The sequence below is a fragment of the Struthio camelus genome, chromosome 24, assembly GCF_040807025.1.
Source record: "Struthio camelus isolate bStrCam1 chromosome 24, bStrCam1.hap1, whole genome shotgun sequence".
Classification (NCBI taxonomy): domain Eukaryota; kingdom Metazoa; phylum Chordata; class Aves; order Struthioniformes; family Struthionidae; genus Struthio; species Struthio camelus.
Genome location: NC_090965.1, coordinates 5,629,859 through 5,763,837, shown reverse-complemented (window position 1 = coordinate 5,763,837; position 133,979 = coordinate 5,629,859). Strand labels below are relative to the sequence as shown.

Sequence of the window (133,979 nt, the reverse complement as noted above, 5' to 3'; positions counted from 1 at the left end):
CGATCGACAAGTGAAGACTTCCTGCAGCCTCCGTTGCTGAGCCGGCATTTCGGGCTTTAATAACTTGCAGCGGTAAACCGTGCGATGAGAGCAAGCGGGCGCGGGACGCGGCTAGCCCGGGCGCCACGGGCAATGGCTCTGCCGACAGCCCCGCTCGCCGCCATGGTGCTGAGCAAGGTGCAGAATTAGAGCCGACCTCGGAAGCCGGACTCGGCTGGTGCTGAAACACCGAACCTGCCCCGGCATCACCTGCAGCCAGAGCCTTTGCCACGGCCGCAGCCGCCCGCGGGCGAAGGGAGCGTCGCCGACGCGGGCATCGCTGCCCTCGGGCTGCTGCCGGAGCGGGGCGCCGCTGAGCTCGGACGCTCTCACAGCACAGATGATACCCCCTCGCCGCCAACCGCCAGCACGCGTCCTTGCCAGAGCCCAGCTCGGGGACACCCTGCGCGGGCCACGCTGCTCCAGCGTCGGTGAGCGGATTTAGCACCTCCCCGCCTGCGAGATAGTCACCAGCCTCCACCAGCCCCTTCTCGGGGGCGAGGGGACGCTGGCTGCTGCGATGACCCCCCCCGGCCCGAGCAGCCGGCTCAGCCCAGCTGCGGCCGATCCACCCTCCCGCTTCACGGTGCCCCCGCTGCGGGGGGCGAGCGGGGCGTCCTGCCTCTGCAGCCGCTGCCGGCCTCGTCTCTCCTCGCCCGGTCGGGTGTCCCGCCGGCTCCTCCGGCCGGCCGCGCTGCAATTCCCACCTCTGCTGCACTCCTCCCCGCCGGCCTGCCCGCGCGCGCCCTTTCTTTCCCCGCCGGGTGACTTCAAGCTGACGTCCGCGCTCGCTTGAACGCCCTGCGTTTGGGCGGCACCTCCGAAGCGCGCGATTTCCATTACGCGATGTCCAAGTTTAGCTCCAGCCCTGGCGATGTCAACCCTAATTATTTTGGAGAAGCCTTGATGGTTGCAGGGATAAATCAATATAAATAATGTGTGCATAAACTCTGAATCATGCTCCTAACCGCGTCATGACTTTAATTTCAACCAGGGGGCTGCCGGGGAGGGGGGGGACAGCCGTCCTCCTCCCCTTTACCAGCCGTCATTGGTGGTTGGGTGGCCTCGATCCCCCGCGTCCCAGGAAGGACGCCGCCGCCGCCGCCGCTGCTGCGGAGAGAAAGGCTGTCTGGGGCACCGGGGAGCGGATTTAACCCAGGCGGGCGCCGCGGGGTTTTGGATACGCTCCTACCTGGGAGCCGCTGACCGGCAAACCCGGCTGCAGAGGCTTGGAGAGGAAGGGCAGTGGGAGAGGGCGATGAGGAGGAGCGGGAAGGAGAGATGAAGGCAGGGAGGGAGGAAGAAGGAAAGGAGGGAGAGCAATGGGGAGAGGAAGAGGAATGGGAAGAGGGAGGAAGGCAGCACCAGGGAGGGAGAGGGAGGATGAGGAGAAGCAGGACAAGGAGGAGAAGGAGGAGGACAAGGAGGAGGAGAAGGAGGACGAGGAGGAGAAGAAGGAGAACGAGGAGAAGGAGCAGAAGGAGGAGAAGGAGGACAAGGAGGAGAAGGAGGAGGACAAGGAGGAGGAGGAGAAGGAGAACGAGGAGAAGGAGCAGAAGGAGGAGGAGAAGGAGGACAAGGAGGAGGAGGAGGAGGAGAAGAACGAGGAGAAGGAGGACAAGGAGGAGGAGGAGGAGGAGGAGGAGGAGGAGGAGGGGGAGGGATGCCCTGCGCCATGAGCGGCTCTGCAGGCGATGCTCTGAGCCGCAGCAGCGGTCGGAAGGCCGAAGGACATGGTCAGAGTGAAAACCAAGGAGCAAAGCAACGTGCACACCAGCGGTGGGAGCAGTGAGAACCAGCCTGGCCAGCAGACCGCGATTGTCTCCCGCGTCCCTAGTGCAACGGGGGCCTTTTTCTCGCTTTTAACCGCAATCTGCCGCCAAGAGTGGCACCAGCACCGGAGAGCAAACCTGGCCGGAGCAGAGGAGCCCCTCTCCTCCGGCCAGCGCCCGCTTCCCTCGTCCCTCTCCGCTCGATGTCCCGCACCGGCGCGGCCGTCCCGGAGGCTGGATTCGACCGAGCCGCCGCCGCCGCCGATCGCAGAGCGCAGCCCCGCTCCTCCTGCCCCTCTTTCATCCGGCTCCGCCGCGGCATCTTCGCCGGGAGAAGGCGGGCGGCCGCCGGCGCCGCGGCGTTTCGGCGGCGGGCGCCGGTGGCCGGCCGCCCCCGTTTCCGGCGTGCCGCAGATGGCCCGCCATATGGGCGGCCGCCCCTCGCGCTGCCGCCTCCTCGGCGCATCCTGGCAGGTTGCAAGAGGAAAAGCTTAATTAAGCGGCTGTGTGTGTACAATTACGTACTTAATTACCACGGGGCTCCACGTCTTTGTTGTTTCTCGCTTTCAGAAAGTTTCCTAACAAGTGGAGGCAACCGCTCCCTCAAGCGGGAGCTCTTCTTGTGCTTTTTCCCCCCCCCTCCTTTCTTTCCTTTGCTGCCTCCCTCCTCGTTTTGGGGTTTTTTGTTTTTTCTTTTTTGCCTCTAAGTTGAACCGAGCTGCAGAAAGAGCCCCCAGGCCGAGCAGAGCCACTGAGCCGCAGTGGCACGTGCCGAGCTCCTCGGAGGACGTGCCCTCCGAAGGGCACCTTCAGCCAGTTTTGGTTATTGCACAAATTTATATTACGTTACAGTTCTGACCTGGACCTGGCACAGGGCTGGTTGGCACGAGCTGGTCCTTGCTCCAAACGCCTGAAAGCGTAAATAGTCCCCAAAAAGAGAGGGAGAAGGGATGCCCCGCTGCAGCCCGGCTAGCTCGCTCCCTCCTCCTTCCTTCCTCCCTCCCAGGAGGTAATTTGTGGCGGTTTAATTTGTGGCGGTGCTTTTATTTAATGAGCAGCGCTAACTGGTCGTAAACATGCGGGGTTAGATATTGAAGCTCGGGCTGTTTTTATTGGTTATCAGTCCTTGAAATTTGCTGTGGTTATGAAACTTTTATTAAAAAAACCCTCAAACTTCTCTAATTGAGTGTATTTCAAAGACGTACACCCGCTTTTAATCTGCAGGTATATTTATATCGCCATCAGTTACTTTTTATTTACCTTGTAGTGAAACTCATCTTCATCCTTAATTCCCCAGGCCGTGTTTGCTTTGAAACCCGAATCAGACCTAACAATCGGCCGTATATTTAATGTTGCCATTAAATTCTCAGTTCTGCTTTCACCGCTTTCAGACTAGTCGGTTTGAAGTGCAGCAGCGGTAGCCCTTTTCCAGGAGGACTTCGAGGCCAGGCAGCGAACACGACTCTCCGTGCGGCTGAAGGACGTCGCGCGCTGGGGAAGAGGCCAACAAGAGCAACGGGAGGGACCGGGGGGCCGGAGAGCGAGACCCCCACGCGGAGATGGAGAGCCCTGAGGTTGAGCAGGTCAGAGAAGAAGAAGTGGAGACACCATCACCATTTTCAAAGGTGCAAGAGAGGAAAGGTGCCCTCTGTCCTCTGTGCGTACAGGACGGGTTAGAAAATGAAAAAATGGGCTTCAGAGCCAGGAAAACTTAGGTTAGGTAGGAGGAAAAGCTCTGCGCTAGCCCCCAGCAGCGCTCCTCCAACAAGTCTGCGTTGGGCATCTCCTGAAGGCCGCCGGGCTAAACCCCAAGGTGTAACTCACCTCCACCACGTCCTTGTCTGAGGAAAGGTCTCCCTCGTGCTTCATCACGTGCTGAAACCAGCCACCACTCTCCAGCACCAGCCTCGCGATGCAGCATGAAATCATGGGAAAATAACCAACCAGGACGAGGACGGCTCTGTGCAACGCAGCCCCAGGCCAGGCGTTCGCAGCCCCTCGTCCGCCGGCAGCCGAGGGACGCAAAGAGCAGGTACATCAGAGCTTCGCACCTCGAATCTCCGCGCCCCGCGGCGGTTCCCAGCGTGCACTGAACTGCTTGCCCCAGCAAGGCTGCAGCAAGGCCCCCAGCTCTGTGCTGAGCCAGGAGAAGAGCTCAGCATCTCCAGCAGGGGCTCCGGCCAGCTCTGCTGCTCTCTAGCCCACTCCACCTCCTTCCTCCTTATGCCACTGCAGAGAAGAAATAAAATGCCTTGATGGAGGCTCAGCTTTTGGCGAGCGATGATGAGCCGGGCCGGAGGGACTGGCGTTAGCAGGGCCTGGATGTTAGCAAGGAGAAGATGAGGAGGCAACTGGATGGCAGCCTGTATGACATACGCCCGGGGAGGAGGGCTGCGATGCCAGAGCACTCTGTAATCTCGCAGTCGGACGCGTAGCGGGGACGGCCCCGTCGCTTGGAGGCAGATGCTGCGCGGCTGAGGGACGCGCAGAGGAGCGCCGCCGAGCATCTGCTCCCCGAAACGATAGCAGGGAGCCGAAATCAAGGAAACCAGAGCTTGCGCGGCCCTGCAACCGCATCTTCGCGCCGACGTTCGCTGCGGACTTGCCCAGGCATCATTGCGCTGTTTGGCCGAGCAGGCTGCAGAAGCTAATCTCGGCAGCGAAAAGCAAACGCTGTATTTTAAAGCCCTTCCCAGTGTAAACGTCTCAGGTACCATTAATAACACTCGTAAGGAGTTTTCCTTGAATAGATATGATTTTGCCATCTCGACAGCGTCTTTTTAAATCATTTTTACCCCCGTGAAGTTCCCAAGAAGCGTGTTTTCTGTGGGTCATTTATCTTGCCAGGCATCCACCACCCCTGCGTGCTACTCGCTCCCTCTTTAGCCGGTACGGCAGGCCTGGAGCTTCGCGCTCGGGGCGATCCCCTTCCCTCCCTCCACCCACCATTTCCCTTCCACGCGGCTCTGGTCGATGGCAGAGAAATGAAATCAGTTGATCAAGCCTCCACAGCTAAGCAGCCATCAGGAGGCAGGAAGGGCCGTGCGCTCCGCTGCCAAAAACCCTTCCCTGGTGCCAAACCGCGAGCGAAGCCCACCCCGAGCTCGCCCCCGCCTCCGACCCCGCATCGCTACCACGCCAAGGTGCAGCCTCCTGCCCAAAGGAGCCGGCGCGTCGTCCTCGCCCCGCTGCCCTCCCCGCGCTCCGGCTGGATTTCGGGGGCTCTCTGCAGCGCGTCGGCCGGGCGAGGGGACCGAGAGTTATGACGAGCGTGTCGTCCTCGGCTCGCGGGAGACGAATAGGCTCGAGCAACCTCCGAATAACCTCTACGCACGTGCTCTTAAATCAGCGCCCCCCCCGTCCCGGGCTTGTGTGCCAAGGGGAAGGATGGCGAGCCGGGGCGAGCAGGATGCGGCTCGCCGGGGGAGGCAAGCGGAGGGCGATCCCCGGCGCGGCGGCACCCATGGGCGCCCCCGGCCTCGCTGGGTGGGCAGCGCCACGGGGCCGCTGTCCCACGCACCAGTCGCTTGGGAGCCCCGACCCTGCTTGTGCACGGCCCGCGATCCCCCCGCCGCGCCAGCGGCACCCGCCGGGGCAGAGCGTGGAGCAGAAGGCTCACCGGCCACGGGCTGGAGCGATGGATTTTAACACAAAATTTAATTGGAGCGAGAAGGGAGGCGGAGAGGAGAAAGCAGACGAGAGCCGGGAGTAATAAAATATTCCAAATTCGATTAAGAAATTATATGGGGGGGGGGGAAGGCAGCATGCCGGCTGGGCACGAGGGCCCGCCGCAGCCGGGAGCCGCGCGCTCACCTCCCCGAGGTACCGGGTAAGGCAGCCCGCCGTCCCACCGCGAGAATGAAACTGCTTTCGGTGCACGATGAAGGCCGAGCGCGCCGGCTCCCCCCGTTTCCGAAGGCTTCAGGGCCCTGTTTCAAAGAGTACCTGGTAGCAGGCCCTGGTTAATGACTCATTTGGGGAATACTCGAGGCTTGTCTGCGCTTGGTGACTTTTGGGTGAGCAGAGCAGGGGGCTCAGGAGGCACCAGGGTGCCTGGGAGCAGCTCTTGTCGTCGGTTCCCGAGCAAATTTGCTGCTCAAAGCAATTCCCTGGACTCTCAGCCCCTGGCTGAGCCGCAGGGACAGGGACGGGGACGGCATCAGGTCTGCAGCCGTGCACGGAGGAGAGCCAAGGAGCGCCAGGGACGTCGTCACGGCCCGGCAGAAGCGGAGGAGCTGGCTGCATCGCCACTGGCAACGGTGGAAATTTCCAGGTGTCGACAGAGCCCAGCATCGCGGCAAGTCCGAGCAGGCACGTCCCGGCGGCGCAGATCGGCCGGCTGCCATCCGACAGCCCGCGACCTTTGCAGCGCTCAGCTGGAGTGCCATAAATGAGCTCTCATTAGCTCCTGCCCAAATATGAATTTTTGGTGAGAGGTGGGGGTCCCTTGAGTCCTCACACAGCGTTTCCATTTCCAGGTGCCAACAGCTTGCCGTTCCCTGTGCTGGAACAGCAAATTTGGGATGATGCAGCCCCAGGGCAGCAGGCTCCGTCTCACCTCGCTCGTCCTGCCGAAAACCCATCCGTGGGGACAGTGTCCTGCAAGCCAGACATCTCTCCTCGTGCAAGCATTGCTGCAAGGCAGGCGGACATGTGCAACGCTGCGGCAGCATGCTGGAGCTCCATCGCTCTGTGTTGAGGACACCAGTCCTGATTCAGCACCTTGTAACTGCACCACAAATAGCTGCCGGCCAGCCTGCGAGCCCGTCCCAGCAGGCAATAACTCACCCAAGCAGCAGTGTTTCAGCTGCACCCCCTAGGAATGACAAGGAGGAGCGTGCAAGAGGTGGAAGAGAAACAGCCACAGGAAAACACCTCCCTGGATTATAAACCCCGGAGGCGAGGCGGGCCGGGAAGGGGTTCGGGGTTCAGGTGTGAAAGCAGCATCCGGAGCAGTGGATGCTGCTGCACATGGCTCTTTTTGTAGGAAGTTTTTCCATCCCGAGGTGTGGGCAGAAGGTGTCTTCCCACCGTCAGCAGCTCCCAGTGCCTGGCAGTGGGTAATTAAACCTTTTATTCAGTGCCTGGAGGCATCAAGGGCCCTCACCAAAGCGGAAACCCAGCGGCCGGCTTTGTGCAGAGGGGAGGGAAGCGATGCCAAGGCTGCCTGCACCGGTTTAAAGAAAGTTTTGGCTTCATTCTCCTTTCCTAACTCTATAATCCACCTTGCGAACAACTAATCCACCTTTACACGTTGCTCTGCAGCATTTGGCTGCAGCCTTGGAGCACATACATATAAGGGGTTGTATTTCCAAGGCAATTAGGGGAACCCAGTTTTGGTACCTTAGGAGACACTCGGCTTCTCAGGTCTCGGCACTAGCTAAAAGACCCTTTTGGAAAGTCCATGCTCTGCTAAGGGGTTCCTAGACTTGAGCAATGCTGAGGCTGCCCAGACTCATTTCTTCGTGGGCTGTCCCAACCAGGGCCAGGGCCCCGAGAGCGGCGTCCCCAGCCCCGCTCTGCGGGTCCCAGGCCCTTCCTGCCCAGTGACCACTGCAGGCTGGGGTTTAGCAGCCTGGGTCGTCTGGGGAGCAGGAGGGGATGTGGACAGAGCTCTGAGCCGGGGTGGATTTTCCAGCTCTCACAGATAGAAAGAAGAGTTATAATGCCATTTATCATCTTTAAAGATACGCGGAGTCAACAGGAGAATGAATTCTTCTTCGTAACCCAGGTTCCCGGGATACTTTTACTGTATATCATAAATTATAATACTTTTTTATTTTTGTTTTACGGCTTGTCCCCGGCCAATTCTGATGATCTACATCCCCATCCTGCCCCAGTGCTTTAGGAACAAGCTCAGCTTGTCTCCGTCCTCCTCCCGCCAGCTCCCCCATCTCTCCCCTTACGCCACCTCTTTCCCTCCCGACCGCTAGCGCGCTGCCCTGGCATGGGGCTGGAGAGCTGCAGGCATCCGACAGCCCGGCTAGGAGCAAACGGTCGGCGTCTCGGGGCTTAGAGCCTGCTTTGACCTAGCCTCGCCTCCCATCTAAACCTCGCATAGGTTTATAGTCCAGCTTGCTTTTCTGCATCAATAACAGCTCGAGGAGAGGTGGTGGTCTGGGCCAAGGTTTGCATGCAGATTTCTGCTCCGTTTGCAGCTGAAATTCAAAAGGGTGCACCAAGAAAACGCAGGTAAATTGATGTAAAACGGGGCCAGCGTCTCGCTTGCAGCTTCAGCCCTATCCGTTAGGGAGCCCGGCCAGTCCGGAGTGGGACCCCGTGGTCCCCTGCGGCACTTCCCCCCAAACGGGGACAAGCCCTGCAGGCCCCGGCTGGCCACCGTCCTCCCAGCCACGACAGCCTGACGCCGCACCGATGCTGGAGAAGTGGTAATAAAGTGAGAGCCGGAGGGAGGAGAGGTGGATGTTTATCCCTTAGAAATATGGAGATTTGCCGAGATGAGGCTGGCTAAGAACATTACATTTGGCATGCTAAGCCGCAGAGTTTGCGCAGGTTTATTCAGAGCTCAGGCGCTAGGCTCCCTATCAGGGGAGAGGCTTTAAGCGTGTCGGGGATTTACAGGCAACAAGAGAAGAAAACAGCCGGCTCCTTGGGAATAGCCCAGCAAGGCTGGCATCTCCGACAAGCCCGTGTTTTCCTCAGACTATAAGATGTTTAGGGGCACAGACTGCATTTCCAAGACTGACATAGGATTTCCAGGACTAAAGCAAAAGCTCCCAATTATAGCCATTCACATTTTCCATCCTTTTTCACATAAATCTGTAGGCTCCTCGCTCTCTGTCCAAGGCAGCCGCCGGGAGCCCAGGCGGCGCCCCCGAGCCCAGCGCAGCCCGCGCTGCTGCAGGCTCGCGTGGCTGCAGTCCCATCGCAGCCACATGCCCCTGGCCAGGGTTGCACAGCGCCTTGCGCATGGGCATTCGACCCCCAGCTAGCTTTTCATGGAGATCCAGCCAGGCATGAACTATCGACAGCGCAAATACTGGCTGCGTTTCCTATTGCCGCATGTGAAACGCAAGGATTGAGGCGATGCCTTCCAGCTAATAATACCCTGGCCCGCAGCAAAGCAGCTGATAATAAAAACTCTCTCTTGCATACGACTGCCGGTGCAAGAGGCTCTGCGGAAGGACAGACCCATGCTAGCACGCCCTCCGCGCCCTGCAAAGCCAGCACAGAGATCAGGCGGACAGGGCAAACTTTAGAGGCAGGAATAAGATGATGGCTTTACCTTTAAAGCAGTTCAGCCTCGAACCACCTCTAAAAGCACGGCTAGGGGTGGCTAGCAGCAAGACAGCAGCAGGCCCGGTGCTGTGCTTGGCTCCCATCCTTCCCCATAGCCTCTGGGGCTGTATAGTGAAAAATTAGAGCAGAGGAGCAGGTTAACAGCCAGGAAAATTATTGCTAACAACATGACGGGGGGCTTGTTCCTTCTTTTTTTTTTTTTTTTTTTTTTTAATTGGAGGCTGAGTGATTGCTTGTAGGTAGTTAAAAGGCAGGAGCTGTGCGTTATTGCAGGGGATGCTCTGGAATAACGGGAGGCTAATTAATGAGCAGCTCTTGTTTGCTACCGGGGGAGCGTTCCCATGGGCTGTGCTGCAAGCTGGAGCACAGCGCCGCCAGAGCGGGTTTTAGCGAGCGTGTCGAGGTTGCGTAGCACCGGGGGACGGAGGAGGGTGGAATTAAACCTGTTGCTCTGTGAGTGACAGTCCTGACTGAGGTTTCGCCTGCAGTGCAGGGTGCTGAGCAGCTTGGGGCAGGGGAGGACACTTCAATCCCGGCTGCTGTGGGCAGGCAGGACACATGATGCTCGTTAACATCTCCTGGTGGCTTCGGTGGAGCAAAGGGGTTGGCTCAGCCTCGCAGCTAGCAGGGAATTTCCCGCTATGCCTTGGCACTGGTTAGCCCCGGTTTCAGGGGTGGGCGCTGAGCACGGAAATGGCTCAGCCTTGCCCTGGGATTGCTGGGTGAAGGGCACCCGAGGAGGTCGGGGGGGCACAGGGCGTCCCGTGAGACGAGCGCGCTGGGAGAAGGGCAGGTGGGAACAGGGCAACAGTGACAAATGAGTTTAATTCCTCCGCAGACACCGGTCGGAGGGGGTGATTAATGGCAGGAGCAGCTTGTCGTGGCCTCAGGAGCTCAGGGAGCCGTTTCGGCGGAGGATGGAGCAGCGGGAACAACGCTAGGCTGGGTAAAGGGACCTGCCTTGCACCCTGGGGGACATGCGATGATGGCCGCGCACCGGGGCAGAGACGCCTCATCCTGCACTCCCAAAAGCTCCCCCAGCAGCTCTGAGCCCCTCAGCATCATCCTCGTACAGATCTCCTTCGGGAAGCCCTGAGCCCTGCATTTTGCCTCCAAAGCGATCGCGCCGTTTACCCTGGGCCCTCACTCCCTCGGGAGGCTGCCGCCTCGCCACCAGCTCTTGGCCTTGCAGCTGGAAGAGCAGCAGAAAATACGGGAGGCAAAATATTTCATTTGGGTAGCTTCACAGAGGGCCATAAAGAGCCTGATTAACACCGCAATCATCAGCCACTGTTTCCACAATAACAATAAAGCCATCCCAGCTGCTGCTGGCTTTGGGCGGCGTCAGTGTGAGACAAAAGCCAGGTTTACACAAGAGGGTCCAATTGCACAACAGGTGTACCTCTGCCCAAGCACCTTCCCAGTGCCAAGGGGTACTTTGGGGAAGTCCCGTCCCGAAATCCCATGGCCCAGGACTGAGCACTCGGCCCTTGGACGTCCTTTCTGCACAGGAGTGAAACATCCTCTAGCCACCTCTGCCCAGAGATCTGCGGTGCATCCCGTCCCGTTGACACCTGCAAAGTGGGAGTCAAAGCGCTGCCCTGCAGGGAAGGAGAAGGGCAGCAGGACACACTGCAATAGGGCACCATGTCGCTCTTCCCTCCCTCCAGCATGCAGCTCCTGGCAGGTTTGGGCCTCTGGCATCTGCCTGCCCCATCCGGCTCCATCCTTGCCTGCAGGTGAGGTGCAGGACCAGCTACACGGGGGAGCTGAACAGCCTCTCCCGGCCTGTGTGCGCTGCGGGATTCACGCTTCCCAGAGACACAGCGATCCCATTAGCTCTGGCCTCGTCAGCTTGGTTGGAGGGACACAAGCAGCCCAGTTGGGCACCAGTGAGCCTGGCCCTCGCTCCTGGCCCATCTGGTGCTACGGGATGACCCACGCTGCCCATGGCTCACTTCCCACCTTGGTCCATCTCCAGCTGGCTCCTCCGTCAGAGCGGGGAGACGGGCTCGGGCTTGATGGCTTGCTGTCACTGCCAGGGGCGGCCCCTCGTGGACTGGGCACAGCAGCTGGTAGCACTGATTAAAAAAAGGAAAAACCCAACAATTATCATCCTGTGACAGCCGGATCTGCTGCCCACAGCCAGGGCAGCAAAGTCAGGGTGAATGGCTGAAGCCCGCGCTGGGACCAGGACGCTCGCTTGCTCCTGGGGACCCGGTGGCAACAGGCAGCACGCGTGTGCATCTGATGCGACTCCTGCACCCAGCAGTGACTGCTCTGGGGAGATGGTTGGGCACACGTGTTGCTGCCACACGCACCGTGACGGTCCTGGGAAGCACGCGGATGGGTCTCCGTCCGCGGCCGCTCCTCCGGCTCTTGTTTCCTGGCAGCGCGGTGGCTCAGCGGAGTTTCTGCACAGCCATCTTTCCCACCACGCCTGGCCTCCTCGTTAATATCTACCAGCTGAATTATTTATTACAAACAGATGCTAGAGTTTAAAGAGTGTTAAGAGGATATCCTTGGCTAATCAATTTAGTTTTAACTAGTTTATGTATTTATTACAGATGGAATTTGGACTTCCGCTGCTGTTTTGAATTATCCCCTGCTCATCACGGCACAGCGCGCGCTGCTTGGATGCTCGTGCTGTGTCCCCGGGGACCACAAGCAATCCGTAAGTCCCTTGTTGCTGGCCCAGGAGTGCGCTTGCTTATTCCTTCTCGTTTCCAGAGGCTACCTCAAATTCAGACACTGATCTGAAGTGAACTGCAAACCCCCCAACAGGGAGCTCCAGCAGCACCGGGGGCTGGCAGGGAGAGCGCAAGAACATATAGGTAACAGGTAGGAGGACTCCATGCCACAGAGGAAGGACAGGGAGATGTCCACGCAGATGTCCACTTGCTCTGAATGTCCTTCTCCACGCAACGTGCCCTAGTGCCACCTTCATGTACCCCGTGTCCTCTTTGGGAACACAGCGGGATGCGCCTGACTCACACCACTGAGAGTCGGACCCAGAAAACACACACTGAAGCTAATTCTGGGATGAGACCAACCAAAAACCAACACAAATCACATGGATATAGTTTTTTCACTGCTGCCACTATCACAAATCCCCGGGGTGAATCCAGCACATCTCAGTGCTGGTTCATTGCCCCCTGGGAAGCGCCAAAGTCCTGGAGAACCTGTGAGCCGTGACTGGGTGAAGACCCACAACGGCACTTCAGCTTTTAGCTTGTCACCATTTCTGAGAGATATTGGGAAAAAACATCAAGAAGGGGAGATGCTGTGGGAGGAGGAAGATAAATGGTGCTGGGAAGGAAGAGGAGAAGGAGGGGGAAGGAGAGAGAGATCAGAGAGAAAAAACAGAAGAGGGGGTGAAGTTGCACACTGAAAACAGCCATTAAAGCCACCCTGAGCTCACCCAATTAAGTTGCTTGGAGAGAGGAGGAATCCCAAAGGATAATTTCCCAGCAAATTGCTCATTTGTCTCTTTCAGTCTCTGAAGCTGGAAAGCTTTCGTGTCAGTCAAGTCATGGGTCTGAGCCCTGGGGAGAGAAAGAGCGAGAGATGTTGATAATTTAGCGGGCAAAAGGCATCTCTTCCTAGAAACCTCCTCAAAAGCACCATAAATCTCAGTAAACCTTATCCTTAAATACAGCAAAGCAACAAGCTGAGAAACAGCCGAGCGGAGGGGAGCGGATGGGGCGCCCAACGCCACTGCGCTGGCAGGGAGCTACTTGCCAAGGGCTCTGTGGGGCCAGGATGCTTCCGACGGCGTTTCCCAGGGTTTGGGCAGGTCTCCCCCGAGCACCAAGCCCCTTCTGCTCCCCTTTTCCAGCTTGTGCAGCAAAGCAGGGGGCACAACCCCAAAACGGGTGATTTCTTCCCCTTGCTGGCTCAGGTCTGTCTTTGCCTGTGCCTCGTTAAGAGCCAAGCTTGCTCCCTCCCCTCATGCCAAAGCCAAGCTTGCTGCAGCCTGTACAGCGACTCCATTTTCATCTAAAGAGCATATATGCATTTATGTATACGGGCAAAATAGTGGGGCATTGGGGGAATACTGCAGAAGGAAAAACGCCAAGAGAGGCAACAAGATAGGAACCTATCTGGGCATGATTAATGCTGGGCCCGTCTTCCTCCTCTCCTTGGCTTATCCATAATTCATAGCAACCTGAAGACGGCAATGCGGACAAGTGGAGCACGCTTGCATGCTTCAGGCCTTCCAGCTGCAGGGACTCGGCCCCACAACTCCGCAGTCCCCAGAGCTCGGCTGCTCCAGCCCCGGAAACACTAGGACCATGCTGGAGACCGGGAAGCGAGGACAGCAACAGGCTGGGAAGTGCCACGAGGTTTCAGGGCACATAGTTTCTGCCAAACTGCAGCAAAAGCTAAGGGTCTAATTCCCTTGGGCCTCCTCTGCAATGTGGCGGGATTTGCAGGGAAGATGCCAGAGCGTTCAGCCTCATCCCTGCAGTAGCCCTGCCCCTGCTCCTTCTTGCATCTGGTGGTGTTCAGCAGGAAGAGCTGAAAACACTACCCTGATGCCTGGAGCAATAGCTGGGGACAACCTGCTGCATCCGCCTTTTGCAAGGACCAGGCACTAGACAGCAGAAAAACCCATACGGTGAGCAAAGTTGGACGAGCCCCCAACGTCACATTTGAAGTTTAAAAGCAGATGCCAGTTCCTTCCAGGGAACAGCAGAAAGGTGCCCCAAGGACCATGCACACACTACGTGCTGATGGTCATCCTTCTGCACAGGGTTTCTCGGACATCTTCATTCTTTGCACGTGGCCTTGCTGCTCCTCTGTGCTGTCAATAAAGCCAGCAGTATACAAGGACCTGGAGATTTACGACTGTTCAGTGCTAAGGGCTATGCTGGGTGCTTAAATCCTTGAGTTACAGGAATCAGTGGAGCGCTGTAATACCTGGCTAGACACGGATGAGCAGCTGCCGTGGCAAATGGTTCTGGATCAGAAAGTGTCCAGGGAGTCTAAGGAGACGCAGAACCGCAGAGCGTCCAGAGACACATCCCAGGCCATGAACAAAACAGAGGAGACCAAGCTCGGAGACGTGACTTCAGCTCCACATGCAGAGAAAACTGCTACCACGCACAAACCAGACAGGAGCTGCAAGGGACAAGGCTTAGAGGTGGCATTTCACTGCCAGCAAAACGATGGCATCTCGCAGCAGTGAGCCCCAACGGGTGTGAGGAGCTGTATGCAGCAGCACGCTCCTAATGAGCACGTGCTTCCCAAAAATATAACTTAACTGGACCACCATATAACTGAATCCCAGATGTTTCCAGGTAAAGCACTGGATGAAATCTGAGCACCTGTGTCCTGAATTTGCCCCTGTACCTGGCACAGGGCATCCAGCTCCCTTCCACAGCTCACCCAGCCAGGCAGCCAGCAGCAGCAGGGAGCCCAGCGCAGACCACGGACCCTCCCTGGCCCTCCTTCCCTGCTCCCAGGATCAGACAGGCACCAGCAATCAGCGGGCTCCAGCCGTTTTGCCAACTCCGAGTCTCAGAGTCAATCAAAGCATCGGCTTGAAAGTGTTAAAGGCCCATGTCTGTCTTTATTATAATCACAGCACTACACCTTGTCGCCGCGTGTACCCTAATGCTGCAATATTTTGCGCATGATTTCACCAGCTGCTGCTGGAGGCATCAGGGAGCTGATGCTCCTTTGCTGCTCTGGACATTTTCTTGCTTGTTTGCCGTTAAGCCTCTTTTTATACTGCCTTCTCTTTATTTATTCTCCCTTTGCTATGCAGAGCAGTTGAGCTCTCCCTCGCCCCCACCGCGGCTGGTAGCATCTTTACCAACATCCAGCCGACAAGTGCACAGAGCATCCAAAAAGCAAGACTTGCACCCAGGAAGGCAGGAAGACCTACAGACGTGATGCGGGGGCCTTGAGTTGTTGCATACGGGCTTAACTTGAGAGTTCAGCCCTGTTACCAGCACTCGCCCACATCCCCAGCCCAGCCTCGGAGGGTAGGGGCCGTTCCTGTCCCTGCACCGCTCTCACGCTAGCCCAGCGAGGGGAAGGAGGCGGCCCATAGGCTCCCTCGTGTCGTCTTCAATGCACCACCAACGCGGGCAGTCCGATGCCAACAGCTGCAATAGGAGGATTACTCAATGCACAGCCCAGCCTGGGTGGCTCCAGAGAGTCTAGGGACAATAATAAACGAGGGAGTTAACCATAAACCTTAGCTAAACCAGGGGTAGGGTTGGCACCGGTGGCCTGGGGGCAATTCTGAAAACCCAGAGCAGTGGCAATGATTTGCATTTCTATAGCACTCAGTAACCACGGGTCTGGGAGGCTTTGCAAGGGGGTAAGCATTTTTCTGCCCATGTAGCAGTGAAGGAAACTAGCTGCAAGGAGGTGACCCCACTTTGCTGTCGCAGCAAACCTGGCACCCGAGTTGCGCCCCAGTCCTCCTGGTGCAGCGCCCGTCCTCACCACCACCTGCTCCGGGCTGATCTGCGGGAGCCGATCTCCAAAATTGCTCACTCCTTCCAGAGGCGAAATCACTGCAGTGATATTGAGAAGCTTTTAACACTTCAGTTGCGTATGCCAACAACAAACAAGCCATGAGACCAGATCCCTACCCTTGAGGTTAGGGGTGCTGCCTACATACACGTGAACCTGCAGCAACAGCCTCACCTAACAGCTCCACAAACACGGGGCTTTTCTACCTAACCTCAATGTGGAAAGAGCTCCTTTTGCCAGCAATCAGCGCTCGCAGGGTCGCTGCGCAGCAGGGCCTGGCTGCGTAGCGGAGGACCCACTGGCCACAGATGTGATGGTCCGACGGACTCTCCGAGACATGCACGTGCAGGCTGACGGCACCATGAAAATTATTACATCTCTTTTATCTTCCCTAAATATTGCCACCGTCCCTCTGATGGGCTGTCCCTCAAAGCTGCCCCTCACTCCGGCCACTGGGCGCAAAACTTTACGTTGCAGAAGATTAATGACCTCAGAAAAATGTAATTACACAACAGGGCTCTGCTCTTAATAACTGCGTATTTTACTTGTCAATGTGCTTTAATTGAAAATGAGTAGGCGATACAAGTTGCAGTGGAGTTGGCTGGCAAGCCTTTAACGCTATATTAATTGTAGTAATTAGCAGTCACTTTATGTTGGAGTCATCTATAAATAGGGGGTCCATTAGTTTAGCAGAAGAGCGTGATTTAAAATGCAAATAAAATCCCAGCTATACAGATAAATCACTCCTTTTCCCCCTCTCCCCTAAACTTACAGTCATATAAGGGCTGCAGTGCTGCTCCGGATGCGCCTGGGCGAGTTCGTCCTGTGCAAGGGAAGCGGTTTCGTTGTTTCCTACCCTGGGAGCAGCTGAGATAACCTCAGAGATGGGATGGAGAAGGGGGAGAAGGAGGTTTGGCCCCGGCGTGGGAACGGCAGGGCTGGCACAGCCCGGCGGCGCTCAGGACCGTGGTGCCCATCCTGCCCACCCCGAGGGCTCCGGCATTAACAGCTTGCTGATGACATGCTCCACTTCTCTGATGTTACCCAAAGAAGAACAAGAACGAGAGGAAGACGGAGCGTCGCTTTATTAGCACAGAATCGCATTGAATTACAGACTGTACTACCAGGGGCAAAGTAGCCCCCTAAAATAAAATACTGGCTCTGAAACCCAACAAACAGTGAGCGCTACTAAAAATTTAAAAACAAACAAAAAAGCCCCGTTTCACTGCTGACCCGTTCTTGTTTAAAAGAGCTCATCCGCTCCCCCCCGCTGGCACGACTGCTGCCAGCTGCTAGGGCACATATCTGTTGCTGCACAGCCGTTCCTGAGCAGTGAAGAAACAACGATCTTGAGAGGGAAAAAAAAAAAGAAAAGAAAGAGAAAGAAGAGAAGAGCTGAGAGCTCTCTATCTGCCGCAGCCGCAGCCGCAGCTCCCATTCAGGTGCTTAAAAAAAACCCCAGCACGTCCTAATTGAAGATACTTCTTTTATTACTCCTCACAGATTTCACCCATTCAATAACGTATCTCTCTCAGAAGTGATTATATCCCAAAGATGAGAGCGGGGAAGGGGGCAGCCTCTTCATCCCTCCCTCCAGCTCCTTCCCAACGCTGCCCGCGGCCCCCTCCTCCCCTTGCCGCAAGCGGCTCCAGCTACATTTTCCCGGAGAGGCGGACGAGAGCTGACACCAGGGAACCCCTCGACCCCTTTGCACGTCACATCTCCAAACATCCAGCCTGTCCGGGAGGGGAAACCCCTCGGTGCGCAAGGAGGGAGAGAAATAAAGCTTTTCCATCTGTATAATGAAAAGCTTCTCAAGCCGTAACAGATGGGAAAGGCCCCTCAGTTCCAGCCTTTGCAAAAAGCTCCTGCTAATTGTGGCTTTATGTCCAAGTGTGTTCACTGCTGCCTGCACTGGGGAAGGAGCTGCAAGAGACAGGGCCAAGGGTTTAATCAACGGAGGGACTCTAGCTGCTGCAACGACTCACCAGCGATCCTGGTCCCCCGTCGCTGGCTGGCAGGAAGGCAGCTCTGGGACATGCACGGAGCAGGAGCGCCGAGACGCGACGGCTGAGTTTGGTGGGGCAGGAGAAGAAAGCATCCTTCTCCACATGTCCAAACTGCAGAGATCCTGCAGACCCCATGCTGCACAGTCGGGGAGGAGATGACAAAGATGGGAGTGATGGGAAGGTGGAAAAACTCACAGGGGTGTTTTTGAGTCCATATCAGTCCAGTGTTGCAGACTGGGAATCCTTCATCACAAGGAATTCCCATTCTGTGCCTCGAAAGAGACACGGGCATTTCAGCCACTGCTTAATGAATAGAGACCAGATCAGGGGCTTTGGCCCCAGTTCTGTCATTGCCTGTCCAGGAGCAAATTCAAGGTCCCCAGTGTCACCGCTGTGAAGTCATGCTGGCCTCCAGGGGCCCGTTCTGCTCTCCTGCGTCTGGTGTCGCCTCCCAAGATCGCTCAGTCATTGCCCCTAGAGATACCACCTAAAAGCCTCGTTCAAGGGAGATTGGGAGCAAAGCCCTTGAACCAGCAGAGCTCGGCTGGGCTGGTGGCCTTCTGAGACCACAATTTCATACAGGGGTTCTTACCGAGTCTGAAGAAAATCCCAGAGTATTTTTTGCATTTTGCCCACAAACCTGAGGCAACCACAGAGTAATGTTTTGCCTCCAGATAGTTTCCTCTGGCCCATGCTTCAGCCGTGCTTCCAGGCTCTCTTTGGAGCAAGCTTATCCAGAGGAAAGGCCAGAGTGAAGCTGGGTATCTGTAGCTCCATCACCGGTTTTTGCCCCGGCAGCCACCTGGAATTGTCGTATGATGGAAAGGCAGGAAACAATCCATAAAGAGCATGATTTTTATTTTCTCGCAAATCTTCCCCGGACTTGGAAGAGCAACTGAATGTTCATCAGACAGATGAACACTCAAAGCAGGCAACAGGTCTTCTGCTGATGCATTCAGCGCTCTCTGTAGAAGTTTAATGGAGAGACTGGGATTTAATCGCTGAAAATGCACCCTGAGACGATATGTCTTTCCTTGTCTCTTCTGCAAACCTATCCTCTCCAGGGCCCGAAGGAAGGGGATGATGGCTCCTTGAGTGGAGTGAGTTGTGCTTTGAGTGCTGCCTTTCATCAACATGCTTATCATAAGAGGAACAAAAAAATAGGATGCAGTAAAACAAAAGTAAATACACAATCAACTTTGGCATGGAAGGGCAAAACAGGATTGATCTTTTGCTTGACTTACTCTGAAAATTGCTTCTCCACTGCCCGTTTATGCACATTAATTGAACGTCTGGCCCGGCTGCGCGTCTGTTTAAGTCCTCAATCAATCCCCTTTCGGATGACTGTTAGATCAATAGGGTGGTAATTTAATAAAGGACATTTTCAGTTGACTTTTAAAAGCCACTGATGGGATTTAATTCTTTCTTATTTTTCACACAGAAAGGGGCAGTGAGGGAGGAGAACCGGGGTCAAAACAAGATCCAATGCTTTCCTCTTCCAGTAGCATCCTCTTCAGATGAGGCCTGGGGTGAAGTTCTCTACTGTCCTGGCTGTTCTTTGTCCTTCTTGAGACATGGTGCAGCAGCCTTGGATCAACGCAACAGTGCTGGGTGTGAAACTGACTTTATCAAAGCTCCCACAAGTTGGTCACCGGTTGTAGGAAGCCGGTGCTAGGGACATACCCTGGTGCACCTCCCAGGAATGGAGAGCAGTGAGCTGAAGAGCACCCAGGATCTCTTTTCACCTCCCTCATCATGGCAACAGAAGTGCACTTGGTAGTATCACTGGGATGTGCACGAGCACTCACATCTGCCCCCAAACTCGAATTTCGCCTTCAGTATCACTTACACTACAAAAATCAGTTCTTGTGATGCAGCAACTTCAGAGACTCTAGAGCAAGGCAAGCTTCAAGCGAGCGCATCAAAACACTGGGGACAACACATCCATCTCCCATGGTATTTCCCAGCTTAAGAAGCTGCAAAAGTGACTAATGAAGCCTCTGGCTGTCTGTCCCCTTGCAAAAGGCTTGTCTGAGGGAAGAGGCACATTCTGCCGCACTGGACACTTAATTGCTAGACGGGGAAAAAAAGAGGCAGAAGAGCTCTATCAAAAGCTCATTTCGGTTCTTTGTCAATGGGACCGGCAGAGGTGATGCACTTACCAATGGGCACCCCATGAACTATATGCATTAGGGTCTAATTAGGCAGGAATTAACATTTTTCTCCCGCCTCCTGCAAACCTATTGGTTTTGTACTGCTCGGTTTCAGCCCAGAATCGGTCCCAGTGCCAGAACTGCCTGGCTGTCCTTCAACTGCACATTAGCCTCTCGCGCTATTTAATGCTGTTTTTTCTTCCCTGTCTGTTCACTGTTCAGCCATGAGAGCAATTCCCCTGCTTTGCAATGAGCTTCTGCGCCAGTGTGGCCAGAATCAGCCTCCCCTCCCCAGCCTCCACCTCCAGCCTGTCCATGTTTAATTTCCTCTAATCGCTTTCTTCACAGCCATCTTCTCTAAATCCTTTATCTTCCTCCAAGCTGCAATCCTCTCTCTTTGCTGCTTCTCCATTTCCTTTCTGTGATGCTTTGCCCAAAGCTATCTGCATTACAGTGCTTTAACTAGCGCTGTGCTGGGAGAAAGGATTACTTCCCTGCCCTTCTGCTCAAGTGCCCCTGGTTACACATCCCAGAATTGCATTTACCTGTTAACAAACATTCATCTTGGAGGCCACACGGGAGCCAGCTCTGCCTGTGTTGTTTCCATCCAGCACTACTCATCGTTTCTGTCCTCAATACGTGGCTTTTAGATCATGTCCTTGTTAATCTAGTTAGCGGCCTCCAAGCTTCACTCACCTCTGCGCTGCACCTTCCGTGTCTTCTCTGGGTCATGCTCGTGGAGGTAGTGCTTTCTCCCAGGCTGGTTTGTTCCCACCCGTAGGCTCCGATGCCTGCTTCAGCCCGGCTCCCTGAGGTTGTTGGGGCCAAGGGACAGCAGGGAGATGCGATTCTTCTCCCTCCCTGTGTCCTGCCAGGAAGCTGCCTGGGGCAAAGGGAGGTATGGAGAGGATGGTCTCTTGGAGGGACATGCTTGACACCAATACCACTGGAAAAACCCTTGATTTCAAAGGAGTGACTCTGATTCCCACCTCAATAGCAGTGAGAGGAGAATCGAGCCCTTGGGTAGCCCAGCCACGTCGGGGACTGCTCCCACTCAGCACAACTCTGACTAGAGTGCACGCAGGCCAGCGAGCTCCCGTCCAAAGTCTCCCCCACCCTGAATGGTGGAGAGAGACTCCTGTCACCTGCTGCTAGTCCCAGAAGGTTTGGCAGAGGACTTTGGGGATGCTGTGGCTCAGCTGCTGCTGGTCCCCCTCTTCTAGATAGCAGGTTGAGTTGGTGGGAGGCTGGTTCAGAGCAGGCTGCAAGCTGCAGTCGTTCCACCGAAAACACCCATGCGGCTTGACTGCAAAGCTTGCCATGCTCTTTCTCTTATAAGCCCTCATCAGTCTGAAGGGAGCTGACAGTGCCCGATCATATTACTTACTGCCTTTGCGCGGTCTTGAAGGCTGTTCCTAGAGAGAAGCACGGCCAAACACCCTCCCTCTGCTCCGGAGCATCAGCCATGCATCTCAGGACAGAAACCAGAGGAGCCCAGATCTATAAATAAAAGACATGAATTAAACATGACTCTTGTATTTTCAAGGGTCAAATCAGTCACTTAGCAGTATCATCTACTCCCACAGAGGAAAGAAAGGGAGAATAACAGTAAGTGTTTATCATTACTTGTTATTTATGAAGCGATATGTTGAAGGACCGAATCTCACCCCTACTGAAACCGTGGGAGCCAAAAAACAGACCCACTCAGCATTCCTCCAAAAAACCACGAGCCTCCTTTAAAAAGCAGCAGGTGATGACAGTCCCCGTTTTAAAGCTGGGCAAAAGTTTTAGCAAGAGAAGCAGCTAAATAAATAGACTAATTTGACACACTTTGGCAGAGACAGGAACACAACTCGAGCTGCCCGGTTTTCCCTCCTCTCTTCCATGCAATTAGATGAAGCAATCTCCTTCCTCTTCCCACAGGTCTCCATGAGCAGGATGGGACTCTCAGTGTGCTGGTGTCCCCAAGGGGAGCTGGCTCAGCTGGAGGGACCATCCTTCTAAGGAAGGAACTAAGGTGGAAACGTGCCGTTACTTGGTAGCAAATGGGCTGTGTGACCACAGTTCAGAAGTGCAACTTTCTGAATTTCAGCTGCTCCTCTAAAGCAGGAGCTCCACTGGAATCTCTACAAATCACAGCCCAGTCTTTCATTTTGGCACTGGGAATAGATAAGAATGAACCCAGGCCAAGTTCCTGAGACACTTCCCATCCTGCTGGAACAAAATAACTCCCTGGAACCAGATCCAAGCTCGCATATAGATAATAAAAGCCATAAAAGTCTGAGTTGCAGACACAGCACTTCGTTCTCTGCATTTGTATTTCAGGACTCTTTCAAGCACTAGAAATTCCTTCTCTCACGGCGTCTCAAGCTGAGACTTTGCACGATGAAATCAGCCTGGAGTGAAGTGGTGCAGTCGATTTAGAAACTCCAGAAAACTGACGACGTTTCCGACCCCGAAGCCCATCCGCATTAGCTACGACTGCAGGAACGTTGTGCTCTAGTCGGTTTTAACACACCGGCAAGGTTGGATAATGAAGGGAACCACATATTTCTCTGCTCACAGGGATGTTTTATCCATATGCCACTCCCCACATAGCAGAATTTTCACGTAACAATGTATTTCCTTTGGGTTAATTTACTTACAGGTGTCAGATTTCCTTAATTCCTGGTTTCTTTAATTGGCCCCACTGTTAATATCAGCTCGTGTGCCTCTGTGTCTCTGGGCCTCTGCTGCTCTTGCTGTAGCAGCCACCACCTCGCTCTCCTTTGCTTGCCAAAATTTTCCCACTGCCTGAGATTTCCAGTGGAGAGCAGGAACCCCTCGTGCACGTTGATGCGGCCCGCTCCGGAGGGTGGCAGGGACCTGATACTAGAGCTGCAATTAAGCCCAGCCAAGGCACTACAAGATATTCATCCTCAAATGCAACCTAGCATTGAAGGAGTCTCGCGCTTGGGCTCTGCTGCAGGTGGCAGCTACCTAGGAGGGACGGCACAGGCAGTGCAGAGGGTCGGTGCTCCGGCCAGCTGGGGTGTGCATGGGTTTTTAAAAGAATAAATGCCTCCTTAAAGTGGATATTACCAAGAACAAGGCACACATCAAACTTCAAACAGGAATTAAGCCCTGGGAACGTTGTCGCCCAGGCACCACAAACGCCACTTCCCATCTGAGCCTGCCCAGGCGAGAGCCCCTAGATGTGAAATCCCCCGCAGGGATTTCATGATTCATGCAGCTACACCAGGAGTCCAGCACCATCTGCACAGCGCAGCCTGTCATCCCCTTCCTGGGGGGCAACCCAGCCTCCTCCATGGCCTCACAGACACTACAAATGCAAACCTGCAGGCACACAGAGCATTTTCAATTTCAAGCTCCCCAAAAGACCTTTAGAGTGAACAGCACTGTCAAGAAACATATTTAAATTACAAAAAAACATATATATATACCTGATGCGCTTTTAAATTGGAAAATAAATGAATTGCACAGAAGACAGAACAAAAAATTATTAAAATCTATGTAATCTTCCATATTTTCCTCCCAAAATTAGCAGACTGGATTCTCAGCTGGTGTAAATCTCCACTAAATGGTATTCAAGTTAATAGACCTATGCTGATTTACACCGCTGGAGAAATTAGCTTCCTCTGCGTGTGGGCCGCTGTGCACATCTGTCCTTTGAGAACCAATAAATAAAACTTGAAAATAATATTCATCCACCATTTATTCTGCTTAATTATTTAAGCTTCAGATTCTGGAAATAATAAAGGAGTAATAAAGAAGAGATTTACCATCTACTACAATTGCTAGAAGCATCACATGTTATTTCCTCCTTTACTTTTTAATCTCTCTCCCTCTCTGTCTCTTTTTTGTTCACAAAATTGAATCAATTTATTAAAGTTGTTGCAAAACTGATTTGCTCTGATCTATTGGTGGTGATGAAGAGAGATGGGCTGCTCTGTTCTCCTGTGTCCCCCAAGTCCTGCTCATTAAGGAGGATAATGCTTTGCCATCTAGGGAGCTGTTTGCAGCATGCCTGAAAGGTAAGAACTGATTAAAAGTAAGACGTGACTTTGGAGGGTAAAAGATACTTGTGATGATGAATGGCAAGAAGGATCAAGCCAAGAGATCCCAGCTCCTAAAAAGGAGACTGCAGAAGACACATCTCTGCAGAAGATTGGCTGAGCTTCTGCAGAAGCACTGAAAGCTGAGTTGGGCGAAGACAAGTTGCTTTGAGAGAGACTTTTTTCTTGATCTCTCTGCTGGACATAGGTAAGATCTCTAACCTCCTTAGAGCAGCAGGCCTCGTGACAGGCAGAGAATCACCTTCTGCATGCCCTGCAGAAGGACAGACCGAGGACATCTCCAAATTTCTGGAGCTTTAAGTATTGACGGGTCTCAAACAGATCTCTCCCTTCACGCTCCATCTAGACGTTATGACCCAGACCAAACTCCGCCTGGAGAATCATGCTACTTGAGGATTAATGGACCTGCCAGCAGCGGTAGATGAAAGGGAAAAATTGCTCAGTGAGACAGGAGCTGATAAAACTCAGTTTGCAATAAGCCCGAGGATTTGGATCTTGCAGCTCACTGCAATCCCACCTGATGGCTTTCCTGGGCTCGGAGCTTTTGTTTGATCCCCTCCAGGGTTGTTGGTATCTCACGTAAGCTCTTCTGGGGTCTCTCCTTCAGAGCAAGGCACTGTCAAGGCTTCCTACCTCTGCCATCAAAGGAGGGTCCCAAGGGTCTCCAGCCGCTCACGTGCAATTGCCCTGCATGATCATGGGCTGCAGGGAAGGGCTCCCCAGGGAGCCAGACCGCAAGGTGGGGAGAGCTGGGAGCAGTCCCGCAGCTCGCGCCAGCCGTCGCCCCCAGGCGCACAGTCTCACCAGCTCACCGGGGACACAAGGAGGAGCTGTCTGAAATAAAAATGTCAAGATCCCAGGTGCGACAGGCTCTAATCCCGAGTGCTTTGACAGGCCTGTCGCCTGCCATGTTCTCCCTGTGCTCTGCCGAGACGAGACGGGCATCCCTGTCATGCTGCAGCACGGTAATTTGACACGGGTGCCCTGAAGTGCCGCGTCTTCGGCTCTGCAGTGACACCCAGACGGGAGCAGGGGACCAGGCACCGCAGAGGGAGTCGAAATGAACAGGCTGCCACTTCACATCCTGATCCTCCCCTGTTCTGCTTTCCATGACAGCAAGCGGAGATATTATTGCACGACGTGAGCAGCTCTAAAGAGCAGAATCTGCCCCTTTCCTGCATTTCTCAAGAGCTTCATCTATACTGCAAAGCACTTGCCAAGAGAGCTGCTCCTGCTCACCTGGAAACCTCTATAGCAAGAGATTTCTTTCGCCATCCTTTATCCGAGGTCCCCCAACAGGACACACATAACTGGCAGCTAAGTTGTGTCTACACCAGGAATTTGGAAACATGAGGATGTGCCATTTTTTTCCATGCCAGCACAGTAACAGCAGTAAAACGTTTTAGCCCAGTTCAGGTCTATTTTACCAGGACTGTGCTCATGCACACAAATTGGATTAAGCAAGCTTTTAATAACCCCCTAGCATAGGCCAACTTCTCCGCAACCCCCCAGTGCTGTGAGCATGGTTTTGCTCCCAGGTCCCAGCCATATGCTCTTTAAGGCTCTTTCTGGTCCCACCATCACCCTGATGGAGGGTGGTCTCCCTCCCTTGCTGTAACGGGATCCTAAGAGAGACCAGGGAGTCAACATAAGCCGCTACACTATGATCTTAAACGCTCAGGAACCCCAAGGGGTTTTGCCATCACTTTTCCCTGGAGTGGCCCTTCCTCTGGCAGAGAGGTCACAAACCTCTGCTCACCCCCACGGTCATCAGCTTGGCCAGAGCATCGTCGGTGCCAGAGCAGCAGAACACAAGTCAGGACGCAGGACACGCACCTCCCTCCAGCGCCTACGCTTCCTCCCGTTCCCCAGCCTGCCGCACACTGACGGGTGGCTCCCCTTTCCGCGGGTTTCTATTTCCATCCCTCTGCCTGCATGAGATGCACCAGCCTGCAGCCGCCTTGCCAGATGGGCCAGCAGCTGAGCCCCCCGCCGCCTCCCACCACACACAGCTCCATAGGGGCAGCATGCCTTGCTGCACAGACACCGCCATCCACGCTGCCATCCAGACTGCCCCGCTGTGCTCCCTCACCCGAGCAGGCACAGATCCTCCATGCTGGGAGAGCTCCGGCTCCTGCAGAGGGAGAGGGTTGCTACAGAGACCTTTGGCTTTCGTGACGTAGAGGATACGGTGCATGGGGCCGCAAGCACCTCCACCAGCTTTTCCAGACCACTGCTGTCATGCACGCAACCTGCTAAGGAGAGGAAGGTCCAACACATTGCTCCAAGTCTACATTTCAACAGTGAGAGGAAATAAATTTACACCTGGATCCAACTTCCTGATTTGGGTTTCAGGTGTGCATCCATCCCTCCTCTGCTCCCAAAAGCCAGGTCCACCAGCAAGCTCCTGCCCATGTCACTCTACCCATGGGGTGGTGTGGCGTGCCACTAGAGGGGCATCAGAGATTCTTTCAGATTCCGGGGTTAGTTGCGCTGAACTCAAGAGAGCATCATTTATCAAGTGTGAGGATTTATCAGAGATAAGAAGTTATAACAAAGCTAAAAGTATGGCAAAGCAAGAAATACAACAGAACTGAAAATATACCTACTTATCAGAGCTCTACAGTTCAATCATGGGTGCATGGAATGATGACCACTCTCACCATTTCCTTGAGGGCCACCCCTCCAGCATAGTTTTCCCCAGATTCTCTAACAGTGGTGCATGGTACAACAACTGCTCTTGCCCCTCATGGGCCGCCCTTCCACTCTAATTTTCCCGTTTCTCCTCACCATGCCATTAACATCAGGGGCCTCCCTGGTGACAAGTGGGTCCTCGGGTCTGCAGGCCAGCTGAACATGAGTCCAGGTCCACAACACACGCATGCGGCTTACTCCCTTTTATAGCCAGTCAGAACCACTCCAGCCCCCAGCTATACCAAAGCCGTAGGGCTCTAGGCGATAGCCCTGCGCCCGTCCCCACTTGACCTCGTGCTCAGCCCGCAGCACTGCTCCCTTGGTACCAGCGCGCCCATTAACGGGGTCGTTCTGCGGGGAATGGCTCCACAGCGCCGAGATGTTTGTGGCGTGGGTCTGCGATGTCACTTCCGCTTTGTCTGGACTTGCCAGTCATGGGGTTGTTGGAGGGCGCACCTCCAGGCTGCAGCAACCCCACAGGGTGCTGGCTCCGGCCGTGGTGCACCTGGGGTTCGTTAGCTCCTGGGGAGCCCCCCAGAGCAGACGCCTCTCCTACGGGCACACCATCCGGAGTCCCATGCTTGCCTATGTGATGCCTGACAGGCAGGTCCTTCCCTGCAAGTCCCATCCTCGCAGGCATGAGGACACGCAGTGTCCAGAGGCCCCAGCACCTGCTAGCATTGATCTTAGATCAGGTCAGCAACCACAGCCAGCATCACAAGTGCCTTTTTGTTCCCAGATCTCGCCTGGTGCTCCTGGAGAAACCTGCAACACAAAGAAACGTGTAAAAACCCAGCCGACCGCACAGCCAAACCAGTTCATCCTGCTGGACAGCCCCAGCCACTGATAAATCCACAAAGCTGCTCTCTTCGATATCCTCATTGAGCTGAGTTACCGCATTCCTTCCTGTAAGCCCACTGCTGGCGGGACATCTCCCGAAGCAACTTTTGCAAAGCTGCCTTCCTCCTACGTTCCCTGACCCATTTCCCTGCTATCGCTTCCACTGGGTGAATTCAGAGTGACTTGCATCATATGCCGCAAATCTGAGCGCCCACCAGCTCCTGCAGGGTTTTGAGGAGCAGGCAGCAAAGTGTCGGGACTTGCCTATTATATAAAGCACTTGAACATCACGGAGAGCACAAACCTGCCACGTGGCTCCCCATTGCCTGCCTCAGGGGGCTGCTCAACACGAGGCGCAAGTGGTGTCCCTGAAGCCCCTTTCCCTCCACGCTGGGGGCTTCTTATGCGTCTTGCTGGTATATGTCGCACAGCAGTCCTTCCTCCTCTCTCCTCTTCCTCAGCACCCAAAAGCAGCGCTCTTTGGCAGCCGTCGTACAGCCCTTCCATGCACTCAGAGCTGGGCAGGGCCAGGTGTTTGACAGGCAGTAAAAAGATTCATGAACATTTTTGCAAACAGAAGCACCAAATTCAATTTGCCGTAACTCACTGCCTACCTCACCCTGGGGAAGGATGGCAGAGGATAACTTCATTTCAGGTGCTCAGCACTGCAGCAATGAGGCCAGGGAAGTATCTCAATATCAAATTCGACCAAGGGATGGGATATGAGGGGGAAGAAAAGAAAAAACGTTTCCTTCAGCTAACGAATGGATGTCAAGAAACTTCAACAGGACCTTGTGCAAAGGGGAAAGGCGCCAGAGCCTGCTGCTCTGGACCGTGTTACAGTCCATCGTGGTGCTCAGCACCCTTTCAGCCTCCACAAAAAGAATCTGTTAAGCCCCTCAGAGCAGCAAAAGCGGGTGTAGGATGCCTGGCTGACCAGAATCAAACTGGGTTGCATTTCCCCAACCAGAAAGGCAGGAGTTGGAGGGCTGCGCACAGGCATCTCGGAGCAGCGCTTGCTGCAAGGCAGACGCCGGGATTTTTGAAGGCAGAAAATCTCACTGAGAGTTTATTGCTACTGTGTTGAAGGAATTAGTGGAAGCACTGTCCTCATGTTTTGGAAACGCAGTTTCACCAAATGAACAGTTCAAAAGGGTAGCAAGACATTCCTGAACGACCAATAAAAGCTAAAAAAAATGACAAAAACTGGTAATAAAATCATAAAACCCATTCACCAAGGGGACCAGTATCCAGCAATGAAGGTCAAACAAGCAAGCTACAGCTCAGCCAGAGGTGTCACCAGAGACTGGGAGTCCCAGGCCACCACCTTCACTACAGGGTCATTACAAGGTTGCCTTCCCTCTCCCAAGAGCCACAGGAATAAATTAAAAAGGGAAAAGATGGGAAATTATTCACCAGGGAGATTTTGAGAGCCAGCAATTAATAAATAAGAATAAATATTGCTAATACTGGGCTTTTATACAGCACTTTAAATTGCAAATTACTCTTGAAGCGTGTATTATTAATTATATCATTTGCATCCACTATTGCAATAATATATAATTATTTATGCTGATAAATAATTTGTGGAGAAACATAAGGCTGCATTAGATTAGCCACAAAATCTTTTCAGCAACTGGACTACATCTGCTTGCTGCAAGTCATTAGTCGTCTGTAAGACGAGGATGGCTGTCTGCTTTTCCCAGGTACACAGGCGTCTCCATGCTGTTAGCGCAGCCCCGATGCAAAGCAGCAGCAGCCTTGCAGGAGGCTTGGCTTGTTTGTGCATTCTGGTTTCGGTGATCTGCTGGCAGCGCCAGGACTGACTGCGCGGTGGGACGGAGCAAAGACGCCGCAGGAGCGGCAAAGGCAATGAGAAGGAAGGATTGCCGTATCAAGCAAGCCACCAAAGAGCCCCCGGCAGCAACTGCTCCAGCAGGGAAGCTCCCCAAGTCCTTTTAGGGGATGCTTTTCACAACCCCTCGTCCCACTGCCAGCAATGCCCCGAGCGGCGAGAGGCTGCTCTGGGGCTCGGAGCATCCGACCCCCAGCTCCTGCAAACACAAACAATTTTCCCTCCCACGTCCCCTTTCACAAAACACCCCGTTTCTGGAGGTGCCAAGGCCCACAAGCATTTTGAGGGCCAGGCAGCAGTGGTGAGCTCACGGCCAGATAGACGTTTGGACTCAGATGCCCCACATCCCTCCAGAGCCCCAGATTCAAGCCTCGGGGCTGCCACCGGGGCCTGGAGCAGCCTGGGGACCCCTATGCGGAGCTGTCACTACCCCCCAGCTGCAAAATCACAGCTCAGCAGTCGCTAAGCGAGGCAGGAATAGTCCTCTCATCCCAGGCAGCAGATCAAGGAGACATCCAAAACCAAGGGCAGGAGGTAAAATGAAGCAGGAGACTCCCTAAAGGAATAATTGCAAAGGCAGATCAGGAGACAGGCTGCTATCCCAGCGTCCCGGCGGTGGGGGGGACTCGAGCCTGGATCCAAGCTTTCCCCGGAGCCCGTACGCTAGCTCCAAAGGGGAGCACCACGAGGTCCTTTCAGGGAGAGCTCTGGCTCTCAGACAGCTGCAGGCTCACGTCTCGTTCCTGCAAATGAATCCGTTCAGCAGCTCCGTCCCCTCCGCAGAGGTTAATTTGTTAGCAGGGGAGGGAGGAGTCCCGTTGTTTTAATGAAACGTTTTGGCTGGGTGCACAGCAAATGTATTCACCTAATAGACCTATTATTCTCCTGCATAGCAGGCCGGCTTCCCCATTGTGTTTTATCCTTTACTGCATCAGAAATTCAGTCTTTTATTCCTCCTTCAAGGCCAAGGCTGCCAGGCAAAGGAACATGCAGGAAGGCTTCAAAGGCTATAAAGTGCAAGGCATCCCCGTGAGCAGCCAGCAGCTCGGCGAGGCACGAGACACACGTTCACCGGGAACCTCTGCTCATTTCCCCCCGATCTGTCTCCCCAGCCGCCCCTCTAACACACCAGTCCGCAGAGCGGCTCCGGACGATCGTTACACCTAATACTGCCCTGCCACAAGATGTACCAGAGTATCTGGCCCTTTGGTGTATAAGGTACAATTATTTTAGGTACAAGGGGAAGGGAGATGAAGTTAGCTCTGTTGTCAGGCTTGGAGGGCCTGCCTGAAAAATTGCATCCCTAGACTGGGGGTTCACAGCTGGTTCTTGTCCATTAGACTATTATCTACGCTGAAGGGGTCCTTACCGTAAGGGAGAGCTCGCACGAGGCTTTCCACCACCTCCTGCCCCAGCTTGCAGAACGGGGAATCAGGATTTTAGTGCTGGATGCTGATTTACGGGACAGCCACGAGCACGTCGCCTTGCCTCGGTTTCCCCATCCGAAATACGGGGCTACCAACCCAAATCCCAGAGCTGGTCGTGGGGAAAGGCAGCACGGAGCGAAGGCGGGCCAGGCCGGGGAGCTGAACTCTGCAACAAACAGCAGTTTGCAGAGCAGTAGAGAGCTGCCAAATAAAGACAGACGGAAAAAGAAGAGAGCATTCAGCACCTTCTTGTGCTTTCATAACAGTGCTACACCCACCTCCCAGGCACGACACTGGCCTTAAATCAATGCATGTTTGCAGAAAGTCTCTGACAGCATCGGTACGCTGCCAGCATCAAGCATCAACCGAATATTTGTCCTGGACATTAAAAATCCAGCTCCGATTGGAGATTGTTTTTCCTCAGCTCCTAAACCATAAGAAACCTCCACTACAAATCAATAGAGGTTTTTAACTCCCTCCGCCTGGGAAAATAAATAAATAAATAAATAAAAACAACCCAACAACTAACAGATTAATCCTGTCAAAAGAAGGGGAAAAAGCCACCTAACAGAATCACAGACCGAAAAGTTACAAACTAGCAATAGGTGACAAGTAATTATAGAACAGGAAAATGTATCGCAAACTCATTTGGGTGAGCAGCGGCTGATTAACAGTCGCAACATTTATTTTCTTTATTTATGGCCTGGCATTGCAGAAAATTGATACGAAACACCCCATATACTACACGGCTGGTGACATGTTCAGCAAATGAAGAGCCTGGGAAGAAATCAACCTGAATTATACCCACTGTTACTCAACCTTCTCTTCTCAGCTCTCCAATTCTTTATAAAAAGCAGCAGCAGTGACACAGCACTTAAGTGGCATCCAGGCATGCCCCCGTTCAGCAGCAAGCAGGTCACATCTCTGTGGCCATCATGTCCCCAATGCAGGCCCCGCAGGCCTTTGGCTGGCAACCGCTGTCCGAAGGCCGTCGTCAGCAGCACGCGTGCCCCCGGCCGGGTTGCGCTGGAGGAGATCTCAGTGCTCATCGCGGCTTCTTCAGCTCCTTGTCTGAAATAACCTCCTTGAAAGGCACTTACCTGCGTGCCGTCAGTGACCGCAGCACCCACGGGAAGCGCTGGAGCGATGCTCACTGAGAGGCTCCCAAGATGGAGATGTGGGACCACCTGTTTGGGTGAGGAGCAGGGCCACCGCACAGTTTTTTCCACCCCAAAACAAGGTCCTAGCCAGCACGTTTCCAGCACCAGGGGCTTTCCGCAGGCCAGTCCAGATAGCGGGTGCAAGGGTGCACATGGAAGTTAACAAGGGCAGGATTTTAGCCCACAATCCTCCCACCTAAAATCTGGCATCCACTGGAATGGTTAAATAGGAACTAGTCCCCTTCCTCCCTTGGACTTGCCCTCATCAAAAAAACCCTTAAATCTTTAAAATTGTTTGAGCTTTCTGCCCTTCAGGGAAGAAGTGGCAGCAGCTTCATCTCCCTCTTCCCAGGCAGGTTTGCTCCCAGGAGAAGAGCATGAAGGTGCTGCAGCGCATCTTCACGGCACCCAGAGCTGGTGCAACCGGGACAGCCCAGGGCAGGATGAAGGCCACACCTGGGCCAGCACACCAGCACCGCCCTCTCCAAGCACTCAAAGCTGCCTCCTATGAGGAGAGCAGCCCTGCTCCAAGATAAAAGTAGGACCATGAAAGGCTCCCAATAACCTCATCAGCTGTGGGTAAGAGGCAGCTGTTGGCAGAGCCAGCTCTCCCCGGGAATGAAAGGCAGCAGCAGCTTTGATGGAGAGTCACTGTCTGCAAACACAAGTGATTGCAAACCCCAAGCACCTTGCAGAGGGCTTTCTGCAAGACTCCAGGGATCCCAGGGTGGCCGCTCAGCATCGGGTGAGGAGAGGCAACGCTCAAACCCCAAAACGTGGCACCCTGCTAGGCCCAGGTCTGCAAGCCATCAGCACAGGCTCGAGAGGCAGAGTGACGGGAGCTGCACTTCCAGCAGGTCACCCAGTGCCCCTCTCAAAGCAGCCTCTGATGCAACATTTTTACATTGGGAAATGGCTTTTTATAGAAACTTCTCCACAGCAATAAAAGTTTGTTACATCTTGGGGCGGGGGGAGAAGCTTTTCAGCGCGCTCAGAACAGAACTTCTCCTTCTCGTTCCCTTTCAGAAGTGGTATTGCTTTTTGAGACCCCATATTTTGGGCTGGAGCATGAGTGGCTTTAGTACAAAAAGGACTCAACAGCAGAAAAGCCTCAAATTTGCTAAGAAAAGTTTTTGAATTCATCCAAAACAATTTAAAAAAATGTACAATTTTCTTCCATTGTCTGCACTACAAACGTTTCCATCTGTTACTGTTTTCCCCTTAAAACAAGTTGCCAGGTTCACCCAGCCTGGGCCATGCCTGCACCTACCCTGCTCCACAAGCCTGCAGGGTTCCCCCCCTCGCTTCTCCCTGGCACTCAGGGCAACTTAGTATTGTTGAGACCTTCCCCTCCTTCTCGTTTTGGTCGAAACTGCCTGATGGGTTAAGAACTAGCCTGAGATACCGAGAGAAAATGTGATTTTCAGACCAGATTTCCAGGATTTCCTTGGAAAACCAGACCAAACGCCTTCCCGAGTCCTGCAACCGCTGGGTACCTCCTCGGTGTGCCCTGGCTCCACGTCACGCCCAGTCCCAGCTCCTCACGTCTGTGGAGACCTTGGGCAGCCACCTTCATCTCCCTCCTCTCTGGCTGCTCCTCCTGGGGTTGCTCAGACACCTTAATCACAGTGGAGGACTCCAGCCTGCTCCAACAGGCAGAAACGCGTGGGTAAGGGGTGTAGGTACCCTGCGTAAGCCAAGAAGTGACACCTTTATCCCCCTGCTTGAGCAGGGTGAGCAAAAAGCACCTCTAACCTTTCCATGGAGTAAGGTAAGGCGCCGAGCTCCGCTCTAAGAAGGATGCTCAGTTATGAAACATATTGTATTTAAATGCAAATTGCTGAAAAATACAACTTTCTTTATTAAAATGCAAATTGCACATCAAGGCTGCTGCCTCCCGCACGTCTCCGTGCTCGACAGCCGCTTGGATCAAAGCCCTGGGACTCCTGGGTGCCACCAACACCCGAGCGCCTGGGGCTGCTGCCCTGGCATTTCAGCAGAGGAGCCAGCAGGGCGATGGCCGAAAGGACGGGGCTCGCAGCTGGGCCTTTCCGGAGGAGCTGGACAGGTAGAGCGGCAGGCGAGCGTGACACACAGCCAAGGGTGTCGCTTCACAGCACGCTATGTTGCCAGCCCAACCGCCTCCCTCGGAGCTCCGTGTTGTGAAAGGTGTCAGTCTGCTGGAGCCTCGTTTCATAACAAGATGTGGAGATCAGGTGTCCCAGAACTGCTATTTTGAAGGGAATAATTATTGTTTTCACATTTCCTGAGCTCTTTAAGACAATTTGTTCCTAAAGGAGTTCCTCTACCCTAGAGCCACCAAGCACGCAGGAGGTTCGAGTCACCCCTAGAAGCCCGTAGACCTGAACGTCTCAGCCCTGCGCAGGTCAGCAAAGCCATGGGGAAGGGGAAGAGCTGTCACACGCCTGCCGGAACATCTAATTCCAGGCACCAGGCAGGTCCTGCACAAGCTTTGCACAGCCTCGAAGCAAAACACCATCCTCAGCTTTGCCAGCACCAGATTTCCAGTGACGTATGAACGCAATTCTCCAGTTCTCTCCTGTAACTGCCCAATCTGTTTGCCTGCTGCTTTCAGAGGCTCATAGTGCCGCTCCCCTCCAGTTGCCTTGTCAGAGCGGTTGGGTGCATCCAGTCTCTTATTCCCAGGTGGCAGACTAAAACACACAACCGCTGCTCACAGGGTCACCGACCGCTCTGGCATGGTGGGGGAGCCCAGCACCTTTACCCACTTGCCACTTGGCCCAACTCCACTAGAAACTCCTGGCTGTTGCCTTTAGCCAGCATCTGGCTTAAGTTCCTGGAAGAGTATTAGAGATAGCAGGGACTGGAAAAGGTCCAAACCAACTCATTCTTTCCAGTAAGCTGAGTCCCCCAGGAAAGCATTTAATTGCTTCCCGAATGATCCCACAGCCTCCACAGGAACCTTGCCTGACCACCCAGCCATCCTGGTATTTATTCCTCCACAGGGCCTACTGCAGGCTTTGCTTCCTTTCACTTCCTATTACTGCTGCCCTAATCCTCTCCTCCAGCCCTTTCCCGTGCCTTGTCCTGCATCTTTCTCTCCATCCCTCTTCACTCTGACTTTCAAGCATCCTTGGTCTGATATTTAGCAAGGGAAACGTCACCATGAGGCACCGCGAGGCTTAAGGATGGACCTCAAATCAGATCCTCATGCATAAACAGCCCAGAGCTTTGGAGGGGCTCATCAAAGCAAACAAAACCCAGCAGATCACGACAGGACATGAGCAAACCTCTAATTAAAGGCGTGCGGAAGGGATGGCCCCGGGAGCCGGGTACGCCTTGGCCCCTTCCTGCAGAGATCGACGTCTCTGTCGGCCCCGGCCTCCAACGCAGCCTGGTTGTCTCTGCCGTCATCTGCCCCATCCTCCTCTGCTTCCGAGGGCCTCACTCGGCCTTTTCTGCTTGATTTCCGAGGGAAACGCAACTTATGCGGTTACTGCTCTTTTGTCTGTCTGCCCATCTGTCAGGTCCCTGGCTCCCTGGGCACTGTGGAAGCTGTGGATTTCAAGCACAGGTGGCACAAGGCTCCAAGATGTTCAACGATTACATGCTTCGTCAAAGCAGTGACCAGAGGGAGAAGCAGATGCAAGCTAGTGTCCCCACCGAGGACACAAACCTGGGCCCAGCTGTATTATGGGGCCTGAAGAATCCAAACTTGGGAGAGGGAACAGCCCTAAGTGTTGCTTTTTGTGGAAGCACCTGAATGTTGTCATACTTAGGCCATTAAAAGTATGCATGCAACAAAGCTAAGGCACAAACCGAACCTGGAAAGCCTTGATGCCTCTGCATAACTGTGGAGGAAGTTTTGCTGAGCAAAGCCCTCAGGAGCTGTCTGACGGGTCAAATTCACTATCCGCCGCCCCGTTCCTTCTGCACCACCGTCGTTTAATCATCATTTGGTATTTAGCATCCAACACAATAAGCTCGTCATCAAGCATATGCCAGCTTCGTGAGGCATTACTTCATCTATCATTGTCTTCCAGGCTGTCTCACCTACCTCCCAGGCAGTAGATGAGACACCTGGTAGGTGTCTCCCACCTACCAACCTCCAGAAACACTTCGTGCAAAGCCACCAAGTGGGCTCTGAGCCAGCCCAGAAGTTACAGCTCGAGCAGAATAAGCTGGACTTGCTGTTCCCTAAACAGGACCCCGTCTGCTGCTAGTAGAGTCGACATATTTATTTTCATTAAATTTAATCCAGGGATATTCTTCTCCTCCTGCCTCCCTCGGCTCCGGTTGCTGAAGCAGCAGGGCTCAGGGAAGGAACCACTTTCCAGGTGATTTCTTATTCAGAGAAGCCAGTTCCATGTTTCTGTCCCATTTAATTAACGTACAAGGAGAACTGGGTTACACTGGAAATTGCTCTCTGCCTTGCCACACATCAGAAAAGCAGCCACGAGTTGACTCTTCCCAGCCCGAACGTAAGAACGGCTGCGCCGAGCCGGAGCAGAGACTCACCCTCCTCCCACCCAGCCCCGCGGTCCCCTCAACCCACCAAGCCGGCTGAGCCAGCCTTCCCCGCTGGAACGGGGATATCTGGTCCATACTTTTGGCACGAGAGAGACTTCCAGGCTCCAGCTCCTCCCAGCCCAGGAGATTATTTACATCAGCTCTCCCTGCTTGTCACCCAAACTCTCCCAGGCGGCAGGATCTGAATTACAAATGAAATACGTCTCCATTCCTGCGCTGCCTCCCCCCGCGCCTCTGCACCTGGTTTTAAAACAATGGCTAAATAACCTCCCTCCCGTCGGCTGCATAAATCACCCGTGCTGCGCTTAAGTGACACAGGCAAACGGCTGAGGTTTGAGGCAGTTTTTCTGGCCGGGGAAAAAAAGAATAATTCAAATAAGAGCTAGAGGAACTCTGTGATCAATTCTTCCCTCCCAACGAGGGTGCTGGGGTAGCGCTTAGCCCCCGCCAAGCAAACCTGCATCTCGGTGGAGCTGTCGCGGCTGCTGCAGGCGGCCGCAAGGACACAGCCATCCGGAGCATCTCGGGCTTGGCTGGTCCGTGGCAGGATCCAGCCCTTGGAAAAAACACCACAGAAATCAGGGGACATGATACAGCGTCTCTGCCCTGCCACAGCCCCGGCCAAGTCACCTAAGCGGTGCCCGCAGTATCGTCCGCACACAGCCGCCCGCCGCGCAGAGGCGGCCAAGCTGGCAACTTAATGCGGGGGACGGGCAAGGGAGGGGAAGTTTTAGGGCTAGACAGAATAAAATGATCGTGTGATCCACGCTGAATTATCTATGCGGCATAAGTTACAGGGAAAATATCCTTAAAGCCTGAATTTCCCATTGTGAAGGTTTGTTCTCTGTTTAGAAACACACTAATTATTCCGTTAAACAAGGATGCGCTATACGTAATTTAAGGGTTTTAATCACTCACGCTTTGCAATAACGTAATTGAACAAGTGGCAATAAATAAATGTCAGAATAAAATAAAGGTGGCAGATTCCACTTACAAAACAAGCAAAGATGGAGGACTGCATTTCTGCATTTACTGAGAGTAAGAGAGCGCCGTGCTGGATCCGCTCCGTGTTCCCACAGGCGCCCTGGTCAGCGGGGTTGGAGGACATCAGAGTGGCCTCGCGGTTGAGGAATAAACCGCCCAAGGAAAGCTCGGCCCCAGCTCGAGCTGCAAAGGAGAGATGCCAAGGTCCCACGGGGCAAAGAACACCAAGTGCAGTTAAATTCCTCCCTTTCTCTCTTTTCCTTCTCCAGGACCGTTTCTTGCATGGTCGCAACCCAGACTAGAGGAGTTCCCTTCCGGTCCCTCCAGCTTGTGGTCCTGCAGCGAGCCAGAAAGCCCTGGATCTCCCTGCAGAGGACAGGGAATGCTTGGCGCCGTCTGGATAAGGAACAAAGCCGCCCTTTCCCTCCAGACCTGCCGATCCCCCACGCTAGTGGTTATATTTGCCCTGCAAGTATGTTGAGGATGACGGCTGACTTTCTCCTAGTGCATGATGCAGCAGCTCTCCAAGTCGATGGAAGACGTTCCCTCCCGTCCAGCCGAGTTTCAGCTTGGGCAGGGGATCTGTAAAGGGCAAAGGTCCAATCCTGAATTTCTTACCCAGCTTCAACGCATGTTTCAGAGTAGCTTCTCCACCGACTTCCACGGCCTTTGAATCAGGCTTTCCCAAGCAAGAGACCCAGACTAGGGCCAAGCATTTAACAAGCACGCAATAAAATGCATCTCTTTCCTGTGGTTGTTAATTCTCATTCAATATGTTCTTAATATTCAATTAGTATTTATGTAACACGCAGCAAAGGATTATCCTATTAAAGCTAAATTAACTTCCCCGTTCGTTAATTAATACATCTTATTTCAAGTGCTGCCAACATTTATCCCTGGAAATGTAATATTTAAAACCAAAAGGCACAAATGAAGGAAAAGGAGCACGTCTGCTTGTTGCTTTCACATTTCCCCAAAGCTCAGAGATGCTGATGAGTTATGGAGCCTGAAAAGTATTTACTATTCAGCTCTGCAGGCGGGGAGGCTTTCCCAGAAGAGCAGCAGAGCGAAAAAGCCTGGCGCTTTGGGGATGGCGCGTTGCCTCCCTCGACGGGGGTGAGACCACGCTGCTCCCCGCGTCAGCCCCTTCCAGATCTACGTTTCCTCCCCCTGCTTCAGTTTTCACAATGGGGATAACTCTTGCTTTCCCCAGCCTCTATGTCCCCTTGAGAGCAGGCAGAAGTTCGCTCTGCCGCTCATTCACATGCCACCACCAGCTCCAATTTCCTCGGGGGCCCGAGAGCTGCTGCCGTGCAAGGGGCGATGGACGCGCAGGGGTGGTGAGCTCCGGGCGCCTCGCAGGGTCAGGCCGCAGCTCGCTGCCGGCCACCGCCGGCGCTTGCCGCCGCTCAGATCCTCTGCAGCGCTGCGATTGCTGCAAATGGATCACTTGCTGGTTATTAAATCCCTAAGCTCTGCAGAGAGCCACATCCCAGCCCAGCACCGTTCAATCTCCATGGAATTACACCAGGGACAAATTGAACCATAAGACCTACAACACTGACAACAATTGCCAGGAAATAGCATGAAATCTAAATTAAGTAGAGAGTCTCTTTTCTAAACAAATTCCTTCTCAAAGAACCCAAACCAGCCTTCATTACAACAACTCAATTATACACGAGGCTGAGCTCCAGCGCGTTCACAGAGACAAGGAGCTCACCACAAGCACTTTGTGCTTCACTCAAATTATAACTTCCCTTCAAGCAAGCAAATGGGAGGCTCGGCTAACAACACGCCTTTCCCCAACGTCGCCCAGAAAACAAATTACAACGACATCTGTTCAGACGCAGAACCGGAGCTGCCGTATTGACAGATTCTGCCTTGGGTTGGATCTCCACGAGGTTAGCTGAGAGCAGCGCTCCCGCGTGGAAAAGCGGAGGGCCTGGCCCTGGAAGCCCACCCGGCACGCCAGAGCCAGCCCCGCACTGCCGCAAAAAATTCAGCCCCGGCTACAAGATGATGCCGGTGACCTGGGACCCTGCAGGCTTTGCCATGGGATTTAAGCATTTGATGGATGTTTTTAAAACATCGACGCTAAAAACCAATCTCAGGCCATCAATCATTCCTGGAGCACTAACCTTGTCCTGGACCAAGCCGCACGCCAGCAGCACCCGGCTGCCCGGACCAAGGATGCACAGAGAGGGACCGGAGCGCCAAGCCCTGTCCTGGCTGTCCCCCCATCTCTCTCCCCATCAGTAAGGGAGAGAGCAAACTTGAAGCAGAAGGGTTGTAAATAAACTTTTAAAGCCCCCCAGGTCTCCCTCTGCCAAAGGGGCTCAATAGGGCTCATTCTCTTTTAATGATCTTTCACTCTGAATAACGTCTCCTCAAATAAATCGACACTTTGGGCAGGCTGCAGCTTTGCCGCTCTCCTCCCGGGAGGAGGAGCCGGGCTGGCGGAGGTGTTGTGGCCTGCCCGGCTATTCCTATCCCGTGGCTCTTCCCTCCCCTACGGCACGGCTTTCTCTGGGGTAGCAGGAGGAACCAAGCACTCGGTCCTCCCCGTAGGCATCGCCTGAACGCAGCGCCTGCACTGCCGACCGATGCCCATCGAAGCCCGCGGGGAGGGTCCTGCTGGCGTTAGCGGGTGCTGGCTCGGGGTCCCCACCAGAAGCCTCCTGGCAACCTGCATCGCCGATGCAAAATTCCCATTCCTAGAGACAAACCTAAAACCATCACTTTTGAAGGAAACTGAGGCTCAGAGCAGTGACGTGATTTCACCTACCGGCAAACAGGGAACCGAGGAGCCCCCCAACCCACGTCCCAGCCCAGCCCACGCAATGCGAGTGAGCAGCCCCCGTCCCTTTTTGCAGGCACCGACGAACACGTTTGCTCCTTTCCCCACTGAGTTTCCATCTACCACTATCTCGTTTTCTACCAAAGCAGCAGCTTCCCCTGGGCTCATGGTGAGGTCGCAAGATTTCATGTTCTTCACAGAAATCCATCAAACCGCCTCAGAAGAAACCTGCAGGAAATCTTCTTGCCAGTTATTTTCAGGGATGGAGGATGAAAAAATAAAAAGAAGAAGAAGAATTTACAGGTAATTTCCTTGTCAAAAGTTCCTGTCTATAAATACAATCAAGATAAGACTGACATGGCAAATAGCTCCTCTTCTCTCCTGAATGAATTATTCAATTCACCACTGATCCTCTCTAACTGCTTTATATTGCCTTTTGCTTTCCTTATTTATTTTACTTTATTTAGTTCTGTAGAAAAGTGCTGCCAATAATTGAAATGAATTCAGGCAATTGCAGGATTCCACAAATCCCTCCCGCAGCCCTGCAGGGGCTCAGCCCGCGGCCTCCGCGCTCCTCGCCTCGGCCCTACCGCGATTTCCTCGCTAAGCCGCCTCCAACCTCCGAGGCATCGAAGCACGTTGCATTTCTCCAGGGTTTTACCCTATCCCGGAGCAATCCCCTAAGGCAGGTGCGTCCGTGCTGGGACCCCGCCGACGCCTCCCTCCGATCGGAGCTCCGTTTCGGGCCAGGTTTATCAAGGACGTGGAGCATCCCCAGCCCCCTCGGGCTTTGGGGAGCACATCTGCAACATCTGCACACTAGATTGAGCCAAGCTGCGGCCTGGGGGTTTCAGGCTGGAGATCAGTTACAGCTAAGCACCAGCAAATTCTCCTTGGTCAAGTCCCTTAACTGCTTGCGCCCGGAGAGACGACAGAGCTCTGTTAGAGAGCAGCGGGAATTCACAGCTCCGCACGCCTGCGGAGCGGGTTTTTTTTGTTTTTAAGAAAGATGGAAATCCCAATAACGCACCAATAAAGAGCCGTGCTATAGACAGCGCTTGAAAGAAAGGAAATAATATTACTACCAAAGGGGGAAAAAAAAAAAAAAAGGAACAGCACCAAAAACTAATAAAAATATTACTCGGGAAACAGAACTGTTTCAAAGCAGCCAAATAATATCCACGATGATGATTCAATTACACAGAAGATTAGTGTCGGTCTGTCTGTGGAGCCAGAATTTTCTCACTCAGGTTTTGAGCGACTGAACGGATGATAACTTCATAAAACCTGAGTGTAACGGGGCGGTGTGGGGGGGAGGGAACAGGTAAAGAAAGCAAGCTCAGAAGCTAGACAAATCTCATTCTAATCACGAAACAAATCATGGGGATTTTTAGTTTTTCCCCAGGAGCAGGTTCCAGCCAGGGTAACATTTCTTTAGCTTATTGATTAGCAATTAGAGAGGTGTTTTAGCTGCTTCTGTGCTGTGTCCCTGCTATTCCCTCCCGAATTTCAATTGCACAAGACCTATTTCCATCCCGCGACAGAGCCGGGTAAGCCTCCCCGCCTGACCCCACCGCCGCGTCTCCCAGCCCTCGCTCCTGCCAAAAAGCCTTGGGGAGGAGCAGAGAAGGCAGCTCCTGGAAAGAGAAAAAACATATTCGGAAGAGGACAGCAAAGAACTGCGATTCAATGCAGCGGGAAAGTTCCCCCCTTGGCCATCGAGAACCGAAGGATGCTCTTCCAGGGCGGCGCGCGCTGAGGACGAGAGCCAGGCTGGGCTTTGGCAGAAGACGCCTCGGTGAGGACCTCCGGGCCAGGAGGCAGGAGACAGCTCAGCTCCGCTGGCAAAGGGTTTGACCGTGGGTGCCTCGGTTTGCCTGCCTGTCCCCCTCCGCCGTCCCAAGAGCCGCCAAGGAAGACAGCGTAAAAGAGCGGCGGAGGCTCACAGGAAAAGCCACAAAACCTCAAGGTGAGAAGCGACGGAGGAAAACCGCCGGCGTCTCCCGGGAAGGGCAGGCCAGGCCCCTTCTTTAGCAGCAATTTCCAAACCTTTTCATTTGGCTCTTTGGAAGTTAAGAGGAAAAGAAATAACAAACTGATCTTTTCTTCAGATAATTCGCAAGGGCTCCGAGCGCATTGTGAACGCATGCCTGCATCCAACAGGCAATTTGATGAATTTCGCAGCCTGCTTTTGTATTGCCATTTGCTGAGCACCATCCTCCACGGAAATTGCCGCTGGCTTAGCACTCTCTTTAGCGCGCGGCATAATTGCCCCCTGCAATTTGCTCCCTGGAAAGGTTACCAAAAAAAGAAAATAAGGCAGAGGAGAACAACTCTGGCGGCTAGGGAGGGAGGGGGAACAAGAGAGAGGAAGCCGACGGCATTTGAAACGCCGTTTATCCCAGGACGAGGAAGGCAATTGCAGAGCGGGCGCAGGCCAGGCCCTCCCTGCCCCGTTCCTCGCAGCGGCCGGGTTTTCCCGGCGTAAACGAAACCACGTCCAAACGCACACCAGCAACGGGCTCGGGCGAGCCCGGCTCCCGCGCGGACGGGGCGCGAGGAGCCAGCAGCAGGCCAGGCGGCCGGCCGTTTCCCGCGATGCCGGACGGCACCATCCCAAGAAAGGCTGCCACGGCGGAGCGCTCGGCTCGCCGGGCTCCAGAGGGAAAAACCGCCGCGGGACGCGGGCAGAGCACGGGACACGGCCCCACAACTGCCTCCTGGCGAGCCGAAGGCTCCCGACGTCCCTTTGGGGAGCAGACCCGGAAAGCAGGCTGGAAGGCAGCAGCTGCAGAAACGACGAGCAGGAGGGAGAACGGCAAAAGCGAAGGCGAAAACCAGAGGGAGGCAAGGAGGGAAGGAGAGCAGACGGGAGCCGGGCTGGCGGGGAGGGGAGGCTGGTGGCGGGCAGAGCCGGCGAGGGAGGATGGCAGAGGGGGAGCGCGGGAGGCGCGGAGACGGCAGGCAGTGTTTATTAATTTTCTGCTCGGCTGCCTTTGGTGCCACAGCTCCGAGATCATGGAGCCGCTCCACACTCTATTAAATAATTCAATCTGCGAAGAATCCAAGTGTGTAAGCGAACACTCTTACGCGTCTTAAAATTTAATTGCAGAGCTAAACAAGATTAAGTGCAAGGAGGACATAAAAGATATGAAAATAGATGCCGGGGCTTTTGTTTCTCTCGCCGCCCGAGCCCTGCGCAGGAACCTTTCCCCATTTTTCACACTACTCTGCTAAAGAGCCGGAGCCTCTTTTCATCTGCTTCCCCCTCCTCTTGTGCTATTTACAGCTGTGTTTGCAAGCAGCAGGCTTGCAAATCACTTAATATCCATTAGAGCAGCTCTATTCACCTTGCTAGACTCCTGCTCTGGCAGCCTTTCCGTTATAAAACCTCGTGTTCGAGGGTTCAGGGAATCGGGCACAAGCACTTGCTCTAGCGGCCCCCTTTGCCCACCCGGAGCCCCCCTGGCTCTCGTTTGGAAAGAGTTGGTGAATCCACCCCTTGGGACCGGGGAACGGAGGGAAACCTGTTGCCCAAGGGAAAAAGCCCATCGCCGGTGTGACCACGGGGCTGAGCACCGCCCGGCCCGCGCGGGAACGACGGAGCTGAGCATCGCCCACGAGGGCAGAAGGGACAGCAGAAAGGAGGAAACGCAGAATAATAACGGGGGAGCGGAGAGCCGCCTTGGCCGCCCGCGTTCCTGCTCACGGAGCGTGCCGCCCGTTAGCCTCCGACACGGGCAAGAGCCTTTAAGCACGTCTATAAAGGGAATAAAACCCAAGCGGAGCTGGAGGTGCCGGTATCACTGGAGGGGGGAAGGCAAATTTCACTCCCTTTTACAGTGGATCTGATACCTGTAGAGGCAAAGCCCCTACCCCCAAAAAAGTCACACACGTGAGGGTTAGTGGAGAAAGGCAAGAAGCCTCTGGTTCCTAAATCCCAGGACTGCCCCCATCTTACGCCCAAAAGCTTTCCGCCGTCCTTGGGCAGCGGCCGGACCTCTCCCTGGGGAACGGGGCTCTTCTGGGACCCAGCGAAACCCTCATCCCTCCTCAAGGGAACGAACAAACCAGCACGGATAGGCATGGGGGGGGCGGTTAGCATTTCACGAACTTCTCAGCTTCTAATTACTGTTGTCATCAGCAAAGAGCTCTGTGCAACAGGGGAAGGAGCCTCCGAAACTCGTCTCACGCTGAAGTCAAGAGAAGACCCCAGGGCTCTGCCCTGTCGCGCTCTGCTCCGACGCCTCCTTTGAAAGCAGGACCCTGTCCTGATCCAGCTTTTACAGCTTGTAACAGTGCCAGGGAAGAAAGCCCGGCTCACCTGCCTTAACCCGACACCTGGGAATTTCCCTACCCCAATTAGCTCGGCACCATTAGCAGGTTTAGGTCTGCACTTGAGCACGGGGGCGTTCATAAAAGTCACCGGTATCGCGCCGCGGAGCTATAGCCGCGTGCAGCGGCAATCGTTGCCTGCCGTTTATATTACCCCAGCACGCAGGGGAGCTGTACAAAACGTCAGCGCAAAAACAGAAATCACACTAGGTCGGTGCATTTTCATACCTTTGCTGAAAGATCAATCAAAATGCTGATCCTTTGCAGGAAAAGCAATTTCAAGCATCTCCTGCCAGCCCACCTTCACCCAAACTAGGGCATCACTGGAATTTCATCTCTATTATTACTCAAGCACACAGATGTATTAATATAATTTCTTGCAAAGGGCAACAAGTGAAACCTAAGGCCGCTTTGTCTTCATTTATTTTGCTGCCGGGCTTCTCTTGCTTGATGGCTGCTGTTATACAGGCTGTTGGGAAATGTGAACTGCCACGAAAACATGCTACCGTTCACGGCGTGAAATCTCATAAAGAGCCTCCCTCCCTCAAATAGAGGGGGCGGCTTTGCTAGGGGGAGGCACGAGCAGTAGATCGGCCGAGACTGCAAATAAACACGCTGCAAGAACATCGTGCGGCGGCACGAGTCCGACACGCGGGCAGACAACGGGACTGCAGGGCGCCGTTTAGACCCCGGCGCCCCTTCCCCAAAAATCCAGAGGCAGCACCGCCTTTCCTGGGCCCGTCCAACACGCGTGCGCACACACATGCCCGTGCGCACCCCTCCGGTGACAGATCGCTGTTATAACATTTATCGTGATTGACGGATGGCATAGCAACAAGTGAATTAAACAGACGCTCGCGCTGACATGAGCGGCGGTAAATGTCATAAAAGATCAACCATTATATGCCGAACATGGCTTTCCTACCGCTGAGCGAAACCGATTTAGATGATTTAGTGGAAATGAAGACTGCAGAGAGCAGGCGGAGGAGAATGGAAAGTTTGGAGCGGGGCTGAACTCGGCTCAAGGTCTTGCCAGGAGCTGCAGCATCACCACCCATCGGTTCATGTATACACCGGGTACAGGTCCAAGACAACTCCCAGATGGGTCCTCAGTAGCAGACAGGGTTTCCTCAAGGAGCAGAGGATCACCTCATCTTCCCAAAAAGGAGAGCGATTACGTGCAAGGCTCTTCTCAGCTCGTTTCATTGCAGGGCACCATGTTTCCTACCAGGCGATAAAGATTCACCCACCCCCTTGCCTGCAACACGAGCATCAGACTGGAAGCAGATGAACCAGTAACGCAGATATGAGATTCATCCACTGGCTATTTCCAGACAGCAAACCAAGGCATCCAAATGAAACCATCCTCCCAGGACCTGCCTTCCTCGTACGATGTCACGAGCCAGGTAAAAAACTTACTGTTTTGTTCAACTTCCCAAAAGAACCCAACCCAAACCCCTCTTCCAAGCACCCTCACCCTTCCCACACAAAAGCGCTCCTTCGAGATAACACACACAGACAAAATCCAAAGATAGCCACCTTAAAAATAATGTTATTTTGCAGTATTGCCACTTTAAATCTTGAGCAATTGAAAATCCAATTTGCACTTAGAAACATTCAATTTGTTTGCAGGCGTTTTGCCCTTAAGTCGCGCTTGGTGATTCAGTCTGGCGAGCCAGCACGGGAGCTGCAGGCAGGCGTGAGAAACTTCACCACAAAGCAGCCTGGCCACCAGGCTGATCTGGCCACGGTTGGCGAGACGCGACAGGAGAGTCACAGGACCAAAGCAGAGCTTCCACGGGGGGGAAACTAAACTGTCGTGCAACATGAACAGGTGAGATAGGGCCTGGGCTGCACCCTCTGCCAGCACATCCATGTTTACACGTGTGCACACGCACACACAGGTCCTCCCGGTGTGGGGTTTGGATGCAACGTGGTAGGAGAGTTACGCTTACGATGCTGGGATCACTGCACGGCCAAGAAAATTAGAGGAGATGGAAGGGGACCAGGGCACCGCTGCAGAAGAGCTGCCCCCTGCCAGAGAGGGGAGCAGAGCATACAGGATTAACGAACGAGCAGACACCTTAATCAATGGTTCAGCACCTGCTGGAAACTCTAACAGGTCAGCTGAAGATGCCTAAAGCCATGAATTTTAGGTAGAGGTGATGAGAACACCACGAACCTCAGCTCTTTTTACAAAGAGCCAAAATCAGTTATTTCCAAAGCTTATGACAAGGGAATTCAGAACAAATCCCAATTTCAGTTTGGTTCAGGAAGGCAAGCGCACACAATGCCTCTGATGTGTACTTTCTTGTCCTACGCAACCCCAACAAAACAGGCCACCTCTAGTTCCCCCATCTCCCGAGGGGAGCTCCATCCTCCGCAGCAGGAATCCACAAACACAAAAGGGCCCCAAATCCCAGCTCTGACTACTCCCCTGGTGCAAGCTTGGGCCAAAGACACGACAACCTTAACATTTCCTGACGTGATGCAACAGTCTGTACGCAGGCCGTGGCGCTCGGCTTGCGGAAACAGCGCCTGAAAAGACAGAGCTGCCGTCAGAGCAGCCCGCGTTTCCCCTTGGAGGGGGCTTAGCCCAGCAGAGACTTGCGTCATGCAGACTTGCGTTTGCCAAAAGCTATTTGCTGTCAGCATGCGGTTGCGTGGCTGGATCCGAGATACGGGATTACCGGTAAATCTGGGAAATGCTCTGCTGCATAATGAAGGTCACGGAGCAACCATGGGCTGGCTCCTGCCTGCCTAAGTGAGATGAAGGCTGAAGGGACTCAAAGCTCAAAAGCTTCTTGGTTTGGAAGAGATCTGCAGAGGACAACTAGAGGAACCGGTCCCAGTTCTGCCACTGGGTCCCCTAAGCAAAACACCAGGGCAGAAATATTCCAGTGAGGGAGGCACAACTGTTGTGGGACTTGGCTTGAAACCAGGAGTTGGCTTTGCCAGCTGCTAAGAGCTCTTGGAGGAGATGGCGGGCCGAGCTAGCCTCTCGATCCACCACGCCACCCTCACGTACTCTGCCCACCAGGCTTCCTCTCTTCCCAGCTGCGTGGAACCAGACACAGCGGGGAGGAGGAAGAGCAACAAACCCTAAACCCAACTCATACATCATCTTAATCGGCTCCCTCGACACGACGCCCGAGTCCCTCACCTTGCAGCGAGCTTCTTTAAGGTGTGCGGCTATTGATCCTCCAGATGCCCCTGTGATTGGAGTCTGAAATCTAATGCCTGAAAAGTCCAGCCGAGCCCAAACCTCTCAAATCATGTTGACACGTTTAGGAGGTGCCGGGCGCTTCATCCTCCCCGGTCCGATATGTAATTATGTAAGTGTCACAATGATCTAGGTGTTTGGCAGGGCCATAAAACCCCAGGAGCCCTGACGGGCTGGCCGTTGCCGCTCCGCGCTGGCCGCTGGAGCATTCGCTGCCAATTCCTTCCTGTAGTTAGAGTAGAGGAAATAGAGCTCAATAAAGCGGCGCGTGGATCACAGCGGAAAGTTTGTCCTGAAAAAACAGGCGGAGGAGATGGCAGAGCATCGCTGTCACCCCCGGGCTGGGGGGTTTAAGGGTTGCTCAATTTTCGCCTCTGCCTGCGAGGTTATACCCAAGCAACGGGGGTTAGCAGACAAGTGCTGCGTAGGGCAGCCTGGAAATATCGGATTTAACCCGGGGACAGGTCCCAGGACCGGCCCAAACGCAATCAGGTTGCGGTACGACAGGACCTCCCTGTTCCACGCCTGCCCGAAAGGTTTTTATTTCACGCTGCTGCAGCCCGCTGGGCCGGGAAGCGTGGCGACGGCTGCTGTGCTGCAGCACGGCACCGCCTGATCCCCACGGGCCCTTTGGCTGGTGGCCCGGTGTTAGCTTGCAGCAGCAGCCACCACGGCAAATTCGCTCTTAAAAAACCCTTTCCCCCCCGTCACGGAGCACTAAAGGGTCACGTCCACCAGCGCTGTGCAGAGACGGACTCTCTGAGCAAGGGCGCACACAGGCAGTGGAGATAAAACATTATCTCCTCCCAGGTCCAGACCGGGAAGTCAAAAGGAAACCTCATCCCTCCTCCCTGGAGGGCCCTTAAGGGCTTGAGGGTGCTGCTTAGGAAGTCCTCCGCCGGGCCGGTGTTTCTGGGAGGCAGCAGAGCCCCCGCTCCGGCCAACGTCCCCCCCAAAGAGCACAAACAGTTCCCAGCAGCTCGCGTCCTCCCAGCAGCGCTCAGGAAGCGCGATTTTTCTTCGCTAATATATCTTTTGCTTGATGAGCTGTCGATGGCAGGAGGATTTAATCTCCCCTACCCTTGCTCTTTCCCAAATCCTCTAAGGCGAAGGCACTTTATTACAGAGCCGCTCAGCTGTCCGTTTCTATCGATCACGCCTTGGCATGGGTGACCTGGGATCAATAGGCTGCCAATTATTTAGTGCCTGCTCAACCACATCAAATGCCAGGCTGGGCAGGCGGCGGGCTGCCTGCAGCTGGCCGGCAGCCAGAGGAGCCCGGCACCGCTCCGTCCCGAAGGGCTCGCAGGACCCGCCGTGAACCTCAAAGGCGCCGACGCAGGATGCCGGGGTTCGCCGGGCTCACCGGGGTGGCTGTGGCGCTCGGCAGGGCGCCGACAGCTCCCGCTAAAGCTGATGGGGAGCCAGAGCCTGCAGGGTCGGCGTGCACCGCTGCTCCTCAGCCCAAGGGTGCAAGCGATTCCCCCTGCTCTGCTACAACTACCTGATGATTCATCCGCCTCCAAGAGACGTCCCATCCAACCAGTCTTACTTTTTAATCAAATCCTTTGCCGCTTTTTTCCTTTAGGAGCCAGGCCGTTTTTCTATTACATAGTGATTGATCAAGCCTTCGCGAGCAGACTGCCAGCATCTTCCTGATGCTTCGTTTCCAATCCCCACGCAGCAGGTTGCTGGGCTGAGCCCACTCTGCTCCGGCAGCAGCAAACGAATACATAAATGCACGCAATTAAGGAGAGAAGGCAGGGGAAGATTGATCCTACTTTTAATTATATACCCCCAACTCAAAGTCCGGCATCAAGGAGGCAGAACAGCCAACCTTAACCTTGAAACACGTGAGCGGAGGAGAAGGAGGACACAGAGGCGAGCCCATAGCGTTGCTGGGTGCCAAGAGAAACACGCTCCAGCCTCGCACTGCACAAAAGAGCAGGAGAAAAGGAGAGTCTCCAAGGCTCCAGCATACCTTGCGCTAATGAGTTGTTTTCCGCAGCAAGAAACAAGGAGAACAAACCCAGGCTCTGCTAAACAAGTGCTGGGGCTGCAACAGGCCAAGGATCAACTGTCTCCGAGGAGAATGCCAGGCAAGTCCAGAAAAAAAGCCAAACGGAGCCCTCCTTTCCCTTATTCCCTATTGCTCGACAAATTAAACAACGCTACTGCGTGCACATGTGGCTAGAGAAAACAGTCTCCCCCTCCTGATCTTCCCAAACCGCTCCTCTCCGACAGCCTCAGCAGTTCGTATCTGCTTCCTGGTGCCAGGTGGGAGGAAGCGGGGACCGGGTGCCCCGGGAGAAGCGATGCTGCCTTTTGGCCCCCTGCCCCACGCTGGCTCCAGAGGGAGGTGCAGGGAGCGCAGGGAGGCTGGAGAGGGGTTTGTCCTCCCTGCACAGGCCAGGAGAGCAGAAGCAGAGGTGGCCAGCAGCACTGGGATGGGAGCCGTTTGCATGGCAGCAGCTTGGGTGCACAGGGAAGACCTCAGGTAATTAACACTGAAAGCAGCTCCACGGCTCCCGCCTGCCTGTTGCCCGACAGCAGCGAGCAAAACAGCGTTTCTTTTTCTCCCCTCTCCATTGTAACACATTTTCTCCCTTGCTCTCCTCCTGCCTTCCATTTCTTTTCAATTATCCTCTGCTAAGCTGGTGTCCGGCTCGCCGGGGGCAAAACCCTCCGCAGCAGGAGGGGACGAGTCCATCCTCGTGGCTCCAGGCCTGCCTCTCTCCGAGCATGACGCACCTCCTGGATCGGGCCCTGCACGCCCTCCCAGCCCGCCCTGCGCTGGGAGATACCTCCTGGTATCACCCGCTGCCCGCCAGCAAGGAGCTGCCTTATCGGTGCCGGCGCGGGAGAGCAGGGCTGCCCTGCCTATCAGCCATGAGCGGATTACCAGGGGCTTATCAGTTTATTAGGGGACGAAAGACACTTAGCAGAAGGGTTCTGAGACAGTGCGAACGGCTGATAAGCAGCAGCCCGGCTGCTTAGACACGCCACATCTGGCGCATCACGGGCCGCGGGACCGCGTTACAAAATAAGGAAGCGCGCTGAGCGCTTTGGGCAAGCGATAGCGCTCATGACAGTCGAACAGCAGCACCTTGATGTAAGCGGGGGGATGGCTCCCGCGCAGCGCCTCCCGCTCGCGCCGGCTCTGCCCTCCAGTGCCCCGGCCGGGGCTCCTCCAGCCTCTGGCTCTGGGGCTTTCTGCTCCTTGTATCTCCTCCGCGGGAATCCCTAGCCTGCTCCAACCGCAGACCCTCGCTGCTCAGCCCCTTCACCTCTCTCTTTGCTGTGAATCAGAGCCTTCTGGTCTTGAGCCAAAATATTTGGGCACGTTCGTCGGGGTCCCCGGGTGGCAGGCGCAGCGAGACAGACAAGCACTCGGGATGCAACTCGAGAGCAAAAATCAGGGTGAACAAGACACCCAGGCAACGCACGTGAATGAGTCAGTGGAAAATACCCAAGAGCCTTCAACTCTCCTTCCCGAGTTTCGAACAATTCTATTGCTGCTTCTCCTCCCCCATCTTTTTTTATTCTTTTCCTTTTAATTAACAACGCAATGAAATTCAATCCACTTGCAATCTACTCTTGCAAGAAACAGCCCTCCCTGGACTCCAAATGGCCTGGCTAATAGGGCTAGAGGCTGTAAAAAGAGCAAGGCAAATTTTTCAACTTCTCCACATTAATTACCTCCTCTGAGCAACCAGCTGCAGTGCTGGGCCGAGCGGGCCAGAGCCACCCAGGCTGCAGAGGGGACACACGGGGATAGACGGAGGCGGGCTGCCGAGAGGAAACGCGCTTTGCCTGGTCACCCTCAATGCCTTCCAAGGCTTCAGAAAATCCAAATGTTCTCCTGCAGCACAGTACAGATTGAGGCAGGGCGCAATGTGGCCGCATATCCCTCACTGCTAGCCACAGCACGCAGCCCTGGGGAAGGGGACTGGGCAGGGAGAAGGTGCAAGCTGGTATTTTGCCCTGATACTGGAACGAGGGGAACGTGGATAAATAGCCTGGCAGCTGATGCTACTTGGAGAGACAGATAGACACAGCAGGTAAATAATGATAATGATCTTCTAACGAGCTTGCATCTGCACAGCACCTTGCCTCCAACCGATCTCAAAATACTTTACAAAAACCCTAAACTATTCCCCAGCCCTTTTCTGTTTTATTGCCTGAACAAAAATTGGGGCAGGGTGGGGGGGAAATATTGACTCATCCTGATGCTTAACGGTGCCCAGCTCTGGGCCGGAGCACAGAGCAGCTGCTCCTGCAAACCCAGAAGGAAAGGGGCCAGGGGAGCGAACAGAGGGGAGCGTCGGATGCCAATCTGCCTGCAGCATTTTTGATGGCTCTCCTCAAATACTTGATGGTGCTTTCAGGGGATGGTGCAAGACTGACACCCCACAGCCCAGAGAGGAGGCCTGGCTTCTGCTCCGGCCTCTGCTTCAGGGGAGGTGAGGAAAGAGGGGCAACAGCCTAGGCTGAGACTGCTGGTGCAGAGTACTGAAGACTCAGCACAGCAGTGATTAGGGAAATCTATGGGTAGGTGAGGAAAGAGGGGCAACAGCCTAGGCTGAGACTGCTGGTGCAGAGTACTGAAGACTCAGCACAGCAGTGATTAGGGAAATCTATGGCTTTGGTGGACTTACACCAGCCAAAGCAGACCTGGACTGGAGGAAAACTGGAGCCCGCATCTCTTCCCCCTTCCTGACGCTCCAAAGCCCGTCTTGGGCTGCTCCTTCTGGTGCAGGCCCTGAGAACTAGCGAGCCGTGACCCAGCCTTTGGTGTTCCCCCGGACTCACAGCAGAAGCTCTCAACATACCTGTTTTAGGGCTGCCTCTACCTCAGCCCCAACCACTGTTGCAAGCCTGAGCTGTGTTATAACTTCTCTACAGGCTGGCAAATACATGTGCTCCCCACAAGCTGCGTTCTTAAAGCACTTGTCTCTGCAGACCTCTGGAGCAAGAGGTGAGCGTTCAGGACTGTTTCTTCCGGTCCAGCTTTGCTCTAATTTCCAACTCTATTTGTTCTATTGAGTGGCTATCAAGTTAAAAATGCAAGGACTATAGATTTCTTTCCAGCTTAAATATCTGAAAACAAGTGTGCTAATGAGCAATCTGACCACCATAAAAATGATTACTGACAGCACTTCAAGGATCCAACTTTACTGCCTTTAAAACCACTAGCAGCAGCAGAATACAACCGATTGCCCCAGAGCCATCAATCCAGCCTCGGCCAAGGGGAATTTCTAGATGAATGGTTGTAGGAGAAGAAAACAAGCAGAGGCAAAGAAAGAAAAGCCAACAATCAGATGCTCTCTTATCCAGCCTGCTCCAATCCTTCTGTGACCGTTTCATGCTAAAGAAAGAGGCCAAGGGCAATATTTTCAAAAGCTCCTAGATCACTTCCACCACTGCAATTCAGCACAGCAGAGACTGACACCCAAGCTGCTTCCAAAGGCCTCTGCAATAGCCATTGCCATCTTGGTTGTCACCTTTCTCAGGGAACTAATGGCATCCCGGACAGGATTCCCAGAGTCTCGTATCAGCTGTGGATCTCTGCTGGTCCTTAAAGCTGCTCTTGGCAAAATCTTCAAAGCATGCGCTCACAAGCACATAGAAAACCTCCAGTGTAATAGGTATCTTTCCTCTTTTGAGGCTAAGAGCTTTGTGTCAATGGGAAACTACATTAACCACAAGGAGGTCTCACCTCTCATTGCCTGGAGGAAGAGAGATTTGCACAAATAAGCAGTCCACCAGTCTAGATCTAGTTTGGTGAATAGCAACACTGTGAGCATAGGCAAGCAGAGATTTATAAAGTCACTCCCTGCAAGGCAGAAGAATGTCTTAATCTCTCAGTCCACTTTCAATGAAAACCTGACATTAAAACATATTTACATATTGCTTCATATTTGCTGAGGAGCTGCGGTTTCAGCCCCTGGCTGCAGTTCCTCGTGCTCACAGAGACGAACCGTCCCAGGGCTCCCAGCTGGAAAGGCAACTTCCATTCTGCAGCAGAAACGCTGATGGGCCGCAAGGCAAGAGGGGGCAGCAGCCAAGGGGATAAAGAAGCCCCGGGGACCCAGGTCTGGCAATTTGCTGTGCAGCTTCAGACAAGTCATTTAATGCAGCAAAATGCTAAAGATAGGAAGGAGACAGTCACAGGCAACGATGGCTACACAGCTAAGCCAATACCACTTCCACCCCCTAGACCTTTATGCTCAACCTAGGCCAATACGCCTGGCTGAAAGCTGCCTTCTCCAAAAAACAGGGGCAAACCACCCACTCCTCGCAGACCGAGGGCCCCTGTGTGGCTCTGGAAGCAGGGCAAACAGCCGGGGCAGACGCCAGCCTCGCTGCCGAGCCCTTTCAATTCCCCGCGTGTGCCAGCCCCGCGTGGGGCGGATGTTTCCAGTGCTGCTCTCCTGTGCCTTTTCTGCCCTGTCACTTCCAATTGCGAGCTCTGCACCCTCCCAATGCTCCAGACAATGACGGTTTGAACTTGTTTCTCATAATAAGCCTGAGCCTCGAGTCACTTCTCCGTTCATGTGGGAACGAGCAAGTGGGCGCAGAGAGCCAGAGACCACCATCAGCTTGACGCCTCCCCCCACTCCATATTCAACCACTCCTGGGGCCTGGGAAAGAGCTGAGCAACCTTGTCCCTCCTCCCCCTTGTTACGGCTTCCCTGCTTTGCCAGTTTTCCCAGCAGAGAGGTGGCAATAACCTTTGGGAACATTGCAGTTGTGCTCCCAGCAGACACCTAAAAACCCGCAGCCACCCCAGCACCAAATGTGCCCATGGCATCTCCAGTTTGGTGACGGAGAACAGTCCAGGGGGAGTCACACACCCAGATGCTTTGTCCCAGCCAAACCCTGCACAGCTCCTAGGTCACATGCTAAACTCTGGAGATTTTGGAAAAGGTAATGAAATCTTCTGCTACCCATTTGCTATTTCCCCCCAACAAAACCGAGCTGTTAAACCCAGCTCTTCCTTAGCATCAATCCAGCCTGACCGCAGCCCTGCTGCTGCATGAACACTCAAGAAAAAGGTGTTCAAACCTAGCAGGACCAGCCCCAGCAAGGCCGACAGAGTCCGGCCACGAGCTCTGCAGCTCTTTGTAACCAAAACCCAACCCTAGCCCTACTCAGGCCATCGTCTAGGACCCTACTTCAGCACAGATAGGGTAGTCCAGGGTATCCCATACCCTGGGACCCATCAAAAAGAAGGTCACAAGATGGCATGTTAATCTATAATAAGCACCCCCCATCTTGTCTTCTTGTCTTTCTTGTCCCAAACCCTAATGGGCTGACACAGTGTCATAACGGCTCTGGAGGTTGATGAGGAAAGTACGTAGCCCTTTGAGTCCTCCTGGCACCTGGAGCCAGACACGACGCCTAATTGGAAAGGCTGCTCTGAAAGGCCTGACAGCCGGCTCCGTGGTGACAGGCACGAACCAGACCATTGCCACTTCAAGGGAGGGAAGAGTGGAAACAAGAAGAAAGCCGGGCGCCAATGTCAAACCCAAGAAAAGTCAAGGTTGGGGGGGAGGTTTCCATCAGCCTCTTTGGCACTGTTCCTACTCGGTGCGCAAGAGAGCCGAACTCCATCGCTGCCGTCCACAGCAACCCACCTAGCCCAGGTACAAGCCAGAGCGGCACAAGTGCTTTTTTCTAGTGTAAGCTTCCTCCTACGCCCCATGACGGGGCAGCCGAGCCAGGTTCGGCTCAGCAAGTCCGAAGAGAAATTACAGAGCTATTAGGGTTCAGGCTTCAGCACAGAGATGTTCAACAAACCCTACCCTTCTCCAGGGTCTGATGACTGATGTTCCCATCTATGCTGCCCATCTGTTCAGATATAATCTTTACTAAAAGAATTGAAAAAAGGCATTAAAAAAAAAAGTCCTGCGCCATTTAAACACAGTATTGAGATTTACTGGTGTTTCACATCCCCTTTGTTCCTGTAGCAAGTGCCCATTTTAGGGTGCTGCTTTGTTTCTGCAGCCACCTATTCCTTTTACAGGCCGTATAATAAATGCAGAAAAAGAGAAGGTGCCAAAGACAAAGTTATTTAACATGTAGGTCTAATATCCTCTGGAACAGACAAACAAAGCGGAGGGAGCCAGCAGCAGGGCCGCGAGCCGAGCACAGATGGGCTCCTCTGTCCACGCGCTGGCAGGGTCAGCGGCTCCTGCGCTGGCGCGAGCGGGGCTGGCTTCATCCAGCGTGGCGCTGGGAAGGGCTGCTCACAGGGATTTTCCCTGGGAGGGCACAGCACCACCTGTGGTGCTCCAAAGGGCTGGATGGGAGATGATTCAAAGAGCATTTTTTGACGGCTCAGCAGCTACAGCAAGCCTGGCAGAAGTTGGGCCTGCCCCTGTCTCACACAGCTTCCCTCTGCCTAGGTATCAGCGTCCCATCCACTTCTGCCAGCGTGGGTTTTTTTTCTCTCCTAGGCAGGATTAAATGAGGCCAGAATGGCAGGAGGAGGAAACTGGTTTAATCCCAGATTCAATGCAGAAATAAAAGACTTCCATGCCAGCATCAGGGCCGCGACAGCCAGGCAGAAGGTTTGAGAAACAGTTTGGGGTCACATCCAAACTCCTGTTGGGATCTGAAAGCCAAATGCTGATCTTGCTGGCTCCAGTCAGCCACCTGTAACAGGTCTCCTGCCACGCGAGTTATTCCAGCTCCTCTGCAGGCACCTACGGCCAGCTCAGCAGGGCTGGCGGGATGAGCAAATCACAGCCAGCGAACACAGCTGACACAGGCGCAGAGGAGCCCACACCAACAGAGCAAGAAGGGGTTGTTTTTATACAGTCACTTTCTTGCCCCCCAGGAGCTGAGAATCCAACCCCAAGAGCTTTTCAAATGCTGGGTGAATGCTGCCTTCGTGCTTGGCACACAAGGTAAGAAGAGTTTAAGAGCCAGAGGGGTTAAAGTGCATCCCCTGGGTCCCAGCAAGTCTTGGCAAGTAAGACATTGTCCTGCTGTACTAAACAAAGCTAAACCAATCTCATCTCCCATCTTTACAGCCCAGGTGTCCATAGCTTCCTACGACAGGCTGGGAGAAGATGTGCCAGGGGAGTTTCACAGCCCCTTGCAGCCCTGTATAAACTCATTACGCTCTTCTGCTGGGTTATACAGAAGAGGGATGGAAGAGCAGCCCATGCAGATCAGCAGCACACAGCTTGTAAAGCCCTCAAAGGGCACCAGTTCAGGCCACAGGGAGGAGAGGATGGAGGGAGAGAAGAGGAGGGAAGACAGCAGGCTTCCTCCTAACAAAACACACAGATTTTATTAGCTGGAGAAGCCAAATGACTTTGCAGGAGAATGAAATGCAGGGAAACCTGCCCACGCCAGCCAGATGTTAACTACAAGCCACAAAAGCACCAGAGACCTGGAGGCACCTCCCAGCCAGATGCAGGAGCTGGTGCCGTATCCGATCCTGGCTTCCGTCCTACTGTACACAGACACAGAGCCAGCACTGAATTCAAAAGACTCAGAAAGAAAGGGAGGGGGATTTCTTTAATCCCTGAAGCCAGATGACCACTCTTCTGGTTGTTCCAGTGACACTTTTCAGTTTAAATTATCCAGCCACCGTCCAAGGGGAGTGCCACGTACCCCGAGGCTGTGTTCTTAGACCTGCCTCTTGCAATCGAGTAGTCAAAACCCCGTAACACATACGAACTCTGTACAGGACTGTCCTTGGAAAAAGGCTGGGAGCAGGTCACCAAGAACCACCCCAATCTTGTTTTATCCAACCCACAGAAGCTCTCCAACCTCCGCAGGGACAATTTCTCCCACCAAGAAACCTGGTCCAGTGCTGCAGGCTGATCCATGAACAGAAAAACTCAAGGTTGGTGGCCCTTTTGTGCCTAAGACCGCGTCACGCTGAACAAATAGCGGTATGGAGAGGGGAAAGAGAAATAAAAGCCAGGAGACCTAGAGGGTTCACTACACTTTCTCCTGACTCTTATGAGCATCTTTCTCTACCAACTTCCCTCTCCATCTGAGTCTAGAGCAGAGCTCTCCTCTCCCCCCTACACCGGGGGCTCTGACAGTCTCTAAGTCATGTACCGCAGCCAACGGAAATCAATTTGTGATGAATCAGGCGGTTCATTGGCGACATGGATTGCCACTTTTCACAAGTGCTGCTTGGAGATCACGCAAATACATCCAGCGAGCAAAACACTTCAGAGAGCCTTCGCAAACAATTAGCGTCCCCGGTTCCCTGTTGAGGAGCGTGGGACGTTAAAGGGAACACGTTCTGTGCGAGCACAGAAACTCCGACTGGTTTGTTGACGCTGGGAAATTAGTGGATTTCTGCTTGCTTGTGAGACTGTTTGCTCCCCAGTTCCCAGGGAAGGCCAGGCAAATCTCCTGCAGGAGGAGCTGGGTTTACTCCACTTCCAAAGTCATTCTGAGGGGACTTCTTCCACTCTTTGGTTTCACCAGAGAGCCCATCTTTGGTTCTGCAGCCCCTCCCACCACCTCCAGGTCAGGCCTTGCCATCCTCACAGCCTCTGTCTAGCGTGCATCTTGGGTGCCTGCCCAGGAGACCATCCCTGGGCAGAGAGCTGGTGCAGAGCGCGCTGCTGCCCTGCAGGAAGGGGGCAGTAGTGCCAGGACAGACACTGAGCTCCATGAGGAAAGTACTGTCGCATCCTAAAGCTTGCGCTGCATTTTATGAGCTTATTCCATTTGAGTCAGCAATGAGTCAAACAAATGACAACCCGCCTCTGCCAGAGCTGGGGGGAGAAGAAAGCAGATGCGGGGAGTTGTGGGGAGATTTGGGGGAGGAATGGAAGGGAGCCCTTTTATGCCAACTACAGCTCAACCAGCCAGAGCTCAGCTATCACTTTTCCAACACCTTCCACCAAACTGCTTAATCACGGCAAATGAGTTTCTGTAATATAACAGGGAGTGATTTATCTTGAGGTCATGAGGCTTGGTGCTGTCACCTGAGGGGAAAGCTGGTGTCAGTGAAGAGGACAGCTTACTTGCAGGGGGATCTGCGAGCTGTGCAGCAGAGCTCTGCGTCTCTAAATCTTCCCATCCCAGAGCTATTTAACATTATGTTTATGTGTGCCTAGCAGACCCCTCCGGGGACTGTCTGCTGTGTGCTGTCTGGCACCAAACAACTTCTCCAAGAGGGAGAAGCAGGAACAGGCGCAGGGAAGGGAAGAAGTGGTGTTGGTTAGCAAGCCTTCTCCAAGCACACCCAGTTTTGCCCTGGCCAAGCAACCTGGCCCTAAGCTTGTCTGGTTTCTCTGAAGGCAAATGAAGGTGTTTCTTCCAAACTAGAAGAGGATTTCACCATTTGGTTATCTCAACTCAATCTTTTTTTCCCTGAAGCACTTTTGTGTCACAGCGTAAGAGCGCCGGACAGGCCATGGGGGTGCTCCCATCTCCTGTCCCGTCACAAATAACCAGGGTCAGCGTTGAAAGAGGGCACATCCAGCAAGAACCCCTTCCCTGTATTCGTTGCCTGCTTCTGCAATCAGCTGGAAAGGAAATTCCTGAGCTTCGCGAGGGTCTTGCCTTGGCAACTGTGTTCAAGTCGATATTCATTTGCTGTATGTGGCGACTTCGGTTACTCAAGAAAACAAGCACTCCCGCATTGCTGTCTGGAAAAAGCAGATTTTGACTTAGCAACCTCTCCAATGACTTACTGCGGAAAGGTCTGGAGCACGTGCTGCTTCCGCTAGCAACCCTGGGAATTGCGTGCTATTGACTTTAGTCAGAAAGATCAACATTGTGTTTGTTTCTGTACACGGTGCCGGCAATTTAGTCTGTGTAAAAGGGTCTGCAGCCAATAACCCTAGCCCAGTCCTGGCCAATGCCTTAACATGCAAATAGGTAGAATGGCTTCATTTGAAAGCTCAGCATGAATTTTCCATCTGCAAAGCTACCCAAGGAAAACCGAGCACAGAAGTCACTCATGACAGGCCATCACAGAGTCTATTTCCTAACGCGTAACTCAATGTCCCTCAAAATTAAGAGAAAAATCATTTCCCTCACGCCCAGGGTGCAGAATTAAAGGACAGATTTTGCAAAGCACTCAGGACCCACAGCAAATTCAAGGGGCTGAACGCTTCCAAAAACTGCTTTTCCACCGGCTGCCCAGGTCACGGCTGGCTGGGGCAGGCAGACTGCTCGGAGCCACAAGTGCTTTCTTTGGCCCTCACAGAGGCACAGCCTGGCCTTTTACTACTCTCCCCTTTTTTGGCCAGAGCTTTTTCCTGCAGAGCTTTTCAACTTACAAGTGAGGGACAACATGCCCTTGAACCCATCTCCGGCCTTGCCAACTGTCATTCTTCTTCAGACCAGCTCCTCCATTCGAGTTTAAGAGGAAAAAAATCCAACATATTGTCACGGTAGTGCCAACAGGTGCCTGTGAAGGTGAGATCGTGCTCTCCCAACTGCTGTATCCATGCAAGGAGGGGAATGAAGTCCCCGGGGGCAAGTGCAGTGGAGCCTCCATGGAAACTTTCTCACCCTTTGGACTCCCTACACCTCCACTGATCAGCCATGAAATGCCAAGGGCTCTTACTGCTTACCAAAAGCCAAGTGCACAGTCCCAAGCCATAAAACGTCTCCTAATAACAGTACCTATCCCAATAGTATAATAGATGGGACTGGGGGAAAACAGAACGGAACAACTTGACAGAGCGGGAGGATTAGAGCCGAAGCCTCCTGTCCGGAGGCCCGGCCCCAGGCGGCCACGGTCAACCAAGTGCCGAGACACAAGAGCTGGCGTGGGACGTTCTTGAAGAGTGTTTATCCACGAGCTGGATAAATACTGCTGCTGTTGAACAGTCATCTCGTAGGCATTTACAAACCCAGGCACTCGAACGTGAGAGACAGAAGGAGTTGATCTGGCAAAGCGCTTTCTCCTGCGCTGAACGCTACCGGGAGTTTAAGGATGCAAGTCACAGGCAGGGAGGCAAAACACGGTTCAGAGGTTCTGCCAGATCCGGAGCAAGAAGTAGGACGAAACCTGACAGCAGGACTGCTCGCAGAGCCTGCAGACGGGCATCACTGGCATCCACCAGCACCATGCTCCCTGGGAGAGGGGAAAACCCCAATTTCACAGCAGGGAGAAAGCAGCAGCTCATCCCGAGGTAGCAGTAGCGCTACCGACCACCCTGCACCGAGGGCAGGGCAGGGTGTTGGCTGCGCACGCTGGACATCGACATCCCTGCAAACCACAACCCGCATGTCCAGCGGGAAGCAGCTTGGTGCTTTGGATTAAGCTGGCAGAAGCAGCCAAAAAAAATTAGCTTCTGTCACACCAAAAGGCTGCAGATTTAGGCACTTCTGGACACACATCCTCTGCAGAACAGATTAAATCAATAGGTAGCGAGAGAGCACAAGCAAAACACAGTCAGTAGTTCCCATCTTATTGCACGCAGGTTCGCATGCAAAAAAAAAAAACAAACCAAACCCTGCTAGTCAGAAAAGCAGAGTGGTAACAATGAATTCTTGATGTTCCACGCTTTATTTTCCCCACCAGCAACTTCCAGATCAAAACTACTCAGTTTACAAGAAGCAGCAGCTCTATTTTGCCCTGCCAGCTCAGGCTGGGGTCTGCAAGTCAAGCGGAGCTCTTTCCACTCCATACACCACCACCAAGAGATCCTCAAATCTGAGCCCTGCTTGCAACTGCTTCATTAACACACAGGGCAGGGGAGGCTCCGTCTCCCTCACCTGCAGCTGCAATTCATGCAGCCAAGAGGAAAAAAAATTCCCTCATTAACCTCGCTGGCTACGACTCCCGGCGTCACGCTTGAGCGGGCCCCGGGACCCCGGCAGTGGCCCGGTTACCCGATGCTTTAATTGCAGCCTCTCTGCACAACAGGGGACGACCCGTGCCCTTGCGTGCTGTCCAGAGCCGAGACCAGGGCAGGACCTGCACATTAATTAGAGGTTAATGAAGAGGAACAGCGTGCAGGCACCAGTGCCCTCTACTGGGACCAGTCAGAACGGCTTGTGGGGGAGCTCGGGGCCCTGTGCAGCTCCCAGCAGAAAGGCTGGATTTCCTGGGGCTTGGGAGCCCCAAAAGCTGCTCCGGGGCGGCTGGCGAGCAGCGCGCCCTCCCCACGAGCGCTGTGTGGGCCACCTTCCTCCCGGCGAGGTGGGCGCCTCTCCCCGTCTCCCGCCGCCTCCCCAGCCCAGAAACCCTCCGAGTCGCGCCGAGGATCGCTGCCATCGGGCGCTAGGAAATCGCGAGGCGGGATCAGAGAGCATCAGGGCTAACGCGTCCTGGCCCGCTGCCTGGCTGCCCAGCCGGGCTCAGCGCCTCGCAGCCTCTTCAGCAAGGCACCTCTGTGTCTCTGAGCTGAATCGAGCTTGACAGTGCTCAGGAGAAAGAAGATCCCAAGGGAAAGGAAGGGAAGGGGGAAGGTGGGCTTTACGATTTATAAAACCACTTTCAGTTTGACTGCATTAGCTTTGCCTTAGGCTCCAAAACATGACGAAAGGCAGCCAGAAAAAAAGAGGGGGAGCGGGGAATGGGGGAGGGAGAAGGGGAACGGCAAAGATGGAGAAAGCTGTAATTGCAATTGCTGGAATTCACTTTTAATGCTAGCTACTGAATACAGTAAACACACTCTTGGGCCCAGGGAATAAGCATTGATTTTTTTGCAAGCGTTCCAGTGAACACCTTCAAATCAATCCTGTTCTGTCAAACACTTTTGCCTCTTGGCCTCCAATTACTCACTCTCTGCGCACACCCTTCCCTGATCTCACCTTCTCCAGGCGCACCCTATGCTGGAGGAGCAATACTTCACCGGTTAGTCCTCCCTGTGCTGGCGGACAGGGCGCGGAGGAGCTGCAGGGGCGCGCGGGGAACCAGCGCGGCACACGCTGCCTCGGCACATGGGAGACTTCACCCGCAAAGCGCACGCGGGAGCCAAGGGGAGCAGAAGTGCAGAGAGACGAACGGCGTGCTCACATGTGCATCTTCCTCATGCCAGCCCCGCACACATCACGGGAAATGTTTCAAGGATTTGGTTTCGTTTTCCCACCCCACAGGTGTTCCCTAGGGTGCCGCAGCCCTGGGCTGTGAAGGCCAATGGAAACACAGGACGCGCAGGAACTTTTAGTTTTTTGAACCGAACCTTTAGAGCTTGCTGCACAGAAACACCAAGGACTCAGACCCAATGGGAACCTCCTCTCCCGCTTGCCTCCCAAAAAATCTCCAAGCTGCCCAGGTGCTGCAGGATCAAGCATGCTCCAAAAACTCCAGCTCTCCATCTTTCTGTGATGGCTGAGTCCTACTGCTGCAACAGAGCAAGGCAAAAGACCAGATTTTCAATCCACACGTTTGGAGACTTTCTAGTAATGGTCACTCCTGAGTTTCTCAGAGGCAGAAGTCAGGGAAGAAAAGCTCTGTAGAGAAGTGTGAGCACAGCCAGTCGTTCCCACGCTCGGGACGTACAGACCCCGGTGAGTCCTACCAGCTGCAGAGTCCCAGCTGACAAGCTTCAAAAGAGAAGAAAAATTTTCACTTAGTCAGGGAACAACTCAGCGCTCCCCTTGGAGCTGCTGCAGAGACACGCTGTAAAGATTTTACAATAAGCGTGGCATTGACTTTGATTGTCTCTCTGTGTCTAATTCGGGGCGATAAGATGTGAGAGAAGAACCACTCACGAGCCATTTGTTGTGCATCGTTTTGATGCTTCCTAGGACTTTACCCTGTTAATTTGCTTCAAGAACAGAGGAAGGGAAATTAGGTGGAAAAAAAGAATGGGGGGGGGGAGGAGGTAAGGGAGAAATCCAAGGAACGAGCACAACGAGCCCTATCGTCACACAGAAGGCAAGACATGCTCTCTCCCATAACTTCCAGGTGAGGGCAAAGCTAATAATTTGTCATTTTTCAATTCGAGGCAAGCATCAAACAACTGCTGCTCTGCTCCCATAGCAAACAAAAAGCTTCAGATACCCTGAGCTCACGACAGGGGCAGATCCTGCCTCTCACGTTGCAGAGGCTGCGTGGGATAAGTACTTTGCCAGGGAAACACCACCCCTCACCAATCCAAGCAGGAAGCCTGGCATACAGAGCCGGCCTTGTATCATGTTTGTGAGAACTAAGCAAGTTCAGCCCAATAGAAAGCAACAGCTGAAATTTCCTAGCTTCTTCAAAACAAACATGGACAGGAACAGACACTCGCATCCCACGGGCTTTGCATCCTCTCCCTTTTCTTCCCTGCCCGTTTGTTTTCCTATATGTCCCACACAGATCAAGACCTCCCAGCAGAGAGAACTTGTATTAACATACCTAACTGCAGACATCGAGACGAGTTACCACAGCAGTGACATGACCTTCAGCTATTCACAGGCTAGACATTTCCATCTGACAGCTCCCACACTCAACCTCAAATTACATGTACTGTATATGACTGTTAAGAATAATCACAGTATTTGTAGTGGTGTGTTAGGTACCAAATTACGTCTAGGGAAAGCGATTAGAAAGCAGAACAAAGTGGTTCTTCATGCAGCTAATGGCCATAGTACCACTATTTTCTATCAAGACAGTCTGCAGCAAGCATAGCATCTTCTCACTCCCAGGCCAGAAGCAGTATTGTGTGAGATCTTCTAAAACAACATATGTTATCAGAAGTCTCAACAGCAGAGCTTGGTGGGGGGGGGGGGGATAACAACATTGATCATTTTTAATTCTTCTCACCCCAGCACCTTTCCTTTCTGTGCCAAGTGCCTTCTACTTTGAACTTTGACTGCGCATTGCTGCAGTTGAGTTATGTATCCAGCATTTAACAGGACAAAAACTTCTGCTGATTACTATCTCAAGGCCCTACCACAACTTACCCACTAAGAGGAAGGGGAGGAAAAAAAAAAAAAAAACCCACCCCACACAGAACCACCAGCCCCAACATGGCCCTAAACATTTGTCCCATCACGGTCGACCCCTCCTCCTTCCTTTTAAATCCATGAGCCTTCACCAAAAAGCCAAGCACCTGCCTTCTAAAGCCTGGTCAAGTTTGGACTAGATGGCACCCTCCTGCACCTAGAAATAACAGATCTAACACAGTTATTAATGCAGCTGAACCAAGAAGAGGTTCAATAAGAAGCTCTTCAATAAGAGCTGTGGGGCAGGAAAAAAAAATACCAGAAGATCCTCCAGGGAGATGAGGAATCTCAAGCTGGGGGCTGATAAGCAGCATGTGCCAGTGATGCAGAAGACAGGTTGAAGCAACAGAGGAGAAGGAAGTAATGAAGCTTTGGAAGCAAGGGGACAGGAATGCTGGCACCCTTGATAGTTCTCCCTCCAAGGTTGATGAAGCTGCCAGGAGATACAGCATGTTCTCTCCTATTGATCTATCAAAGTCCGCTTTACAGAGAAGGGATTATTCACTTCTGATAACATATCAAGGTTGCCACTGCTGAAAATCAATGGATTTCAGACTTCATTTAATTAGATCGCACTGTAAATACATTGGGAGCAGAGGAGACATTCTCCACGACCATCTCTGCTCTGTGTTCCCCTCCTTGGGCTTAGACAAGTACTTTTCTAGGCTTATAAAGATAAATGGACTGAACTGAGAGACTTTTATTGTCTGTTCTGTAGCCAAAGAGGGGGAAAGTGCATTTCTCCATCACACTGGTCCACAGCCAGTAAAGCCACCCAGGAAGAGAAGGTCAGAGATGGGCTAGCAAATTGCTGGCAGTTAGCTTCGTCAGAAGTGGATTGGATTAAGACCTAGCTGGAGCTTAGGCAGCTCCTTAAAAGCTAAATAAGCAACAAGCAGTTTGAGAGAGATTTCTTTCCCTGTTTAAAAAGCCCATGAAGGCCAGGTTAATTAAATTCTCTTTTCAGTTGCCCTTCTCAGTAGGGCTTGTTCTCCACTTTGAGCAAAGCATCCGAGACAGCCGCTCAGATCTCTCGCATTGCACGGGAATGAAAACAAAGGCACAGATGAAAACTGCTTTGCAGCCTAGCCTCTCAGAGAAAGCAAACATGCCCATGCTGTAATTAGGACTAGACATGCAAAACCCCAGATCTTTGACTAGTGCTTAGCCAAACAGAGTAAATAAAAATAATAACAATCCCTTCCCACACAAAAAGGCAAGTATATTTTTCTGAAGTTGAAATAAGAGGATCTCTCTTGATCCTTTTATAAAGGCAGATCCCAGGCACAGACTACAGTTCTGTGCATGCTAAATCCAGCAGCAATGCCCTATCAAAATAAGGCATTCAAACACACACTTCTCCCCCGGGGAGAGCTTATACACAGCACAGACACTCAGTTATGATGTTTCATGATTGCTCAAAGCTATTCAGATCCAACAACTGGGGCTACAATATAGAACATCATCTTAAACTGGTGGCACAGCCCCCTGTTATCCTCCGAGCCAGCAGCAAGCAGCTGGGTTAGTGACATGCCAGCACTTCCATTTGGAGGCTGCCCTTCCCATTCCTCCTCCAGACATGTTTTAACGCATTTAGCAACAGTGATAAATTCTCACACATTTGTTTTAATGAAAAGGTTCCTAACAATGTTCACTTCATCATGCTATTAACAGAACAATTCAAACAGCAAGGTCGAGCTAAACAGTGCCTCAGCCAGTCCTCTCCGTGCAAACGCTGCCTCCATCCTCTTCTCTCCATAAAGCCACACAGCCCCAACTCCTTTCCTACTATTAGGCAGAAAACCAGAGAAGAGACAAATGCACCAGGCCCCAGCCCCAGACTTTTCCATAGCCTTGCATTGGGCCATGATTTAAACAGGTTAGCTATGGTATTCCTTTAATGCAGCTCAAAAACACGTATGTGTTTCCTCTCTACATGAGACTTTGGGCTACTGTCTTACTAGCGAGCTACGACCGAGTCTGCTGGTAGCTTGGTAATAGTGCTGATAGGCAGAGTGAGCAATCCGGCCACTCAGAAGCATCAGTCTGCATCAGCATTTGCCCCCACCCCAAAAGAACACTTCTGCTCTCACAAAACACCGTATTCAGCAAAAGGCCAAACAAACTGAGCAGTGGGTTGGCAAGTAGCATGAGCTCTCCTGGCATGGCTCCCCCAGTGGTAGGAGAGCTTGTAGATATAGGTGGTGTGAGAATCCCTTTCCCATCAGAAATAAGCTGCCAACACTGTGGTCTTCCACCTCCTTCAAAGTCTCCCTTCTAAGCACACTTTATCATCCATCAGCACCCGTACAGCTCTGCGGCATCGCACAGTCTGTCTCTGTCTGTGCAAGAGGCAGGTGCCAACGTCTCAAGTCACCGGGCTCACATCTCTGCCACAGCCTGGCAGGCTCCTCCAAGCGGGGCACACAGAAGGAGCAGAGCCTTCTTGTGTGCACACTGCCCCCCAGGACCCCTGCACAGTCAACAACCTGCTTACTGAAAGAGGGATGAGTTCCAGAGGAATGACTTGCCCTGAGCAACAGCTCTTCCTCCTCAGCAGGGGTGACCTGGAGGAGTTCCTGAAGCATGCTCCTGGGTTTTGCTACAGCTCTGCTGCCAGAAGGACAGTCTGCAACTCCAGAAAAGAGGCTCTGGAGCAAGGCATTTGTCCTACAAACAAGGGAGCAGAAGCCAAGGGCTACTTGATCAGGAGTCACCAGCATTTTTTAGGTGGAAAGATGAAGGAGGTGATTTTCAAGGTAGAGGACTCTTAAGAAAAAAGCACAAGAGACAAGGGGAAAAAAAAAAAAGAAAAAAAACTTATTTCTAGATTATCTTTGTTTCTTGGGCCTCTTGTTATAAATTGCATTGAGGTATCACTATGCATCTCAGCAGGCAATGAGCAATCCTTCATACTGGCTGCAGGACACTTCTGCAACGGGAAAACGGTGCTTACCCCAGTGACCTCAGTGATTGGCTCCTCTTTTTCTATTGCTCTTAATCAGGGACAGAGAAAGAGTAAATAGAGCATGCACTAAAAAAAAAAGCGTAAAGTCAACAGAACAACTGAATTAAGTTACAAGCTAGCACATCTCCAAGACCTTGATTCTCCCCTCAAATATGGTTCAAATTGGCTAATGTGTTAAAAAGTTACTAGGGTATAAAGGGTAGGATAGAGGGACAGAACGTAATCACAAGTGCCTCGATTTCTCCAGGAAGCTAAATTAATGGACAAGAAGCCCTTTTCCACATGGACAAGCCCAAGGCAAAGTGTAGGAGTGAGGAACACATCAGGAAAACGCCTTGTGGGTTTGATCTCTCCCTGTTTGAGAGGTTGAGAGCAACTTGCGCCAGGCCTTCTCTAGCCTCGCACAGTGGGAATACAAGTCTCCGCAACAAAGACAACCTCCCCATCACACACACAGAGCAGCAGCTGATCTATAATTAATCATAATGCCAACTCAGCCCTGCACTACTTTTTCCACTTTCAAGTTAATTTCTTTAATTTATTTAACAATATTGCAGAATCTCATGACTTAACATTTCTCCGTGTAACTGCGAAGGGGAAAGATCTGCAAATAACTGCACAGCCACATAAGACAGGAAATCATTTCACATGTCAAGTCCCAAAGCCTGCTTTCATCCAGGGCTACTGGTGTAAACAAACACAAATCAATCAACTGTGGTATTGACACCGTAGGTGGGCAATTTTTCCCCTGTTTCAGGCCACATTAGGACCCACAGCTGCAATTTCTGGAGCCCCTGTGCTCAGAAATAGATTCCTTGCCCTCGACGACTTTGATGGAGGTATGCCAGTTGGCACTAGGGGAAGATTTATCCCCTGTCACACAAACCCATCCTGTGCAGAGCTAGACAGCAGTGCTGGGAATATTAACTCCCAGGAGAAGCTTCTGTAGCTGGATTCAGCAGATCTGGGCTGAGTTCTCAGCTTTAATAGCCTCTGGCCTAGGATGGCCTGGCCCAAAACTTGACACAACCCAGTATGACTAGTTTTAGTGCAAGGCTCCATGCTAGCACCATCTGAGAGCCTGCTTTCTCCCTCTGAGCTCTCCCAACCAGTGTTTGTTAAGCCTCATCACAAATTATAAACCTCAGCTCAGACTTGCCATTACCTCAAGCACGCTACCCCACCATAGTCATATCTTCTGCATCAAGCAATTTATTTAATCTTGGTACCTCACTTCCTCTCAGGGACCATTTCTCCTCTGTTTCTTGAGCTCAGGGATAAAGACTACCCCCAGCTTTACGTACAGTGCCTAGCACTGAGGGTCTCTGGTCAGATAGACCTAGTTGCAATGGTGATTGAAATGCTCTCCCTGCTCCCAAGCCTGCACAAGGCAAGCTACAACAGCAGCCTCCTTGCAGGAGCTGCACCAGCAGCAAGCGCATTCCTCAGCGCCTTGGACATGAGGCAGCTTCCAAAGGCGAACGACAGCACACGTGCTGCTGCAGCACGTGGAGCTGACCAAACAGCTTATCACCTTCCCCTCAGCTTATTACACCTCGGCAGCTTTGTATCTGCAAAAAAGGAGCCCTGAGAAACCATTTCACTCTGAGCTCTCTAGCAGGGCCCAGCAAGGCTTTGAAAGCAAAAAGCCCAGATAGACGTAAGCAGTTTCCTCTGGGTCAGGCGTCCGCTTTATCTCCCCGAGAGGTCTGTGCAGCTGCTGTAACACAGTAGCCCCGCACACATCTTGTCAGTGCGGTCACTAGTCCATTGAATTCAACTTTTCACAGGGAGACTATGGCGCCTTTGAGAGATTTCCGATTACCATCAGAAAGGTCAGGCAGTCTATCAATAGTCCAGGCGAGCACAACCCAGGGGGCCATGCAGATGCTCCCCGGGAAAGGGGCCAACTCTCACACCCGCACACGTCAACAAGAAGCAGTCTGATTTTGTGATTTTCCCAAAGTACCATCACACGATTTTGGGGAGGTGCAGGCACAAGGAGAGACTCTTTGCCCTGGAGGAGAAGCAGGGGGCAAGCTGCAGCACAGCAGTTTTGCTAAGGTCACCGAGCAGCAGGGCCAGGAGAGGGACGGAGGTCTCTCCATCGCCTGCAGAGGCGCCATCCAGGGAGCAAACCCCGGCCTACCGCATCCAGAGCCAGCTACTCCATGCAACAGAGCTGCGCTCGCTCAGGCGGAAGAGACTGCAGCTCCCCTCAACACACTTACACCAGCTCTGTTGCCAGTTCGTTCCAGTATGTAAAACAAAGAGATGTCAGCTCGTGGTGACAATGAAATTACAGTTTAGAGAAGCCCCATACCTGTCAGGAAACAAAGCCCTGACCCTCCAGGCTGTCTGCCGAGCTCTGCCTATTGCTCAAGCACCATTGTTACGGTTTTTTGTTTCTTCTCGGATACGTGGGAAGCAAGAATCATCCTCGCAGCCACCAGCCGCGGAAAAACCCGGGGATGGTGGAAACAGCCTGTGAAATTAACGGGAACGGCTTCTTTCCTCTGCAAGGAGCAGAGAAGCCTTGAGCAAAGGGGCTGGAAACTCAGAGAGTTTCCTTTCTGCACAAAGAGACCCACGAGCCGAAGGCAGAGAAAAGGCCGAGTGGACACAGCGCCAGACAGGGAGCTCCAAGACCCGCGTCCTGCTCTCCGGCTGCAGGTCCCCACGGCACAGGGGAGGCAGGCGAGGAACGCCACAGCAGGGCGGGCAGGGCCAGCAGCCTCCCCTGGTCCAGCGCTGCCCTAAGAAGCCATCTCAGCCCACTGCGGCCAACCGCACAGCCTGGAAAGCAAGCTGCGAAGGCGCTTGGGTTTAACTCGGGTGGGCAGAGACGGTTCAGCCCTATTCAGCCCCAGCGGGGATGAACTCCAGTTGGCAACTCAAGTGAAAGCCCAGGGTGCCTGGCTTTCCTCTTGTTTTAGCTCAAACTGAGCACTGCTCTTTCTTTCTTTTTTTCTTCTCCCTTTTTTCCCCCCTTTTCTCTCTCTTGTACAGACAAACCTATGGAAATGAGCTAAAAGACGGGACTGGGTTGTTAGCCTGTGCTTTAGGGATGCAGTAAGGAACCCGCAACTAAAGGCGTCCTGGAGGCTCAGGCAAGCTCCCCGCAGAGAAAACACCAACGTGTTGGCAAGGCGGCTTATTCGTTTAGCGATTCGGATCCCCCTTGGACTGAAGGAAACTCTTGAAAACCGGGGCTGGGGATAACGTCTCCTCCAGGAGGGAGCGTGCAGGTGGCTATGCCCTGTTGTAAGCTAACAAAATGGCTGCGGTGCCGGCTCGCAGGTAGACTTCCCTGCGTCTACAGCAGGGAGCAGGACTGCTTTGTCGTGGAAGGAGAGTTTCTAATTAAAATCCCCCAGGAAACTGCTTTTGAAAGTTGGGGGGATTGTAAAATTCCTCACTGAACCATTTCGTTTTCATTTTATAATACAATGGGAGGAAAGCAAACAATAGCTGAAAGAAAACATTCTGATTGTCGTGTAGGAAAGTGCCACGTTCACTTTTCATCAAACTCTGATGAACCCTATTTAAAAAAAAAAAAAAAAGAAAGAAAGAAAAGTACAAACCCACGTGCATTTCCCTTCCCTTGCTTCAGTATTTCCCCCACAGAAAACCCATCCCCTCAGACAAGTCACTGCTGGTCACCCAGCCCCGCCACCCTCCTCTGCGGCTCCAACACCACCCTGGCCACTCTCTTTTTGCCAAAACCCGCTGGCCCTGTGAGGTTTGGGATGAAGAGGTGCAGGAAAAGGGCACGTCCCCACAGAGGGCAGCACCCGGCCGCCATTTCCTCACCGCCGGCACTGCCACTCCCACAAAAAATGGCCGCCGTCCCCTCAGGAGGCCCAGCCATGGCAGCAACGCCACGGCACAGCCCGCCGCCATTCCCCCTCAGGCCGGTCACCGCCAGGGTGCCGACGAATTCCCCTTCCCTCGCAGCGAAGGGGAAGGGCGAACGAAGGAAACAGCGGCCGGCGTCAGCACCACGAGGACCAGGCAGGCTTCCCTTCCCACCAAGAGGCCGCCCGAGGCACGGCCCTCGCCCCGCGGCGGGGGTCAGTGCCGGCGGCCGCTGCCACGCACGTGCGTGGGGATTAACCCCGCCGTGCTCACTTACACTGTTACCGTGGTAACGCCCAGGCGGTACAGCGTGTGAAACACTCCATTCGTTTATTGATTGAGCCACCGTCAAATTCAATCACAAGCGAAAATGGATTTTTTAATGCGACTATTAGCCGCTTTTGAAAGGCAAATTGAGTTCAGTTATACCGAGTCAGCCATCAAAATACAATTTACCGTCAGCCAGACGGTCCAGCGAGGAGCCCAGGCCCAGGGAGAGCTGGAAGGGGAGAGGGGGTGACAGAGGAGGAGGTGGCGAAGGGAAGAGGAGAGGCCGCCCTGCCCCGCGGGAGGGACGCGGGCATCAGGCAACTCCCCTGACCCAGCTTCCTGAGTGAGGAACCGAGAGGAAATAACGTGTCTTTTTTTCCCCCTCCTCCCTAAAAACGCCTTGAAGATAAGGAGGACAAGGTGTGAGGCCAGGCTTGGTGGAGCCATCTCGAATAAGGCCGCGCATCTCTGCGACACCAGAGGTAAAACGAGGGTTTAAGACTGTCAGCCTGCTTGTGGGAAACGCAAACGGCTGCGATACAAATGCTGCAGTTCATTACAAACAAACTTGGACCAGGCCTCGAGACGAGCAAACTCGGTTCTTCCCAAATGCCAGGATGTACGAGAGAAAAACCAAGACAAGAAGGACCCAGGACACAGTACAGCCAGAGGACCCAAACGATTGCAACAGGCTCCCATCCACACCGGCAAGACCAAATCGAAGCAAAGCCAACATCGCTCACCCCTCCGTACCACCACACGTCTGACACACAGCTAAACAAAGCTCATTTCCTTCTAGAGCTGGAAAATAAGATTTTTCCCCAGCTGATTAGGAAAGCAGATTCTCATTACTATGTTAAGCAAGGATCAATATTGCAGCCAACTCTGCAATCAATGCTATCCAGCTAGGTGCTGAGTACACCACTTTCCCCAAACCTGGGGCCAAAGGGGGTCGCGCACCCTGCCTGATGGGGCTCACAGAAAGCAGCCTCCCAGAGAGCTTTACAGGGAACAGTGAGAAACAGGAAGGTGGTGGGACAGGACAGAACAGCTTTTTGCTGAAACTTGGAAGTCAAATAAACCTACACTAGCTGTGGCTGGATTTACCTATATTCATGTATCTATAAATAAAAATACTGCACACAAACACTGAAAAACCTATATGATGTTTTCTATTCGGTTCAGGACTGTAATTTAGACCTAATGGTCTAAAAGCAGATTTTTAGAAGCCTCGAGAACCTAGAAACGCAGAATTGGCGGGGGGGCTCTATTTTGAGGTGTCAGCCTTTCTGACCATCTTTTCGATCCCTTAAGCAAGTTTACTCACAGACATTATTAACCACTTGCAAGAGCAGTCCAGGAATTTCTATAGCAGCATAATCCAACAAGATCTGCTTTCAAAGATTCTGCGCTTCCTGTAAAGCCTGTAGTCTCAGCTAATGAGAGCTTAACCACATGTTTGTGGTGGATGAAATAGTGTGATTTTGCAATTATCATCATTCAAACACTATTTATTTAACCTGCAGCCGCATTATATTGACTGCAGAATTGCTGTCATTTTTACTTCTGATAGTTCACTTACTGAACTAAGCTTGAAAAATTGCACTTGGTGTTCCCAATCCCAAAGACATCTTTTCCCTGCACACTCACCAGCTCTCCTACCCCATCCAGTCTCTCTCCTCCAGAGCTAGTGCTATTTGGTATTGCCGTCCCCCAGGACAGGGCCGTTTAGAGGCCTCTGTCACACCTTTTCCTCTGCCCCACTTTCCTCCACTCCTCATATTTGATTTGCAGAATTAACCTGCTCTTACCATCAATTTAAGGCACCATGCACCAGAAAGCTCTAGATGCCAAAGGACAAAAAGGTGGACTTTATGCCACCTTTGCTTCCTTCCCAGCTGCTCTGAAAGCTTCTATTAAAGAGCTCTGGAAAAGAGGCAGAGGCTGAGAAACTCTGTTCCATTCTGGATAGTTAAAACGCACACCAGCCCACATGGCACTGGAAACCCTTCTACAACAGAGGCTGCAAGAAAGCAGCACAATGGGTCATAGCCACCAGGCTCTGCACAGTTTCAATGACAAAATAAACACCCAGGGGTGCATTTCCCAAGACTGAATTCTGCTGGAGTACAAATCTGCCCTCTCTCCCTTCTCCTCCTAGTTCCTCTCTCACATGTCCCTCCCTTAAAGCCTTGTGAGCCATATTCACACAACAGGAAATCCAATACTTTCTTCCCTCTTAAAAAAAAAAAAAATCCCCCAAATGCAAAAGATGAAGTCATCTCTCCTCTGGTGATGAAACAGCTGCCTAAAGAAGCTTGCAGTGCAATGCAATATATTTTGATCACTGCTTCATCTAATTACAGAGAAAAGAAAAACCACAAAACAGGATTTTAGGGATTGGGGTTTTTTGTTTTGTTGGTTAAAAAAAAAAAAAACATATGAAATATAATAGAAAAGAAGCAGCACTGACAATCAGACCAGAAGCAGCTTCCCCATCAGCTTTGTAAGGCAGACAGCACCAGAATGCAAAGTCCACTAGGAAAGAGAGATTTCAAAGAGCCAAACCAGGGAAAGATGAATTGCCCAAACCCAGGACACATGAGCATCAAATCAGGATCCCAGTATCTTCAAAGCCTAAGATCACTCAGGCCAGGACATGGTATAGGCCTACACGTCCATCTTTTTGGATTCAAACACATTTATTCAAAGTCAAGTTCTTGCAGACCCCCCACACCTAATACACAGGGGAAGGAGAAGAAGAGATACACTTGAGAGAACAACGTTAAGCCTCAGTGAGAGATTCACACACCTGAGTTTCAAGACATCAGCCAGATACCCGACCTTCATGTGTAGAGGAGCAAAGGCGTGCTTTCAAGGCTGAGGAACATTGGCTTACCCTGGGCAGAGGCAGTGGTAGAGCCACTCCAGAAGGGAGTCCAGATTGTCCTAGGAAATGTCTGAAGCTGTTCAAACACGGTTCAAAGCGAGCAACAGCAGTGATGGAGCCTTCGCTTTGGACTCAATTCCTGAAGAAAGTAGGCTGACAACGGGAGAGCTCTCAAAGGCACAGCAGGTGTCAACACCCACATCATCTTGAAATCCAGGAGGGGCTGATTGCCTCCCTTGTTTATCGCTTTGAAATTTTCACTGTGCAACATTCATGGGGTGCAGCCTCCAGCCGCTCTAGGACATTGTTCACCACAGGAAATAGAGATTTTAGGAGTTCAAAATAAAGCCCTAATCACACTTGCTGCTGTTTTCCTGTCTTGCTCTTCAAGCTCAAAGGGAGTCCATGGCTAACTAGAAACAAACACCATCTCTAACAAGACCTTGCATAGCAAGAAACCAAATGCGACACCTGGGGAGTCTGTGCAACTGCTTCACTGGAGATATGATGACAGGTTGTTTGTAGGAACTTACAGAAAGGCTGTGCAAAATAAACAGAAGGCTACTTTCCTTCCATCCCTCTCCCCGTGGAAATTCAGGGGAAAACCTGATTTCTTTCTAAATATTCCAGGTTTCCAGACCAGGAAAACAAAATGCTGTTTGTGATAGCAGTAGTTTGGCAGCTGTTTGGGACAGGTATGGCACTTAGAGCTGTGGGAAACTGGCCCAGAACCTCCAAATACCGCCAGGAAACAAACAAACAATCGGAAAAATGCCCACAGACATGGCAGATGGGTCCCAGTCCCCCATTTTATTTCACAGACATTTGTTGCCTGTGTTCTGCTATCAAATTGGCCCACATACGTTTTGCCAACAAGCTCTCTTCTAAAACAGTTGCTCAAAGGATCACATTTGCTGCCTCAGTGCAGACGGACACACACAGAAATGAGCAGCAAGTATCTTTCTCAAGCAAAGAGCACACATGGATTTAGTCCAGGTCCATGCACACATGAAGAGCAGGCTGAAGCAACTGGAGCTTACAAACCCCACATCAGCCCTGAGAAAATTGAGCATGCTAGAATCATTTCTCTCGCAACAGAGTTGGTAGTCCTGGGTCATTTCTGAAGGTCCTTTCCCTCTGCTTTATAGCTCTCCACCAAGTTGTGTCTGCCAGGGAGAGAGGAAAATATTGCCTTAGACCTCTCCAAGATGGGATCAGTCCTCTGAATTTTCCCCTTTGGGTGTGTGTGGGGGGGAGGGGGGAGGTGCTTAGCCATTTCTGCAAAACACCATGCACACCCATTCCTCAAGCAACCGAGATCTACTGTTGACAAGGTCAAACACAAGAAGAAAGCTCACCCGGGGCTACTGGGAGGCAGAGAGATGGAAGATTAGTCACCATCCAGCTGCCTGCATTTGTGAGGAAAAAGAGAAGTGCTGGAAGAAAGACTAGCTAACGGGGGTAGAGGACATGGGACACAATGGTATAGCACAGGAGCGGATCTCTTGCAGTCAGCCCCTGGCTCTGCCTCCAATCTGCACAGCATCTCCTTCCCTCTCTGCATGCAGCCAATTCACCTCTCAGTCTCTGTCTCCAGTTGGGACACTGGAGGGTCTCCAGGATTTGCAAGGTCAAGCTCTTCCAAACATGTCCGAAAACCTAGAGCCCCAACCATGCTGAGTCAGAGGGAGAACTGGCTGTCCTAACCTTTAGCAGAACTGCATTGAGAAAGAGGTTTCTTCACAGTTGTTCCTGCCATCTTGCAGGACACAGGAGAACATTCCCAAGCTGATCTGCCTATTTATTTGTTGCATCAATGTTTGCCTAAGCAAATAGCTTGGAAAACTCCATTAATAGCAACAGAGTTGCCTAATTGGGAAGAAGTCTGAGAACCGGAAAGAAAACCACACACAGGCAGTGCTGAGAGCAGTGAAGAAGATGGCTAAAGGGGTCTAGACACCACAAGGGCACATTTGACCTCCATAAATTTTTGTTCTTGGTCACAATGCCTCTGTCAACAACACTTTCTGCATATGCAAATAGGACCATACTCCTGCAATTACATGGCAATCAGAGGCAAATTACATTCTTGCTGTTTACTTTCAGTGTCCTTAATTAATCCAGTTATTAGACAATTAATGAAGCTTGTTTGGTGAAAAACTCATAGCATTTACAGCAAGAGCTCACACATGCACCCGCCTGGCATCTGGCTCTGGGAAACCAGCACGCTGGGCTAGAGGCAACAAGTCCGACTCTGATTCCTGCCCACAGACGTCCACTGCCCTGCCAGCAGTGCCGGGGTAACTCACTGCAACTGGCCTCATGGCTCAGAAGGTCTCAGAGCCTGGATTTTCCAGCCAGTCCTCCCCTCCACAGCTCAGATCTCACCCCTACCTCACAGGGGGGCAAGGACCTCTTCAGGAAGGATGAGGCAGGCCAGGGACATAGGCCCGCCTTTGCCAGCTCCCCCCTCTCCAAAGGCACGGAGACACCAGTACCCGCTCCAGCTGACTTGAAAGCTGCTGGCAAACATTTCCGACTCCACACAAACGTTTGCTATCGTCTTCCCACTGCCAGCAGCTCCCAAGACATGCTGCCCTCCCCAAAGGTCACTCTAGCTTGTGTTTGGTTAAGCCACTGATAATTAAGTGGCATGTTCATCTAATGATCAAATTGCTGCACTGGGGGCATGAAAGAATGAAGAGACCTAATTAAGAAGCTCATTTGCATACTCTAGCATTTCCGGTGTAGGTATGGAGTTCCCATAGCAACCAGTACAAAAGCCAATGATGGTGTGTGGGTTTTACTGGGTTTTAAGTGCTGTTCCTTCCCTTTTTTATCCCCAGAAGATAACAAAGGCTTTGTAATGAAGGTGGTGTGACACTCCAGCTTGGGGAGGGGGTGTTTGCCCAGGGGAAGAGGAACATGGTGCAAGCCAGGAGGAACTGAGCCCCAAGCATAGCCTGGGGTTTGTTCCTACTCACAGTAGACACCTGGGGACAGATGCACAGTCCGATAACACACTAACATAAACCCCTGACCAGGTACTGCTCTGTCAAAGAGACTGTCCAGAGTCCCTGTGGGCTCATGCTCAGTAAGGAGCAGACAGCTTCAGAGAAAAGTTTTCAGGAGGTTGCACCAAACTTCACTGCATCCCCAAATGCAAGCACCTCACATTAGGGGCCTGCGCAGGGACCCCAAGTTGCTGCTTGCAGATCCAAAACATATATTCAAGACTTCATCATCAGCACAGGTTTGAAGGCAGCTGGGGACATGCCAGTGAGGATGTCAGCCCAAATCACAGCAGGTCCGTAGCACAGCAGCACTGGAAGGCAGTCCAGCACCACACTCCCTTCATCATGCCACTTTTCCTAAGGACCAAAATTTTTTATGCTCTGAATTTCTGGCAAGAAACCTTCACATTTAGATAAGAAATAAAGCCTGGGACCAGATCTGAACTCTGCAGCACAGAAGATCAACGTTTTAATGAATTAAATATATTCTAAACCAAATGTAGCCTCTTAACACTCAAAAATTTGAGCAAGAATTTAAAAAAAAAAAGCCAACAATCCAACTCATCTTAGCTCTCTCTGGCTGTGAACTGGCCGCAAGCCAATCAATTACCTTGAATTTATTCATTACTCAAGATTCTTCCAACAGCCAATTTGCAGGCTGTGAATTGTAGGTGAGCATCTCCTCCTGCGATGGCCACACTCTCGTTTCAGACCTCTTTGCAGGGGGGCAGCTTCCCTGGGCTGCCTGGGAGCAGCGCTTTGCCCAGGGTCGCACACACTGTTACAATGGACTGCCACAAGGCAGGACACTCTCACTTGCATGGTCAGTGCTAGACAGTGCTGGGGGGGCTGGAAGGGCATAGGTTTTTTTGACCTGCCAACAGCAACATTTACAGATGCAAGTGCAGCCCAAAACAGCGAGAAGCATCCCCTGAAGGTTGTGCCAGGTACGTGCAGGCCTGCCAAGGCATATTTAATTCATCCCTATTAATTCATCGTTGTGCAGGGAAGGACTTAAAGCAAGAGCTGCATAGCCCTGCATCCAGCCAGGCCAGGTCTTTTCTCTCAGCAACACATCTCTCCCATCACAGATGGGGCTGGGGAAGTTCTTGTGGTAACATGGCAGCACAGCTTGCAGGGGAGACTGCTTTGGAAAGTGTTCTTTCTGGAGCTGTATTTACTTCTCCCACTAATCAGAGGGGTCCAAAAGGACTGGGAAGAACCCCAAAAACCAAACTCAGTCACCTCCATCTGCAGTCAGCACACAGCAAAGCACATTTTGTCTCGGGGACCAGGTGCCTGGAATTGGTACACTAAAATCCAACACATGGGCAGATGCTCGCTGGCCTTGGCAGGGCAGAGTCCTTGTGGGGGGAGCGAGCCATGGGCTTTGGCTGTCCGGGTTCAAGTTGCGCTGCATGCCACAGGCCATGTCCACGGAGCAGGGCTGGCCTCCTCTCCCAGCAAGGATAATGACACCAAAGACCACCAGGCAAGCCAGAAACGGGATGGAAGAAACCACATTAGTACTTCATGCAGCCCATGTGCACACTGTGGTTATACTGCAGCCAAACTGCATGCAGGTACAATTGGGGCTTGTGGACACCAGAAGTTATCACACTTCCACCTGAGATACCGCACCTTGCTATTATCCAGGCTAATACAGAAGGAGCTCTTCCACCGTCCCCATGCTACCCAGCAACCTGGAGGGACCTCCTGAGCCTTCAAGCTAGAAGAAAACCCCCTTGTCCATCCAAAGCCTTCTCCTCCCCAACATTGTTTTCATTTCCCCCCTCCCTCCCTTTTACTCTCAATAAAAACATAATTACAGGCTTTTTAAAAAAGCAAATTATAGTGACATACTTTAATTATCTCCAAGCATTGGAGGACTAAATTACACAGTCAGGGAAACGGAGGTTACCTAAAAATAAAAGCAAGAAGCTTCATTAAATGCTAATTGCAGCTTTTGCTGCTGAAGTGAGATTTTAACACAATCTGCCATTGACTCGCTCGGCCATATGAGAGAACATTGGCACTGTGGAGAGACCCTCACGTACACGCCACGCACATGCCTCCGTCCGTGGCTGGAGGGCCTCGTCCACTAGCACTGCTTCACCAGGAGAAAACCATGCAGTTGACATGACCACCTCCACTCTGCTGCTGAGCCATTACCCATCCCCCATGGCACGGACTGCTTCTGCAGCACCCATCATCCCCCAGCATCGCGTTTCCATCCACCAGCCTGCTGAGACCACTCAGAGGCATCTATCCACCTTTGCAGCAGAATGGATGTGCTTACCGCAGCTCTCCATCTTCTTCGTTGGCTTCCCAGAGCCCGGGAAAATTAAGATCGAGGCCTCTGTTTGCATTTTCAAAGCTCCCAGTGGCCCTGCAAGGGCCTAATGCTCCAGGACAAAAGTTCTGGTTAGCACTGCTCCCTTTGGGAAAAACACTTACTAGTGTAGAAATTAGCTTAACCTGTTTGCTGCAGGGCTGCCTCCCACCACATAATGAACTGCAACAGCTGTCACAGCCTTCACTTCTTCACTTCCTCCTGCTCTAAATGCAAATCGCACCTTGTTCCAAGCTGCACTGGGATCTCCTAGGGCCAAACTGTGACTCTGCAATTCTCTGCAATTCCTTGAAAGAAGAACCAGGTGGAGACCTGCCTCAGAGCAACAAGCAAGCCACTTGTGCTCTCGCTGCTGCCTTTCTGCTCCAGTCCAGCTCTTCCCATCCCCTTCCTCCAGATTTGCTTACTAAGGAGATTTGCCATGGCTTTGATGGGAGGTCTCCAGCCCTGGGTGGTGGGATAGAGGACCTGCAGCAATTCCACCTGAGTCAATGTTATGGAGGAGCAAGGACTAACAGGGTGGGGGGAGATTTTAAGAATTTACAGAGAAATGATTTTGTTTTTCAATTTCCTATAGAGCTGGCCTAATTGTGTCGCTAAAGTCTGTAATTTGCCTCTCACAGAGCAGAGTTAATGATAGGCTCCACGCTGCTGCCTCTCTGCGCAGGCTTTGAGAGATGAGCGCATGCACGCACAGCACCCAGCTCCAGCCCTTGGGATCTGCCAAGGGCTGTGCCGCAGGAATGGGAGCAGGAGGACCCTGAAAGCACCTGCTTGTCCATGGAGACAGCGAGCTCGGAAAGGGAGCTAGAGAGTCAGGACCAAGGGAAGCTAAAGCCAAGGGAAAGGTTGAGGAGGGGAACTTAGGAGACAACAAGAGCCCGGGTTTGTCACCTCACTTCTCAGCTTCCTAGAAGACCAAAAAGAAAAAAAAAAAACACAGGCCAACCATTTAGGGAATGTGGGCAATTATTATCATTTTAACTCAACAACCTTTCATAGAAATAAGGGAAAAAAATCAGACAAGTGCTTTAAGCTGCAAGGGGGGCAAGGAGGAGAAACAGCAGCACAGATTTCAGGACAGGAGCCTTGTTTAAAAAAACATATATATTATATCTCTATGTATGTATATACATACACACACATATACACATGAAGAGTACCAAAAGCTCATTTCCACACATCAGATCAAGCAATATCTCCTCTGCTCTTATTCTGCTCAGCCACAACCAGCAGAATTGCCCTCAAAAACATTTAGCAAAGCAGTACCTCAATCCTAATAGATGGTAGCTAGCTCCTAAAACTGCCCCACCAGTGGCCGCCACTGCTCTGCAGATATCAGCACCAGAGCCTGCCTAGATCTATCTTGTTCTACATCCGTTTCAGCTGCTAATAGACGGCTCTTAATTAGCTTTCATAATCAAATAAGTGTCTAGAATTAAACAGCATTGTATTATGAAACACCACATAAAATTAACCAGCCATGTTCAGAGGTCACTACATCTGCCACCGAAACGCGCCCAGCTCTGGGAAGGACGCAGGCCTATTTAGCAGCACCAGTGAGTGTAGGTTTTAGCTGATAAAAATGGGGCCAATTAAAATTCTGTTTCGAGACCAATGAGGTTGGCTTTGTGCAAATATTTTGCATATCTGTTGAAGAGCATCTTTATATCATTTAAGCTGAAGTCTGTAAGGAATAAAACTGAATCACTGTAAAGCACACTTACACCAAAATAAGTACCCACATGAGGACTCTCTTGATTTAACACTCTATCAGATCCATCGAGAAATCAAGATAGCTATTGTGTTTAAATAGGCCCTGATGCAAGAGGGGAACATGAACTTACTTGAAACTACCTTCAAAATTTAGCCAAGCAACTTCTCTCCAGAGCACCAAGCAAGGGTCCAACACACACCTCTTGGGAAGCACCTTCCTGGCCCATCCTGGCCACGGGAGCCCAGACCCCGCTGTTCCCTCTACCAGGCAATGGTGTCTGCGGCCACCGGGCATCATCAAGCGACCGAGCATGGGGTTAGCGTGACTTTTGCTTGCACCCACCTTTCTGCTATAACACCATGCGGCAGCATAGCCCAAGCACTGAGCGGCTGATACAACACACTCCAGGGCTGGCTGCGTTTATCAGGAAGCAGTTGGAAGGCAGAAATGTTTTAGAACAAAAGAGACACAGGGCAACACCTCAAGGAAATACTGGCCTGTGGAGAAATAGCTCATTCAGCTACTACAGCAGAGCAGTTAGAGCAGCACAGCTCTCTGCATCCCACACGGCGGAGAGCACCAACCCGAAGAGGCTGCCTTGCTGCCATGCATCTCCTCCTTCCAGCACCCCGGCCGGCCCCAGCCTCTCTGCACCGTGCCCTATAAACCGCCCCGGACCACTAGTAGACAGATAAGTCTGGAAAAACTGCTCAGTGGCAGCACGGTCCTCCCCAGTCACAGCCTCTCTGGGTGGCTCAGAGCAGCCCTCATCATACACACTGCGAGGGGAGGGATGCTTAATTAAGGTGGTATCAGCCTTTCCAAACAGCACCAGGCAGAATTTAGGGGGTAAAGCTGCTTGTAAACAGTAGAGCAGTAATTCACAGCTAGGAACAGCACCAGAGATATCAACCTGGGTTTTCTGGGAGCCCTCTGAACCGGGCAGCATTTCACGATCCGATCAGACAGTGATGGATGTGGTGGGAATGAAGCCGTTTTTTCTCCTGAGAAGCTCTTTTGACAAGTGTGATCTTATCAAAGTCTCAAGCTTTTCATTATCTTTTTTTTTTCCCTCCCCTCCTCCTTTTTTAATTCCTGCCTTCAAGCCCCACTCTGTCCTCTCCATGCTGGCAAGGAACGGCTGCTTTTCCCTTCCCATTTTGATTGATGGCTGAAGCTCCCTGCAGTGCTTGGAGCAGGAAGCACAGAGGCCTCCCCTCCCCAGAGCACACAGCCCATGCGACCCACAGGGACGCACAGGGTGCAGAGCTGAGGCCCACAATTAATACACAAATAAGGACAGGAACATGCGTATCTCTGGGGTAACTTCATACAGACAGAGAGGGGACACAGGGATCTTTGAGCTAGGAGGAACACGTGGAAAGGGATGAGAAGACACCCAGCATCCTCATCTGTGAGGATGGGACACCACAGCCAGCTCCAACGCTCCTGTAAAGCATCGACCTGCCCAAAACGGCTGCAGAAACACACACTGGAGCCCCAGCCAGAGCCAGACCACCTCTCTGGGGCGGGCAGCAAAGCCTTTCCCTGCCCAGACAAGAGAGAGCTCCCCTTCCCTAGCTCACAGCTGCTCCCAGGAGGAAAGGCAGACTTGGACCATCTTCTCCTCTCTTGGTAGCCAGCAAGCAGAGCCACCCCCTTTCAGAGGGCCTTTCCCAGAGCCCAAGGACAGAGACACCAGCAATAACCACAAAACCCTCCCCAAAACAGGCAAAACCAAACCAAGACTTCTGAACAGCCACATACCTCGTGCACCAAGCTGCGCTAGCCCAAGGAGCAGGCTGGACCATCGGGCAGGCACCCTCCTCCCGAGGGAAGGCAGAGCTGCTCTGAGGGAGGGTCACTTCCTAATTAGCCCAGGCGGGTCTTGATGGCCCTGGCTATGAAGGGGCAAAAGAACGGAAAAAACCTGGGAGATCCCTTGCTCTCCAACCCCCCATCCTCAGCTCACACCTGCACACACGGGGGAAGAGCAAACGAGGAGGAATCAGCCCAAACCAAGGCACCTCCCAGAGTCGGAAACGAACAGGCACCAAGGGACAACAAACGCTGAGTGCAAAACCATGGTCTTTTATTAGAAATCTCCTTGTATAAAAATGATCATGCTCTACACAGTCATCGAATAATTCATAAACATTCAGGCACTGAACTTTGTTTTTTTTTGTGTGTGTTTTTGTTTTTTTGACTGGTCAGTACATAAAGCAGACATATTTCAATCCATATGGTCATCACATACATTAAATAACCACCTATAGAAATCAGCACTTTGAACACAGTCTAGGTTGTATTTTACTTTATTCTGTTGTCTGTTTTCATTTAAATTTTATTTATTTTTCCTTTTTGCAACATATAGAATTTGGTAGGATAAAGGAGAGAGAGTGAAGAGGGATGGAGGAAGACAGGAACAAAAGAAAATAGAAAAGGATAAAAAAAAAAAAAAGAAAGAGAAAACGGAAGGTTCTGCACAACCACAAACAATCTCACAAATTCCAGAAAAGGGGAAACGTTGGGTCTCAGGGTTTTTTGTTTTTTGCCAAGATACAGAAACAAAACCCCAAAGTCTGTCGCGTCTTCCCCACGATACGCCCCCCCGCCCCCCGCTCAACTGTTCCTCCTCCTCCGTGGGGAGGCATGCATGGTCACGGTGGTCAGTTGGTCGGTGGGTTTTTTTTTTTATTGTTTCTTTCTTTCTTTTTTTTTTCTTTTTTTCTTTCTTTTTTTTTTTTTTTTTTTTGCTGCTGTTAATCACCATCTTCCCAAGGAGCTCCCAATGGCCCAGCCAGGGAATGACCCCGCTGCCACCTTCCCGTCCAGTCCGGCTCCCCCTCCAGCGTCCTACGACGAGCGATGCCACGCCGCTCCCTCCTGCTTCACGGCACCTGCAGCCTCCCTTTGCACCAGGCGTTGCGACCGCTGGAGTTAAATCGCGTGGTTGCTATAGCTGACGTAAGTCTGTTTGGTAGCCAGCGCTGGAAAGACAGACAGACCTCACATGCATCGTTAATGAAGATTACCCTCCTCTCCCAGCTCCGTCCTGCAGCCCTGAACCCGTTGCGCCGGGAGGTGCTGGTGGGGGACGTGGCGTGGGACCGGGTCAGGCTCACGTAGGCAAACCTGGGGCCACCTTCCACCTTCCCCAGGGGCACCAGCCCTGGGGAGGGGGTCGAGTACACGAGGAGAGGAGGAAGCAAGGGCTACGAACTGCCCCGTGTCCGAGACACGCACCAGGGCAGATGCAGCAGGGCCCAGAGCCAGGCAAATGCCGGAGAGCAATAAATCCTGCTGCTCCCCGCGGGGCTGCGCCGCTGCCTTCGGGCTCCGAGGCTGCTGCATGTCACTGGCGTTTAGCAGCAGCCCCAGAGCAGGGAGCAGCACAGGGTCACAGAGCAAAGCCCAAGGTACCCCAAACAGCGCGAGCGCGTCCTCCGTGGAGACCACCCGGCTCTTGGCCATCCCTTCGCCCGCATGCCTGGGGGACGCCCGCCGCTCTCCCTCCATCCTGGTGCCTCCCTGACAAATGAGCCTCGCTGAAGACTTCAGACTGGTATTCCCAGCTAACAATTAGACGGGCCATAAGAAATTCGAGCTGACAGAGCTATTTGTTAGCTGCAATGTTTTCATAGCCAATCTGCCCATATCAAAGCCCTGTGAATTATTTATTCTGTTGTGTATTTAAAGATGCGTTACCTGCCAGTGACAGAGTGACAAATGGCCCCTGCATCCTGCACTGACAATGCCACCGTCTCTCCTGCCCACAGCTTTAACGCTGTGACCAGCTCCCTGCCCGTTCCCCAGTGTGACACACACAAATCGGTCCCGCGGGGAAGAAGGACCCTCAGCGCAGCAGCCGGCACGCAGGACTGATTCTGGGTCAGGTCCCGGACAAGGTGCTCGCTGGCAAGCCCTTCCTGCTGGGGAGCACCCGTAGGTACCCCAGGGCTTCTCACGGAGCTTTTCTTGCATGGACAAAATGGGATGGAGGGACCACGACCCGCCCCGAATCAGAGCAGGAGCCGCAGACCACAGGGAGCTGTGACACCGGCTGATGAAAGCCGCCTCCCGCACGGGCGGCGAGGAGGGTCTGCCTGGGCGGCTGCCCTGCGTGATGCAGATGGGCAGATGAAAGAGTCAATTAAGCACCAAGACTGCCTATGGAGAGATGTTGCATGCAGAGCCCTGCCAGCGAGAGCCGTTGTACAGAGAGAGGCGGATAGATGGGTTACTACCGAGGTGCCAAGAGATATTAAACAGCTCCGACTGGAAAGAGAGCAAGCATTGGATTACAAAGAAAATCACGGTTTTTCATGTAAATGATGTTTGGTCTCAATCCCACTGGTGCTGAGACCCGGTAATGTTGGTGGCGCGCAGGAAATGTTTGTATTTCTCTGGGGTTTTCTGCAGACAGAGCCCAAATGGGATTTCCCTTCTCAAAGCACCCCAGCAGCACTGGCTCCAACCATTCCTTCCTCCCGCAAGGCTCTATTTTTGGAAACTCAGAAGTAAAACAGGCAGGCACTCACTTTCCCCGGCTTTCCCAAGCCCCCAGGCCTGGCTGCGCGGCCTCGCTTCCCACGGGAGACCGACGGCTCCCTCCCAGTGACGTCAATGCTCAGCCTTAGCTCCAGCCTGGCCCCCCAGAGAAGAGCCCACACAGATACACAGCGAACGCCTAATTTCTGCATCAGCCGCATCACAGCCCTCCTGCGGCAGCTCCACGCAGCCGCCAGGCTTGCCCTTGCTGGAAACCTCTTTGAAATAGCCAAGGAGAGACTCGGCTGATCCCCAGGGTGGTCGGACATTAAGAGCCGTCTCCTGGTATTTGTTGCAAAGGAGCAGATTTCCCTGTGTCCCCAGGAGGCATCTCGCACCGCAGGGACACGTCTCCAGCGGATTTCCCACGGCAGCCAGCCGACAGCCGCTTCCATGGGGCAAAATGGGCCGGCAGAGGGGACGGGAGGGCAAGGAGCGATGCAGGCCGCAAGGAGGCAGGAGACAGCCCATCTCACCCATGCAGCTGCAGTGACGGAAAAAGCGGTGTTTCTCGAGGGGGGAAAAAAATTAATGAATGGGGAGATCTGGAATCCACTCAGGATGCTATGCCGAACAGAAAGGAGTGAGAGCCACCACAGGAGCCTTTATTCGGCCTCCTGGCACATCCCCAGCGCGTGGAGATGCCTGTGCCCATCCAGCTGTAGGACAGCACAGCTATGTCCCACCAGCAAGTGAGGGCTGCAGGCTCCCCAGCGCAGCATCTCCGTGCCGCGGCAGGACCAGCTCCCCGCACCCCGCTGCGAGCCACGTTACCTTGCGTTTCCAGATTTTCGCACAGCTCTGATTTGGCTTCTCCGTTGGGGCGGAAACCTCCCTTCTGAGAGAACTTGTTGGACATGGTGGCAGCTGTCACCACCGCCTTGAGGCTCCGCTTGCGCTTGGGGACATTCTGCTCCGGGTGGAAGAGGATGATGTACACCTTGGGCATGTAGAGCATGCCCAGGGACACCGAGGCACTCAGACTCACTGAGATGGTAAGCGTCGTGGTCTGGATGTACATCTGCAAGACACGAGGGCACGAGTTCAGACCCACTGTGGTTTTGCAGGATCCACAGCAGCCTCTGCCACCCCAGCCTCGATGCAGGCTCTCGCGGTGACCTGCTGGCACGGCAACTTAAAAGCATCAGCAAAGACGGTGAAGGAGCCTCCAGCATCCTCTTCATGCTTCCTCTCTCCTCACTCAGCACCCCCACGCACCAGCAGGCAGCACCCCCAGCCTCAGGGCAGGGAGCTCGGGCGCCATGGTGATGGGCTCTGGAGGGAAACCCGACCACATGGCCCGGCCCCGGGTGCCCAGTGCTCCCCCAGCTCCCTTCAACAGGTAAGTCCCATTCCCCAGCTGGCTCCCTGGGCCGTTGTCATGTAAGTCACATATTACACACCGACATTGCCTTTCTGCAGTCAAAACTAATTTCACGCTCACTGTCCAGGACTAACGGTGACAGATGTTTTGCAAAGTGAAAGCCCATTAATCTGACTGTAGAATAATCCATTTTTCTATGGAGAGCGTTTGGCAGTCTCCTCACAAGCCGGGGGCATCTCAATCAGGTGGCCATGGGAGGCGAAGAGACCCCCTCTCCCCACCCGTCCCCACCTCTCGGCCTGAAGCAGCGCAGGAGGCCGGGCTCACAAGCCCCTCCACCAGCATCCCCACTCCGCGAGCGTCCCTCTCTCAGCACAGGTCTCTGCCTACCACTGTCTTCTCCAGCATCCTCAGCTCACACGTTGGGCCTTTCCTGGCCAAGCCTGTGCACGCACCAGCTTTCTTCCGGCTGTGCTCAGATGCAGGGGCTGTTCTGCATGTTGCTAACAAGGTTTTAGGAGAAGGCTTAAGGCAGTTTCTGAACTTTATCCCATGGCTCAGCCACAGAGAGGCATCCAAGGTTTCTTCTACAGTTGTTTCACACACGGGGTTTAGCGCTGTGCAAGGGTGGCAGCCAACCGTCCTGGCTGGAGAGGAAAGCGTGCCCAGTGCTCACGGCTTGGTGAGGAGCAGGACGCGGCAGCTGCATGCATTGAAGTTGAGGGCCTCATTTTCTGGCACCAACAGAGCAAAAAGATGACCAAGAACAAAAGATGAGCACAGATGCTTTGATGCGCGAGGAGAAGGCGCAGGGAGACAGCTCTCCATCCCAGGAGTGAGAGCAGCTGGAGAACGTCGCCTTGGGCTCAGGCAACATGAACGTCTCCAGCCTGGCAAGGGGCCTCGCGGCCTCTGTGCTCTGCAGGGTGGTTGCAGCAATTAGGCAGATTTTAGAAATAAAAATGTTGTTTCATCAAGAAAAGTCAAAACACTTCTCTGTGCTAGAATATCTGAGTTTTTCAGGGGGAAGGTTGTTTGTTTGTTGGTTTGTTTTTCTCCTTTCCTTTATGGCTGAAAACTTCCAAATTTTGGTGCAACTGGCCAGGTAGACCTCCAGGACCAGAGCAGCTGGGAGGGATCCCTCTCCCAGGGACGGGCACAGCTCAGCTCAGCTCCAGCGCTGACACCTCGGGTCCCTCTGCGGAGCAGGGCCACCGCGTGTCCAGCCCCCGCCGAGGCCCAGGAAGCCTTTACCTCCCCGGCTCCGCCGTCAGCAGCCCCCCTCGCTGCTCTGCGGGTACCGCTCAAAGGAGACTCGCTTTGCAATTCAGCAGTTTCCATATCTCCTGCCTCTGCAGCGACTCCCACCCGTTATTTGAGACTCGGAGGCGCTGCCGCAAAGGAGGAGAGCAGCTGAGATGGAGAGCAGACACGACGGCTTCCACGCACGCTTCCCCGAGGCGCCTGGGTCGGGTCTCCGTCCCCCAGGCTCCACGCTGGGGCTTCCCTCTGCCGAGAGCCCAGCCGGCGCCAGCCACAGCCTCCTCTGGTCTCTCAGCCCTACTTTAACACCTGCAGCATTTTCGGAGGTCTCACGGGGTCACCGCAGCTGCCTTCAGCCCCTAATGACCCACCACCAGATCCAAACCCATGCTGGAGAAAGTTCGCTGCTTTTCCTGGCCTGGAGCAAAGACTTGCACTGAGTGTCGGCCCGCGGCCCAGGTCTCTCCCCACCAGTCTTCATGGCTCAGTTAAGACTCGGCTGCAGCATCAGCACGTGGCACCCGGGCGCGCACTCCCCTCCAGCCACCTCCCAGGGCAGCCCGCGTCTGCTTGCCCTCAGCAGGGCCCTCGGAAACGGCCCAGTTTCCTGCAGCCTGCGCGGACCTCAGCAGCCGGCCACGGCAAGCCCCCTTCTCAGCTCAGCGCTGAGAAGCGCACCCCTTACATCCCAGCGCTCCCCTTACAAAGCCTCTGTGCCACAACGGGCCTCGGTTTCCCCCTGCAGCTCCTGCTCTGATTCGAGGCGGGTCGTGGTCCCTCCATCCCATTTTGTCCATGCAAGAGAAGCTCCGTGAGAGGCCCTGGAGTACCTACGGGTGCTCCCCAGCAGGAAGGGCTTGCCAGCAAGCACCTTGTCCGGGACCTCCCCCTGCGACTCTGCAATAGCGATGCTGCTTTACGGTCCCACGCAGCAAACTGGAAGAAGCAGCGCCCTGAGAAGAGCTCGATGGGGCTCCCCAGCAAGCTGGAACCATCTGATGGTGCGAAGGTCCGTGCGGGGAGCGCGTGCCCTTCCCGCGAGGCTGCAGGGACGGGCTCGCCGGCGCCGGTCGCTCACCGTTTCACCAGCGCTAAATGAGCATTAAAAGCCACGGTGCAGGCAGCTGTCCCGGGGTTTGGCATTAACTGGCAATCAAGCAGCAACACGGGCATGGCAGGAGGCTGAACGAGCGACTCCGCGCAGCATCAGCCCTGGCGTTTTCGGCGGGTGCTGGGAAACGGAGGTGAGCCCGGGGCGGACAGCGAGGGCTGCGCGGCCTCCCGGCGGGACGTGCACCCTGCAGGTCTCCCTCTACAGCCAGCTGTTGGGCGTTTTGCACCGTGGCGGGTGCTGGGGAAGGGAGAACCTGCTCATCCCTTCTTCAGTCCTGCAAAAGGAGCCACTGGACGCTCCTTCTCCTCAGTCCTTCCTCTCTCCCCCTCTCTGAGCGCAAATGCGATAAACAGGGAACCAGACAATGACACCACTGTTCAGCTGCCGCCTTATCGGCACAGGAAATTGTCTCTTTCTTTAGATCCTCTGTTATTGCTATTTCTGTAATCCCCTGGGATCGGCAGGGATAAGAGGTTCTTTTCAGAAAGTGCTTGGGGGACTTGTTATAATAATATGCCACCTCCATGCAAAGTTGTAGGCACGAGGCAATGCAAAATAAAATAAAAATTGAGATTTTTTTATCCGACTCCTTCAGCAGGAAATAATAAGGCCTCATCCACAGGCCTCGACCGGGTCCAGCCAGGCCACGGCACCCGCAGGGCGCGAGTGAAACTCCCGACGTGCTCTACGGGACAACAACCGCCCGGCAAACACTCCTGGCCTTTCTTCCCAGGGTGCGTTTCCCCCGCGGAGCCCGGCATGGCCCGTGTCCCGGTGGGAACGTGGGCGAAGGACAGGGCATCCCTTCCCGCGGTCGCCTGGGGACAGGCGCATCCCGGGGTGACGCCAGCACAAACGCCCCCGTGTTTCATCCCACGGACACGCTACGAGCCGGAGCCTTCTGCGACAGGCACGCACCGCGACGACCCTCTCCTCCCCGAGCTGCAAAACCAAAGCTAAAGCAACAAGGTAGGAAGCACCGAGCGCCCGACTCCTCCAGCCACCCCGCCGAAAACATCTGTCTCCCTTTACGCCAGATGCAGCCAGCTTGGCCAGAGACGTTCAGCACGTCCGTCCCACGGCAGCGTGTCCAAGGGCCAAGCCAGCCCGACCAGCCCCAGGGACGAAACGCTGTGAAACCCTCCTGAGATGGCTCAGCGGGCACCACCGCAGCGGCAGGCTTTGAGAAAAGAGAGCTACGTCCAAAGGGAGTTGGGAACATCACTTTTTCTGCCTCTAATCAGCTTGTTAGCAGCCTAATAACAGAGAAGCCCTGCATATTACAAAGCCCCAAAGTGAGGCGCAGCCTATTGTCGAATTGCTACTTGACAGCCAGCTTTCGGCAGCCCTAAATTATCCCATGACAAGCTGCAGTGAAGAGGTGAGCAACCTTGCGCATAATCTACAATCATTATCATTTCCATCTTTATTACCCACAGTATGCCGAGCACATTAAGGCGGCTTTTAGGGAGCGTTTGTTTTGCAATAATTTCTTAAAAAACCTGCTTTCTTGTTAGTATCTCCCCTGCCATCTCATCAAAATGGAAATGCCGTGAAAGGCTCCATTTATTTTCTTTAATTCTCCTTCACATATCCAGCCAGAGCTGGGTGGCTTGGTAGCGACTTCTTTGGTCGAGCCAAGGTTAAAGTTGCACGCGGAGACCTCGGCTCCACTGACCTCCTCGTGTTTTGATGCTCTGAGCAGAAACAGCTCTCCAGGAGGGACGTTAAACTTCTCTGGTGTCTACAGCAAAAGATCTCCTGATCCTTCCTGGCTAGCCACCACTGGCCTTCTTGCATTAGAGGTTTCCAAAATCCATGGCTTCAGCTGCTCAGCATCAAGGGACAAATACTCAGGAGAAATTACCCCAGCCACCGTGGATGCGGAGAAGGAATCCAGGTGGCGGTGCCAGGGATTTCCGGGGAAGAGCAACACCAGGAGAGACTTGTCACAGGCAGCTCTGCGCTGGCAGACACGAGCTCTTCACATTTAACAAAAGTGCAATTCCCTTTTTGGCAGGCAGGCAGAGGGGATTTTGGTCTCGTTCATGAGATTTTTTTTTCTTCCTCTTTGTTCTCGCTCATTCGCACCTGAGCCCAGAGCTTCATCTGGGCTGGCCGCACTCCCGGGGTGCCCGCGTCGGGACCCCGCTCCGTGCCGAGCACGACGGCCTCCCAGGCAGCCGATGAACGGGGAGAACGGTAGACAGATAGGCTGTTTCACCACACAGACCTGCCCCGGGATTATCTGGTCCTCGTCTCCACTGCACGCAGAGCCATGGTCAGAGTCCTGGCAGGTCCTGGTGCTCCCCTGGCTGGGGGCACTCGTTTCCCCGGTCCCCCTGCAAGACGGAGCCACTCGGTTCCCCGCAGCAGGGTTGGGTCCTCTTCCCTGCCACAGCCAAGCGGAGGAATTTGTTATTGGTGCCACGTTGCCAAACACACAGGTGTTAATTAAAATCACAGCAAAACAGTAATTGAGTGAGAAGGCACAAGCTGCAGCGTGACCCAGCGAGCGACGGAGAGCGCCCAGGGGTTGTGTCCTCCCTTTCTTTCTCCCTTGTCCCCAGCTATGTCCAGCCGGGAATTCAGAGAGTGTGTCCATCTCTACAACCTCCGTCACCAATTTAGCCCAGGGCAAAGGAGCTGGTTGGGCACGCTCAGGGTCCCTTTCCCCCACAGTCGGGGGTGAGATGTCCAGCCGCAGAGCACTCAGAAAGCACCTTCCTTGCTCCCTCCGCACAGAAGTGACACCGAGGCCCCAGATCTGCCCCCGCATGGTCTCCGGCTGCCCCAGGGACGCATCCTCCCCCCAGCCCACACCAGGAGCAGCAGCCCCAGGCAGCGGCGATCTCTGCTGCCACTGCCACCAGCCCTCTGGAGAGGGGCAGCAGGAGAACAGGGAAGGAAAAATGAGAAAAAATGAGAGAGTGAGAAAGAGAGAGGAAATGAAATAGAAAATACAAGAAAGGGAAAACTGAAGAAGAAAGCAAAAGAATGAAAAGGAGAAAGCATCAGTGGAGGGTCACAGGCAGTGCATTCTGGTTGCCATTAGAGCAAGAGGTTTGGAAATCAGCCCTTCCCACCATGACTTCCAAACCAGAGGAGCACAGAGAAGCATCCCTCCTTGCTTAGGACATCTCAGCCCCTCATCCCTCCAGCACAGACAGCCACCAGCCAAACCTCTTCCTTCCTCCCTTACCTTTTCTGCCGACTGTGACGTCCCAAAAAATATAGGGATGAAGGCTAACCACACAATGCAAGTAGTGTACATGGTGAACCCAATGGGTTTGGCTTCGTTAAAGGTCTCTGGGACCCCACGGGTCTTAATAGCATACACAGTGCAGGTGACCATGAGAAGCATGCTGTACCCAAGCAAACAGATGAGGGAGAGGTCCGAAATGTCACATTTGAGGATGCCCCGGGCAAAGTGGGGGTTTGTAGTCCGCTGGTCCTCATAATCAATGACAGAGTGGGACGGGTCCACGATAAACCAGATACAGACACCGACAAGCTGCAGTGAGATGAGGCTGAAGGTGATGACCAGCTGGGACGCAGGGCTGATGAACCGTGGGGCGCTCACTGATTTCTTGCCCTGCTCGAAGATGCGATAGATGCGGTTCGTCTTGGTGAGCAGCGCAGCATAGCTGATGCTCATGCCAAGCCCCAGAAAGATGCGCCGCAAGGAGCAAGTGCTCAGGTCGGGCTCAGCAATCATGAGGAAGGTGGTGGCGTAGCAGAGGAAGATGCCTGTCAGCAGGACATAGCTGAGCTCCCGCCCCGAGGCCTTGACGATGGGCGTATCGTTGTAGCGCACAAAGGTGACCACCACGAAGAGGGTGGCTATGATGCCCACGATGGCGATGAAGACAGGCACCACGGCCCAGGGTGAGCTCCACTCCAGCTTGATGATGGGGATGGGTGTGCAGCTGGTGTGGTTCTCGTTGGGCCGCTCGTTGAAGTGGCACCGCTTGCAGTGAAACTCGTCCAGCTGGTACTGGTAGCCGTCGCAGCGCTCGCAGTGCCAGCAGCAGGGAATGCCCTTCACCAGCTTCTTCCTCTCGCCCGGCTTGCAGGGCAGGCTGCAGATGGAGCTGGGGAGCTGGCGCCCGCCACCCGGCCATTGCATACTCTCGAGCTGTGGGACAAGATGGCAAAAGCCCTGCTCACCCATGGCAGACTCACATTTTCCTTCCCTCCTTAGAGCTGCAAAGCCAGATGGCCAAGCCCGGAGCAGGCCCTGCCGTCTGCAGGACACGGACACGCACGCTGGTGGTGCGGCGTCACGCACCGGACCACGAGCATGTTCCCGAGGGCCACCAACCCCTCCGGCACCCCGACCTCAGCTGCCGCGTCCAAAGGCTCCTCGCCTCCCAGACGGGCTCGCGAGGGCATATATCCCCTCTTCGGTCCCTGCTGGGGCCCCTCTCTCATGTTAGAGCAGAGGTATCAAAACCCAGGGAAACTCGGGAAAGCCGCGGGACGGTCCCCGCACCAGGGACTGCGCGGGCGCGATGCCAAGCAGCCCCGAGCCTTACTTTTAGGTGGAGGTGGTCGGTCCACTGCCCGATGACTTTGTACTCGGCCGTGGCGTTCCTGATCTGGTACTGGTAGATGTCGTAACGCCCGGGCGCGTCGCCGTTCTCGTTAAACGTCACCGGTGTCCCGGCAATGCCTGCAGGACAGGGGGTCTCAGCACCCACGGCAGGGATGGGGAAAAAACCCCAACCCCGAAGCCCCGGGAGCGGAGCCTGTTGCTCGCGCCGGCAGGAGCTCCCGGCGCCGGTGCGCGGGATCGCACGAGGCTGAGGGTAACTGCAACAGGCATCATGCTGCCGCTGCGGGAGCCCGCCAGCGGCCTCGGCGGCCACAGCCCTGGGGGCAGCCCCGAGCGGGGCTTCGCGCCGGGCAGAATTGGGCCCTGGCAGGTCAATCGGGGCTTTCTGCCCCTGCACATGCAATTTCCAGCAGCGAAGTCCCCTTCGGGCCTGGAAAAGGAGCAAAGGCCCAGCGGTGCCGGTGGGAGACAAGCTGCGGCACTGGGAGCGGTGGCAGCGGCCGAGCCGCGGGACGGCGACTTGCCAGCGAGGAGCCCGACACGACTGGCGTGCTCACGGGGCCGGCAGCTCCCTCGCTGCCTCGCTCCAGCACCTCTCTGCCCCGGAAAGCCGGTTTCGAAGGACACCGGCACGTCACCCCTCCCTCCCGGCAAAGCAGAGCCCGCTGGCGATGCCACGTACGTAGCACAGCGCTCTTACACCAGCCGTTTTGCCACTTCTTTCAAAAAGGGGAAAAAACAGCTTTAGAGTTAAATCAAGTGAACTGCACAGATAAACACTAATAAACGGAGAGGAGAGAAAAATCAAGCAAGAGAGGAAAATAAATAAGAAAGACATTGCAGAGGAGATTGCAGAGAAGAGATAAATAGAAGCAATAAGGAGGACAAGACAGAAAATGTTTATTAAAGAGAGAGAGCAGAGGAAAAGACGAGTTTCCAGGAGAGAGCTGAAGCCAGACAAGGACACGGCAGCACGATTCAGCCGGGGACCTCTGCCAGCCGCGGCGCAAGGAGGACACGGCCCAGGAAGAGCAGGCAAGGGGAGAGCCCGAAGCGCGGGGCACAGGTGGCCGGAGCCACCCGGCGGGGCTCTCCGAAGGCTCCCAGGAGACGCGGGAGACCCCCTCATCCGTCTGTCTGCGCCTAAACGCGGTGGGTGCCATATGGCAACGCATCCCATTTAAGGCCCCCGCCAAGCAGCGAGGCTCGCGTCCAGCCAGCGCGGCTGCGAGCGCGACCCTTCGCGGTGGGACACACTGCGATACCCAGCCCAGCGGCGCCCGCGCCACCCCGGGGAGGGACAGACCTGAGAAGTTGACGTTGCGGATGTATTTGAGCAGCTCCACGCCGTCCACCGGGTCCATCTTGGGGCAGAGCCCGACCTTGCCGGGGCACAGGCTCCTGTGCATGTTGTGCAGAGCGTGTCCCATGGCGTAGACGGCGTCGATGACGAACTGAACCTTGCCCTCCTGCTCGTACGAGGAGTCCTGGCCGATGCGCTCTCGGTCTGCAAAGACACCGCGAGCAGCACTGCGATCGCTCCGGCTTCCCATCCAGCCCCCGCGGGGATATTTTGGTTGTAGCCAAACTCACTGCTGCAGCTCCCACTGTATCAGTCCCCATCAGCAACGTCAAGCGACCATCTAGGCACATCCATCATGTTCTTAAAGCCTCCTTCCTCTCTCTCCACTCTTCTCCCTTCCTCTTCCTCCCGCCGCGCTGACCCCAGACCCCCTTCCAGCCTCCCCGGCCAGCCCCAGCCTCCAGGATCCTGCAAGGAGCTGCTAATCGCCAGCCACAGCCGCCTGCCTCTCCTGTCATAACCGCTCTTAATGGGACTGGAAACATGTTAATCATTCAGCAAAAGACATCGATTAATGTAGCACGCTGTTAATTACAGCTAAGAAAGCATCTCCCGTGAGGCGATGCCGTGTCAGAGAGCCGTGGCCTCGCCAGGCATCCTGCCAGGCCGGAGGCCCTTCGGCCACGGGGAAAGGCAAGGAGGCTCGCGGGGAGCTGCCGGCGAGGCCTTCGTCCCCTGCAGAGGCACCCTGTGGAGCCAGCCAACGGTGTCCAAAATTCAGTCTGGCTCCATCGCGCATGGATGCTCCCTGATCCCAGGTGGGGATTTAGGGAGACCAGAACAACCTTCATAGAGTCTGTGCAGGTGGGTAATAAAAAATATAAATAAATAAAAAGCATAAGCAAGCACCAATGATGGTTCATTCCCGGCCCGGGCGCCTCGCTCTCGCACCGCGGGAACAGGCGCAAAACATTTCCCGCTGCCGCAGGGCAGGGCGAAGGCGACGCCGGATGCAGAGCAAGGTGAAGGGAGCACGGAGCTGGTGCCACATGACCCACCGTGCCACCGCCGACCCCACGGGCGGCCCTGAAGCCCCCTCCTGCCGGCACACGGCCCCGGGCGGAGGGAGCAGCGCCGTGCCAAGCGCGCTCTCCGTGCTCAGCCAGAGGAGACGGAGAGGAGCAGCGGTAGGAAGGAGAGCGCTTCCCCCAGGAGCACCCGGCTCTGCTCTTCCTGAGCATCCCACCATCACCGGTCCCACTGCCCAGCGACTGCTCGTGCTTCTCTCCTTCCACTGGGAGAAGGCCAGGTAGGAGGTTTCTCTCCCGCCTCCACCATACGCCAAAGGCCCAAAAGCCACCCAGGAAAAGGCCAAGCGACCGCGGGAGGCACCGAGTCCCGCTCTGGCCGGTACCACACCGGGAGCCGGGCAGGAGCAGCAGACGTCCCTGTGACCCAGAGGACCCTGCGCCGGGACGGAGAGCCAGACGCGCTCGGCACGGACGCGCCGGGCTGACAAGACGCTAAAGCAAATTGATAGCGAACTGACCAACAAGAAAAGATGATATCAAAGAGGTAAATTTATAGCCCATCCTTCAAAGTTATAAAAATGCTTTTGGACTGCGCGGAGATTACTCATGCGAACCCCGTCAAGTTTTCCTTTCTTCCACTTTATTGACAAGGGCTATTAATCTTCTCCCTCAACTTCGGGCCTTTCCACGCATTCATCTCTCAACGCGCAGACAAGTCTCTCTATCTTGTCAAGATAATTACCCGTTCGAAAAAGGGGTGTAACAGACTTTACAGCAGAGCTCAGCCGGCGGGGACGGCCCGGCCCTGCTGCCCCGCTCCGCTCCAGGACGTCCCGCCACGCTTCCCAAAGGTCCCTCTGGTTCACGGCGCGCGGTGGCAGAAGCCGGCTGCGCTGCCGCTTGCACATCAGCAGGAGGCCCCCGGGGCTGCTGCTCCGGCACCTTTCCCCGGGACCCAGTGGCTTTTCTCAGACGGCAGCGGGGCCGGCCCGGAGAGGGGCCAGCGCAGAGCAGAAGCCATGGCTTGCCGTGGCCTGTTGCAGACGAGGAGACAATAAATCTCTTGGAAACCCTCAGTAGATCAGGGCCGCAAAAGGGATGCAACCCTGCTGATTATAATAGCAGGGTCGTGCGTTGTTCGACTGGGCTGATAATTAATTTTCAAGTGCGTGAAGAGCCTTCCCAGGCGCCCCTCCGAGCACGCACGCAGCTCTCTTCTCGAGCGGCGGATGAGAAGGGATTAGCATCAATTCCAATCACGTCGCTGGCATCGGCTTTTGGCAGGAGTTAATCAAAACCGCTCCGGATACCGTCCACCCGAGAGCCAAGGCCACGGCGGGCCCCGCGGCCAAGAGGACTTGGGGGAACCGGCCGGCTCTGCACATCTTACCCCATCCTCCTGCCCTCGCCGCTGCTCCGGCACCCCGGCACCTCCCCGTCTGCATCGACGCGTGGGTGAACGAGGATCGAAGCAGCGGCCGGCGGGATCCTCGGCAGGCTGCTCGAGGCAGCCGGGCTGAGCCTGAGCGGGCCGGGCTGGGGCGAGCCGGCCCAAACACAAGCCCCATGCAGCACGTCCATCCCGGCAGGGAGGCGAGAGGGACCGCTGGGGAGGGGGGAGCCAAAAAGCCCAGCGGAGCCCGCTGCCGGCCCCCGGCCACACGCCAGAGCCAAACTGAGTTTTCAACGTTGCAAGAATCAGAAGCTTCTTTACTAAAAACAAAAAGGGAAGAAAAAAGAAGGAAGGGAAGAAAGGGGGAGGATGGATGAGGGAGAACAGCACAGGGTGGAAACCAAATCTTAGCAGCGCCCCTTCAAAGCGTGCGGGCGACGGCCAGGTGCCCAGCCCCAGGCTGAGCGGGGACTTCTCCCAGCGCCGAAATCCAGCCTGCGGAGAGCAACGGCGAGCGGCCGCCTTTCCCCACGGAGTGAGTCCGTCCCCATCAGCAGAGCCCCAGTGAGCGGTCCGAGCCCCGGGGGGAGACCCGGAGAACATTTTTGGTTAATGCACCTTCCAGCTGGCTGAGCTTCACCAGCTCTGCCATCCCCGTCCTCCTCCTCCTCCTCCGAGCTCAGGTTTCCAGGCCAGCAGGCCTGGTTTTTGCAGCACAGCGCTGCCACCGTGCAAGGCCTGGGCAAGGTGGCCGGCAGCAGCTATCACCCCAAACCCCACGCTCAGCCGAGCTCCGGGCCCCTCGTTGTCTCCAGGCCAAAATGAGAGTCGTGACCCGTCCCGATCGGTGACGACACCTCGGCTCTGGGTGCTTGGGATGCAAAAGCAAGCAAAACCCGGCATTTCTCCAGGCATTTGGGGCTCTCCCCAAGCCTGAAGCTCAAGGAGGAGGTCAGTACAGCTCCCACCATAGATCTGCACCAAGTGGGGCAGTTGCACGACCTTGTCGAGCAGGAGCACGCGGCGCCGCGCAGGAGCACGCAGCGCCGCGCGGGCAGATTGCTTCCTTCAAGTCGTGCGTTATTTCCCCTCTCTGTTTATCTGCCAAGCAAACATTCAGGAGATAATTTATTCGCTGGCAAATTCAGATAATTTAAAGACATTTCCTAGGACATTTGCATGTCACGCTTTCAGCTGCCTCCACTAGCACTCTAGCCCTGAAATATTGCTTGTTTAAATGCTACATTAGTATGAAGATGAAGAGATCAGCAGTTTGCAGGGCCTACTCAGGCACTTCCTGATGCCACCCGGAAAGACCACGCACGGCCTCTCGGCTCCCCAACAGCACAGGCACGTGCAAGTTTTCTTGCAAACCCTCAGCTGCAACTGCAACTTCTGCCCCAGCACCAGCCCCTTCCTCCTACGCACTGTCGTTGATATTGGGAGGATATTTTCACACTTGCAAACAAAGCGCTCTCACTTCTCCCACCCCCGTTCAGTCAACATGTGCTGGAGGGCAGCTGAAGCACCTAAGGGCCAAGGTGACATTTCGTAAGCCCCAAATGCACAGCCTGCTGAGGAGGCAGCCAAACGCCAAGTGTTGCTCCAGCAACAAAGACCAAACTCCCACCTAAGCGTGAGGCCCAAGGCTACTCCGGGAGACCGCGGCTCTGAAAAACTCCGGCGGGGGCCGGAGAGGTGCCAGCAGATCATCAGCTGAACATCTGCGGGATGCCTTCAAGGAGAGGATGGGGAAGCACCATCCCTCTAGTCCTCAGCAGTGGAAGGGGGGAAAAAGCTAGAAGGCTTGATCATTAAGAGCCCAGCATCTGGCAAAGGCGTAACAAGATCTGACAACTGCCAAACTCAGCTGGACACACAGCCCTCAACACCCATGGGTGCTGACACCCTGGCACATCACCCAGGCACTACCATGAGCACGGCCAGGCCTATCTGCCTGCCGGTGTGCCGAGGGTTACTCTGCCGTCCCTCACAGGAGGACCACGGGGACGTGCAATTGTCCCCAAGTCCTGCCACGTCGCAGTCTGAGAGCCACCGCATTGTTATCTGTCTTCAGCCGGTGCCAGGCACGCAGTAAATCTCTGCAATCTCTCAGTAAACATGTCACCTCCTTGAGCCTCCAACCATCACCTCGGCAGCCGCGCTGTCAGCAAGACAGATTCCCTATTTGCTTTGTTTACTGCATTAATCCCTACAAGCCTCTTTTAGCTGGAAGTGGCTAAAAATACCCAGAGTCACTTAAGGAGGGCTCTGGGGGCTGGAAGCCCTGCTCCACCGGGGCCGAGGTAGCCAAGGACGCCCCGTTCCCCGCTTGGAGCCATGCAGGAGCACGGCAGCAACGCAGCTTGCAACGAAATGCAGGCAAACACCGCTCCAGCCAGTGCCGGAGCATCCCTGCACCCTCCCTCAGCCCAAAACCTGGGCCACCTTCGATGGCCACAGAGCTGCCTCGAGCCGACCTGGCAGCTCCCGAGCGGAAAAGATTGGGCTGAGCTGAAAGATCATAAGGGGAAAGCAAACAAAATGTTTTTAATGCCTGTCCTAGGCTCCATGCCATCCCCTTATCATCTTCCCGTCCCTGCAACACGCGCCCGCAAGACCCACTCCCCGCGGCATCCCGCCAGCCCTTACTCGTGCACTTCTTGATGCTGCTGCCCTTCTTGAGCGCGTGCCGGCTCAGCTTGCAGTGGAAGTTCTCCTCCCAAAACTCGGCAAACCAGATGTTTCGGCGGTTGTTGTCCAGCGTCCTGCTGGAGAAGTACCGGTCGAAACCTGCCCAGGGAAGAGGGGATGGAGGGGATGAAGCTCCACGATGGGGGAGAGAAGCAAAACAGGGCCTGAAAATCAACAGGGAAGGAGGGTCTGGGTGCGGGGAGGTGCCCGAGGGCGGTGGGTTTGTGTCCGAGCTCTCGCCGAGGGAAAGCAAGGGCAGCTGCAAGGCTGCCAGGTTGGGCCGGGCTGGGGGAGACCCGCAGGAAAAGGCAGAGCCTTTAATAGCGGATAACCTGCCGTTGAGGGATGCCGCGGCAGGGGACCGCCAACCCGCGCCGAACCCCGAGGGGAGCCGAGCGAGCCGGTGGCCCCTTTACCTTTGACGGACACCCTCTTGGGCAAGATGGTGACGGAGCCCTCGGCCACCTCCTCCAGGTGCAGGACCGGGGAGATTTTGGAGCCCCAGCTATCCGAGCCCATCCAGATGAAGTGGCCCGTCTGGTTCGCCCTCTTGGCCGCCTCCAGCACCCTCCTGCGGAGAGAGCAGCGGCGATAGGCGCTGGGCTCCGGCAGTGGGCTGGGAGCTGGGCCGCGGGATTCGGGGCTGTGCCCGCCGCGGAGGGGCTGCTTGTGCGGCGGCACGGGGCCAACCGGCTCCAGCACCCTCGCTCCTCCCCGGCCTGGGCGCCGAGGCTGCTTCTCCTGCTCTATTTGCATATTTGCTGACTGCTAATTGAATTTCCCCCTTAATTACCCAACATCAGGAAAAAAAAATATCAGGTTACGCCGCAGCAGGCAGGAGAAGCGGCAGCGCCAGGGAGCGCGGGGCCCTCGCGGGCTCTCGGCTCGGATCGTGGCGGCAAACCACTGGGCAAGAGCTGAACCGGGCTGACGCGGTGCCGCCGGGCAGCCGAGCCGTGGGAGGAGCTGCAGGCACCGTGCTCCGGCCGGCCGAGCATCTCTGGCTGCGGCCGTCCGGCCGAGCATCTCTGGCCGCTCTCCATCCGGCCGAGCATCTCTGGCCGCGCTCTGGCCGGCCGAGCATCTCTGGCCACTGCCGTCCAGCCGAGCATCTCTGGCCGCTCTCCATCCGGCCGAGCATCTCTGGCCGCGCTCTGGCCGGCCGAGCATCTCTGGCCACTGCCGTCCAGCCGAGCATCTCTGGCCGCTCTCCATCCGGCCGAGCATCTCTGGCCGCGCTCTGGCCGGCCAAGCATCTCTGGCCACTGCCATCCAGCCGAGCATCTCTGGCCGCGCTCCGGCCGGCCGAGCATCTCTGGCCGCGCTCTGGCCGGTCGCGTCCTGCTGCCTCTGCCCGTGGAGGCAGGTTTATCGCTCACGCCTGCCGGGGAGCCGCGCCAGCCGCCCTGTGCTCGCCCTGGCCATCTCCGAGCTCCTGGCGCAGGGGCCCAGGCATCCGGCATCGACCTCCGCGGGCCGGGGAGGTCAGCACACCCCCGCGCTGCCCTCGCCAGCAGCGGCCGCAGCACGTCGAGGCGCTGCCTCCGCACCCGCTGAGCGGCGCTGCTCTCCACCAGCTGCTGGGCCAGGCACCGAGCCGAGCAGAAACCATCCCCGGGCAAATCCTGCTCCGCGGCGCTGAGCGCTGGGCGCTTCGGGATAGAAACCTTCACGGCAGCTCACGCGCCCGCCGACCAGAGCCGCGCGAAGCCCGGCACCGCTGCAACCTCTGCGCCCAGCCGCCTCCAGCAGGGCTGGAGCCACGCTTAGCCCAGCGCCAGGCAGGTGCGCGTAAACCTCTGCCGAGGGGACGTAATCCTATTAGGATGGGTAAATGTTTACAAACGCCAGCTAACGGCGCCTGCCATTTGCACAGCAAGGCAAATCGCCCGTTTCTCAACGCACACTCGCCTAAATGTCAGGTTTGCAGACGTTTCTATTAAGGAAGGGGAAAAAGAAATGTGGAGCGTTTGCACGTCTGAGCTAAACTGATTTAAAAAAAAAAAAAATCACAGTTTACCCACATTTACATAATGCTTGCCGAGTAATAAATTAGATGCTTAGGAAACGAGGGGTAATTCCACGCGAACCGTTCTGCTCCGCAAAGGGCCGGTTTCGAAGGCAGCTCTGGGCGTCCCGCGCCCCCGGCCAGCACCGGGCAAGAGCCCGCGGCGGGGTCGGCAGCGCGTCCCCGTCCCCCCCCGCTACCTCCCCTCCCGGCCGGGCCGGCCCCTCCGCACCTGATGTCGTCTTCGTTGGCGAAGATGATGACGGCCCGGGCGTGGGAGGTCTCCAGGAGGCGGCGGATGATCTTGTCGAACTCTCCCGCCTTGGGCTCCCGCGGGATCTTCACGGACTGGGCCACGCACACCCCGCCTGCGTGGGGAGAGAGCGCCCCGGCACTGGGAAAAAAGTCCGGTGACTTCCAGCAGCGCGAGGCCCCGCGGGAGCAGCGCCCGCCGCAGGGGGTTGTTCCCTTCCCTGCAGCATCCCCCAGGTCCCCCGATCGGCACCTCTCTTTCGCCACGGCCATGCCTACAGATGCCCGTGCAGGGGAGACTGTCCAGGGAGGGGGGAAGCCTTGCAGGCTGATCACCGAACCAGCCACAGGGCATTTGCAAAAGCAGCTAATTAAAATTAAAGCTGGGGTGTGGGCGAGGGGGGAGCTGGCAACTGGAAGAGTAATTGCACGGCCGCAGGGCTCCCAGCCTCCTGCTCCACAAAAGCCAGGGCTTCCTGCTCCAACGTTTCTGCAGATGCCAATAAAAAAAAAGAGCGAGAAACGGGACAGAAAATTAAACATTGCAAGACCTTCTGGATGTAATTGATGGTCTCAATTTGCATAGTAAATGACACGGCTGATACCTCGCCTGCCACCGAAAGATCCCCGCTTAAGCAAAGGTCAGACTAATTAGCACACAGCTACCTTGGCAGGCAGAGATTTCCCAGATCGCCGCCCCGGAGAGCAGCAGGACGAGGACGGGACGGGGACAGGCCACGAGCCAGCGGCCGCTGCACGCACAGACGTCCCGGGCGCCGGCACGCTCCGAAAATACCTTCTCCGTCCCGCTTCCAGCACGGGGGCCAGCGAAACCCCAGTCACGCGAGCCGGGCTGCACCCGCCGGCGCTCGTGCAGGGCACAGGCCGTTCCCACAAGGCGCCGAGCCCAAATCAGAGCCGGTTTGGGAAGGAACTGCGAGAAGAGGGTCGTGCCTGAGCCCGTGCGGGGCCAGGACCCGAGCCCACGTCTTTGCCCCACCGCCAACGGCAGCCTGCGCGAGAAATCGGGCCAATTTTGTGTTTGCTTCCCATCTGGGGAGCCAGATGGCTGGAGAGGAGCGAGCCGGATAAACACACTCCAGGACGGACCCACCAGCCAAGCTCGTCCCGCGGCGCGGCGGCCGGCGAGCCCCGGGGCCGGAGCGGGGCTGACCCCAGCTGAGCCGCCGGCGCCTCCGCGGCTAACGAGCCCTTGCAGCTTAATTACAGTTTCCATGGCAATTGCAGGAGGGAAAAGCCCAGGGAAGCAGCAGTTTGCAAACAGGAGCGCCTTCCAAAAGAAACGTCGTCGCGAGCAGGCCCGCGAGGCCGGGCGAGCGCTCGCTCCTCGCTGCGCGCGCAGGGCAGGCGCCAGGAGAGACAGGCCCGCAAATAAATAAGAAAGGAGACTAAATCGATGGCGATTCAGAAACGGCCGAGTTACTCGGCAGCTCTGTTAAATCAAACTAACAAGGGAGGTAACAAAAAAGGGATACAGGCAATTAGCGTATAACGAAGATCTTGTTAACGGAGCAGCTGGAGAGCAGGGTGAGCGGGACGTGGGCACCCTGGCCGGGGGGGCTGCACTGAGGCCAGCGAGCACCAACCCCCCCTGAAAGCCGGGAGCCGATATCTGGGCTCAGCATGGAAAGACCCAGGAGAAGAGGTTCGTCTCTGCACTGGGAACAGGCTCCACGAGCTGGAGCTTCAAGGAGAAGGCGAGCGCGTGCAAGGCTGAGGATGAAACCGCCACTGCAAGAGCGTGGATGCCTCCTTCCTTCGCTTGTGGCCAGGGCGCACGAAGATAAGGGTCTAACCCTGCTTCTCCATCACCCAGGGTGCAGCAGGTCTCCTCCAGGCAGAGCAGTCCCACCTCCTCATCCTCTGACCCTACACGTCCACCTGCAGTGGGGGAAACGCTCCCACGCTCCTGTCCTGCGCCTTCACAAGGAGGAACCCAGGACTTTTGCAGTTCTTTGAAGATAATGGGGGCTTTCTGGACTTGAAAACGAAGATTCAAAACCAGCTCAGGTAAAAAGCCCACCGAGGGCCTGGAAGCCCCCAAGGCACCGAAACGCCTCCCCCCACCCAGCTGCGTGCAAAGGCTGGCAACACCTCTAAATAGCTTTAACTTCTTAATTAACAGTCTGGAAAAAGAGGTCATCAGCAGGTTGATGAAATCCGTGGGCAAGATTAAAGGCAAAGAAGTCAGAGAGGCCAGGGAAGGCAAGAAGAAAGATCAAAGGGAACGAGCCGAATAGGTACCGGGGCATGAAATCTGGGATTACAGACGGGATATTTTCCTGCTCGCAAGAAAGGCCTGCTGACAGGGAAGCGATCCCAAGAGCAGATCACGTGGCACTTGTAGACGCTTCAAGCCAGAAGGGCCCATCAGCTTCGTCCAGCCGCGGCTGCACTAGGAAGCCGGCAGGGATGCCGGAGAGGAGGCCTCCAGGCATCGCTCTGCCCTGGGAGCCGGCCCGCTCCCGCGCAGGCGCAGCTGCTGTTTTAAACACAGACACTTGGGAAAAGCTGGATTCTTGCCTTTTCCTGTAGGATAAAAAGGGCTTTTTTCTTTTTTTTTTTTAAACCTGAGAGCCGCTTTTTGCGGCAGGAGGGCAAGCGGCAGAGCAGCGCTTCGCCCAACCACCGTCGGCTGCGGGGCGATGCTGGCGGGTGAGGAAGGCAAGGCAAGGAGCCGTGCTGGAGGAAAGGATGCGCGGGGGCCACGGGGCCTGGCGAGGAGGCAGCGCAGGTAGGTGCGAAGCAGCCCAAAGGAGCTGAATATTTCATGGTGGGGCCCATGTACCTCGGGCAGCCGAGGCTTTTAGCACCTGCATTATTCACGGCCCCGCAGCAGTGGAGCAGGAGGGAGGGGGCAGACTTGCCGAGCAATAGTCCTAATATCTTTGCACAAAATCCATGTAGTTGAAATGCTTCTGGAGAGCAAGAAATCAAAGCGAGGAGGTGGAAAAGCAGCGCAGAGGCAGCCCCTCTGCCTGGCGCGGCATTGCTCCCGGCCCCGGCCATCCTTCCCTGCCCCAGCTTTGGGAGAGGGCAGAAGAGGAGCGGGAGCAGCGGGAAAAGCTTACAGGACCTGGGAAGCATCTTCCACCCAGCCGGTGGCAAACAGCCTGGAGAGCAAGCCCCGATTTAAGGGGCTTCAGCAAGAAATCGCGCATGCCACGAGCAAGCCGCTGAAGGAGGGCGACGCCGGATGCAGAGCGCTCGCAGCAAGGAACAGCCTCCAAAACGCAGCCCGGAGCCGTTCCCAAAGCACCCGCGGGCCCTCAGAGGCCCGAGTCCCGCAGCGAGGATGAAACACGCGGTGGCTGCGGGAGCGGAGCCGGGCAGGCGAAACGCAGCGTCGGGGACGACGCCAGGAGCGTCCCGCTGCTCCAGCCGCGGCCGCCCCTTCCCACGCGAATCGCTCCGCGAACGCCAGGAGCTGCAAAAAGGCCGGGTTTGCTGCCCGGCCGCCTCATCCCTCTTGCTGCCGGCCAGCCGGGGCCGGCGGGCGCTTATCTGCCCCCAAAACCTCCTTCGGGCTCCCGAGCCAGAACCGCGCGGTGCTGGGAGCAGGCACGGCGCCCGGGCGGATGCCGTCCGGCACGGGAGCTCCTCGGCCCGCTCCGTCTTCTCCCGCTGCTCCGCTCCCCCGTCCCCCCACCTCGCCTTCCTAAACGAGGCCCTTGAAATTAGATCTCGGAGCCCAGAGACTTAATTGGCAAGCCGATGGCTGCGCTCCCCTGCCCCGGGATTCATTATTCACATCACTTCAAAGCCTCCAGGAAGGGACTCGTTAGAGGAGAAGTCATTAGGGACGGAGCGGAGACCGGACGGACGGGCAGCCCCAGCACGGAGCGAGGGTTTGTGCCAGCTGCTGGCCCCTTCGGGGCGGCTTTGCAGTTTGGGGAGGGCTGCTGGGGGCTCTGGCGGGGCGCCCCAGCCGCCCGGCGCGGGAGGCTGCTGGCACCCGCCACGGCCCTGGAACCACTTCCGTTGCTGCTCCTCAGTGTTTTGAAATCTCATCAGATGTTCTCAATCTGAGCAATTTTCGGCTGCTTTTCAGCCGCCTGCATTGCTGGGCTAAATCAGTAATTAATGAATTTGCAATGGGGAAAAGATGGGAGTGGGGGGGGGGGGGGGGGCGGGACACAAAAAGCCTTCGCTCGGCTGAAATCTAGAGTGCCGGGTAGGAAGTTTGGGAGCAGAAGGCTGCAGTGCGGCGCAAAGGTGCTGCAAGGTTTCAGCCTGCCTGGGCGGTGGAGACGAGACACGCTCAGAAAATTCATATTTCTCATATTTCTCATTTCTTCTCGGTAATAACAGACCATATGTCCCTGGGAAGGATCTTCTGCTAAAGACTTAATCCGGGGCTCAGCCGAATCAAACTTCCCAACTCCCTCCAGGCACGTCTCATCCCTCCAAGCGGCTTCTCCTTCCCCCTCACCCTGCTCCAGGCTGCGACTGGGAAGACCCAGGAGGCTTTGGGATTTTTAAGGTGCATGAAAAGATTTTTGCAGCCTTTTCCCCTTTCTCCCGGGCTGCAAAGGAAGCATTTCCCACCTACTCGGGAGCCACCTCAAGGACAAAATTTCCCCCGGGGAGGCCAGCCAGGACCCGGCGTGCAGGCAGGACCCGAGGCGGGACGCGGCCCCGCCGGTCAGCCCGCACACCGCCCGGGAGACGTCTAGAAGCAAGATATCGACGGCGGCTGCCTTCGGAGTCGGGCTCCGCTCTGTCCTGCCCTGCGGAGGGATGGTGGCGGGACGGAGCAGAGCTCAGAGGCAAGGGCAGCGCTATTTAAAGACGGATTTCAGCCAGCGGGCGAGCGAGGCGCCCGCTGGCCCACCTTGGCTGCAGCTCTCCCCAGTCCCGCTTCCCGCCCCGCTCGAGGGCAAGGCGGCTGTTTAAGCTCGGCGACGCAGGTGGGGAAACCGAGGCACAAGGCCGCAGCCTCGGCGCTGGCCTAGACCGACAGCTTCTAGGCTGGAAGGTCATCTTCTGGACGAGGGGATCTCCAGAGGTCCCTTCCCACCTCGACCCTTCGGTGATTCTCCACCAGTTGAGTTTTTCCTGCACGGGGCTGCCCTGGGCTGGGGACTGAGCACGTCTGAGGGCTCATTTCTGCCCAAAGGGAGTTTAAAACAGTAGTTAAGAAGCCGATTACATGCTGGTTCAAAGCTCCCAGGGGCCAACTCAGCAACGGGGGGCTGCTAACAGACCCACCTCGGAGCCCGTCGACGGGACGGACCCAGGACGCAGCCTCGAGCCGGGTGACGACAGCATCGAACCGTCCCCCCGGCCCCTGGGAGATGGCAGCACCAGGAGCCCCCTCGGGGGGGCCGGACCCGGCGGGCACCTCCGAGAGAGCACACGGGGACGACCCGAGGGCGAGAGGCGGGCGCGAAGGGGGTCGCTTCAAATCACGGCCCCGTCGCCGCCCTAGCAGAGCCCTCCGACGGCTCGGCCGGGAACGCAGGGAAACCGTTTCGGGCAGGAAGCGCCTTCGGGCGCCGGGCTGCAAGGATGCCGGGGCCGGCGCAGGCGGCAGCAGGTTGTTCAGTGCCGGCTCGTTAGCACCTTTCACATATGCAGGGGGAAAAAAAAAAAATAAAAGAACAACCCAAGAAACTTGGTTTCAGCCACCGAGGTGCTGTCAGGCGTTTCCGGACCCCGAGGCAAAGCGGCAGCCGGAGCCCGGGGCACCGACCCCGTCCCACGCGAGCGCGCCGGCCGGCGGCTTCGCTGCTCCCTCGATGGCACCTTTCCCCGAGAGGGATTCGCCGTCCCGACCCTTCCGGCCTCTTCCAGGGGCGCGGGAAGGGCAGCGTGGACCGGGCGCCTGCCTGCCCGAGCCCCCGCCGAGGCTCTCCGACGTCCTCCGGGCCGGCACTCAGCCGCCGCTTAAGCACGAGCGCCGAGGCAGGAGAGCCTCGGGCGACGCGACGTCCGGCTGCTCCGCGCGCGCCCGCTCCGAGACGGAGCCGAAACGCGTCCGTGGACTTAGAACGGCTTTGGGGCCGCACCGAGACGCGTCAGGACTTCCACCCGCCAGCACTCGGATAACTGCCAGCTAACGCATCACAAGTACGTATCCGCCTCTCACCCAAAAAAATGGAAAACTCGGGGAAGGATAAAACAATCGACGGAGGAAATGACAGCCCCCCTCTTCCCGAAACGAGGGCCGAGCGTCAGGGCGCGCGGCGCTGCGGCAGCCCCGCCACCACCGCGCGAGCCGAAGCCTCGTCTCCCAGCGCTCGGCCGGCTTCCCAAGCGCCGAAACCACCAAAACTGATGCTTTGCAGACGTAACATCTTGGCGGTGCCAGCGCCCGCAACAGCCTCGGGCTCTAGCGAATAAGGATCAACACGGGGACAGAGGAATTGCCGCCTGGGCTGGATGCAGGCGTTTCTTTCCCCCCCTCTTTTTAAATAAGGATATCCCACTTCATGAAATAACCCACCCCCCGGGGCACGTTTCCTGGGCGCCCTTGGGCCGGGGCGGTCGGTCCGTGCCTGGAGCAGAAGCGCTCTGCACTGCAAAGGCTTTACACCGTGAGGCTTCGCTAAAACTCGAGACCGCAGGTCAGGCTGGTAACGCACGAGAAAGCAAACAGCTTGAGCGCTGGCTGCTAACGCGGCAACGAGCATTACTGCCTGGCGGAAATAAAAGCCGGCTCCGAAGACTCGGGCTTGGCGTGAAAAATGAAGCGGAGCGATGTTAGGGAGGAAAGCATGCGCGCACGCACGCGCGGCATGGGAAGCTGCACAGCGAGATATCCGGGGCCTTCGTTTTAAGCACATCAGGTGAGCAACTGCCCGGGGAGAGCCGGCGTCGCCTCTGCAGCTTTCGATCTCAGCAGGGAAGGAGCCGGCTCTTGCCTAAGGCATCGATACCCCGTGCCAGCGCGTTGCCCTCCGCTCCCGGCGCAGAGGTGCTCGGCGGCACCGTCCGGGTGCCTAAGCGAGAGCCGCGTCCGAAGCCAGCGCTCCCTGCTGAGTTTGATATACGACGCCCCGGTAAACAAGCATATTCCTGCAGTTTGAGCGGGGAAGCAGAGTTAATGCCGATAATGCACCGACCGCGCTTACACTGCTGTTATACTGCAATTACAGCGGAATTATGCTTTTTGATAACTAAATTATCACTAATGCACATAATCGCCGGGTTACGTGCATGCACAAATTACAGGACTGCCTCAGCTCCAGATTAATACGTGTGCATTTGAACTCCATATCCGCTCATTTACACTGCGATTTCTCTGTTCTGCCGTTAGCCGTCTGGTTACGTGAACTGGCGGTAACCGCAGGTATCATAAAACAGAAGCACCCGCGCCGGAGCGGGACCCGGGTTCGAACGCCGCCGGCCCGTTCCCTGCGCTCCTGCACCCGGGAAAGCGGCGGCCTCGGACGGGGCTCCAGACACATCCGCTCGCCGTGGCTAAAACGGCATCACCAAAAGCAGCCTCCAGTATCGGGACGCAGCCTGCGGCGGTCTTTGCGCCCCGCTCGCTCCAGGGAGGCCGGATACGGGGCTCAGCGAGGCTGGTTAATGCGATACCGCCGCCGTCTCCTCGCCCCGCGTCGCCTGGCACCCAGCAGCCCAGGCAGGACCCGCTGGCACGAGGCAAGCGAGCCAAGCTCTCCTTTTTGGCGGAAAATCCAAGCTGGAGATCATGCAGAACGCCACCGCCAAGAGAGGTTGCTTTGCCTCTCCCTGCCAGCCGAATCGCGTTATCACCGCTAGCCAGATGGGGCTGCGGTTAGCCTTTACAAAGCCCGGCAGGGTTTGCCGCGGAGCTGTTAACCGAGGCAGACCTTCGCCGCAGCCCCGTGTCCCACCGCGGCGGACTCCCTCGGCCGCGCCGCGTGGGGCTGAGCACCCCGGCCCAGCCGCCGCGAGTCAGCCCCGCGCGCTCCTCCTGCGGGACGCCCCCGGCTCCCCGAGCCGAAACGCCGAAGAGCAGCGGTTGCAGGTCGAAGCCCCGGACGGGATGGGCTGCTCTGCACGCTAAAAGCGCAGCCGGCTCCCAGCGCCGCGGCGGGCGGGCGAGACACAGAATTAACGCTGGGCCTATTTATAGGGCTTTGATTAGGAGCTCGTCACCTAGAAGTTTGTATCCCCTTTATCCGTTTATAAGGCCATAACGCAGTTTGCCGAGCTCCAGACAGGCTGGTGTCCCACCGATTTTGCCAGAACTTAATGTGCCATTCAGATACAGTTAAGCCAGTAATAGGCAGCAGTCTGCGCGCTGCAGGGTTTTAACTGCCTCCAAAAACACTCTTCAGCTGCCGTCACTTTCGGCACAGCAAAGAGATGCTGGAGCGAGGAGGGATCCCGGCACGTCACCTCCCGTCCCGGCCGCGGCTCCGGCTGGGACACAGGTCCCGCGAGCCCCACCGGGGCGCAGCGCATCCTGCTGCACCAGGGCACCCGGTGCCGCTAATCCCTCCTAAGCGCCCGCGCGCTCCCGTCAGCGAAACGCGGGCTGGCTCCGGACAAATCCTCGCAAAAGGTTTTGCTGAGCGCAGACTTTCAGCCTGTCCAAAGTCTATAGACAAGTTAAAGCACCTGCCCGCAGGGATAATTCTGCTAAAATTGGGTGAACCGCGTGCTGGTGCCAACTTGATTTTCTGTTAAAACCTGGGAGTAAGAGTCTTGTCTGCTGGAACGCGCCCAGCTCCGCGCTGCAAAGGGAGAGGGTTAGGCAGGCTCCAGCTGTCAACCCAGTGTATTCGAAGCCTCCTTGCAAGCAGGGAGCAGGATTTCAAAACGCTTTCAGATAGCGACCAGCAGCAACCACCCGGCCGACCCCGCGGACCAGAGGCAGCTTTGGATCGCTGGCCTTGATCACAGCCGGAGACCTCCCCATCGCCCTCCACGCGGAGGCCGCAGGACCGGCGCCTGGAGACACCCGGCCAAGCTACCTGCTGATTTAGCCCACACTAACAGGGCTGCACAGGATGCAAATCCAGGCAGCACTGGACCCTCGTGCATGGGCAGCACGTAACCCAAAAAAGGTCACATCACCTGTAACACATGGCATACACCAGCTTTCGGCCAGAAAAACCCAGCCACGCACCCCAACCCATGCCCAGCTCCTGCCGGTGCGCCTGGCCACATGTCGCTCTCCATCCCCACCAGCCCTGGACAAGCTGCAAGAGACCCAGCTGCATTTCCCCCTCCAGTCTTGGGCACCCCCAACCCCACCATCCTGGCAAGGAACCTGCTCACCATCCTCCCTGGACTTCTGGATGAAGGCCTCCACGCCGCTCTCGCCGTAGCTACCCTCAGAGGCCAAGGTGGAGACATAGTTCCACTTGAGGGCTTTGACGATGTCCACCATGGCTTGGGCCTGGTAGGTGTCAGAGGGGACAACCCGGGAGAAGAAGTCATAGCGGCTGTTGTCACTCAGGTCCGGCGCGGTGGAGGCATAGCTGATCTGGGGGATCTGTGGAGGAGGGAGATGGACAGACATCAGAAGAAGGTCCCAGGCATCAGGGATTGCCTGCCACAAGTGAAGAACCACATGAGATACAAAACAGGGACTCTGGAAGGGTTTGTCGAGCACCGAACGCACCCGGCGTGGGAGAAGCCAAGGAAAACCTCCCTCCTGCCCCGGCTCACGCCTGCCCCAAAAAGGGTAGGTGCAACTGCCCCCTGCCAGGGCCGGCCCCGCTACACCAGCCCAGCAAGCCATAAATAAGGCTTTTAAATTAATCAGAGCTGCTGCACCTTGAATAGCACATTAGAATGATTTAGCACCAGAGGATCATGCACCACTTAGCACTTATACAGCACTCTACAGCTCCAAAACATGCCACAGATGTTAATTCATCTTAAAGATGGAAAAGGCTTATTAAACTATCAAGCCCAGGTTGTCCCCACCAGCCTGAAGCTGCCGACTCAAGCTGCACCGAGCGCAGCACCGCCCCGGCAAGGGTGGGTGATACCCTCCGCTGCCTCCTGCCCCAGAGCCCCTCGCGGGTACCTGCCCCATCCCCACGGCAGCCCCTCTCCGGCACAGGGTGAGGCTTAGGGAGCCCTGCCGAAAGCACAGGCAGGGTTTTGAATTAAGCAGCGACATAATCACATGGGCTGGAGCTCAGCCAGGCTGCAAAGGTACAGCCTTAGCACGGCTAAAAGGCAGGAGCGCTGCAGAGATGGCGACAAGCCCACCCGGAGCCAGCGCAGAGCGAACGGGGCAGGAACGGGGCAGGAACGGGGCAGGAACGGGGCAGGAACGGGGCAGGAACGGGGCAGGAACGGGGCAGGAACGGGGCAGGAACGGGGCAGGAACGGGGCAGGAACGGGGCAGGAACGGGGCAGGAACGGGGCAGGAGCATCCCTGGTCCTGGCCCCTCTCTGGGAGAGGCAGCTGGGCTAGTGCAGGATGCTTAAATCAGCCCCGGCTGCAGCCGGCCTCACCAATCACAGCTCCTGCATTAAGCAATTAGCTTAATTAGCAGCAAAGGAGAGGTGGGGGCCGGCTGGGGGGAGCTGGGGAGAGGCCTGGGGTATGCAGGGGTCTCGGGAGAGACAGCTGGCCCTGGGGAGCGTTAGGAGATCAAGCAGCCCAGCTGGGGAGCCTGAAATTTTGCTGTCTGCTGTCTACTGAGAGCGATTCGCACTGGCACCTCCCTGGCTAAACGCTGGTGCAATCCTGCTCCAACACGGTGGCGGCCCGTCACCCCCGTCCGCCCCCACCGGGCTCTGCCTCTCGGGCTGTTCCCCGGCTGCATCTCACAGTTTTGCCTTTATTTCTCTCTTATTTTCCCCTCTTCCACTCCAGTCTCTCTCTCTCTCTCTATTAAATGCAATACCGGTGTTATAAACCCGCGACTGCACCTGAATGCTAAAAGGCCCTTGGAAAGGAGCAGCCGCTCTTCTATCTGCAAGATACGAGACGAAAGCAGGGAGAGAAGGAGCGGGAGAGGAGGAGGAAGGAATCTCCATCACGGCACAAATAGGATTATTCTCAGTGACAATCTGCTTTATGCTCTTTCCAAGGGGCTCTGATCTGCTCGTCGGGTATCTGTGACGAGGAACCGGCGCACGAGACACGATTAAAATTCTGCTCAGCACGCGAGGCACTCGTCTAGCGATGGCTCATCCTGGGGAGGGAACGGGGAGGCTGCTCTGCGCCTTTTCGCCCTCCCTTCTCCCTGCCTTGCCCGCGGAGGTGCGGGAAGCGGGGCTGCCGGGGACGGCCACGAGGCCTGCGGGAGGGTCCGCGCAAGAGGGAGATCTGGGGAGTATCTGGGGAACGTGTGCGAGGGAGGGCATGGGGGGAACGGGTCAGAGACACGCTCACCTCCGCACGCAAAACCCCATCGCTCTGCCGGCCGCGCGGCTCCGCGTTGGGCTCCGCGGTCCGAAGCACCGCGCTTTGCCGCAAGCGTCTCGCTTCCAGGTTTGACGAGGTGGAAAGAAAGGGAAAACGGTGCCCTCCTGCCTCTAGCACACAGCCCGCAGCTCCGAGCTGGAGATGCTTCCAGGCTTCTCGCTGCAGAGCCGACCCCAAGCCATGACCGGAGCCAGCGCCTCCCGGCAGGGATGCTGGCAGCAGCTGGGGCAATCTGCTAGCCAGGCTCCCCGAAGCAATACATCCTGGACGCGCGCGGTCCCCGCCTGGCCATCGAGCAAGGAAACAAGTCATGATGGGGATGAAAATTGCATGCTCCTGGCAGCGAGCGCGTTCCACGCGGACCTGCCTTTCCAGAGGACATCCGTCAAAGCCCACGATTTTTCCTCTGCAAAGTGGTCAGGTTTAAGCGAATCCGTGCTTCCTCAGCAGGCAGCTGGCGACAGAGGCCGGGGCAGGCAGCGCGGAGGTCAGCGGAGGGGCTCACGGGCGCGGGCTGGGCCGCACATCTGGATCCAACCCCAGGGGCGCACATCTGGATCCAGCCCAACGGCCGCACATCTGGATCTTGCCCACACCTCTCACACCTGCATCCCACCCGTGGGTGCACATCTGGATCCAACCCAATGCATGCACAGCTGGACTGAACGCCAGCTCTGCTGGCCACGGTTTGGCTTCGGGGCAGGACTCGGGAGCGCGGCCAGGGCTGGGGCGACCGCGGCAGCCGGCGAGCCTGGGCGGCAGAGCTCGTTATTCCCAGCCCCTTTGAAACCAAAGCCTCGAAAATACCTGTTGATCTCCAGGCTACGAACTGGAAGTTGTATTTTAATAAACAAACAGAAAGAGCTTTCCTCTCTCTCTCTCTCTCTCCACCTTAGATGGAAGCGAGAATGCAATATCAGTTCCCAAATGACTGTTTTATAGTCGTCTTCTGCCTTTTCTCCCCCTCCGCCTTTTTGAGCTCCTGCTCTACAATAGCCCAACTCCCAGCACCAACTATTTTCTCAGATAAAAGACAAAAGTCCTTTTAGGTCCATAAAAGCAAAACGTAGGCAGGGAATTCAAGGTTCTTCAAAAGAAAGAGGATGGAGGTGAGGAGGGAGAGCTGGAAAAATGTCTCACTCGATTTTGGGCACCGGCATGAGCCCGGAGGGAGCTCGCAGCGATGCCGCGCAGCATCCCGGCTCCCGCAGGGCCGACGGCGCCCCGTCCTGCTCCTCCGTCCCCACCAGCCTGGGCTAAACACCAAGGTTTTGGTGGGGAAATCGCTGAGATCAGCCCTCGTGCGCCCCGAGGCTCCCTCTCCCCGCCCGACGGGGTCCCTGCGGGTCTCGGAGGGCACCAAGGAGGGAGCAATTCGCTGTCAGTGTCGCTTCACGATCAGCGAGAAACACTAGGGAGAAACCCACCTCCTGCCTTATTTTGTACCGAAAAACAGAGACGCGATCGTTCCAAAACCTCGGGAACCGTCCCTCGGGGTGAGAGCAGGGCTGGGGCCTGATGCTGCTCCTCCCGCCCCCGGGGGCAGAGCCCGGATCGGCGTGTTTCACCCAAACCGCTCTCCTGACTGCTCCGCTGCAAAAGCACCTTGATTTCGTACACATTTCATTACTGCCAGCTTATGAGCTAATACAGCATTTTCTTTAATAACAGTGGAAGGCACCAATTTAACGGAATCCATTTCAGATTGGAGAGAATTAGACAAAGGCGGCAATTTCCCCGCGGCCCCCAGCTGAGGCTTGCAGGGATGCAAGGCTGGAACCTCAACTATCAATTTGAACATCAGCGTGATCAGCCAGGAGGGAAGGAGCCGAAAAACAAAAGGGCAACATTAAAAGGGAAGATGAAAAGCGGCTGCAGGACCCGAGAGCAGGTCCCTGGAAAGCTCTTTTTCTGCACAGAGCCAGCGCAAAAACATCCTTGAGGTGGCAATTACAGCCCGTTTCCACCCAGCTCAGGGTTCAAACGGCCTCACCTCGGCGTCGCCTATTCCCACAGCTACGGGCCAGCCAGGGCGGCGCGCGGGTCGGGAGCATCCCCCCGGGGAAAGGGGGCTGCCGGCCCCGGCACCGCCGCGAGCCCGGACACCCGGCGCAGCCCGCGCAGGGGCAGGGCACGGAGCCACGCGCCAGCACCCGGGTTGGGAGCTGCTCATTTCCTCCCCGTAATTATTAATTTCATGCTTATCTTTATGCAAACCTCCGGTTTCGCAGACGAGATGGGATTGATTTAATTAGAATTTCCATCATCGAGCCGCTTGGACGGGAGCTTTTAATTGGGGGGGGGGGGGGGAGGCATAGGAAACCGCAGGGGCTGGCAGAACAAGGGGGTTGCTTCGACGCCGGTCAGCCGTGCCCGGCGCGGGCGGGCGAGGGGGGTCCCCAGCCCCCGGGAAACGCAGCGCTCAGCGAAGTGGGACCTCGGCCCGTGCAGCCGGGCCCCGGGACGGACCCGTCTCCCGCGGCTCCCCGCGCTGGCCTGGGTGTTTTGGAAGCTGTAAGAGACACGGAGAGGCAGCTCCGAGTCCAAAAAGGGCTAAAAGCGGCACGGGAGCGGCTCTGCTGCCAGCTGGGAGGAAGCGCCGGCAACGAGAGGAGCGGAGAGAGCCGGAGGGAAGGGGAGCGCGCGCGAGGAAACGCCATTTGCAGATCGCAGCGCGCGTCCCAGGCCGTAAGCAAAAAAGCAGATGGCCAAAACCCCGCGCCGAGCCCCGCCAAGCGGCGAGGCGGGCGCAGCAGCCCCCGGGGTGCAGCCGCCGGGCTCCCCGTGCCTCAGTTTCCCCAGCCGACAGCGGGGCGGTGCGGCACAGGGCAGGCCAAGCGCTCACCGCGGTGCGGCCGCGCCGCGGAGCCGACAGCCACGTCGTCCTTTGCCCAGCTCCATCCGCCGCCGCTGCAAGGCGGCCGCTCTGGGGCCAAACACGACGGCGGCGACGTTCGGGGGGCCACAGTTTGGGGCAGGAAGCCAAGAGGTCCCCAACCTTCCCGCTCCTCTGCCAGAGCCTGCTAAACCCCGGCCGAGCGCGGCGGGTTTGGGGGAAGGTTTTTCTGCCCGCCCCGCTGCACGCAGTGACGAAACCAGCTCGGCCAGAGGATGCCGCATCTGCACGTTGTTCCCGCTGACGTACAGCTTTAATTAGGCAGCGGCAGCTAACGAAGGACACATTTCTTTACGTGGAGCGGGAGCGACGAAAGCCGTGCCGGGGACGCGGCAGGCCTTGCTGCCGAGCCGGGGGGCCGCAGCGGCCCGGCACCGGGTATTGCAAGCGGGATGCTGCCGGGGCCGGTGCGACCGCGACAGGTCCCGCCGCCCATCGGCTGGCTTTAACGGCGGGTTTAGCGAGGCGCCGCCGGGGAGCGGCGGCAGGAGGGACGGGGCTGACGGGTGCAAACAGGGCGCGCGGGCACCGCTTTCCTCCCGTTGGCAAGGCGGCAGCCGAGCGGCCGGCTGCGGCCCCGGAGCAAAGCTCGTCCCGCCGGGGTCGGGGGCACGGGAAAAGGCAAGGGCGCGCGCACGGGGCTGCGCTCGGGAGCAGAGGCGCCCGCGCTTCAAGGTCGGCAGCCGTGCGAGACTGAAGTTGTCTCATTTGCATCGCACATGTCCGTGCCATCAACCTGCTATTTGAATAGCAAAAAGCGACGGCGATCAGGCCCAGCCGGGCTGCGTCTCTGCCCTCTGCGGCCCTTTTCCCCCTCGATTAGAGCCCCGCAAAAGCCTCTCCCGGGGACGAGAGCACGAAGCCGCCTCCTTCGGCGTCCCACGAGCCGTGCCGCATCCTTCCCGGCTGCTTTGCCTACGGAGCAAGACTGGGGGAGGTTAAAATGAAATCCTGGGGGGGGGGGGAGAAGAAAACACCCCAAAACGGTTTAGTTACCCTCCCCTCCTCCCACTGCCATCCTGCCTCCCTCTCTCCCTCCTCCTCTCCGAAGCGAGCGTTCAATCTTTTTCGTCTCGGCAAATAGCTTTTAAGTTCCTCCCGCTCCCTTTAATTTATACTGTTTTAATTATTGAATAGCCCTCTCGCCCGTCGCCTGGAACATTAACGTGTTTTTTTTGTTTTTTTGTTTTTTTTTTTTAAAAGGGATCCAGAAAAATCCAGCTCCACCTGCGATCTGCCTCGCCGCCTGCGCTAACAGCTCCCAGCGCTGCCAGGAGAGCGCGCGGCGCTTGCAGCCCGCCGGGCAGCAGGCAGGAAGAGGAGGGGGGCAAAAGAGAAGAAGGCAAAAGGCAGCCGGTCGGGGACAAAAGATGGTTTCCAAGACGCTGGGAGGGGAAAGCAACTCCTAGACACGGAGCTGGGCTCTGCGGGCAAAGCAGGGCGCTTGCAGCCCGCAGCGGCGGCGGCGGGGGGGGGTCTCGTTCAAACGCTCCCTCCAGCCCGGCGACGTTGCTTCCGATAAATAAACGGCGAAGGGAGCAAGCGGCGGCCGAAGGGCTGCTCGCACGGGGCAGCTCGAGGGCGGGAGAGCGAGGGGACGCGCCGCGTGCAAGCAGGTTGGGCGAGAGCGTTAGTCGAGGCCGCGCCGGAGACCTTGCGCCCCGAACCGCTGTTCGGACCCTACAACAGGGGCTTCGATCTCAAGACCCAACGGGACGAAGCCCCGAGCCACCGGGTCTGACCCCGGAGCCGGCGCGGGACCGGAGCCCTCCCGAGGCCCCTCGCAGCCAGTCCCCACTCCGTACCCCCGTCGACCAACCTCCCCGGCACCCCGCCTTGCCACGAAAAGACAAGTCCTCGAGCAAAGAGCGTCGTCACCGCAGGGGGACGGAGCAGGGCATCGCCGGGGCGCCGGGAGACGGGTTTTGGAGACGCTCGTGCTCGCCTGCCCCCCGCCGCGGAGGACGAGGCCAGCACGCGCAGACGCCCCGAAAGCGCTTGCAGACGTTGGCGGTTATTTTTTGCAAGCGCGGAGGTGGCAGCGGAGGGGGGGGGGGGTGGTGCCGGGGGACGCCGTACCTTGAAGAGCCGCAGGATGTTGGCCACCATGATGGAGACGGAGCTGCCCGAGGCGCCGATGACGCCGACCACGCGCTCCGGCTTGGTGATGATGGGCGGCCCGCCGTTGACGCAGCGCACCTCGGTGCTGTCCTTCTCGATGAGCGCCTGCACGAAGGTCAGCGACTGCTCCAGGGCGTGCGTGTCGCGGGAGCACGTGTCCAGGATGCGGGCGCCCAGCGTGATGTTGGGCAGCAGCTCGGGGTCGTTGTTGATGCGGTCCAAGGCGAAGAGCATGGCCTCCAGGCGGTGGATGCCCTTCTCTTTCTTCAGCTCCCCGCACGCCTTGCCCTCCGAGCCACGGCCGTGCACGGGGAAGAGCCCCCCGAGCGTGATGTCCCCGTCGATGCGGATGGAGTTCATGTGCGGGTAGCCCTGGCCCTTGGGCTTGGCGGCGCCCACGGGCGCCCAGCCCCAGCTCCAGGCGCTCAGCAGGAGGCAGAACGACAGACGCCCCATGCGAAAAGAACCCCCCCGCTGCCCGCTCATCGCCGAAGCCGTGCGGGGACGGAGAGCGCAGCCCGAAACCCTGCGGCCAGGCGGCGACGCCGGCCCCGCATGGGAGACGCGCCGCGGCGGGGAGCGCCTGCCCGGACAGCCGGATCGGGGCGGCCCGTCGGGGAGCTTCGCATCACCAGGCAGAGCGGCGGCCAGGCGAGCCCCGACGGCAAGCTTCGGCTCCTTCCTCCGCAGCCCTGGAAAGGGAGAGGGTGGAAAACAGCGGGGGGAGAGAAAGGGGAGGGGGGGGGGACACAAAAAAAAAAAAATCAAGCCGGAGCACGAGGAGGACATCAGTGATCCAGACCTTCCTGCAGGGAGCCCGGCAGAAATCAGCGCTGCGGGTTACGGCGAAAAGATTTGGGATGCGCTTGATTTCTGCTTCGCGCCCGCTGCTTTGACTCAGCCGAAACACGTTATCCGGGCAGCTCGCTGACCGGGCGGCAGAGCCCCGGCCGGCCCGGCACCCTCACAAAAGCGACGAGCCCGGCAGGTCTCAGCGCCGGCGGCGAGCGCGCAGCCGCTCAGAGCCTGCCCCGGCCCCATTCGCCTCGCTCCTCGGCCCGCGAGCCCGGTCGGCCGAGCGGCGTCCGTGCCCGCCGCCGGGACGCCCCGCCGCCCCTGCCTCGGTTTCCCCTTTGGGAAGGGCTCGCCGAGGACAGCGCGGGAGGGACGCGAGGCCACAGCCGCCCGCGGAGGAGAGCTCCCCGGCCGCCAGGGCCCTTGCCTCAACTCACCTCCATAAATTATGCACCTCCCTGCCTGCCGGAGCCGCTTGAAGGCCGATCTCCAAAGCGTTTCTGACAGCCGGGGCTTTTAAGCGATCCGAATTAGTCAGCGGCGAATGCTTTCCGCTCCGGGAAGGGGGGGAGCCTGCGAGCACCGCCGCCGCGCACGACCCGCTTCGCCCCAGCGCCCGCCGCGCAGCGGCCGAGCTCCCGCCGGCGCCCCCGGGAGCGGGCACGGGCATCCGAAGCCGCCCGGCGAGCCGAGCCCTGCAGAGCCGCCGCGTTCGGCCCCACCGCGGAAACCACGGCGGGGGGCTTTGCAAGCGGCGGCTCCCAAACCGCCCCGGCTGCAAGGGCGGGATCGGGAAAGGCTCTGCCCGTGGCAGCTCCGGGCCGGCTTCAATCAGGTCGTTCCCCCTCTCCCCATCCTCCTGCGAGGACCTGGATCGTTTCTGCCCGTCGGAGGAAGGGTCTGCAAGCGGCATCCGCTACAAGGAAAATCCTCCGCGCCCCGAGAGCGCGGCGGCTCTCGCGGAGCTGCCGGCATCCCACGAGTCCGCGGCCTCTTTTCCTTCCTTCTTCTAAGCTTTTTCCTTTCTGCTCTCTCGCCTTTGTGCCGCCTTTGATCGTATAATCTGAAGGAGCCGAAGGTAAAAATATCACGGCAGGCCAGGAGAAAGCGTCAGTACCGGCGAGAGGAGGGTTCGAGCCCCCCGCTGAACCGCGAGGGGAGACGCAGCCGGAATTATCCCGCGCTCCGGGGCCGCAGGCGGCCCGAGGGCTCGCGGGAAAGGAGCGGGGGACGAGCGCCCTGGCCCCCCTCTGCCCACGCCGGCCTCACAGCTCAAGGGCAATAACCGCGGCTGCCCCAAGGGAGGCAAATTCATCCTTCCTCCGAGGGCTGGGAGACGTCTCCGCGTCCCCGGGGCGGCCCCGGACCTCCCCGGCCCCCTGTCCCCGCACCTGCCGGGAGACGCCCCCGGCGGAGGGGACGTCCCTCGTCCCGTCCCCGTGCTGCCCCAGGACGGCGTCTCGGCGCTAAGGGGCGCGAGATGCCGCGGACACACGGGCAGCTCCAGCGCCCAGGACGCGCTCTCGGCAGGGCTCGAGCAAACCCGGGCAGCTGCCGCCGCGACGCCGGCGAGGGAGCCCCATCCCCTCCTGCTCGCGCGCCGCACCATTTTCTTCTTCTTTTTTTTCTTTTTTTTTTTTCTTTTTTTTTTTTTTGCAGAATTTGGCGGCGCTGCCGCGGCCCCAGGACCGAACCGCGCGGCGGGAGCCCGCGCTGGCATCGCGCGCTGCCCCGCCGGCTGCGACCCCGAGCTGGGCGCACGGCAAACGCCCCGGGGCTGGTGGAAACTGGAGGGCTCTCGGCTCCGCTGCAGCTCCCCAGGAGCAGAGCCGGCTCAGCCGACGCGAGGGCGTCGCAGGGGTGAAGACGCTCCGTCAGGGGGGCTAAAAAAATAAACAAGCAAACAAGCAAGCAGCCCATTTCTCTCCAGTCCCTGCAGGACTCCAAGTCAAAACCAAGTTATTTTGCCCCCCCCCAGCGTCCCCCGCGCCCCCAGCCCAGGCGCCGGCTAAGCGTCGGGCACGAAGGCTTCACGGCCGCCGCCGCGGAGCGGACGAAGCCGAAAGCGCCCGCGCGAGCCCCCGCCCCGTCTCGTCTCGCTGCCCCTTTTCCGCGCTTTCCAGCGGGGCCGGGCAGCGGAGGCCGGCAGCGAGCGCTGCGGCGGGGAGCAACCCGCCGCCTTCGCCTCCGCGCGTCCCCCCCACCGCCTGCCGCGGCGCTCGGGGCCGGGCCCGCGTCCAGCCGCGCCACGAATTCGCGTCGCTGGCGATTTCGAGACTTATTTAGCCAGGCATCCCCCTAGCCCTGCTCCGAGCTGCGCAGGGGGCCCAGGAGTCCTGCCGGACCCCCTGCCCCAACCCTCGCACCGACAGCCCACGTCCCGCAGGGGAGACCGAAACCCCGGCACGGGGAGGGCTGCTGCCCGCTTCTGCCGCGAGTTCGCCGGTGTCTTTTTGACAATCAAGGCCGTTTCTTTCCCCACCTGCGAATCCTTCGGCAAGCAGGGACAGCCGCAGCGCAGCACAATATCCCAATTAGCCTACGCTAGTTTTTTCCCCCTCGCTTGTGAGCTATTGCAGGGAACCTGCTTTGGCTCCCGTTTTTTTCTTTAATTGCAAAAGACAAGGCGAGGGGAGGCCAGGGTAAGTTATCTCTTGACAGGCACAAACTTGAGCGTTCAGGTCAAGCACCTGGGCTTTCGCCTGCCTAGGAGCAAAGCGAGGCCGAGGCGGAGCAGGCACTGGAAAGCAGGGACCCCCGATTTTAACAGGAAAATACACCCGATACCTTAACGAAGGTGCACGCGCCGGGCCGCAATCGCCAGAGCCAGGCGCGAGTCGCTAACCGCAACGGGTGCAGGATCCCAACCCAAACACCAGCGAGCCGCGCGCTGCCTCTCCGGGACGCGGTCCCGCTAACGCCGGGGTCTTCTGCCGCCCTCGGTGCCCCGGGGCTGCCCGCGACCTCCCCGTTCACCACCAGCTACGCTCAGCCCAAATCAGCGTGCCAGAAAAGCCAGCTTCGCGCCAGGTGCTGCCACCGTCCTCCCTGCCCCAGAGCCCGACCCGGAGGCTCCCAAAATCCATTGATAAAAGCTCCACCTGGGTTGCAGATCAGACTCAGGGAATATTTATCATTTTATATATATATATATATCCTTAACTGCAGGCAAGTTCTCTGCCTCCCGCTCTCCTGGCCCGTGCACAGCAGGCCAGCGCTAACCCCTCGCCGGCACGCGGCCGGGGCAGGGCGAGGAGGAGGCAGCAGCACAGCTCACGCCGGCAAACAGCTCCAGCCAGGGCGCCGCGGGAGAGAGGAGGGAGGGAAGGAAGGAGCCAGCCCCCGTCCCCGATCACACCACAGAAATCCCACGATTAATTTTTGATCACCTGCAAATCGGGAACGGGGACAGCACCGGCTTAGGAAGCGAGCGGGGCTTAACCACCGTCCCCACCGGGCACGGGAAATCGGTCCACCCCAGGGGGGACGAAACCCCACCACAAGGCGCGAAGCCCAAGAGGGAGGGACGGTGCCCGCGGCGGGCACGAGGTCGGGGGGTGCGTTAGCGCACGTTATAATTAGGACCTGCCATGTCTTCAGGCTGTTCCCTTTCGGGGAAGAGCTGGAAGGGGGTGGCTGAGCTGACAAATCCATCCCCCTCCTGCCTGATGCCAAAGCTGAGGCACGTGACACCCTTTTTCGGGTAGCCGGCAGCAAAGCTGCGCCCCGCTTCGGGGCTGCGCCGGGAACGGGACGTGGCTGCCGTTCGGTTTTGGGTGTAAAACCTCCCCGAAATCCCCACTCAGTGTCTCCCATGCCGGCGCACCCGGAGCCCTGCATTGCCGGGGGGCTCCGCGGGGGACGGACAGAGCCGCCAAGCCCATGCCCAGACGGCCACCCCGGGGTGCCCACGGCAGGAGCTGAGCCCAAACACCCTTTTAGGGGGAGCGCAGCAGGCTACAGACCGTAGCATCCAACTGAACCAAAGCTTTCCTCCCCCGGGGCCTGCTTCCAGCCAGGGGCCCCCAAAATCAGCTTGCCCATCCCAGCCCGGGAGCCCGCAGCTCCAGCCCGCTGCTCCCAGCGCAGCTCCGTGCCACCTTCTTCAGCTGCTCGTCTGCACGGGAGACCCCCGGCCCGACCCCAGCTCTGCCCCGCGGCAGCCCTCGGGGCTGGCCTTCCCCTCCCCAGAGCCGCGCGCAGCCCCGGCGAGGCAGCCGGGATTTCGGCACAGCCCGCCCCGGAGAGACAAGATCACAGCTCCCGGCGCAGAGGCGGCAGCCTGCGGGGAGGTTTCGGCCCCCGGCTGTCCCCTCCGGCCCTCCGAAGCTGTGCCCAGCGCGCTCCCGCCGCACCCCCCGCCTGCTGCGCTGGTGCAGAAAAGCCTTGTTTACGTGAAGGGAAAGAAGGAAAGGAAATGAGCTTTTTCTTTTGGCACTTCTCTTGGCATCTTCCCGAGCTCCTCGCCGCGTTCAACAGATCGGCTCCATTCCCTTCCTCTCCAGGCCGTGCCTCGGCGAGCGGCCAGCATCCGCGATCTCCTCTAGCGCTTGCCTCACACCTGCCTTCTGCCGTTCCCCCTTCAAACCCGGAGCCACAGGTCACCAGCAGCGGCGATGACTCATTCCCGGCCTCTAAACCGCAGCCACGGTTGAAAGCAGAGCTTGCTCCCCCCCCCCCCCCCCGACCGAAGCAGCCCACAGAAAAATAACCCGGCCAGCAGAGCACGGCAAACTCATCACACCGGGCGCGAAGCAGGAGGAGGAGCGCAGTGGTGCACGGCCAGGCTGAGTCTGGGGAGGCGGTGGGAGAGTTCTCCGATTTTTTCCCACGGCAGCCGAGGTCCCCAGCACAACGCAGCCCCGCGCCGCTCCCCCAAAAAGCGCTGGTTAGCGGGAGAGCGAGGGAGCGCTGGAGAGAGGGAAAGGAGGAAAACAAATCCAGGAGTGTGTGTGTGCGTGTGGTCGCGCACAGAGAGGTTCCCTGCCCTGAACCGGGGATGTCTCCACCAGATGGGTCGCTCCCGCTCTGGGAAAGGGTCCTTCCCCCGAGCCCCCCACACGCGGCTCGCTCCACCCGCTGCCCCCCCTGCCCCACCGACCTGGGCAAGGCACCGGCTCTCTCCTCCCTGCCCAGCGCCGGGCGGCTGGGGGGGGGGGGTCCCGGCCCCCAACCCCGCGCGTCCAGCGGAGCCCGGGCGGCGCGGGCGATGCCGCGGGGAGCGAGAGGCAGCGCACGGCGGGCGCAGGGCTGCAGCCGTGCAACTATTCATAATGCAATGAGTTGGAGAGGAGGGAGCCGGCGTCCTCCCGGGGAGGGGGCAGCAAGAAGGACGGGGCGGAGGGGGGGGCTGCGCTCGGATCCCCGGGGAGCGGCTCCCTGCTGCAGCCCCCCGTGTTGCAGCCCCCCCCCCCTCAAAAAAAAATAAAAATAAAAAAAAAAGGCAGAAAAAATTGCTGGCCCGAAGGAGCGGCGGGTCGGGGGCTGCAGCCGGGAAGAGACGGGCACCCGCAGCCCCCCCCGCCCCCCGCCCCGGCGCCCCGCACCGCCGCGCACTTACCGCGGGCAGCGCGCAAAGTTGGCGGCGGCGGGCGCGTCTCCGGCCGCCGCTGCCCGGCACCGCGAGCCGCCGGCGGGCGGGGGGGGCCCGGCGGGCCCGGCGGGGCGCTGCCGCATGCGGCGGGGGAGCCCCGGGCCCCGGCCCGGCCCCGGCGGCGAGCGAGCCGCAGCCGGGCGGCACCAGCCGCGCTCCGCGCACCGCAGCCAGGAGGAGGAGGAGGAGGAGGTGGAGGAAGAGGAGGAGGAGGAGGGCTGGGGAAGTTTTGCATGAAGAGGCGCTGGGAAGCCCGGCTCGGCTTTTGCCAGCCTTTTAAAGCACTAGCGCACCGCGGCGGGGAGGTGGGGGCGGGGGGGGCGCACCCAGCCCCGCTGCCCCCCAGCTCCGGGCAGCGCCAGGGAAACGGCTCCCCCCTCCCCGCTGACCCCCTCTGCCCAAGCGGGGCTGGGGCCCACGGGGCCTCGGGGGATCTACAGCCCCTGGCCAGCAGCAGGAAGGATGGACCTGGTCCATCTCCCACCCTCCCGCCCATAGGATCTCTCCTCTTGTGGTCTTCACTTAACATCAGGACGTATTTTGCTCACAACTGTCCTTTCCTTCTATCTGTGCCGACCACCATCCTCTGCTCCTATCCATGCCAATCTCCTACAGCCATCGTCATGGCCATGACGGTAGCAGCAGGGCTGAATGGCACCACCGCCTCCTAGACCCCACAGCACCAAAGGGCTTCCAGGAGGTCACGTTCTCCACTCCGTAGTTTCAGCATTTGCAAAAACTGAGGACTGCAACACCTATCGTGGGTGCAAACACACTACCCTTTGCTAAGCCCTGCAGGACTCTCGCCTGAGAGGAGCCCAGCGCGTCGAGTGCAAGGTTTGGGCGCAGGGACAGGCTGCAGGGAGGCCGTGGCTCCCAGCGTGTGCACAGCGCTCCGCAGCCTTCACCTCCGCGGGGGCAGCTCCCAGCAGCCACCAGCAAAGGGGGGAGGCTCTCGCCAGAGCCACGTCTCCCCCCACTATCGCCCTTCCCTCCGGACTCCTGTAACGCAACACGAGCCTCCCGCTCTGCGCACGCGGCCCATGTGGCACGTGCTTGGTGCATCGCCTGGGTTCGTTGTTAACGCAGCCCACCAGGCTCCAGGGAGGCCCTTGCGGCGTGTTGGTTCATTAATCCTGGGAAAACACAGCCCCCTAGTAATAGCCATTGACACATTAACTGCTCCAATCCATCATGGCAATGACTGATAGCTAATCAGTCACCGGAGCGATGCCAGAGCTCACCTGCCAGCCAGGCCAGGCCGGCCAGCACGGTCGGTGGTAACAGCACGCCTGGGCAGCGCCTCTCGACGCCGCCGTGCTCCCTGGGTGCTACCAGGCCACCTCAGGCAGGGCCCCACTCCCTCGGGCTCTCTGCAGCTCCTCCTGCCCCCTCTAACAACCGGGATGCAAAATGCAGCCCTTGCAAGGAGCATTTGCAGCCTCGTCTTCGCCTAGGGGAAGAGTCAGGGAAATGCATGTCACAGCAAAATACCAAAGCGCTCTTCATCCTGCTGCAGGGAAAGCCAGACCCAGATGTAGGTCCCAGCTGCTAAAGGTTCAGCACGGACTGCGTTTCCCAGCCCAAGTTTAGGATGCTGGAGAAGAGCTGGTTTTCCAGAAGCTCAGTCCTGCACAGCTGCCAGCGCAAAACCCCGGCCAGGCCTTCCAGCTACGTGCTCTCCAGCGAGATGCACTCTGCTGAAAACCTGGCCGTCCGCCCGCCTGCCATTAAAATAAGTGGCAATACTCCCACGGAGCTGGACGCTCACAGGATCGTGCCCAGAGGCCATCTCCTGCAGGGAGACCAGCGCTGTGGTGACTTGGTTCCCAGCGGGAGCTGGAGCGGCTCTCAGGGTTATTCTGCTCCGGTGCAGGCAGGGCAGCCCTGGAAGAGCCACGGACCCGGCCAAGCCCCACGCACGCGCGTGCAGCCTACAGCCCTTAGCCACAGCAGCGTACAGCCAGGAGAGGCACAACCCAGGGGAGATGGTTGAATGGAGAAGAGCCTCTGTCACATTGTCCCTAACACAGGAGAGAGACCCTCTTCCCTCCCTCCGCCCCAGCTCCCCTTTCACACGAAGGCTGAGGAAACAGCCACCACCGCCACCAATGACTTCTGCACTTTTTATGCGTCTTATTTCGAGATGCATTGATGAAACACATGACAGAAGGGGAAAGAGCCATTGCATCATCTTCTCCCTCGCAGCCTGAAATCGGGGGGCTGCTGGCGTTGCAACAAAGCATCACCTCGCAGCCGAAAAATAACCAGGGGCGGCTCCGCTTCCTCCACGTCCCGGATCTGCCCGGGACGGACGCACGCACCTCTCCTCTACGCTGCTCAGTCAGAAGCCAAAACATCACCAGCATGAGTGTCACCATCAAGAACATCAAAACGTAATTAACATTTAAAAACCCGGCTCACACACGTGACGCTGCCGGGCGCCGCGGGAAAAGGGAAGGGCCAAGAGGAGGTAGCGGAGCGGAAGGGCGCAAGCGCGCCTGGGGACGCCCCGATGACAACGGGAAAGCGGCGAGCACTTTGGCTTCTTCAGCAAATCTGCAAAGGCCGCAGCTGGACGGGGCCGCGGCGAGGAGAAATGCTTCAGAAGAAGATTGAGCGCTCCCGGAGAGTCCGATGCCGGCAGCAAACAGATGCGGCCCCGTCCTCGATACGGCTTCGCCGGAGCCAAAGCGAGAGGAACTGAACGAGCCACCGACTCCCGTCCCGGGGTGGAGGAGGGAGTTGCAGGGTGACCCCTGCCACGGCGCGGACACCCAGCTCCACCGTGCCTGCAAAGCGCTCCAGCGTCTCCGAGGACCCCGGCAGCCTTGGCCCCGGTGCCGGGACGGGCAGCCCTGCACGCGCGAGGCGCTGTCGCGTGCCGAGCCCGGCCCCTCCGCCGCCGAGTCGGAGCGAGGCCCCGGCTCCCGGCAGCTCCTTGCGTCGCCGGCGAGCACGAGGACGCCCGCTCCCCGCGTCCCACCGGCGGAGCGATGGCATCCGGCCGCCTAACGCCCTGGCTGCCCTCCAGCGAGGAAGGTCACCGTGTCCACTGCGAATATCATTGAACACCACCAGGGAGACATGCTGCTTGCAGTTTTTGAATATAGCAAAACATGAAACCGCATCTTATGGACCGGACTCTCTGGCTCTGCAGAAGCACTTGAATAATTTATGGCCGAGCCACCGCCTCCTCCTCCCGCTTCACGGGTCACTCAAGCCAAAGAGACGCAGACCCGACAAACGCGCGCGGCCCCCGCTGCCTGTGGGTCGCGTTTCCCGCGCCTGCGCTTGCCTTGGGTACGGGTTCAATTCCCTCCCGGTTAGGAGGGGGGGGAAATAAATCTTTAATTCAAAGCGAAATATTAATAGAGCTATAATTAGCTGTAATAGCGATGCAGTTAAAAAGCAGGAGTCCCAGCAAGAACTGTTTTCATGGGTATTTAAAGAAAAAATAGTTTGCAGGGTGAGGTGGAGGGCGCCCGGCGCTGGGGATGCTTTCGCGGCGTCCCACTTGCCCACAGCGGAAAGGCGGCCGGGAGGAGCCGAAGCAGAGGGACGCGCGCTCACGGCAGGTCGAGATCTCCTCTTCGGGGCCGGGGACGCAGGAAGAACTTAAAGGCCAATTTTCGAAAAAAGAAAAAAAGAAGAGGAAAAGCATTCAAGAGGGAAAAGAAAGAAGAACACGCCGCCACTTTTGTCCTGCTCCCTGGGTTTTGGTTTTTTTCTACAGCAAAAGGAACAAGGTTTTCACGGACGTCAGGCGGAGGAGCAGGTCTCAAAGCAGGGACGGGGAAGGGGAAGAAGTGGCGGCTGGAAGCGCGCAGGCCAGATGCTCGTTTGGGGCAGGGTTTCGCTGCCAGGGCCCGGCCGTGCACGGGGCAGCTAGCGCCGAGAGGAAGGGGCAGGCAAAACATGCAAACTGGAAACAAGCTGCAGAATAATTCAGCGTGCCCCCCAAAAATGCAAAAATTACAGGCCAGAAAATTATAATAAAAAAACAAATAACAAGCCAGCCTTGGATTTCTTTCTGCAAGAAAGAGACACTCCTACACACAAACAGCACATGAATATGGGTAATAGATATGGATATTTCAGAGAGCGAAAATGGTACTGACTGCGTTCTTATTGGATCAACATTCACGCATCTAGTCCACGTTTCTCTCAAGGAGCGAGGATAATGGGATGCCGAATGTCAGACCATTTTATATATATTTAAAACTCATTATACGCTTCATGACTAACCAGATTTCTACGGAAAGAGTTGCATTTTACAGAATGAGAGGGGAGGAAAAAAAAAAAAGCCCATCCGGGCTCACAGGGAGGAATTAGCAGTGAAAGAGGGATGATTCGTCTGCTCCTTCGCAGGCCGGGAACGACAACTCCTCCTCCTCCTCGTGGCGAAGGCTGCGCGGCGTGCCAGGCTCCTCTTGGGGGCAAGCAGCCGGGGCCACCCAACCTGCCTTTTTGGCCACCAAGGGGAGGGAGATTTTCCTGCTCGAGAAATGGGAATTACCAGCAAAAGCAGAGTCTCCCGCCAGGGATTTCTCCTCTCTCCCAGGCTGAATTAATCCTAAAACTTCCCCCGCTTTGTTCGTTTGCAGCATTACACCTTGTTAGCTCCGTGTTTGAAGAGGACAAGGGGATCGCGCCCGGGTTTGGCGGCTCCTTGGGCATCTGCTGGCTGCTTCTCGGGAAGCGCCGGCTCTCTTCTCTTCTGCAACACTTCCACCTAATGGCAAAAGCGCCGAGGAGGAAAGCAAGCGGTGAGCTGCGAGGCTTCCCCCAGACGGGGCAGGCTGCTTTCCCCCGCGTTGCTAAGCAGAGGCCGGCACAGCTCAGTGCACTGTTGGCTCCAGCCTGCCTCAGAGCTCGGTCATGCAAAAACACCAGCAAAAGCTGCTCATTTTCACACGTGGGAGCCGTAACTTCTGTCCGCACATCGGCACAGGAGCGACGGAGCCGCCTCGCGTGGCCGCTTCAGCAGGGTGAGTGACCTTGCCCGGGCGGAAAGCGGCTCGGGTAAGCGGTTGCTCCACGTTTTGGGGCCAAACAGTACAGAAACAAGGCAAGCCGAGGCACGGTTAGCCGGGCGAGCTCTCCCGCTGGGCACCTTCAGCGCGTTTCCCTCGCGCAGCCTGCACCCGAACGGGCATGGAGACGGCGTCAACTCATCACATCCATCCTCAGCTAACCCCGTGCCCCAGCTCCCAGAGACCCCATCCCCGCAACGAGAAGGTGAAAACGCAACGGGGATCCGCCGCAGGGCTAAGGGGCCAGCGAAGCCCCAGCGCAGCAGGAACAATGCCCGCGTCCTCCCCTCCGGCTTTTCCGTAATTCATACAAAAACCTCCTGAAAGAAATATCCTCCAGGGGCACGAGACGGTCACGGCTGCAGCAGGGGCTCCCCGGCAGCGGGAGCAGGCAGCCAAGGCCGGCGCGGCGTCCCCGGCGGGAGCAGCGGCGCTGGCCCCTCCGGCCCCACGCAAGAAAACCGCTTCTGCCAAAGCCGTCCAAGGGCTCCGGAGGCGGCGGGCAGGAAACCACAGCCCCAAGAGATCCCCGCTCCTCCGGCCCAGTGGTTTTATTTTTTTTTTTAAATATAAATACGTGTGTTTTCACTTTCCCAGCAGCCAGGGGCAGCAGCCAGCAGGAGCGCAGGGCAGCTACCCTGCGCCAGGCAGGACTTTTCTCCTTTTCTCCTTCGCTCTGCTCTTTAATTTGCTTTAACTTCTTCTTTTTTTTTTTTTTATTTGGTGGCAATTCTGTTGAAGTGACAGCAGTGATGTTACGGCCCCTGCAAGATGCTCAACAGTGCTGCGCCCATAAACGTAGGGGCCTCACCACCAGCCAGAGATGCTTTTAATGCCCAGAGAGCGGCTTCCCAAAGAGAAACAGCACTGACTTAGCTACTAAAAAAAAAAAAAAAAATCAACAAAATGAATACAGATAGCATCTCTAACCGGAGCAGCTACATCGACCCGCAGGCAATAAATCAAGCCCCTCCGGGAGGTTTCAGTGCATCAAATCCCGTGTAGGGCAGCCGGGTCCGGAGGGCGCTGGCACAGGGGACACGGGGGGACGTGGGAGCAGCATCCCCAGCCCGGGCTCAGCAGCATGCAGGATGCCTGAGCGGCAGCACGTGTTTAATTACAGCCGCCTCGTTCAGAGCTATGATAAAACACAGCCCAGATCTCATGGTTTCTCACACCATAAACCAATTAAAACAAAAAAAAAAAAAGAAAAAGAAAAAAGACTGCCTTCAACCACACGTCTGCCTTCATTAGCCAGCCCTCACCTCCAGTTCCCAGGGAGGGCTCTGGCTGGGTGAGGACAGCACAACTCGTTGCACCCCAGGCGAGGAAGCCCAGGGTGTTCCTTCCCCACGGCCGCAGGGTCCGGAAAAGCTCCCATCGCCCCAGGACGAGGGGAGAGACGAGGAAGCCGGCTGCACCGCTCGCCCCCGGCAGACGAGCAGGGGGCCGCAGCTCGGCCGGGGAGAAGCCCCTCAGGCCCAGCGCCGTCCCGGCAGAAAAAGTCCCCAGGCTCAGACCGCGAATGCCCCGCCCCAGCGGTGGGCCCAGGCGTCCGGCAGCATCCCGGGACCCCTCCGACCCCAGTGTCTCGCTCGCCGGCTTCTCCCGTGAAAGCCACCTGTGTGTCCCCGTGGCTGCCGGCCCGGCAGGCTGGACCTGGCCGTGCGCTGGCTGCCGCAGCCAGACTCTCCGGGGCGGGAGGGAGGCAGGCGCTGGGGGCTGGTCACCAGGAAGAAATCCCCCCCCAGCAGGTACCACCGGCGCGTTAGCAAGCGCCCCTCTGCCCAGGGAGGATGCTGCAGAGCGCCAACCCTCCAGGTGACACAACACGCTCGTATTTAAGGACCTACATACCGATTAGCTGGGGCTGAGTGAGCAATTAATCAGCCCCACGAGGGAGCCCCTCGTGGGGCCCGGCAGCAGCCAGCCCCACTCCTGGCGGCGGTCCGAGCCGGCACATTGGTGTGAGCTGCCAGCAGCCTGCGGGATGCCGGGGTGAGAGCCAGGACGCCTGGGCTCCTTCCCGGCTGCAGCACGTGCAATCGCCCCCCCCCCCAACCATGCGTGCCTCAGTTTCCCCCAGCCTGGAAGCACCCGTCTCCCTCGCCCCTCGTCCTCCAAACCGGTGCTCCCTTTGCACCGTGTCGGGCCCCCCGGCGCTCGGGTGCAGCCCTAGGCTGAGCCTTGGCCCTGGCGCCGTCGCCAGCCCCTGCGGGCTCCCCCCACCCCGGGACGGAGAGCCCAGAGCGACGGGCGTCCCCCCCCCCCCACCAGCCCGGCTCTGCATCCCGCAAGAGCTGCCGAGAGGTCTCCGCCCGTTAGGTGGCAGCAAGTCACCGCAGTGCCGTGGCCGGACGGCGCGCACACCTGCCCGCCGGCACCGGGCCGCGCCGCCTCCCCGCCCCGTCCCGAGGGCCCCTCCGTGCCGGGCTGCGGGGGAAGCGCCCGGCCGAGCGCCCCGCACCCGCGGCAGCCCTGGAAGCCAGGCGAACGCCGGCGGCGTCGCAATAGAGGCGATGGATCCCTAGGACCGCTTCCCCCCAAATTTTGTTTCCCGGGACATTGAGAAATCTGGCCCCGCCTGGTTTGTTCCCGACACCGGGATTTCCGTGCCGGTGATCCCGCGTTTCAGCCGCCTCCAGGTGCCGTCTCAGAGCGATTTTTTTTTCATTTTCTCTCCCGTTCTGCCCAAACCCTCGCGGTTTGGCCTTTCTCCCAGCAAGGAAACGGCAGCTCGCAGGCGCTGGGGCGCAGGGGACCACCGAAAGCCCCCGAGCATGACGTGAGCCCGTCGGGAGCAGCAAAGCAGCGGCCGTACTGACTGCCCGTACCCGTGCCCAGCTGGCCGAAAAGGGGAGTTACCAGCGCGGCGAGCTGGGGAAGGGCGGAAGGGGGCGGTTCCTGCACAAAGCGGTGATTGCAAATTAATTATTTAGTCCTATTGATTAGCCGCCCGCGGGCTCCATATCACAGGGTGGCTGCCTGCCTTTTTTTTTTTTTTTTTTTTTTTTTTGCCCCTATTTGCCATAAATCCCTGTGGGTTTTAGCACAATTGCAAACCCCAGTGGTGGCAAGCGTGACCCCCTCCCCCGGGGGCCGGCGCCTCCGGCTT

The 133,979-nt window shown here is 56.0% G+C and overlaps 1 protein-coding gene and 1 long non-coding RNA gene across 2 annotated transcripts; both read right to left on the bottom strand.

Moving 5' to 3' along the window:
• Positions 1-17,338: 17,338 nt before the first annotated feature.
• On the bottom strand, positions 17,339-21,219 carry LOC138062109 (uncharacterized). Its single transcript, XR_011136131.1, has 3 exons — positions 21,113-21,219; positions 20,422-20,608; positions 17,339-19,645 (listed from the first exon to the last, which is right to left on the bottom strand). It is a non-coding gene; the product is annotated as an uncharacterized lncRNA (long non-coding RNA).
• Positions 21,220-83,649: 62,430 nt separating this feature from the next.
• GRM4 (glutamate metabotropic receptor 4) lies at positions 83,650-120,742 on the bottom strand. Its single transcript, XM_068918288.1, has 11 exons — positions 120,673-120,742; positions 119,399-120,132; positions 112,311-112,527; positions 103,051-103,186; positions 101,227-101,381; positions 100,769-100,909; positions 95,696-95,896; positions 94,370-94,506; positions 93,034-93,969; positions 86,905-87,151; positions 83,650-84,569 (listed from the first exon to the last, which is right to left on the bottom strand). The coding sequence occupies exons 2-11, from the start codon at positions 119,924-119,926 to the stop codon at positions 84,520-84,522; spliced, it is 2,748 nt and encodes a 915-aa protein (XP_068774389.1). The 5' UTR covers positions 119,927-120,132; positions 120,673-120,742; the 3' UTR covers positions 83,650-84,519.
• Positions 120,743-133,979: the final 13,237 nt, after the last annotated feature.

What these genes read in the sequence shown, in the direction of transcription:
- GRM4 (XM_068918288.1), bottom strand. Translation starts at nt 119,926, where the DNA reads ATGAGCGGGCAGCGGGGGGGTTCTTTTCGCATGGGGCGTCTGTCGTTC. An exon ending in CCGACCACCTCCACCTAAAA is followed by an intron (nt 93,970 to 94,369) that starts GTAAGGCTCGGG and finishes CTTGTCCCACAG; the next exon opens with CTCGAGAGTATGCAATGGCC. An exon ending in CGAAAATCTGGAAACGCAAG is followed by an intron (nt 84,570 to 86,904) that starts GTAACGTGGCTC and finishes CTGTCTTTCCAG; the next exon opens with CGCTGGCTACCAAACAGACT.